The following is a 142,410-nucleotide window of genomic DNA, read 5'->3' as shown; positions in this document are numbered from 1 at the left end:
GCCAACGCCCCTCATGTGTACACAGGTTATATAATAATGTCATCTTCATCCAATAATCGTATCCCGAATGCTACAATTGGCCAATTATGCAATATGACAACAGTAACCTTATCACACTAATATACTTATAAGACGATAACCTATATAACATGTGAGCAGTATAACATTCATAAGATAAAATTAACAATAAAACTAATATAACGGATTAATTCTAATCTCTTATTTCAAGATAAATAAAGGTAAACAATTACTTATATCGATGAAGGGTTCCGAAATCATACCTTATTGTAAAGGATGATATATTATATCAAGCGTAAGAACTACCCGGCTTACTAATTGAGTTATTGGTACAAACTGTCTTCCTCGCTTGTATGAATTCCTTTTTCCCTTTTCTTCTTTTGGTTTTACCTATCCTTCCCATCTAAGAATTGTGTTTTTTTTTACCTCTTTACATACGTAAAATTTCTTGTGTATACTAGCTTGCATGAGTCATTAGCTAGAGCTACCTACGTGGAGCTGGTATAGAATTTGTGATTTACACTCCTATCTCACCTTATTATTATTTGTAATTTAATGTGAATAGGTAGTATGATCTCTAATCTTATGAAATTTATCGCTCAATATGATATTCCGGACTAACACCAATATGTTATTATTTTGATAAAATAAGACCGTAATTAATTACTTAATTAACTAATTTTCGACAAGGTATCCTAAAATTTTACGAACATCACAACGGCAATAACACAAGATCTACAGTCCAAAGGCTATAATTAATTATTGACAATACCATTCTACCAAGGCTATATAAGACGGTAAATAAATAATTTTAACGACAAAGGGTCCCGAAAACATACCTTAATAGGTATATAAGATAATCTGATGAAAACCAACACCCTTTGTTTCCCTTACTTTATCACTCTTCTTGCGTAAAATGAAAATGTGATTTCTTTCAATTTTTTTTTTTTTGTTTATATACATGCATAAGACGGTGGAATTATTTTGGAGGTGACACCCACCCAAGTGCATGGGTGAGTCACATTCACGTGTAAAATTTTTAAATTTCCCTTTTTTTTTTACTATCTAATAAGGTAGAAAAATTGTAACGGTTCCGACTCATATACTTTTAGACAAAAATATTAAAATGGAGCCGTCTTCGTGTAAACAGAAAAATATACGAGTTTAGTCTATATAGTTTCTAATGGTCATATTATTATTATTATTATTATTATTATTATTATTATTATTATTATTATTATTATTATTATTATTATTATTATTATTATTATTATTATTATTATTATTATTATTATTATATATATATATCTTAAAAATTAATTTTATTCGGGGTATTACATTCTACCCTCCTTAAAATAAGTTTCGTCCTGAAACTTGAAAATAGCAAAATGCATCAAAGGCAAACTTTGAACTAATTAAAATTTTCGAAATATGTAAAACAGTTTGAGTATCAACATCTCGAAAACCTGGAAACAACACCGATTAGAAATGAGCGGAATAACATAGAGTAGAAATCCGAAAGGTATAAAATCTCGAAACTTGACTAAACTACGTCTTACTCAAAACTTTTAAAATTTTATTAGAATATAACCAAAATCTTTCAATCATATTTATAAAATGATTAAAAAGCGTATGTCTTATATAATGGAAGGCACGAATTCCCGTCGCGAACAAAAATTCGAGTAATCCAATTCAAAGACAACTCATTCATGCGTTAGTAAGCGTTAAACCAGTTATTAGATGCCTCTAATAACAAGTCATAACATCTCACCAACCGCATAAAATTAAAGGAAAATTGAAAAGTTCACTTTCAAATTCTTAATAAAAGTAAAATTTCTTGAAAATAAAAGACTAACTTTAACTAGTTAGAAATGTTCGTAATACGTGAACCTATTTGAATATCAAAACTTCAAAATCTCGGAAAATAGGACCAGTATCTAATGAGTAGAAAGGTTAGTAATTGTGCTAAAGGTAAAATATCACGATTAAAATGATCTAAGATACTATAGATAATATAATCGAATTTATTATAAAAACACATATTCTTTCATAAGACATTCTTTTATTATAAGACCAAACCATTTAACTAAGAACCTCATCATAAATAACGACCAAATATCCTTTAAAAGCAGAAGAATACAAATTTCAACTACCTTAATATTAATCTCTAAATGATACTAACTTATTCTCAATTAAATATCAAACTTAGTTAAAAGAAAACTTATCTTAAAGTCTACTTCTTCTTGTTAAACCATCCCACCCCAAAAATTAACCAAGTTTCATCTCACTACTCCGTCTTAATCATTACTCTGTCTCATAATATTATAGTCCAAAGTATCCAAGTATCGCATTCTCATCATCGACCCTAAGACGAGGACAAGAGTGAGTGAACTGGCGGACAAAACCGCGAAACAATATTTCCATCTCAATATCGATTCCAACTCAAATAAAAACTCATTAACCATGGTCGTTCTAGACCATAAACATAACTCGGCACAACGGCCCCATAACTCAATACCAGTAACCAATATACATCTCAATTTTAATATCGATATTGTCAAAGGTTTAAAGAACCGTGCTCAACACTTAGAGTACTAGTCTCTAAGCTACTCACCCACGAGTCAAAGTCAAAGGAATGACAATTCGATTTATAATACCAAACGAGACAACCTGAGCTTAATTCTCAATTCATAATACGTACCAAACCGAATTAGAAACTAGCAACATTGATCTTTTTATCATCATAGTCAACCAACGTAGATTTACCATTAAACACCATAATTCATAATTAACTAGTATGGTCAAACATTGCTTACTTAGGCATCAGCCTTTACCCGTATAACATCAATACATAAACATTGTGAACAACTCAATTTCTCAATAATAACCCAAATTCTTTGCACTTAATCATTACTCACCCGAAACCCCAAAACAACAAGCCATACAAAATATTATAACTAATAATAAGTACTTACATACATACAATAATAATCGATCCAAACATTCACCTTAATAGTTTAGCACATAGTCACAACAACGAACAATAGAAAATAACACATAGCACCTCGAAATATAATAATAATATTAGGATCGGTAGAATCGTGTTACCCCACACGTTCACCTCATATTACTAAAAGTCTCCATCCCAGGGTTGGAGTGTATGTCAAAATCCCCTTCCCGTCCCTAAAAGGTAGAATCCTTACTTCTCTATGTAGCCATTAAAGTTTTAGCTTATAGCTTATAATGCTCCTATATAGAACATAATTTAATATTTAGGTTTATTTACAATAGCGTGCCACACACTCATACAGACTTATCTTACAACCAGTTACTATATACAGTTACACTAACCCAAACTACTTATACATACCACCCCTCCAACTCTGACCAGTTTACATATAATTACATATACACTAAACAACCAATGGGTACTTACAACAACAAAAAATTTGGTTGTTTAAACCGTTAGTCTCGGTTGGTTGGGTCAAAAGTCGAGTAATCTTCGTCTACTCATCCTCCTCATCTGAAAAGTTCATCATCCAATGACTACACCCTGGTTCAGATGGGTCCACATCCTCCTTGGGTCTCTTCTGAATGGGTAATTTTCCACACGATGGTGCTATCACAATACAGTCTTTGCCCTTAGCATTCTCTTTCTCTTTCCCAGCCGGTGAGTCCATCACAATAACCTCATTCACCTGCTTCTTCCACTCGCTACCCTCATATGTCTCACTTCCAAATTTCTTCTCCCACTCAACAATCTTGGGTTTCCATATATCAATATATGACTCCTCTGTAGGGGAATCGTACCCCTCTGGGATTGAGGCCTCTCCAAAGGGTACGGGAATTTCTACGGGCATCCCACGCTCCTCTTCGATTGTCTGGGCGAGTTCCCTTAGTGCCATAGATACCAAGTAAATATCTTGGGTCTCTGGATAACCATTCCCAAATCAGCTGATATTCCTGGATTTCATGCATATATTTCTCTCTTAATCTACCCCAAGCTTCAGTATATGGTAAGGTAAGGATTAAAGCTCTCCCTCGCACATACATATCATGAAAGGTCGAGTCGTGAACCTCTGCATAATAGTTCATGTAATTTTCCAATCATAGCAGATGCTCTTCTAGCGGTCGAGTAGTATCCATAGTTAATTCGGAAGGGTGGATATTAGGGAATTTAGCCATCGCAAACTGTCAAGACAAAATTTAGGAAACAAGTAACATTAATACATAAAATTAGTTTGAGTATAAAAACTTTGAAATCATAGAAACAATCCCGAATTTTAATGGGCGGAAGGTAAAAAATAGAAATCTTGAAGGTAAAATGTCCCGAACCTTGACTACCCATCTTGTCTTACTCTAATATACATGGCTACACATTACGGAATTAGTAACTCCAAATAATTTACGCACCACAAAAAATATAGTACACATATTAAATCATATGGCAATTATATATGCTCCTTGTAAATGAATCAATTATCTCATTTTAAACTTTGGTCATCCTTAAGATACATGTTGGCCTAAAACTTACCTTATCCAAATAGAAATGACTATGTTTATTACATTACATATGGGTTTATGCCTATATTCAATCAACTTGATTGAGTCATAAAATACGTAAATAACAACCATGCATCACATTATAAACTAACACCATATATTCACAAACACTCGTGACACAACAACTCACTCCCAAAAGTTAACAAGACTTATACAAGGTCTACCCACAAAATAACTAAACTACCCACACTTTATTAGTCATTTCCTATTATAGTCTAATTATTTCAAGTTTTATATACTAGCCTCATGAATTTTTTTTCCCGCTAGACGTATGGCCGAAGGATCAATACGCGGTTGCAGGGTGGCTCTGATACCAATCTGTAACGCCCCTAAAAACAAGCAGGTAGCTCAAAATAGCCCTTTTATTAATAATAGACAGCAGCGGAATTACAAGGGCGTCACCGCCGTATTCCCCCTTCGGAAAATACAAGGCTAAACAATTAAAATAAATAAACTATTAAAGCTTTAAACTATTTACAACTTATACTTATTATCCTCGATAATGGCAATTCCTTACACTTGACCTTCCCCGATACCTGTACCTGAAAAAGAGTGAAAGTAACGGAATCAGCCAACCACAGGCTGAGTATGACTCCAGTTCCCTCCACCGGCCTTAGGTCATATCATATATTCATAAAATTCTCCTTATTACCATATATCATCCAATAAAATAACTTACCAAAATACAGCATTCCATGCCAGGAACCAACCCGGTATCCCAAAAACATTTTATGACTACCATACCAACAGGATATATATACATATGACACTACTACCGGTACACCATTACTGAAAAGAATAGACATTACGGAGTAAAACTCCCACCTGGTCTAAGACCCACCTCCATGTATACAAGCTAAATAGTTTTCCTCCATGGGCTAACGCCCCTCAGTTTATATATTGAGCCAACGCTCGTAGAGCCAACGCCCCTCAGTTTATTTATATGGAACCAACGTTCCTGGAGCTACTGCTCCTGGGACCAACGCCCCTCTTGTGTACACAGGTTATATAATAATGTCATCTCCATCCAATAATCGTATCCCGAATGCTACAATTGGCCAATTATGCAATATGACAACAGTAACCTTATCACACTAATATACTTATAAGACGATAACCTATATAACATGTGAGCAGTATAACATTCATAAGATAAAATTAACAATAAAACTAATATAACGGATTAATTCTAATCTCTTATTTCAAGATAAATAAAGGTAAACAATTACTTATATCGATGAAGGGTTCCGAAATCATACCTTATTATAAAGGATGATATATTATATCAAGCGTAAGAACTACCCGGCTTACTAATTAAGTTATTGGTACAAATTGTCTTCCTCGCTTGTATGAATTCCTTTTTCCCTTTTCTTCTTTTGGTTTTACCTATCCTTCCCATCTAAGAATTGTGATTTTTTTTTACCTCTTTACATACGTATAATTTCTTGTGTATACTAGCTTGCATGAGTCATTAGCTAGAGCTACCTACGTGGAGCTGGTATAGAATTTATGATTTACACTCCTATCTCACCTTATTATTATTTGTAATTTAATGAGAATAGGTAGTATGATCTCTAACCTTATGAAATTTATCGCTCAATATGATATTTCGGACTAACACTAATATGTTATTATTTTGATTAAATAAGACCGTAATTAATTACTTAATTAAATAATTTTCGACAAGGTATCCTAAAATTTTACGAACATCACAACGGCAATAACACAAGATCTACAGTCCAAAGGCTATAATTAATTATTGACAATACCATTCTACCAAGGCTATATAAGACGGTAAATAAATAATTTTAACGACAAAGGGTCCCGAAAATATACCTTAATAGGTATATAAGATAATCTGATGAAAACCAACACCCTTTGTTTCCCTTACTTTATCATTCTTGCGTAAAATGAAAATGTGATTTCCTTCAATTTTTTTTTTTACTATCTAATAAGGTAGAAAAATCGTAACGGTTCTGACTCATATACTTTTAGACAAAAATATTAAAATGGAGCCGTCTTCGTGTATACAGAAAAATATACGAGTTTAGTTTATATAGTTTCTAATGGTCCTATTATTATTGTTATTATTATATATATCTTAAAAATTAATTTTATTCGGGGTATTACACAGGCGACGAGGCTTCTACATCCGGGAGGGATCCTATGGACGTTGACACTGCCGTTGACTCTTCTCAGATGCTTGAGGAGGGGTTAGACAGGCTTTCACTGCTGCGGTGGAGGCTGCTGAGGACGAGGTCCTTGAGAAGGAGGTTGTTGAGGAGGAGGAGGCCCCGAGACGGGCCAACATTGGACGGGGTGGTCGCCAGCTGAGGGGAGCACCTGCGTGGGCTGAGACCTGGGACAGTAGGCACCTGCTTGGGCTGCGGAGGGTCACCTGTCCTACAGGATGGTTAAGAGCTTGGTAAATCGAATTCATCACCCTTCAGTCATCTTCTTTCATTTCTATTTGTCATTTCTTTTCTTCTTCATTTGAGCTAAAGATAGCTTTTGTTTCAAATCAACATATGAGGCCAGGAACATTAGATCGTTCTCGGGCTATACGACGGCGATGGGGTGCTACAAGAGGCTGTCGGCTGAGGAGTGAGCCATGATCAGGCGGGGAGCATTCGATGCTTTGGTGCAGGCTTGGAGGGATATCGCAAGGAGGAAGCGTCAGGCTAGCCTCAGTCTCGTCCGAGCTTTCTTGGACCGGTTTTGGGACACGACCTCCACGTTTTACATGCCTTTTGGCGAGGTGGGGGTCACGTTAGAGGACCACAGCATGATTTCTGGTTTGCCGTGTGGGACTGAGGTGGTGGAGTGGCCGGAGACAGCCATGAGGGTTGACTCGGCTGAGGTTAGGAGGTTGATCGGGTGGAACTTGACGCCGAAGGCGGCTGCGGTTCCTGGTTTGGTGCCTAGTTCTTATGTTCGGGACTACTTTGCGGGGAAGACCCCGACGTTGGTGGTGATCGAGGGGAGGGAGACGGCTCCTCCTCCCTGCACTGCAGAGCAGAGGGTCCGTTTGTGGCTCTAGTGGTTTCTGTCTTTGATCTACCTCGGAGACAAGGGAGAGAGGCTTTCGATGAAGCTCCTTCCCTTTGTTTATGACCTGAGTTCCCTAGGCCGTTAGGACTGGGTCACTACTGGTTTTGCGGTCCTCATCCGCTTCATGAGGGCCATGGTTCGTCCGGAGTTGATAGAGAAGGGGACTTCTCCTGCTGCTGTCGGCCCTGGACTGCTGTTGGAGGTATGAACCTTCACTTTATTTCATGAAAGATCATTTCCTTTTCTGTCGAATCACGAAAGATCATTGTTGATTATCTCGTTTTACAGGCGTGGGTGTACTCCTACTTTCCTGGCCTAGCGCCCAAGAGGACGGAGCCGGTGGAGAAGGCCTATCCCGTTGTGAGGGATTGGGTGATGTGTCGCACGAGGAGTCGCCGTTCCTTCCACGACGTCTGTCGGCGGGAGGTGAACGCTCTTCAGCTAGACGGCATGAGTATTTTACCTTGCATTGTTTGTCTCTCTTCTTTTAATTTTAGAATTGATCATAAGAATGACCCTTCGTTTGCTTTTCTAGTGGGTGCCTAGGCCTTGGTAGGAGTACACTGGCGCTCCTCCCTTCGTGGCTGAGGTCCTTCGACCTAGGAGCTCGAGCCGGTTGCTGCTGAGGACGTCGATGGGTCCTGTGTGGTACTTGGGTGAGCGCTTGGCTTGTCTGTGCTCTCAGGATGTCTTGACGGTTCCCATCAACCCTCCTCGGACGATGTTTAGGGAGCCTTCCGAGGCTGAGAGGGAGGCTGACCTGGCTAGCGTCGGTGGCGACGCCCTCCTTCTTCCTGGTGAGGACTACTCGGCGTTCCTCTACGGGAGGTTGGCGTACTGGCCGGTTGTGGTAAGTGCTTTATCCTCTTTTATTTTTGATTATTTGAGAACACGATGAATGATCATCGGTTAATGGAAATCTCCTGACTTTGCAGGAGGTCGAGGCGGCGGGCATCGATCCCCCAGAGTACCCCGAGACCCTTGAGTACACTAACGCGACGGGAATAACGACGATCTCCGAGCTACACGACTTTGTCGTGGCGGTGAGAGATGCTGGCTTGGACGAGTGTGTGGACATGGGCCACGGGGGCGCTTGGGAACAAGCGTTTGCATTTGTGGAGTCGCCACCAATTTATTGTGGGAAATTGGAAACCGTTCTAATACCTCGTGTCATGTTAAGACACAAAGTAGTGACATAGACACTAAGCACTCGTTACCCTTAGCATTCTATGTCTAGAATGACTCTCGTGGATGCCATGAACACAGATGTTCACAGAGATCTGGAGTAAGGGGTGAGGGTACGTATTAGGAAGCTCTTTTGATCGAACACCTAATCCCGCCCGCCTCGATAGTGGCCTCTACTAATGATTAGAGAAAATCGTCTATACTTGATATATTGTCGATTATATGCATGCAATGCAACATCCATTAGATTAATCCTAGCATGTGAGAATTAGACTAAGTCGGTAAACACGTAATTTAACAGACAATAAATGTCAAAGTAGGAATTTAGGTTCAATTACATGTGAAGACATACAAGTTGATACGGTCGTTTCTGTACCAAAAATAAATACCTAAATATAACTAACAGAAGCTAGCGATAAGTAGGGTCGATCTCCACAGGGAGGCGGTCACTATTCACTTGTCTACTCGGTCTGTCTGATGTCACTATTGGGGGTTTTAATTATTTTAACTAAACTAAAGAGACTAAGGCAAGAGAAATAAAGACAAGAGAAATTAGAAGAAGAAAGAGGGAACTAGGATTTCGGCTCATCAATGAACGTTAATTAATTACAGTTAAAGTCACAGATCAGTCGATGTGCCGGTCTAAGAGGCAACGAATATCTCCTTTCGGTCTCAATTCGCCCTAAAATGCTATTAGCTTAACTTTCGTCCTCACTAAAGCATTCTATGTCTCACTGCAGGTCTCACCCCTTCCAACCTTTCGGTCCAGGTCAAGGTTTACCAAAGTTAAAAAGGCTAATTGCTTCGAATCAACTAGCGGGATACAGTTATAGCAGCGATTAACAACATAGACTAAACAACAACGACGAATCTATAAACCTAATTAGCAATTAACATCGGTCTATTGAATCACCTAATCCTAGCTGAGGAATTTAGCTTGACATAGAATAAGGAAGAACAAGAATAAAGGAATCAAGAACAATAAACATTAAATAAATTAAGGAGAAAAGGGAGAGAAAGAGTTACAGTAATAAATCCGGAAAGAGAGGAAACAAAGAACAATAGAAAATTATCGTCTGATATTGTATGGTAAAATCCGAGAGGAGAAGCCCCCATAACATGACGTCCTACCTTCCTATTTATAAGAAAATAGGATTATTAATTAACCTAATGACGGAATAAAGCAAAAAGCCCAAGCCCATAAGAGAAACCACTCGATCGAGTGATTTAGAACCACTCGATCGAGCAAATCCAGACTCAAACCGTTCGATCGAGTGAAATAACCACTCGATCGAGTAAACCTACAAATGCAACTGTTCGATCGACCAAGGAAAGTACTCGATCGACTTATTATTTGATCTAAAACCACTCGATCGACTAGTAAAGTACTCGATCGAGTGAAATACGACTCCAGCAGCTACTTGTTCGTTAGTTTCCAGCTTTGACTTGTCCTTTTAGCTCCCGAAACAGCTTCACGCATACCAAGACAGCTATATTTCCGCTCCAAATTCACTCTTTCTCCAAATGCATGCTAAACGGACAATAAATGGCTTGATTTCACTACTTTCTGGTCCATTCCTGCAAACAGCGCAAAACACACCAAAGTAGCATATTCGGGGCATTTCGTAGCATAAACTACGATAATAGCATAGAAATACGTGCATAAAAAGGCCTAAAAAGACTATATAAAATGCACGTATCAAATCTCCTTAAACCAAACCTTTACTCGTCCTCGAGTAAACTAAATGCAAACTAATGGAACGGAAAAGATAACTCAGAGCTAGCTACAAATGCCCACTTAAACCAATTTAATGCAAGCAAACTAACACTTATAGCAATCAGTCAAATGCAAACGAGTTGTAAGATGTTTATAAAATAGCTGAACCGTCGACCTTGCAAGACCTTTAATAATGGACTCTCACGGGTCACTCTTCTCTCATGAAGCAAAGGGTGAACATACATATGTAAGAGAGAAAGAAAGATAGTCGCTCACCTAGACTACGAGCCACATAAACATGCATGCAACTAATATGATAGACAATTCTAGTTACCGTACATACATTCTAACCAAACAAGGTCCTGTCACAGCCGAGGGCTTAAAAAAATATGGTAAAGTGAGGCAATGGGTAATAAAAGGCAAAACATTTATGGAAATGTGGAGGTATAGGTGATCAAGCTAGTACCTAAACAGAACCATATGACAACATCATTTCCAACTCAATTATAGATTAAACACATGCCCTTCATTTGGCACGAAACTCACCAAACCGAACTGAAAATACTCCTCGATAAATGTTAATAAAGCATAGGAGCAGAAACCGTCAACCAAACAACATCTTTTTTTTTCGAAAACCTTATTTTTTTCCATTCCTTTTTTTTCGGTTTCTTTCTTTTTTTTTTCTTTTTCGTTTTTCACGTTTTTTTTCTTTTTTTTTTCCATCCTCCCTTTCTTCTTATATTACCAACTCTGAATCAACAGAATACGAACCAAACTTGGCACAATGAAATATATACCGCAAAACATACACTAAACTAGCTTGACAAGGCAGGCTAAAGTTGGGATGTAGTTAAGGGTCAACAGGAAAATTTGGCTAATGTGGAGTTAAATGGGTAAAAATGAAAGAAAGGGGAAATGTAAGCACCTCCCTGCATGTGACACCAACCACTAACGTGAATGTATGCAGGCAAAAAGCAATTGAATCTCATATACGTGCAAATTAATGAACATGCTATGCAAGGAGTATACTACTCACAATCCTACATGAAACTGGTCACAAATGACACCAGTTTATACAGCTCTAAATCTTAGAAATTATAAGTAGCTTGCCAAAATTTTCAGGTCAAGTCTATTCATTCAGCTATATTTTAACATAAACTCGTAGATATGCAGAGGACAATGCTAAAAAGATAATAGTTCAATGCAAGGCTTAAGCAAAAAGACAGTTTATAGTGCAGTTTCATCATTGAAATCAACCGTTCTGACTCAACCTATATGCAAAAATAAACGTGAATTTTTGAAATTTTTCTAATTTTTTTTATTTTTATGAGATTTTTTTTATGAAAATAAACAACAATGCATACATAAATTAAATATGATAACAGAAATGCAATAAAAACAAGATGCAGACACATATATGGATGCATAACCTCCCCAAACCAAACCGTACAATGCCCTCATTGTACCAAAACATGGAAAGGAAACGCAAACTGAAAGAGAAAGAGAGTAAATACGAAAAGCTTACAAGATTGCGCGAATAAGGGACCTCCCCAAACCAGCCAGCAATGTGGGAGGTCGCTAAACAGCTCAGATATCGTCATAAGTAGCAAATCCAAGTCAAAGGGCATCCAAAACAACTCGATCGAGAAGAAAAGTGGTCGATCGAGTTGTTCTCTTTTTGCAGGTGCTCGATCGAGTAGATTAAGAGTTCTCGATCAAGTAAAGCAGTAGAAAAAGCTCTCGATCGAGTATAAAAATTACTCGATCGAGTGATCCTTAGTATATTCCTGCAAAACGCAATAAAAACAGCCCGCAAACTAACAAAACAAGCATAATTGAATAGTCTATGGTACAAAGACCATTTATTACAACTAAAACTGGAATAAAATGAAAAACAATTAAAAATAAATCTCCGGGTTGTCTCCCGGGTAGCGCTAGCTTCAGTCAGGTCCCAGCTCGACCTTCTTTTTCTTCGAGCCTTTCTTAATTAGCTTGGTCAAAACAGCTCAAAGCGCGCAGCAACCGATCAAACAGCTGCGCATGTGCTACACAAAAATGTAAGTAGCACCACAGTGGAAGAAAAATATAGGAAATAAAAATGTTCAACTGTTTAAGCCTAACAAATTTCCTATGACAGCTCCTAAATTTGTCCACAAAACAAAGGAGCACCGGAGCAATTGACGATAAATTGGGTCCCCGTTTCAGATTAACAATTTCAAGATGACAAGTACGGTGAAAGTCGGTTAAATTAATTAACCATCTGGGAGAGGGTATATTATTGAAATACGAAGCATGAGTAAAATAAGGCATTGTACTGTTTAAACAAACAATAATAGAATTATCGTTTACTACCTCGGGTTGGTTGCTCTCAACGATAGAATCATAGATAAAGAAATTTATTACCTCTTCCGTGCTAGGAGCAATTACCGACTCAGCTGCTTCCTCGTCATCCTCCTCAGTGGATTTCACTCCGTAAATCGCAGCCTCAAGTGCATCCAACTCGGCTTTGAATTGGGGAGATTCACCGTATCCATTATCATCATCAAAATCGTCATCTAGAACAAAACCACATGACGAATCAATGCTCTCGCTGGCCAGACTACTCGATCGAGTAGATTTGTCATTCAATCGAGAATTTTCTTCCTGATTTTCACTCGATCGAGTGCTTTGAACTACTCGATCGAACGGTTTTTTTGGAAATTCACTCGATCGACTAATATAAGTCACTCGATCGAGTGATTCTTCCTGTACAGTGCTGAAATCCTCGTGTAAGGCATTGAAATATGATAGAAATTCGTAATCTGAGTCATAAAAATCATCCTCAGCATTGGGCAACACGGTTTCTTCACGGGAAAAACCGCTCTCGGCAAAGTATACCTCTTCTGGTTGCCTATTATCCGACTCAGCTGCTAACTGAGCTATTTGAGACTCCAGCTCAACGAGTTGAGCTTCCATACGTCTATCACACTCTTGCCTTTTGGATGCAAGTGTCTCCAACAAAGATTTCAGCTCCGCAATCTCTTCTTTCCGTATATCAGGAGGATCTTGTTGTTGCGGTGGCCAGACAAACGGAGGCTCGTGGTAGCCTCGTTGATAGGGTAGATGCGGCGGCACAACTATAGAGGAATGACTAGCTCGTCCCCAAAGCCTGAACTCGAGGACCTCGTCATTTTCTGCCATGCAAAAGGTTGTATTGTGCTCAGCAGCACCACATCTCCCGCAGTAAATCACCTGCTGCGCCATATAATGGGACATAGGTGACGGGTCAAAGGTACTCAAGCCTTCCCTTTGACGATCTTTTACCTAGAACTGTCTAGGCAGAACCTGTAAGGCCTATCAAAACAGCACTAAAGAAAAAGATTAGAACGGCCTCAAGGGAAAAATCCCTTGAGGCTAAAAACAGACAAAGTTAAACAAATAAATAAATAGTTGCCTCCCCGGCAACGGCGCCAAAATTTGATACGGTCATTTCTGTACCAAAAATAAATACCTAAATATAACTAACAGAAGCTAGCGATAAGTAGGGTCGATCTCCACAGGGAGGCGGTGACTATTCACTTGTCTACTCGGTCTATCTGATGTCACTATTGGGGGTTTTAATTATTTTAACTAAACTAAAGAGACTAAGGAAAGAGAAATAAAGACAAGAGAAATTAGAAGAAGAAAGAGGGAACTAGGATTTCGGCTCATCAATGAACGTTAATTAATTACAGTTAAGGTCACAGATCAGTCGATGTGTCGGTCTAAGGGGCAACGAATATCTCCTTTCGGTCTCAATTCGCCCTAAAATGCTATTAGCTTAACTTTCATCCTCACTAAAGCATTCTATTGCTCACTGCAGGTCTCACCCCTTCCAACCTTTCGGTCCAGGTCAAGGATTACCAAAGTTAAAAAGGCTAATTATTTCGAATCAACTAGCGGGATACAGTTATAGCAGCGATTAACAACATAGACTAAACAACAACGACGAATCTATAAACCTAATTAGCAATTAACATCAGTCTATTGAATCACCTAATCCTAGCAGAGGAATTTAGCTAGACATAGAATAAGGAAGAACAAGAATAAAGGAATCAAGAACAATAAACATTAAATAAATTAAGGAGAAAAGGGAGAGAAAGAGTTACAGTAATAAATCCGGAAAGAGAGGAAACAAAGAACAATAGAAAATTATCGTCTGATATTATATGGTAAAATCTGAGAGGAGAAGCCCCCATAACATGACGTCCTACCTTCCTATTTATAAGAAAATAGGATTATTAATTAACCTAATGACGGAATAAAGCAAAAAGCCCAAGCCCATAAGAGAAACCACTCGATCGAGTGATTTAGAACCACTCGATCGAGCAAATCCAGACTCAAACCGTTCGATCGAGTGAAATAACCACTCGATCGAGTAAACCTACAAATGCAACTGTTCGATCGACCAAGGAAAGTACTCGATCGACTTATTATTTGATCTAAAACCACTCGATCGACTAGTAAAGTACTCGATCGAGTGAAATACGACTCCAGCAGCTACTTGTTCGTTAGTTTCCAGCTTTGACTTGTCCTTTTAGCTCCCGAAACAGCTTCACGCATCCCAAGACAGCTATATTTCCACTCCAAATTGACTCTTTCTCCAAATGCATGCTAAACGGACAATAAATGGCTTGATTTCACTACTTTCTGGTCCATTCCTGCAAACAGAGCAAAACACACCAAAGTAGCATATTCGGGGCATTTCGTAGCATAAAATACGATAATAGCATAGAAATACGTGCATAAAAAGGCCTAAAAAGACTATATAAAATGCACGTATCACAAGTGATACAATAAAAGGAATGCAATAATAATACAATAAAGAAAAATTACAATAATTACAACGGGTTAAATGATTTATGTCGAAAATACATCTAAAACGGATAATTTGAGAAAAAGAATAAATAAACAAATTAACGAACAGGAATTAGGGTGACAATACGATTAATAGATTAATACGTAAGCTAAAACTAGGTCAAGGCAACACGGGAATTCAGAGACAGAAATCAGCCAGGAACAGGCGTAACAGAGCTGCGCCCTCTGGAAGAGGCGCAGCAGTCGCTTACGTGGTCGAAAGTTCAAGCACGTAGGCGCCAATAAGTAAGAACGTGGTCTAGAATGCAAAGGGAGAAGAGAAGGGCGGACACTCGCGTGAGAAATATGTGAGACCGAAGGTCTCTATTTATACTAATCACACGGAGGAAGTAGGGTTTTCGGAGAAACTTTGGAAGTGAATCTCGAAAAGATATGAAAAAGATACGAAAAATACGCAGAAAAGGACTTGGGAAGAGGCGCAGCAATCACTGCGTCTCTTGGAAGAGGCGCAGCACTTGCTGTGTCCTTTCCCAAGTGGTTTCCTCCTGCGGAAGAAAGATTTCCGTGTTTAGTTTATGGAATAACGGAATAATCTTGGTTTCCTTAATATTTTGTGTGAATATTACGGGAAATTGTTTACCAAAGATTAAAAGATTTATAAAATATGGAATAGAAATATCCGGAACATTCCAGAACATTCCGACTCGGCATTTTAACGGTTATCAGAAAATGAAGACGGTTTTAGGCCCGGACTCCAAATGTCCTCTAATTACTGCCAAAATGACCGTATCGGCACGTAGATGACAATTAAGAGGTAGACATAAATGTTTGAGCGATCACTTGACGACAAACTTATGAATTGTCACAAATCGTTCCGCGTACCAAACATGCGGCCCAATCATCACTGGGTGGTTTGTGGGAGGTGCAGAAATGAGGTATCTACAGAGTGGTAGCATCTGATTCGGAGGGTGAGTCTCATAACTTATATAATTTTGTGTAAGAACACATTTGCTTGAGTTTGTCCAACCGTTAAAAATTTTTCTTTTGAAATGCAGTTTGCGCCATCCCGATTCGTGGCTTTATGGAGGGTAGCCAACCGGCTACGGGCTACTGCCGTCGAGACACTCGCTGGCGCCGAGAACGTCAGGTATGAACCTTCCGTTTACTTCATTTTCGAATTTTTCTAATCTTCCTTATGTTTGAAATGATTGACATGAGCCAATTCTTGTTATTTGCAGAGGGAGCGCGAGCTAGAGCGAGAGCTTGCCCAATCCCGGGAGGAGACTGCTCGCCTGCTGAGGGAGCTTGAGGTCCGCGACGCCGAGGTTGCTGCACTCGAGGTGAGAGTTGTTGAGCTAGACTGCGACCAGCAGTAACTTTTTATTGTTGCTTCTTGTTTTTTTGGCTGTATTTTTGTACATTTTGTACATTTTAGGACCCACATTTTGGACATTTGGATTTTGTTTTGTGGCTCGAGCCCCCAGTTTGGTGTACATATCCCCTCTTGGTTGTATATATGATGGCATGAGTGCCTTTGCTGCTGGGTTGCTTTGTTTGTACCTGCAGGTTAGCTTTGAACAGGTTTGGTAGATGACGGTTTGCGCCGTCATGCTGCCGAAATTTACATAGAAGTCACATAGAACATAAATTTTTACGTGGCCTAAATTAGCGCGAAACCAATGACTCGGAAACGCAAAAAAAAAAAAGCAAAAATTTTGTCGGAAATGACCGGACGGTAGGGAGGGTTACCCCCTAAAAAAAAGAAAAAATAGAAACCTATAAGTTTGACACTGTCCCGCAGACTGTCGTGGGCTCAGAGGAACATTGTCCCGCAGACTGTCGTGGTGCTTACTACTGAGAGTCGAAGAGAATGGGCCATCAAATGGGCTCAGAGGAACATTTGGTTCTTGAATTCTTCTATTAGTGCTCTATGGGTGTCGGATTCTTATCTGCGGTGGAGGAAAGCTACTACTCCGGAGGAGCGCGAGAGATTAAGGAAGCGCGAGCCTGTTGACTACAAAGTTCGCGAGGTGGAGAAGGAGAAAGAGAACCATCTGACTGAGGGAGAGGAAGAAGCCGGATTTCGAGTTGTTCATCCTTCGAAGAAACCGAAGACTTCTCCTACCGTCGAGATGGTGGTTGACAAGAATGGCAAAGTAAGACCACGAGAGAGACCATTGGTGATTAGGTCGGAAGTGGCACAAGAGCGTCCGGCTCGAGGTCGGTACAATAAATTTGACAAAAATGACAAAGGCAAGGGGAAAATGGAAGAGTAGCCTACGTCTTTATTATTATTATTATTGTAATAAGAAGGTGGGGTTTTTAGAATCCTAGCCTATTTATTTTTATTATGTAACGTACTATTATTATTAAAGAAATGAAATAAAAAGGTTAAGTGGTTATGAAACCGTTATGATTTTCTATGATTATTCTTATCGAATTTCAAATGCAATTGCAAATGTCCTTCTATTTACATTTAAGACAATTCAATGGGTTGTATCCTGTGAAGGATTGCCTACGTATTCATTTAGAAAATGAAATCAAACCCTTGCGCGTAGTTCGAGTAAATGTAAAAGAATAATTGTTCTAAGCAAGAGCTTGTAATGAACTTAGAAAATAAGCATGAGCATTGCTTACTCCTAAAATGCAATTTAGTTTATTTAATGATATGAGAATGACAAATTGTCAAAATGCAAGAGCAAGATGACATTAGCTTAATCCAGCTTGGCCAGGGGCCGTTTATTTCGTGCCACAAGAGCGACACGTGAGGTTACGCGAGGCGCGTTTTTTGCTCCTATTCTAGGCATAGTAACGTTTCCGTTGGTCAAGGTTTGTTGGGTTGGCAAATTCATTCCCATCTAGGTCTGTGATTCTAACCGCACCCCCTGGAAGTATGGACTTGACTAGGAATGGCCCGGCCCAATTGGGTTTGAATTTTCCTCGTGGATCAACAGGTAAAAGAGCCCTAATTGATTTGAGGACCAAGTCTCCTTCTTTGATGTTCCTTGGCCTAACCCTTTTGTTGAAGGCTCGTTTGATACGTGCTTGATATGTTTGCATATTATGTAATGCGCGTAACCTTCATTCATCCAGGAGGATGAGTTCTTCATATCTATCCCTCTTCCACTCGGCTTCTGGGATTTGATTTTCGAGTAAAATACGTAAGGATGGTACTTCTAGCTCGACTGGTTATACAGCCTCCATGCCGTAGGTCAAATAGAAAGGGGTGGCCCCAGTGGGCGTCCTAACAGATGTACGGTATCCCCATAAAGCAAAGGGTATCTTGCTCGGCCAATCTCTATAATTGTCAATCATTTTCTTGAGAATCATGACAACATTTTTGTTTACTGCCTCTACCGCGCCATTGGTTTGTGGTCTATATGGCGAGGAGTGGTAATGCTTGATTTTGTACTTGGCTAGCAATTGTTCAGTCTCAGCTTGGAAATGTGATCCATTGTCACTGATGATCTCATGTGAGCAACCATATCGACAGATAATGTTGTTTTGTATGAACTTTGCCATGTTTTTGGCTGTAAGACTGGTGTAGGAAGCCGCTTCTACCCACTGGTGAAATAATCGATTGCTACTAGGATGAAACAGTGACCGCCTGTTCCGGCTGGAGTGATATTGCCGATGATGTCAATTCCCCAAGCAGAAAATGGCCAGGGAGATGTCATGGTGTCAAGCAATGAAGGAGGGACATGTTGTACGTTTCCGAAAATTTGGCAATTGTGGCAATGTCTTACATATTGGATGCAATCAGATTCCATCGTGGTCCAATAATACCCTAAACGTGTTATTTTCTTTGCCATCATGGGTCCACTCATGTGAGGGCCACATTCTCCATCATGGACTTCTTCCATCACTTTCCATGCCTGTGAATGATCAAGACAACGTAGGATTACACCAAGAGGTGTTCTTTTATATAGTTCTCCATGCATGAGAACGTATTGGGAAGCTAGCAAGCGGATAGCGTGTTATCCCCTTTTGTCCATTTCTGGTGGATAGGTGCCATTGAGCTTGAAGTTTAGGATTGCTTGGAACCAAGGTTCCTCCGCAATTTCCTCTTCATCGGTGATTTGGTGCACATAAGCTGGCTCTGATCGTCGTTCGATGCATAAAGGCATTTCTACCTTGCTATCTGGCATATTAATCAAAGATGCAAGTTTTGCAAGAGCATCTGCAAATTGATTTTCTTCTCGAGGTAGATGTAGGTAGGTCACTTGATCAAAGAATTGGGCAACTTGGTCTATTCTGGCTTGATAAGGTGCTAAGCTTTCGCTTCGGATTTTCCAAGATCCCGTAATTTGATTGATGATCAAATAGGAATCCCCATGTACTCGAAGATTCTTAATGCCTAAACTTACTGCCGCTTGCAATCCAATGAGACAGGCTTCGTATTCTGCAGCGTTATTTGTCACCTCGAAGTCGTGTTTGACAAAGATTGGTGTATGCTCGCCTTCAGGAGAAATGAGCAATACACCTATTCCAAATCCTCTTAAATTTGATGCCCCATCAAAATAGAGGTCCCAGGAGTCTACATCCGTTTGGAGTATATCCTCATCCGGAAACGACCAGGTGTCTATCATTTGTGTATCATTAATGGGATTTTCTGCGAAGAATTCGGCAACGGCGCGCCCTTTTATAACTTTCAGGGGTACATACTTGAAATCGAACTCTGAGAGCATCAAAGTCCATCTTGCTAAACGTCTATTGAGAACAGGTTTCTCGAAGAGGTATTTGACAGGATCCATTTTGGAGTATATTTTGACGGAGTAGCTAAGCATGTAATGGCGTAGCTTCTTCGTTGCCCACACAAGAGCGAGGCATGTCTTCTCGAGTGGTGTGTATTTTCACTCGTACTCCAAGAACTTCTTACTAAAGTAGTAGATAGCTCTTTCTTCTTTTCCTACAGTTTGAGCTAGCATGGCACCCCTGGCCGTTTCAGTTACCGTGAGATATAAACCAAGAGGTTGATCTCGTTGAGGTGGCATGAGCACTGGTGGTTTGGCTAGTATTTCCTTGATTCGTTCGAAAGCCTTCTGACAGTCATCATCCCACATGGTATGATCTGTTTTCTTTAACTTCTTGAAGATAAGTTCGCAGATCATGGTGAGTTTCGATATGAATCGACTTATGTATTGCACCTTGCCTAGGAATCCTCTAACTTCTTTCTCCGTTTGAGGTTACGGCATTTCGATTAGAGCTTTGATCTTGGAAGGGCCTTTTTCTATACCTCGTTGGCGAACGACGTATCCCAGGAGTTTGCCAGATGTCACTCCGAATGGGCACTTCTGAGGGTTGAACCTCATGTTGTACTTCCGTAGCCTTGAGAAGAATTTGCGAAGGTTCGCAATGTGTCCCTCTCTTTCCTTGGACTTGAAAATCATGTTATCTACGTATACCTCAACTTCTTTATACATCATGTCATGTAAGAGCGTAGTTGCGGTGCGTTGGTATGTAGCTCCGGCGTTGATTAACCCAAATGGCATAACCGTGTAGCAATAGGTTCCCCATTGAGTGACAAAGGCGGTCTTATGCATGACCTCTAAGGCCATCTTGATCTGGTTATATTCTGTGTATCCATCCATGAAGGATAGTAACGCGTGATCCGCCATATTATCCACTAATATGTCGATATGTGGTAGAGGAAAGTCATCCTTAGGACTCGCTTTGTTTAAGTCTCTAAAGTCAACACAAACACGGATTCTCCCATCCTTTTTGGGTACGGGTACTATGTTTGCTACCCAGTCTGAGTACTCGGAAACTTTGATGAACCCGGCTTTGAATTGTTTATCGACTTCTTCTTTGATCTTGAGAGCCCATTTTGTCCTCATTCGACAAAGCTTATGTTTCACAAGTTTGAAACCTAGTTTGATTGGGATTCTATGCTCTGCGATGTCCATGTCGATCCCTGGCATATCTTTGTAGGACCAAGCAAAAACGTCTTTGAACTCATGCAGAAGGTCTATGAAATTGGCTCTTTCGGTGGGGCTCAAGGTTGTCCCTATCCTAAGTTCTTGGGGTTCTAGTTCAGTTCCTACGTTGATGGGTTCAGTATTTTTTATCATTGGTCCCCCTTCCCCCTCTTGTAGTATTTATTTGGCTATGTAGGGAGGTATTTCGATTGAGTCTGCGTATGGGTCATCCTCATTATCATCGTAAACAGAATTGCATTCAAGATAACATGAAGAGTAAGCAGAACCTGATTTATTCATATTAAGATTTGAGAAAAGTTGAAACAAAGAAGCCATCTGATCTATAGTCAGTGGTGGTAAAGGGATAGCGGTTGGGACACTTCCCAAACTCTGTTGCTATTTGACGCTAAGCTAGGAGAAAAGAGGGGAGTGGGAATGACGACAGGAGGAGACTCTCTAGGAACTTCTCTAGCCTCCGACTCTGACTCCGACTCTGACTCTGACTCGAATTCATCGTCTTCTGGTTCTCCTTTGAACATCTTTACTTCTCCAGTGCTGAGCTTGAGGAGTCTTCCTTGATTGTTTGTCCACTTGATCGATTTTCTCCATCCTTTCTGCTGATTGGTGTTAGTTTCTGTGCCCAGTGTGGTAATGATCTCATCTATGATGCTTTCGGTGCTTTTGATTAAGGGAAGATCAAGGAGGTAGACATCTTCCTCGCTTTCTGTTTAGCAAACTCGATTGCGGCATCATCCCAGGTAGCGATTTTCTTGTGCTCTAGCGAATAGAACCATTGTTTTGGGATGGTGTCAAGAGATGAAGGAAAGATCCTTAAGAACATCTCGGGTTTAATGCCTCTGATAGACATGTAATCCTTGAAAGCACGGATATGGTTCAAAGGGTTTTTGTGCCCCTTGAATTTAGGGATATCCGTCATGTTGAAGTTGGTTGGCAATTTGGAACTCACGGCCTCATATTTGCGATTGTTCTCCCTATAAATGTCATCCCCTTTGAGATACACCAATTGCTCCTCCAAGTATTGGAGTCGTTTCTCAGCTGCAGTCATACCCATGGGAGGGTTTTCGTCCCCGAAGTTGCTCACAAATTCATCAGACACTTCACTTTCTCGAGGAGGCATCCTCGTTTCCACGGCATATATTCGGTCCTCAATGGTGTCAAGGCGATCATACACTTGGTCTTGAGTAACTTGGAGACGAGCTAGCGCGGCTAGGATTTGATCATTACCATTCTGGAGTTGGTTGAAATTCACGTCGCTTGTTTCAGGCATCTTGGACACTGAATAAGAGATCGACGACAAATCAAAATACGATCGACCATTCTAGCACACTTACTCGAAAAGAGATGTTTTGACTCGTGAAGTGGGAGTGTGCCACTTGTGTCAAGTGAGTTTTGAGGAAATGACAAAATTTGAAAAATGTTGGTCCTAGTCAAATTTAGTGTAGTTGTAGGAGTGGACTCGAAGTGAGATTTTGAAATGGGTTTTAAAAGCTCGGATTTTGACTCGACAAATGGACAGAGTTTCGACTGATTTTGCGCTAATATTAGGCCCAAGTTTCGAAAATTTTTACATTTTAAAGAAGGATTTTGATTTTACAAAAATCGTCATGGTTTGTTTTAGAAATGGTGATCACATATGGTACAAACATTATACAAGCATTATAACGGGATTTTGAGTGCATTTAAAAGGGTTTTGGTTCAAAGGGTGGGTTGCCATACCGAACAATCAAACCCGAAGTCTGTGGAGAGGCTCGTACCAAACAAGAGTAAGGCCGATTCCTAGTCCATTTCCTCAAGTAGTGAAAGTCCTTGATACAAACAAGAGTAAGTACCATGGTATGGATGACGTCAATCGCTATCCATCCTTAGGCCCAAATAAGAATTAGGACCGTTTAGACGGGACGATTGGTCGAATGGGTTGGGTTGGGCCTAGGAAGGCCGAATAAATGATCTAGGAAGACCGAGTTATGAAAACCGACAATTGTCTTGTACAAACTATTCCCTAACCTTGTTCAAGTTTCACCCTTTTGGCTACACGTAAGTGTATTATTCCCCAGCGGAGTCGCCAAACTGTGGACGCGGGCCCACGGGGGCGCTTGGGAAACAAGCGTTTGCATTTGTGGAGTCGCCACCAATTTATTGTGGAAAATTGGAAATCGTTCGAATATCTCATGCCATGTCAAGACATAAAGTACTGACATGAACACCAAGAACTCGTTACTCTTAGCATTCTATGTCTAGAATGACTCTCGTGGATGCCAATGAACACGGATATTCACAGAGATCTGGAGTAAGGGGTGAGGGTACGTATTAGGAAGTTCTTTTGATCGAACACCTAATCTCGCCCGCCTCGATAGCGGCCTCTACTAATGATTAGGGAAGTTATCTATACTCGATATATTGTCGATTTATATGCATGCAATGCAACATCCAACGTTTTAATCCTAACATGTGAGAATTAAACTAAGTCTGTTAACACGTAGTTTAACATGCAATTGGGTCGAAATAGGAATTAGGTTGATTACGTGTGAGAGCATACAAACAATACAACAAAAGAAATACAATAATAAGTACAATAATGAAAATTACAATAATTACATTGGATTTATTGATTTATGTCGAAAATACATTTAAAACAGATGGTTTTAGAAAAGAAAGAATAAATAAATTAACAAACAGGAATTAGGGCGATAATACGATTAATAGTTAATTAGATACGTAACTAATAAATTAGGTCAAAGCAACACGGGAGTTCGAAAACAAATCAACCAGAACAAAGCAGCGAGAAATTGCGTCCTTAGAAGAGGCACAACAGATGCTTCGCGTCCCTTAGAAGAGGCGCGGCGATTCTTTCGTCGTCCGTTCCTTTGGCTCGATTCTTCTTTGTGAAGCGGAATTGCAAATCGTTAATATTTGTTGGTGATTTTAATGATTGATTATGAATAATTGACTCGGATGAAAGTGATTAGAAGGTTATTTACATATGATTAAGGGTCATAAAAATAATAAACATGGATGAAACCGATTAGAACGAATACTTACAAGATTATAAGGATTATTAATTATAAATTAACAAACTAATCAAATTAATTAGACTAAACAGGTTATTAATGACGAATTAATGATGGATATGATGAATAACAAATACAAGTTTATCAAAGATGAATTCCAGAGATTCAATATGGGTAAATCGAATCTCTAAAACCCGAATTGATTTTAATGACGAAAACTCGCAAATATGAATTACATGGGATTTAAGTCAGGAACTAAAAGATGAATTAATTTCTAATGATTTATTAATGATATGTCAGATTATTATGCTTAAGTTATTGTGTCAAAGAAACAACGAACGATTGAAGACAAACGAAAAACAAACAAATTAACAAAAGACGAAGGAAGAAGAAAGGAAGCAGGAACTGCGGCAGCCTCACAAAGAGGCGCAGCAGGTGATGCGTCCCTTCGAAGAGGCGCAGCAGTTGCTGCATCCTTTCTCGACGTCTGTCTTCTGATAAATCCGTAAAAAGGGTTTTAAACACGGTTTTAGAAATCGGTTTAAAGAATACTTTCGACATAAACCTTACAATATGATTACAATAATAAAGAACAGTGAATAAACTAGGGATTATACACCCTCAGACCAACATGTTTGACGAAACGAGGTGAACTAAGTTAACGTTTAGCGATGCTCGACTCGAATGTAGACGAAAGTGCCCTCGTAAGAGGAAATTAAACAGATTGATTAAGTTGATTATGGTGGAGTTGGTCAAATTGGTCAGTCATGCAAAACGAGGCTGGTACTCAGAAGGATCCGAGCTTACGTGGTCGAATGTTCAAGCACGTAGGCGCCAATAAGTAAGAACGTGGTCTAGAATGCAAAGGGAGAAGAGAAGGGCGGACACTCGCGTGAGAAATATGTGAGACCTAAGGTCTCTATTTATACTAATCACACGGAGGAAATTAGGGTTTTCGGAGAAACTTTGGAAGTGAATCTCGAAAAGATATGAAAAGATACGAAAAATACGCAGAAGAGGACTTGGGAAGAGGCGCAGCAGGCACTGCGTCTCTTGGAAGAGGTGCAGCACCTGCTGCGTCTTTTCCCAAGTGGTTTCCTCCTACGGAAGAAAGATTTCCGTGTTTTGGTTATGGAATAACGGATTAATCTTGTTTTCCTTAATATTTTGTGTGAATATTACGGGAAATTCTTTACCAAAGATTAAAATATTGCAAAAACATGGAATAGAAATATCCGGAACATTCCAGAACATTCTGACTCGGTTTTAGAAAATGAAGACGGTTTTTTGACCCGGACTCCAAATGTACTCTAATTACTGCCAAAACGACCGTATCGGCACGTAGATGACAATTGAGAGGTAGACACAAGTGTTTGAGCGATCACTTGACGATAAACTTATGAACTGTCACAAATCATTCCGCGTACCAAACATGCGGCCCAATCATCACCGGGTGGCTTGCGGGAGGTGCAGAAATGAGGTATCTACACCCTAATCTTCACCAGATGGTACCCCGACCTCAGATCAATCTTGGAAAAGACTGATGCACCACTCAACTGATCAAATAGGTCATCTAGCCTTGGCAAAGGATACTTGTTCTTCACCGTCACTCGGTTCAGCTCCCTGTAATCTATACACGACCTCAAGCTCCCATCTTTCTTCTTCACAAAAAGAACTGGTGCTCCCCACGGTGATACACTAGGTCTAATGTATCCCTTCTCTATCAAATCATCTAGCTGTTTCCTGAGCTCCTCCAACTCCTTAGGACCCATCCGGTACGGTGCCTTAGAGATTGGCCCCGTCCCCGGTTTCAGCTCAACCGTGAAATCTATCTCCCTCTTCGGTGGCAACCCCGGAATCTCCTCTGGAAAGACATCTGAAAACTCATCCACCACTGGTATCTGGTCAACTGTCGGACTCTCTATCCGGTCATCTCTCACATGGCACAAGATCAACGGGCACCCCTTCCTCATATAAGACTTTATGGTCACAGCTGCAATCAACTTAACTTTGGGTTTGACCACAAACCCACGATAAGACACACTAATGCCCTTAGGACCTCTCAAAGACACTTTATTTTGATGACAATCTATCTTAGCTTTGTACTTTCCTAACCAATCTATCCCGACTATCATCTCAAAACCGTTTAAAGGAAACTCTAGCAAGTCTACAGGTAGATCAACTTGCCCAACTATCATAGATACATCCCTAAACAACCTCCCACATGTTACAGACTCTCCCAAAGGTATAAAAACTTGCTCACTTACAGACTCGTATACCCTCAGACCCAATCCGTTTAACATGACTCAAAGATACAAACGACTGAGACGTCCCTGAATCAAACAAAACAAAGGTATGAATACCGTTAACAAGAAAGGTACCAGTGATAACATGTGCGTCGTCCTCAGCTGCTTTCTTTTCCATCATATACAGCTTTCCACTGGTCTTCTGTCCACCTCCCTGGATAGTACTAGCTGAAGTAGTCGGCTTAGTACCCGACCCCTGATTGTTGTTGTTGTTCGTAGCTGGTTTCTGATAAGAATTACCGCCATTGCGGTTACCTCCACCCTGGTTACCCTGACCTCCCCGGTTGTTCCATGACCCAGCTGGTCTGTTGCTCGCATAACTCTGTGCCGGACCCTGAGAATAGCTCCCCTGAGCCGATCTCTGAAAAGCTCCCGGTACACTCGTGCACTCATGTCTCTTGTGGCCTACACCGCCACAGCCAAATCAGGTCATCCCATAACTACCACTACCGCTCCCACGGCCACGCCCAAAGGAAGCCCCAACACTGAACCCCGAGCCAGAAGAAAACGCTCTAGCCTGATTGTGGTTGCCTTTCTTGTAATTAGATTGGCCACCACCCTCGCTCTCAGCCTTTCTTTTCTCACCTCCTCTCTCCCGGGCCATCTCCACCAACCTCTCAGCTCTCCCAGCTCTCTCATAAGCTTCCTTAACATCAGTAAGGATTCCCACGGGTAACTTTTCCATAATCCTGGGGGTTAACCCCTTCTCAAACCTCAGCGCTAGGTTCTCATCACTCAACCTCATGTCCTCAGCAGACCTAGACTTTCATTGAACTGCCGGTAATACTCAGCTACCGACATATCAGATGTCATCCTGAACCCATCAAACTCCTCCCTCAGCTTACTCCTCACATGCTCAGGTACAAACTCTCTCCTCATAGCCCTCCAGAACTCTTCCCAAGGTATAGCTGTAGATACCTCATTTCTGCACCTCTCGCAAACCACCCGGTGATGATTAGGCCGCATGTTTGGTACGCGGAACGATTTGTAATAGTTCATAAGATTATCGTCAAGTGATTGCTCAAATATTAATGTCTACCTCTTAGTTGTCATCTACGTGCTGAAACGGTCGCTTTGACAGTAATTAGAGTACATTTGGAGTCCGGGCCTAAAACCGTCTCCATTTTCTGATAACCGTTAAATCCCGAGTCAGAATGTTCTGGAATGTTCCGGATATTTATATTCCATATTTCATAATTTTTATCTTTTGGTAAACAATTTCCCGTAATATTTATATAATATATTAAGGAAAACCAAATTATTCCGTCCTACCATAACTTAAACACGGAAATCTTTCTTCCGCAGGAGGAAACCACTTGGGAACAGACGCAGCAGGTGCTGCGCCTCTTCCAAGAGACGCAGTGGTTGCTGCGCCTCTTCCCAGGTCCTATTCTGCGTAATTCTCGTATCTTTTTCATATCTTTCCAAGATTCACTTCCAAAGAGTCTCCGAAACCCTAATTCCTTCACGTGATTAGTATAAATAGGAGCCTTCGCTCCTCATATTTTTCACGCGAGTGTCCGCCCTTCTCTTCTCCCTTTGCATTCTAGACCTTTGTTCTTACTTTTTGGCGTCTGCGTGCTTGAACATTCGACCACGTAAGCGCGGATCCTTCTGAGTACCAGCCTCGTTTGTATGACCGACCAATTTGACCAACTCCACATCAATCAACTTAATTAATCTGCTTTATTTCCTCTTACGAGGGCACTTTCTTTGCATTCGCGTCGAGCATCACTAATTGATATCTTAGTCTTTCTCGTTTCGTCAACATGTAAGTCTGAAGGTGTATAATCTCTCTTTTATTTATTGTATTTTAATTATTGTATCATCAATTGTAAGGTTTATGTCGAAAATATCATTAAAACCGATTTCTAAAACCATGCTTTAAAACCTCTTTTTACGGATTTCCAGTAGATAACCGTCGAGAAAGGACGCAGCAACTGCTGCGCCTCTTCGAAGGAGCGCAGTACCTGCTGCGCCTCTTCGTGAGGCTGCCGCAGTTCCTGCTTCCTTTCTTCTTCGTTCGTCCTCTGTAATTCGTCGTGTCTATTTGTTTTCGTTTGTTCTTTAATTCTTCGTCATAATAGCATAATAATTCACATGTATATTATTTATCATTCATTAACATGTTTAATTCGTCATTAAATTCGACTTAAATCCCTTATAACCAATATTTGCGGGTTTTCGTCATTAAATTCAATTCGGGTTTTAGGGATTCAATTCATCAATATTGAGTTTCTGGAATTCATCATTGACATATTTACGGCTGTCTTTTGTGTTATTTATCACATGTTCGTCATTAATTCATCGCTAATTCGTCATGTTTAGTTTATTTATTTCACCTATGTCACTAATCAATCGTTCTTTCATGTAATTAATCCGTCTTAAATCCGTCTCCTCCATGTTTTATTGTTTTATGACCCATTAATCACATGTAAATAACATGCTAATCACTTCCATCCGAGTCAATCATCGTAATTAATCCTTAAAATCACCAATCAACATTAACGATTTGCAGTTCCGGCTTCACAGCCAGAAATCACCCTTGGAACAGACGCAGCGTCTGCTGCGCCTCTTCCAAAGGGCGCAGTCCTGCTGCGCCTGTTCCAGGTTGAGCTCTGCCTCTGAATTCCCTTTCTGCCTTGACGTAATTAATTAACTTACGTATAATTAACTAATAACCGTATTATCGCCTACTGATTTGTTCGTTATTTATTCTTTTATTCTTTTTCTAAATTATCCGTTTTAAAAGGTATTTTCGACATAAATCGCCAAACCCGTTGTAATTATTGTAATTTTATTTTATCGTATTCATCATTGTATTTCTTATCGCATTTGTATGTCTTCACATGTAATTAATCTAAATTCCTACTTCGACATTAATTGTATGTTAAATTACGTGTCAACCGGCTTAGTCTAATTTCCACATGCTAGGATTAAAACTTGGATGTTGCATTGCATGCATATAGCCGACGATATATCGAGTACGAATAACTTCCCTAATCATTAGTAGATGCCGCTATCGAGGCGGGCGGGATTAGGTGTTCGATCAAAAGAGCTTCCTATTACGTAACCTCACCCCTTACTCCAGATCTCCGTGAACACCCGTGTTCATTGGCATCCACGAGAGTCATTCTAGACATAGAATGCTAAGGGTAACGATTGCTTAGTGTTCATGTCACTACTTTGTGTCTTGACATGACATGAGGTATTCGAACGGTTCCAATTTCCCATAAAAATTGGTGGCGACTCCATACAAAAATGCAAACGCTTGTTCCTCTTCTCTCCCAAGCGCCCCCGTGGGCCCCCGCTGTCCACAGTTTGGCGACTCCGCTGGGGATAATACACTTACGTGTAGCAAGGGTGAAACTTGAACAAGGTTAGGGAATAGTTTGTACAAGACAATTGTCGGTTTTCATAACTCGGTCTTCCTAGATCGTTTTATTCGGCCTTCCTAGGCCCAACCCAACCCATTCGACCAATCATCTCGTCTAAACGGTCCTAATTCTTATTTGGGCCTAGGGATGGATAGCGATTGACGTCATCCATACCATGATGCTTACTCTTGTTTATATCAAGGGCCTTCACTACTTGAGGAAATGGACTAGGAATCGGCCTTACTCTTGTTTGGTACGAGCCTCTCCACAGACTTCGGGTTTGATGGTTCGGTATGGCAACCCACCCTTTAAACCAAAACCCTTTTAAATGCACTCAGCATCCCGTTATAATGCTTGTATAAAGGTTTGTACCTTACGTGATCACCATTTCTAAACAAAACCATGACGATTTTTCAAAAATCAAAACCCTTTTCTTAATCAAAATTTCGAAATAGGCCTTCAATTAGCTCAAAATCCGGTCAAAACGCTGTCCGTTTGTCGCGTCAAAATTCGGGCCACAAGCCCATTTCAAAACCTCACTTTGAGTCCACTCTTACAACTACACTATAGTTGACTGGGACACACATTTTCAAAAACCTTGTCTTTCTTCAAAGCTCACTCTACACAAGTGGCACACACCCACTTCACGAGTCAAAACATTTCTTCTTTTAGCAAAGTGTGTTAGAATGGTCGATCGTGTTTTGATTCGTTGCCGATCTCTTGTCCAGTTTTCAAGATGCCTGGATCTAGCGAAACAAACCTCCACCAACTTCAAGATGGTAATGATCGAATCCTAGCCGCGCAAGCCCAAATTCAAGTTACCCAAGACCAAGTCTATGACCGCCTTGAGCTCATCGAGGGTCGTATCTATGCCGTAGAGGGAAGGTTGCCTCCTCATGAAAGTGAAGTACTAGGTGACTCCGATAATGAATCCAAGGATGAAAATCCTCTCATGGGGACGATCCGTAGGCGAGAAAAGACTCCAATACTTAGAGGAGCAATTGATGTACCTTAAAGGGGATGACATTTATAGGGAGAACAATCGCAAGTATGAGGCCGTCAATTCCAAGTTGCCAACCAACTTCAATATGACGGATATCCTTAAATTCAAGGGGCACGAGAACCCTTTTAACGACATCCGTGCCTTCAAGGATTATATGTCTATCAAAGGCATCAAACCCGAGATGTTCTTAAGAATCTTTCCTTCATCTCTCGACACCATCCCGAAGCAATGGTTCTACTCCTTAGATCACAAGAAGGTCGCTACTTGGGAAGATGCCGCAATCGAGTTTTCTAAACAATATGCGGATAATGCCGAGATCCAAGTAAACATGCGCACTCTAGAGGTTCTTACCCAAAATGACAAAGAAGGATTCACCGATTTCCTAAGTAGGTGGAGGAAGACTAGTACCCAACTAGTTGAACGCCCGGATGAGGCTACCCTTGTGGAGAAGTTTGTGGACAATCTCAAACCCATCTATGCCAATCATTTGAGGTACCAAAACATCAAAACTTTTAAAGACTTGACCGTACTAGGGACGAGGATTGAAGATGACATCCGTAAAGGACTCTTATCCAAAACGGTAGGTCGAGGATATCAAGGCTCAACAAGTCGTTCATACGGCTCTACTAGCAAGACCGATGAAGTTAACCTTCTCGAGCCATCCAAGAAAAGTATCCCACCAAGGAAATTCACAAATCTTGGGGACACTTACTCCAACGCTCTAAAGAGGTTAATGAAGCAAGGCAAACTCCAACCCATTGGGCCTACTCCCGAACCCGAAAGGAAATCCAAATTCTGGGACGAAAACTCGTACTGTGAATACCATAGGGGCAAGGGGCACGACACAGAAAAATGCTACAAGTTGAAAAACGTGCTTCAAGACATGATTGAAGATGGTCGATTGCCAATACCACCGGGAGGTAAACCCAACAACACTCAGAATCCTCTTGGAGTTCTAGTGATCACAAGTGATGAATCTACCTTAGATTGCTCACACCTCATTTCTCCAATCGAAAATGAAATCTATGCAATCGAGAATGAAGGGTTCTACTCTACTATCTCCCCTACCATTTCCGACTTCATCACATGGGCAAGGAGTGTAGATGGGCAAGTTTGGGAATTAGAAAATATAGTGACAACTTTACGCGATCCAAACGCAACACCCAAAGAACACGTGCCGCTAATCTTCTCTCAAAATGCTACTATGCAAGAAATAGTCGTCATGGTAGATAAACTAGTTGACCAAATCATACGACTAGAAGATGAAATCATGAGAATGAGAGAGCTAACTGCAATAAATGGAGTTTGGGCCGACGATGATGAGGACGAATATCTCATTGAAAACTCCCTAGTCAAGGAAATAGTCCAAAATGGTGAAGACCAAGATGTGGACCACCTAACTCGTTCAGGTCGTCCATATCAAAGCACTACTCAAAACGGTCCAACCAACGTTGTCACACCAAATGATAACGAAGAGGACTCCCCGGGCCATTTGCTCAAGCAATTATAGAAGACGAAGGCTGATCTTTCAGTCTGGCAATTAGTAGCAAGCTCGTTCCCACATCGCCAAGCTTTACTACAAGCTTTGGCCAAACTAAATGTAGCACATAACTCGACACCTGAAGATGTAGTCAACTTGGTCTTCCAAGAATCACCAAAGCTAAGTAATCCTATTACTTTCTCAGACGAAGATTTGCCACCTTTTGGCGCCAGTCACAATTTAGCTCTCTACATCACTGTCATTTGTCTAAAGAAGAACGTGCCAATGACCTTGGTAGATGATGGCTCCGCGGTCAACGTCATACCCCTCAAAAAGGCATACAAACTAGGCATGAAAGAGTCGGATTGGACCCCTACCAATCAAGGTGTGCGTGCATATGATGGTACACGACGAAAGGTGGTAGGACTTGTTAACCTAACCATAGCCACAGGGCCAATTGAACGAAAGGTTAACTTCCAAATAGTGGACATTGAAGCTTCCTTCAACATACTTCTGGGAAGGCCGTGGATTCACGCTTCCAAAGCGGTAACATCCACTCTTCATCAAAAGATCAAGATCCCACTAAATGGCAAAGTAGTAACGATCACTTCGTCACCCATCAAGGCAATAATTGAAAAACAGTCGAACCATCAAGTACTTGCAGATCCCGTATACGAACTTGGGGGCTTCCAAAGTGTAAGTGTCATAGAAAGTGAGTTGGCACCCTTATACTATAATCCCTACTCCAACTTGGTGGTCAACCACATGCTCAAAACCAAGGGATACTTCCCTGGAATGCCTTTAAACCCTACCCGAAGAAATACCTTCGCACCATATAAAGAGGGCAACTCAAAGAGAATACCACTTGGACTAGGGTACAAACCCACTAAAGAAGAAGTTCTCGAAATGCTCGCTCAAGTTCAAAACCGTAAGCATGTAGGAGTCCAAATGAGACCCTATCTCCCTACTTTAAATGGGTACTTTGTTCAAGAAGGAAGTCTAGAACTCTTTCACGGATTACCCGAGCCTTGGCATTATCTCGAGAGGAAGCTAGCCGGAATCGAGATCTTTCACGATTGATACTTTATCCCTCCAGAAACGGTTCCTACCGTCAAAACCCGTCAAGCACCTTGCTTAGACGAACAAGCCGTTAGCCTATTGTTCGGAGAAGATCGATTCGTCAGGGCCGCGCAGGATGAGATCATTACCATGATACTTCAAGACGATCGCTTCAACCCTACCGCGTTAATCACAGAAACCAACGCAAGACAGCAGAAAGGATGGAGAAAATCAATCAAGTGGACCAACAATCAAGGAAGACTCTTCAAGCTCACCACTAGAGAAGGAGAGATGTTCAAAGGAGAACCAGAAGACGATGAGTTCGAGTCGGAGTCGGAGTCAGAGTCGGAGTCTAGAGAAGTCATTAGAGAGTTTCCTCCTGTCGTCATCCCCACTCCCTTTGTTTCTCCTAGCTTAGCCTCGAGTAGTCATAGTAGTTCGGGAAATGCCCCAACCACTGTCCCTTTGCCGCCACTGACCATGGATCAGTAGGCTTCTTTGTTTCAACTTTACTCAAATTTTAATATGAATAAATCAGGTTCTGCTTACTCTTTGTGTTATCTTGAGTGCAATTGCATTTTACGATGATACGAGGATGACCAAGACCCAGACTCGATCGAAATACCTCCCTACATAGCCAAAGAAATACTGCAGGAAGGGGAAGGGGGACCAGTAATAGAGGACACCGAACCCATCAATGTAGGAACTGAACTAGAACCCCAAGAACTTAGGATAGGGACTACCTTGAGCTCTACCGAAAGGGACGATTTCATAAACCTCCTAAATGAATTCAAAGACGTTTTCGCTTGGTCCTACAAAGACATGCCAGGGATCGACAGGGATATCGCTGAACATAGGATTCCGATTAAGCCAGGTTTCAAACCTGTAAAACAGAAGCTTCGACGAATGAGGACAGAATGGGCTCTCAAGATTAAGGAAGAAGTTGACAAACAATTCAAAGCCGAGTTCATCAAAGTTTCCGAGTATTCTGACTGGGTAGCTAACATAGTACCTGTGCCCAAAAAGGATGGGAGAATCCGCGTTTGTGTTGACTTTAGGGACTTGAACAAAGCAAGCCCTAAGGATGACTTCCCTCTACCTCACATCAACATATTGGTGGACAACACTGCTGACCACGCGTTACTATCCTTCATGGATGGATATGCGGGTTATAATCAAATCAAAATGGCCATGGAAGATATGCATAAGACCGCCTTCGTCACCCAATGGGGAACCTATTGCTATACGGTTATGCCGTTTGGATTGATCAACGCCGGAGCTACATATCAACGCACCGCAACTATACTCTTACATGACATGATGCACAAAGAAGTTGAGGTATACGTAGATGACATGATTGTCAAATCCAAGGAAAGAGAGGGGCATATTGCGAACCTTCGCAAGTTCTTCGCAAGGCTACGAAAGTACAACATGAGGCTCAATCCTCAGAAATGCACATTCGGGATAACATCTGACAAACTCCTGGGATACGTCGTTAGTCAAAGGGGTATATAAATAGATCATTCCAAAATCAAAGCTCTGATCAAAATGCCACAACCTCAAACAGAAAAAGAAGTCAGAGGATTCCTGGGAAAGGTGCAGTATATAAGTCGATTCACATCGAAACTTACGATGATTTATGAGCCTATCTTCAAGAAACTCAAGAAAACAGACCACACCATGTGGGACGACGATTGTCAGAAGGCGTTTGACCGAATCAAAGAGATATTAGCTAAACCACCAGTGCTCATGCCACCACAACGGGATCAACCTCTTGGTTTATATCTCACAGTAACCGAAACAGCCATGGGCGCCATGTTGGCCCAAACTGTAAGAAGTGAAGAAAGGGCTATCTACTACCTTAGTAAGAAGTTCCTGGAGTACGAGTGCAAGTACTCACAACTCGAAAAGACATGCCTCGCTCTTGTGTGGGCAACGAAGAAGCTACGCCATTACATGCTTAGCTACTCCGTCAAAATATACTCCAAAATGGATCCAGTCAAATACCTCTTCGAGAAACCCGCCCTCAACGGACGCCTATCAAGATGGACCCTGATGCTCTCAGAATTCGACCTCAAATACGTGCCACTGAAAGTTATTAAAGGGCGCGCCGTCGCCGAGTTCTTCGCAGAAAATCCCATCAATGACGCACAAACGATAGACACTTGGTCATTCCCAGACGAGTATATACTCCAAACTGATGTAGATTCCTGGGACCTTTACTTTGATGGAGCATCAAACTTGAGAGGATTTGGAATAGGAGTGTTGCTCATTTCTCCTGAAGGCGAGCATACACCAATTCTTTGTCAAACTCGACTTCGAGGTGACAAACAACGCTACGAATCGAAGCTTGTCTCATTGGACTACAAGCGGCAGTGAGCTTAGGCATTAAAAACCTCCGAGTACATTGGGATTCATCACTGATCATCAACCAAGTTACAGGATCTTGGAAAATTCGAAGTGAAAGCCTCGCACCTTATCAGGCTAGAATAGACCAAGTTGCCCAATTCTCTGATCACGTAACCTACCTACACCTACCTCGGGAAGAAAATCAATTTGCAGACGCTCTTGCAAAACTCGTATCTTTGATTAATATGCCAGATCACATGGTGGAAATGTAGGAAAATATCCGTAAAATTCCCTTAAATTTTAGGACTATAACGTATCTTTAACATGTGATTATTGTCATAAACGAAAAATACAAGAGAAACGATAAAGGTATAAGAATCAACCTCGGGTCCTTTGTGAATACGGCCTTAGAACAGAAATCAATATAGATTTCCTCCTAATTGTTGCACCCAAGACCGTCTAAGACTATGCCCCTTGTGCTAGAAAGTACTCTCTAATTGCCTTGCAATATTGAGAGAGTTATTGTGAGGTTTTCGATGTGAGATCTAGAATTTCAGAGAGAATTGCCCCGAAACCCTAATTTTGTGTGCAAATGAGATGATTAGGGCAAAAGGAGAGAGAGCCTCTCCTTTTGTTTGGTTCGTCCAAACCGTGAGCCAAGGGGAGGGAGTGGGCTTTCACTTCCTCCTTATTTTTTAACTCGTGATCCGACTCAAAAATGCTAAAATGTATATGACGGGATTTTAATTATAAATCGTCATCGGTTATCGGTTATTAAAATATCAACTAGTAACATGACTCAGTCGATATATTAATATTTGTCCGACAATGACAATATTGTATAATTAATTAATTCAATATACATTAATTAAATATAACCGTTTATATTTAATTTACGAATTAACTGCTTAATTCGTCTTATCCATTATTATTTAATCCGTATTAAATAAATATCTCAACATTGCGTTTGACTAATTATTAGTCAATAATAACTCCGACTAACTGTTTAGTCAAATTAGGCATCAACATGACTGTATTTTCATACTGTCACATCTCTCAAACGTATCCTATAGGTGTGACTTTTAGGGACCAGTTGATCACCGCCATCTGTATGACAATAACGTCAAACTTATCTAGCAAGCCAACCGTTATTGATAAACGTGGACCAACTGATAATAATACAAAAGTATACCCTTTGATCCTTTTAGAGATTTAAATGTTATTGCACTAACTGTAGAGGACACCAGCCCCAACAAGCTCCCACTTGTCCGTACAAGTGTATGTGCAATAACGTTATCCGCACTAACCGGAGGACACGGCTCCAACAAACTCCCACTTGTCCGTACAAGTGTATGTGCGATAACCGATTCTCATATTCATTTAAAATTTCTCCCACTCAATGTAAAACAATTTGCAGATCCGGATCCGCAAAGGTCGTATTTTACAATCGATCTGTATCAAGAGTGGTTTCCCCGACTAGAGAGTAACTCAACTGATAAAACGAATTCGTATTCGAGCATGGCCATGCATTTCGATTCTGACTCCTCGAGTGGCCCTGAGAAATATCGAGTACCTGATAAAGGCTGAATATTTCCTTCAACTCGACTCCTGCCGATCTAAGCACAACATGAAATGACCCAGAAAAAATCTACTTGGCCCCCTGTTACGGATGACCGTGAGAAAGAAACCAAAGTCACCCAAAATCTGCCTTAGTCTCAAGAGACAGTCGATAGTCAAAAGAATCGACTCTTAGGATCACCATGGAGGTCATATCCACGACCTGGCACCGAATGTTATAAAACATTTAGGACTCCACGTCGTTGTCACAATTGTGTCCTACGAGATATCCGTATAACTCGCCTCTGTGATTGGTCAGTCAACCGTTTGACTTATGGCTCGTTGAACCCACCATCAACCAACGTCACAAAATAATTGCCGAGTTATCACTCACGTGGGCAATTAAGGACCAAAAATATAATGTTTGTTCAGTTCACTTTGTGGTGTTCAAAAATTGTCGTACAAATCCACATGAAAAACAAAATATATAAATATCAAAACGATGATGTCGTATAGAGTACAAAAGAGAATGAATCTAATCCATAAAAGAGTACTACAACTCAGGAACACGTTTAATTCCCATGGAATTAACATGCCCTTCATGCTTATCTTGTCGTAATGGTTTAGTGAGAGGATCTGCTATATTATCATCTGTAGCAATCTTTTCTATCACTACCTCCTTTTGCTCCACGTAATCTCGGATTAGATGAGATTTCCGTTGTACATGTCTAGACTTGTTGCTAGACTTAGGCTCCGTAGCTTGGAAGATGGCACCTCTATTGTCGCAATAGATGGTGATCGGGTCATTCGAACTAGGCACTACAGATAGTCCTTGTAAGAATTGACGCATCCATATCGCTTACTTTGCAGCTTCAGACGCGGCATAGTACTCGGACTCGGTCGTAGAATCTGCTTTGTAACACTTTGTTTGGAACTCTTCCAGTGATCGCAGCGCCATTAAGAGTAAAAACGAATCCAGACTGAGATTTCGAGTCATCTCGATCCGTTTGGAAGCTAGCATCTGCGTAACCGGTTGCGCATAGCTTTTGATCGCCTCCATGAGTCAATGCCCAATCTTTAGTCCTCCGTAGGTACTTAAGAATGTTCTTGATAGCCATCCAATGTGATTCACCTGGATGCTGTTGGAATCGACTTGTCATACTCAATGCATATGCTACGTCCGGACGTGTGCATATCATGGCATACATGATTGATCCTATTGCCGAGGCATAAGGAATCCGTGTCATGCGCTCTTTCTCTTCCGGTGTCTTTGGTGCCTGAGACTTGCTCAAATGCACCCCTGGAGCCATAGGAAGAAACCCCTTTTTGGAGTTAGTCATGCTGAATCTCTCTAGTATCTTGTCTATATAAGACTCCTGACTGAGAGATAACATCCGACGTGATCTATCTCGATAGATACGGATGCCCAAAATTCTTTGTGCCTCACCCAGATCTTTCATCTGGAAATGGTTCTTCAACCATACTTTTACCGAAGTTAAGAGAAGTATGTCATTCCCAATCAGGAGTATGTCATCAACATACAATATTAGGAAGACAATCTTGCTCCCACTCGACTTGATATATAGACATGGTTCCTCGACCGATCGAGTAAATCCATTTTCTTTTATCACTTGGTCGAAACGATGATTCCAACTCCGAGAAGCTTGCTTAAGTCAGTAAATGGAACGCTTAAGCTTGCACACTTTCTTAGGATGTTCGGATCGATGAAACCTTCAGTTGTACCATGTACAACTCTTCCTCCAAAAACCGTTTAAGAAGGCGGTTTTCACATCCATCTGCCAAATTTCATAGTCATGAAAAGCGACAATCGCTAAGATAATCCGAATGGAACGCAGCATGACTACGGGTGCAAAAATTTCATCGTAGTGCAGACCTGGCACTTGGGTGAAACCTTTAGAAACTAGTCGTGCTTTATAGATATCTTGTTGACCTTCCACAGAATGCTTTATCTTGTAAAGCCATTTGCATTGAAGGGGACGAACCTTAGCAGGTAAGTCAACAAGATCCCATACGTTGTTCTCATACATGGAGTCCATCTCGGATTGCATGGCCTCAAGCCATAGCTTTGAGTCAGAACTAGTCATGGCACCTTTATAGGTTGCGGGTTCACTACTTGTTAAGAGTAGAATGTCATCTATGTCATGTTCCTCGACCATACCAATGTATCTGTCCGGAGGAATAGAGACTCTTCCCGACCTCCTAGGTTCCTCAGGAATATTAACCGCAGCCGGGATTGAAGGAACTGGTTCCTCCAATGGTTGCTCGGTATTTGGTTCTGGAATCTCCGACAGTTCGAAGGTTCTATTACTCTTTGCATTCTCGAGAAATTCCTTCTCTAAGAATGTCGCACTAGCCGCAACAAATACACGTTGTTCGGTTGGCGAATAAAAGTAATGACCAAGCGTTCCTTTAGGATAACCTATAAAGTATGTCTTGATCGATCGTGGGCCGAGCTTATCCTCGTGTCTCCACTTGACATAAGCCTCGCAGCCCCAAACCCGTATAAAGGACAAGTTAGGGACCGTTCCCTTCCATAGTTCATATGGAGTCTTGTCAACAGCTTTAGACGGACTTCGGTTAAGTATTAGAGCAGCTGACAGAAGAGCATAACCCCACAATGAGTCAGGAAACACGGTGTGACTCATCATGGATCGAACCTTATCAAGTAGTGTTCTATTTCTCCGTTCGGACACACCATTCAACTGAGGTGTTCCAGGTGGAGTTAACTGCAAGGCAATCCCACAGTCCTTGAGGTGTTGATCAAACTCGTGAGAAAGATACTCGCCACCACGGTCTGATCGCAGTGTTTTAATCTATCTACCCAGTAGGTTCTGTACCCGATTCTGGTATTCCTTGAATTTCTCAAAGGATTCACTTTTGTGCTTCATTAAGTAGACATAGCCATATCTACTTAAATCGTCCGTGAAAGTGATGAAATACCTATAGCCTTCTCGTGCGGTGATTGACATAGGTCCACACACATCCGTATGTATGAGTCCTAATAGGTCAGCAGCGCGCATTCCAACACCTTTGAAGGAAATTCGAGTCATCTTACCAATGAGACATGATTCACACGTGCCAAATGATTGAAAATCAAAGGCCGAGATAGCTTCATTCTTTATGAGCTGTTTTACGCGTTTCTCATTAATGTGTCCCATACGGCAGTGCCATAGATACGTTTGATCTTTGTCACCAACCTTTAACTTCTTATTCATTACGTGTAATATTTCGGTGGTCTGATCTAAAACATAAATTCCATTCATGGAGACTGCCTTGCCATAAATCATATCGTGTAATGAGAAAATGCAAGTATTATTCTCTATTACAAATGAAAAACCAAGTTTGTCAAGTGCAGAAATTGAAATAATGTTTTTAGAAAGACTGGGTACATAATAGCAGTTATATAAAAATAACTCAAATCCGCTGGGAAGCTGGATCACGTATGTTCCCCTCGAGACGGCAACCACTCGTGCTCCATTCCCGACACGCAGGTCCACCTCACCCTTTACGAGGGGTTCGATGTTTCGGAGGCCCTGCACATGATTACACAGATGAGAACCACAACCAGTATCTAGTACCCAAGTTCCGTAACTTGCGTGGTTAATCTCAATCATATGAATAAAAGAAGAAGAAGAAGAAGAAGACATACCAACAGGATTAACGCGACCTGCCTTTATGTCCTCATGGTATACATGACATGTACGCCTCCAATGCCCAGTCTTGTGGCAATGATGGCATTCCATGTTACCAGTCTTGCTCTTTGTCGCGCCTGATGAGTTGCTCGACTCACCAGGCCCACTCTTACCTGATCCCGACTTCTTAAACTTCGGTTTACCTACCGCTAGGTCTGCCTGAGCTTTGCCCTTACCCTTGCCCTTGTTTGACACAACGAGAACATCCTGTTTCAAGCTCCCACTAAACTTCATATCCTTCTCGGTCTGTACGAGAAGGGAGTGTAGTTCATGAGGACTTTTCTTCAAATCATTCATATAGTAATTCGCTCTGAAGAGCGCAAAACCATCGTGGAGTGAATGAAGCATGCGGTCAATCACGATGTTCTCGCTGATTTTACAATCAAGCGACTCCAGTTTCTCGACATTCTCAATCATGCTGAGAATATGTGGGCTAACCGGTTGGCCCTTCTGGAGTTTCGCCTCAAAGAAGCGAGTGGTATGCTCATAGGTCACGATTCTCGGTGCTTTCGAGAATTCCCTAGTGAGAGTGGTGAAAATCTTGTTTGCACCTTGGGCTATGAAGCGTTTCTGCAAATTGGATTCCATTGCAAAAATGAGTACGTTTTTAATCGCACCCGCTTCCATGACGAAATCGTTATACTTGGCGATCTCGTTAGCTCCAGCCGTGGGGCCTGGGTTTGATGGGATGGGCTCGGTCAGATATTTGAGCTTCCGTCGGCGGGCAGCATTCCGTAATGCCGCCTCCCGGTCCGCGAAGTTTGATCCATCATTCTTCGATCGAGTAGACGATTCATCCGATTCATGAAGATCCGGCCGGACTCACGGTCCAATGTGGCACTTGGCATTGGGTCGTCAGCACGACCAGCCATTTTGTTATTAGCAGTTTAAGTGATCGTGATCTACACTGAAAAAAAAAGGAAAAACAAAACGAAATAAGCAACTCATCGAGGTGATTTTAAGTCTATTTAAAATTCATTTTAACGTGTAGACTCATTGCACTTGTATAATTGATCTCCCTCAAGAATAATACAAGTGATCCCAAGACTCAATTTCCGTAAATTGATAAGCCAACTGTTTAGCTAGTTCTACCGTTAGAACTCTTGGTCGATAGATTTCCGTAAATCCTATCTATAGTCCACCATAATCACAGGATCGTACGAGTGACCATAGTGTTGAGATAAAATAGGTCAATCAGTTCCAACTTACCCGACGTAGAAGGGGTCATATTATGCCTACCGACGAAGAAGGGATTCATTGGAGTTTGACCTATAAAGACTACTCTCAATTTTTGGTTATACGAGGAAGATCCCATCAACTTAGTTTTAATTCATTTTAAGTGAACGAAATACTAGCATTACGTGAATGAATTAACTTAGGTGATGGCTTAAGTAAAAACGTGTGATGTCTGTATATCAAAGAAAACTAACGCGTGACCTCTATATGAGTCAGTTTTCATGCAATTATTAGGTGGTTTGGTTTTAGGCGGAAAATGATGCAAACTATCGTTACGATAAAATAAATAAAAGAATGCAAAACGTAAATAAAAGTCCTAGTGTGGCCTATCCTAGTAAAAAGAACATAATACAACTTTGGGATCCACCGTTGGACCCGAGAAGCTTGTCTTGATGTTCCATCTTTGTCCATGCAGCGGGAGTGAGCATCCGATCTCCATCTTTGGTCTTCTCAAAATTACAATTAAAATTTACAAAAATAAACCTATTTACATTCTAAATTAAAACTGTAATTACAAGGAAAAATCAAAATGGAGATGCGAGATCTCAAAATACAACCAAGACCGTGTTCCATCATTACGGTAACACGTTCTACTAAGGCCACACTAAGTTACAACCGTTTGTAAAATTAAATACGTAATAAAACATTCAAGGTAATCAAAATAACGATAAATAAAAATGCATCAACTAAAATAAAATTTATTCGTGACATAATTCCGTAATTATGTTAAATTTATCCAAACCATCTTTAATGATTAAAATTATGTGACAAAACCGATTTAATCAACTTAATTTTAATTCATTACAATCCGTTACTTTAAATCGCTTTAAAATAACTAAATGGTACGTGAGTGAACCGTTTCACTATCAAGCGAGTGCAAAAATCCGTATTGTTTACACAATAGGGCCGAAAAAAAAATTGAACACGAAAATTTTTTTTTTTTCTTTTTCACGGTTGGACCGTGACAAAAAACATCAAAAAAAAATTTTTTTTAAATTTTCCAGCAGCAATACCGAGAGCTACAACAGTCCCAAACAAAAATCGATTTGATAAAACCAATTGCAAATTAAACCTAATCCGTATAGAAATGAATCTACAATTGATAAAACATTAACATATTGCAATAATAATCGTTTATAATAACAATATGCAAAATCAAATCGAAAACAAAACAAAATAATCAACCGTCTGATCAGACGTAAGCCAAAAGGAACGGTTTCCAAAAAACGAAACAGCCGAGTAAAAAAAAATTTTCTGCCGAGACAAAAAAATGCTGCCGCACGTTTTTTTATGCAAAAAAAATTTATCGATTCAATTCGTTTAATGAAAATCAACATGAAAAATTTACGTGGCCTCGCTCTGATACCACTTGTAGGGAAATATCCGTAAAAATCCCTTAAATTTTAGGACTATAACGTATCTTTAACATGTGATTATTGTCATAAACGAAAAATACAAGAGAAACGATAAAGGTATAAGAATCAACCTCGGGTCCTTTGTGAATACGGCCTAAGAACAGAAATCAATATAGATTTCCTCCTAATTGTTGCACCCAAGACCGTCTGAGACTATGCCCCTTGTGCTAGAAAGTACTCTCTAATTGCCTTGCAATATTGAGAGAGTTATTGTGAGGTTTTCAATGTGAGATCTAGAATTTCAGAGAGAATTGCCTCGAAACCCTAATTTTGTGTGCAAATGAGATGATTAGGGCAAAAGGAGAGAGAGCCTCTCCTTTTGTTTGGTTCGTCCAAACCGTGAGCCAAGGGGAGGGAGTGGGCTTTCACTTCCTCCTTATTTTTTAACTCGTGATCCGACTCAGAAATGCTAAAATGTATATGACGGGATTTTAATTATAAATCGTCATCAGTTATCGGTTATTAAAATATCAACTAGTAACATGACTCAGTCGATATATTAATACTTGTTCGACAATGACAATATTGTATAATTAATTAATTCAATATACATTAATTAAATATAACCGTTTATATTTAATTTACGAATTAACAGCTTAATTCGCCTTAGCCATTATTATTTAATCCGTATTAAATAAATATCTCAACATCGCGTTTGACTAATTATTAGTCAATAATAACTCCGACTAACTGTTTAGTCAAATTAGGCATCAACATGATCGTATTTTCATACTTGTCACATCTCTCAAACGTATCCTATAGGTGTGACTTTTAGGGACCAGTTGATCACCGCCATCTGTATGACAATAACGTCAAACTTATCTAGCAAGCCAACCGTTATTGATAAACGTGGACCAACTGATAATAATACAAAAGTATACCCTTTGATCCTTTTAGAGATTTAAATGTTATTGCACTAACTGTAGAGGACACCAGCCCCAACAAGCTCCCACTGTCCGTACAAGTGTATGTGCAATAACGTTATCCGCACTAACTGGAGGACACGGCTCCAACAGGAAATGCCTTTGTGCATCGAACGACGGTCAGAGCCGGCTTATGTCCACCAAATCACCGATGAAGAAGAGATCGCGCAGGAACCCTGGTTCCAAGCAATCCTGAATTTTAAGCTTAATGGTACCTATCCGCCCGATATGGACAAGAGGGGACAACGTGCTATACGCCTACTCGCTTCCCAATACGTTCTCATGCAAGGAGAATTATACAAAAGAACACCTCTTGGTGTAATCTTACGTTGCCTTGATCATTCACAGGCGCGAAAGGTGATGGAAGAAGTCCACGACGGAGAATGCGGTCCTCACATGAGTGGGCCCATGATGGCAAAGAAAATCACACGTTTGGGGTATTATTGGACCACAATGGAATCCGATTGCATCAAATATGTAAGACATTGCCACAATTGCCAAATCTTCGGGAATGTACAACATGTCCCTCCTTCATTGCTCTATACAATGACGTCTCCCTGACCATTTTCTGCATGGGGAAATGACATAATCGGGAAGATAACCCCGGCCGGAACAGAAGGTCACTGTTTCATTCTAGTAGCAATTGACTATTTCACCAAATGGGTAGAAGCGGTTTCCTACACCAGTCTCACGGCTAAAAATGTGGCAAAGTTCATACAAAACAACATCATCTGTCGATACGGTTGCCCACATGAGATCATTAGTGATAACGGATCACATTTCCAAGCTGAGACCGAGCAATTGCTAGCCAAATACAAGATTAGGCATCACCACTCTTCGCCCTATAGACCACAGACTAACGGCGCGGTAGAAGCGGCAAACAAGAATGTTGTCACGATTCTCAAGAAAATGATTGACAACTATAGACATTGGCCAAGCAAGATACCCTTTGCTTTGTGGGGATATCGTACATTTGTTAGGACGCCCACTGGGGCTACTCCTTTCTATTTGACCTACGGCATGGAAGCTGTACAACCAGTCGAGCTAGAGATACCATCCTTGCGTATTTTACTCGAAAGTCAAATCCCGGAAGCCGATTGGAAGAGGGATAGATATGAAGAACTCATCCTCCTGGATGAACGTAGGCTACGCGCCTTTCATAATGTCCAAACATATCAAGCACGTATCAAACGAGCTTTCAACAAAAGGGTTAGGCCAAGAAACATCAAAGAAGGAGACTTAGTGCTCAAATCGGTTAGAGCTCTTCTACCTGTTGACCCACGGGGAAAATTCAAACCTAATTGGGCCGGACCATTTCTAGTCAAATCCATACTCCCAGGGGGTGCGGTTAGAATCACAGACCTAGATGGGAATGAGTTTTCGAACCCAACAAACCTTGACCAACTAAAACGATACTATGCTTAGGATAGGAACAAAAACGCGCCTCGCGTAATCCCACGTGTTGCTCTTGTGGCACTAAATAAACGGCCCCTGGCGAAGCTGAAATAAGCTAATGTCACTGTGCTCTTGCATTTTGACAAATTTATCATCCTCGTATCATCAAATAAACTAAATTTGCACTTCAGAGTAAGCAAAAAGCTCATGCTTATTTTCTAAGTTCATTACAAGCTCTTGCTTAGAACAATTATTCTTTTACATTTACTCGAACTACGCGCAAGGGTTTGATTTCATTTTTTTAAGTGAATACGTAGGCAATCCTTCACAGGATTCAACCCATTATCTAAAATGTGAATAGAAAGACATTTGCATTGCATTTGGAATTCGACAAGGATAATAAATAGAAAATCACAGCGGTTTCATAACCATTTAACCTTTTTTTATTTCATTCATTTTCTAATAACAATAGTACGCTACATAATAAAAATAGAATAGGCTAGGATTTTAAAAACCCCACCTTTTTTTTATTATTAAAACAATAAATAATAATAATAATCAAATAATAAATAAAGACTCGGGCTATTCCTTCATCTTCCCCTTGCCCTTGTCATTCTTGTCATATTTCTTGTCACGACCTCGAGCCGGACGCTCTTGCACCACTTCAGACCTAATCACCAACGGTCTTTCTCGAGGCCTAGCTTTTCCATTCTTGCCAGTCACCATTTCCACGACAGGAGAGATCTTTGGTTTCTTCGAGGGATGAACGACTTGAAACCCGACTTCTTCTTCTCCTTCTGTCAGATGCTTATCTTTCTCTTTCTCTACCTCGCGCACCTTGTAGTCAACGGGCTCGCGCTTCCTCAATCTCTCGCGTTCTTCAGGAGTTGTAGCTCTTCTCCATCGCAGATAAGAATCTGACACCCACAAGGCATTGGCGGAGAAATTCAAGAACCACATGTTTCTTTGGGCCCATTTAATGGCCCACTCTCTTCGGTTCTCTGTAGTAAGCGCCATAGCAATATGTGGGACGGTATCAAGCTTCGGGATCGTCTGTTTCAGCCCAACTTGTCTCATCAGCCTTTCCGGGAAGATGCACACCATGAACTCCAATCCAGGAATGCGCACGGACCTAGTGGGATCCAAAGAAGACACTTCAGTGACGGATTTGAGGTGTCACCACAGTACGACCCACCTAATCAACGGGCCATCATCGCTCTTCAGATTGTTCTTCCAGTAATCACATACCCGAGTGAAGTCCACCATATACAACCTCGTCCTCATCGCAATCGAGCGGGCATGATAAGAAAGAACATGAACTGGGGGCTCGATCAATCGGAGCCGTTCCATAAGCCAAACCTACCAAAAGCGGGTATTAGATAAATCAAATAAAAAAAAAAAGACAAAAAAAAATGTGTCTTTTACCTGCAGAATGACGGGACTCCCCAAATACGGTAGATCGCGGTTGGATTTCCTATTATCCAAGCCCAAAAGAATCTCTCCTAAGCATAAACAAGCTGGGCTCCTGCGCAGCTCCATTTGCTCAACAAGGCCCAGGAGACGGGGATCACCTCTCAAGTCTTCATCAACATGCCCTTGGAAGACATACACATGCAACAAGCAAAAGCCAAATGCCCTCCGCCTAGCAACATGAGAAACGGTGGGGTCGGCCCTGTTGATGAATCGATCTATGAAGTCCAACATTCGCACTCCCTTCGAGGTCACTAGACGGTCCACCTCAAGTCTAGTCAACCCAAGCAAATCTCTAAATTTGCTCTTGTACCCTTGCGAAGTAGAAGTAATGGCCGGCAAGTGTTCGGGATCCCACCCACCAATAGCGGCAATTTCTTCAGGAAATGGGCAAATATCACCCCCAGGGAACGCAAAAACATGGTAATTCGGGTCCCAATAGTCAAGACAAGCATCCAAGAACGGTTTAACAACCTTGATAAGTTTTAAACTCAACAAAGACCCAAAATTATAAGCACCCATATCATGTTTCTCCATGTTCGAAAATTCGTTGGTCCATTCCTTCAAGCGAATCTCCAAAGTATTCATGATGAAAAGATTATTTTGAGAATTTGTGTATTTAGACGAAGAAGAGACGGAAGAATTATGTGAATAAAGGCTCCATCGACATTTCTATTTATACTAATTTCTATTTCCAAAAATCCGTCAGAGCAGAACACCTTGGGAACAAAGCGCAGACTGCTGCGCGCTCTTCAAAGGGACGCAGCTCATGCTGCGCCTCTTCCTCAGCTTCACTTCTGTGATTTTCCGCGTTGGATCTTTCCTAATTCCATGACGAATAATTTCCTATTCTTACGGGTTATTATTTTGGTAAATACGTGAAGATTACCATATTTCAGGTTTCCTAATTCCGCGGGCACGTATTTCGAGGCGACATCGACATTTTCGCCATTTTACCACACTTGCACATTTGCATTTTAGGAAATAATTTTCATTCTCATCTTAGGAAATAATTTTTGTTTTAATTCATTTTAGTTTTACATTTCTCATTTAATTCATTTAATTTAGAAAATAATTTTCAATTTACCGAATTTCAACATTTATATATTAATTTCATTTCTAACTTATAGATTTCTGTTTTTTTAGGGGTAACCCTCCCTACCGTCGAGTCATTTCCGACAAATTTTTTGCATTTTTTTGCATTTTTTTCAGTCTTTCGTTTTGCGCTAATTAAGGCCATATGTATATACAAATGTATGTTTTGCGTAAATTTCGGCAGCATGACGGCATAAACCGTCATCTGCCAAACCTGTTCAGAGCTAACCTGCAGATACAAGCAACACAACCCAGCAGCAAAGGCCCTCAAGCCATCTTATATACACCAAACAAGGGAAATGTACAACAAACTGGGGGCTCTCGCTCCAAACAAAGTCCAAAAATGTCCAAAATCAATGTCCAAATGTGCAAGTCTACAAAAGCTACACAAAACTACTGCTGGTCGCCCTCCAGCTCTGCAACTCTTGCCGCAAGAGCAACAATCTCGGCGTCCCGAACCTCGAGCTCCCTCAACAAGCGAGCTGTCTCCTCCCGAGACTGGGTCAACTCTCGCTCCAGCTCGCGGTCACCCTGTAAACAACAAAATGACTCATGTCAATCATTTCAAACAAAGTCGAAAAATTAAAAATCAAAAATGGAGTAGGCATAGGGTTCATACCTGACGACCTCGACCGCCGACAAGTGCCTTGACGGCAGTAGCTCGCAGCCGGTTGGCCACCCTCCACAACACCACAAACCGAGACGGCGCAACCTGCATTTTCAAAAAGAAATTCTCAACAATTGAACAAACTCAATCAAATGTGTTCTTACACAGAAGTTATGCAAAGTTAGAGGCTCACCCTCCGAATCAGATGCTGTCAGTCGTCCATGCCAGCATCCGTCACAGCTACGTCAAAGTCACGCAGCTCGGAGATCGTCGTCCTCCCGGTCGCGTCAGTGTACTCGAGGGTCTCGGGGTACTCTGGGGGCTCGATACCCGCCGCCTCGACCTCCTGCAAAGCCAAACATTTCTCATTAACCGATGACCTTTCATCGTAGTTTTGAAAATCAAGAGGAAGAGTAAAAGATGCTCACCACTACCGGCCAGTACGCCAACCTCCCGTAGAGGAACGCCGAGTAGTCCTCGCCAGGAAGAAGGAGGGCGTCACCACTGGCACCAGCCAAGTCCGCCTCCCTCTCCGCCTCAGAAGGCTCCCTAAACATCGTCCTGGGAGGATCGATGGGAAGCGTCAACATGTCCCGAGAGCACTGGCGAGCCAAGCGCTCGCCCAAGTACCACACAGGACCCATAGACGTCCTCAACAGCAGCCGGCTCGAGCTCCTAGGTCGAAGGACCTCAGCCACGAAAAGAGGCGCTCCAGCGTACTCCGCCCAAGGCCTGGGCACCCACTGGGACAAGACAAATAAGGAATCATTCTTATGATCAATTTAAAAGCAATATAGAAGCAAATGAATATATGTAAGATACTTACGTTGTCCAGCTGAAGAGCGTTCACATCCCGCCGGTAGACACCGTGAGAAGAACGTTTGCTCTTCATCCTGCACATCACCCAATCCCTCACCACGGGATAGGCCTTCTCCAGCGGCTCCGTCCTCTTGGGCGCGAGGCTTGGGAAGTAGGAGTACACCCACGCCTATAAAAGCAAGATAATCAATGATGATCTTTCAGGATTTGATAAAGAGAGGAATTGATTTCGGTCTAAAGGAAGGTTCATACCTCCAGCAGTAGTCCAGGCCCGACAGCACCAGGAGAAGTCCCCTTCTCCATCAACTCCGGACGAACCATGGCCCTCATGAAGCGGATGAGGACCGCAAAACCAGCAGTGACCCAATCCCAACGCCCTAGGGAACTCAGGTCAGAAAAGAAGGGAAGAAGCTTCGTCGACAGCCTCTCGCCCTTGTCTCCGAGGTAAATCGAAGACAGAAACCACCAGAGCCATAAACGAGCCCTCTGCTCAGCTGTACAGGGAGGAGGAGCCGTCTCCCTTCCGTCAATCGTCACCAGCGCCGGGATCTTTCCCGGAAAGTAATCTCGAACGTAGGAGCTGGGCACCAAGCCCGACACTGTGACGGCCTTCGGCGACAAGTTCCAGCCGATCAGTCTCCTCGCCTCGGCCGAGTCCGCCCTCATGGCAGTCTCCGGCCACTCCACCTCCTCGGTCCCACACGGCAGACCAGAAATCATGTCGTAGTCCTCCAGAGTGACTCCCACCTCACCAAAAGGCATGTGAAATGTGGAAGTTGTATCCCAGAATCGGTCCAAGAAAGCGCGGACCAGGCTAAGGTTAGCCCGCAGCTTCCTCTTCGCGATATCCCTCCAGGCCTGCACCAAAGGACTGAACGCTCCACGCTCGATCATGGCCCGCTCCTCTGCCGACAGCCGCTCGTAGTGCTCCATCGCTGTCGTGTAACCCGAGAACGACCTGATGTTCCCGGCCTCCTATTATGATTTGAAACAAAAGTTATCTTTAGTTTTGATGAAAATCGAAAGAAATATGAACGAATGAATGAAAGAGGATGAGTAGTGAATTCCTATTTACCAAGCTCTTCACCGTCCTGTAGGACAGGTGACCCTCTGCAGCTCACAGCAGGTGCCTACTCTCCCAAGTCTCAGCCCACGCAGGAGCTCCTCTCAGCTGACGACCTCCTCGTCCAACATTGGCCCGTCTCGGGGCCTCCTCCTCCTCAACAGCCTCCTCCTCGTGGACCTCGTCCCCAGCAGCCATCACCGCGGCGGTGAAGGCCTGCTCTAAAGCCTCATCGACAGTAGCAACGTCTATCTCCATGGGAGCCCTCTCAGAAGTAGAAGCTACATCACCTGCAACATTAAAGCAAATTTAGGCCGCGTCACGTGACGACAAGCCTTGGTTAAGGGATTTTCGAGCCTTCGAAGCCCTGAAATCGCTCTTTTCTCGCCATCTTTGGCCACATTATCACAAACCCGATCACTCATGTGGTAATTTGGGTCAAGTCAAGCTTAATTAGAAGCCTAGTTCCGGGTTCGAGCCGAAATTTCGGCAGCATTTCGTTATGGCGATTATGCCCTAGAAAAGTGTCCTGAAAAAGCTGTCACAAACCAAAATTCCGAGATGGTAGAAAGTTTACCCATCATTCAAGGATCCCAAATATCAAGTTTCATCGCAAATGGGCAATCCTAAGGCTATTTTCAAAGCAATTTGCGGTTTAGCTGTGAAACCGTCTCAAATTTCACTCAAAGGCTCAAAACTCAACGAAAATTCGAGACAAATACATGGTTATGTTCCTAATATTACCAATTATCCATTTCTAATGTCAATTTCACAAGGCAAATGCATTTGGGGGAAAAGCCCCAAATTTTCGATCAATTGGGTCATAAACCCTAATTTTTTCGATCCAAAATTCGACAAATATAGACGATTAATGCAAGAATGAGACACATACCTCGATTAGTCATGATTAATGCAAGCTTTTGGATCAAATCTTGGCGGAAATGATTGATTTTTGAGAGATAAATTGGAGGATTTGTTTTTCGAAATAATGAAATGAACTTCTGATTATCGCGTTTTTACGCAGAAAGTATACTTTGGGGAATAGACGCAGCAGGCGCTGCGCCTCTTCCAAGAGACGCAGCTCTTGCTGCGCCTCTTCCTTGTGTTCCCTCCATACGGATTTTCAAAAATTCGTTATGAATTCGTTATTTGTGGGCCCATTTTTGGTGCGCCTCTTCCCTGATGCTATTTTATCCTTTTGGTCCGTTCGATGATTTTCTTTCATTCCGGCCCGCATTTTTAAGCCAGCAGCAGACTGTTGCGTATTATTTATTCCTTTCGAGACCTTTGCTTGTCGCAACGAGCATTTATTCCCTCACAGAATTCGACACGCCATCATTATAACGAGAGTAAGCGGATACACTTTCCCTCTCACGACATGGAGACTAATTCCCAATCATGTCCCCAGCGAGAGTAAGCGGACGTACTGTCCCTCTCAAGACATGAAGATTAACATCTACCTAAGCAGATTTCTCCTCAGCAGTTCCCGCCTGTGTCCTGCTATCTACGTATTTCCCGAAGACTACCCAAGCAGCCTTCTTTCAGCAGTTCCCGCCTGTGTCCTGCCACTCACCTTATTTAGTCCTTACGCCTGATCTTTGCTCAATAGTTCCCATGTACCTCCGGAAGCATCTCGAGAAGAAGTCTCAGGTATGGTCTCTGCTTATGGCTGGCGAGCCTCCTTACGTAGTCTAATGGACTTTAAACGATCCTCCTCGATAGTCGACAGACTCTAAAATGTTCCCGACGACAGGTCCTTGGCTCAGACCCCTTGAGCCGCCTCGCGTCGCCATAGTCGTCAGGTTGTAATCTTCGATTGACCTAATGACTATACTTTGACTTTTGCCTTGTCCAAGCCTCAATCAAAGTGGGGGCTCTGTAGATACCTCATTTCTGCACCTCTCGCAAACCACCCGGTGATGATTGGGCCGCATGTTTGGTACGCGGAACGATTTGTGACAGTTCATAAGATTATCGTCAAGTGATTGCTCAAATATTAATGTCTACCTCTTAGTTGTCATCTACGTGCCGATACGGTCGCTTTGACAGTAATTAGAGTACATTTGGTGTCCGGGCCTAAAACCGTCTCCATTTTCTGATAACCGTTAAATCCCGAGTCAGAATGTTCTGGAATGTTCCGGATATTTCTATTCCATATTTCATAATTTTTATCTTTTGGTAAACAATTTCCCGTAATATTTATATAAGATAATAAGGAAAACCAAATTATTCTGTCCTACCATAACTTAAACACGGAAATCTTTCTTCCGCGGGAGGAAACCACTTGGGAACAGACGCAACAGGTGCTGCGTCTCTTCCAAGAGACGCAGTGGCTGTTGCGCCTCTTCCCAGGTCCTATTCTGCGTAATTCTCGTATCTTTTTCATATCTTTCCGATATTCACTTCCAAAGAGTCTCTGAAACCCTAATTCCTTCACGTGATTAGTATAAATAGGAGCCTTCGCTCCTCATATTTCTCACGCGAGTGTCCGCCCTTCTCTTCTCCCTTTGCATTCTAGACCTTTGTTCTTACTTTTTGGCGTCTACGTGCTTGAACATTTGACCACGTAAGCTCGGATCCTTCTGAGTACCAGCCTCGTTTGCATGACCGACCAATTTGACCAACTCCACGTCAATCAACTTAATTAATCTGCTTTATTTCCTCTTACGAGGGCACTTTCTTTGCATTCGCGTCGAGCATCACTAATCGATATCTTAGTCCTTCTCGTTTCGTCAACATGCAAGTCTGAGGGTGTATAATCTCTCTTTTATTTATTGTATTTTAATTATTGTATCATCAATTGTAAGGTTTATGTCGAAAATATCATTAAAACCGATTTCTAAAACCATGCTTTAAAACCTCTTTTTACGGATTTCCAGTAGATAACCGTCAAGAAAGGACGCAGCAACTGCTCCGCCTCTTCGAACGAGCGCAGTACCTGCTGCGCCTCTTCGTGAGGCTGCCGCAGTTCCTGCTTCCTTTCTTCTTCGTTCGTCCTCTGTAATTCGTCGTGTCTATTTGTTTTCGTTTGTTCTTTAATTCTTCGTCATAATAATTCACATGTATATTATTTATCATTCATTAACATGTTTAATTCGTCATTAAATTCGACTTAAATCCCTTATAACCAATATTTGCGGGTTTTCGTCATTAAATTCAATTCGGGTTTTAGGGATTCAATTCATCAATATTGAGTTTCTGGAATTCATCATTGACATATTTACGGCTGTCTTTTGTGTTATCTATCACATGTTCGTCATTAATTCATCGCTAATTCGTCATGTTTAGTTTATTTATTTCACCTATGTCACTAATCAATCGTTCTTTCATGTAATTAATCCGTCTTAAATCCGTCTCCTCCATATTTTATTGTTTTATGACCCATTAATCACATGTAAATAACATGCTAATCACTTCCATCCGAGTCAATCATCGTAATTAATCCTTAAAATTACCAATTAACATTAACGATTTGCAGTTCCGGCTTCACAGCCAGAACTCACCCTTGGAACAGACGCAGCGTCTGCTGCGCCTCTTCCAAAGGGCGCAGTCCTGCTGCGCCTGTTCCAGGTTGAGCTCTGCCTCTGAATTCCCTTTCTGCCTTCACGTAATTAATTAACTTACGTATAATTAACTAATAATCGTATTATCGCCTACTGATTTGTTCGTTATTTATTCTTTTATTCTTTTTCTAAATTATCCGTTTTAAAAGGTATTTTCGACATAAATCGCCAAACCCGTTGTAATTATTGTAATTTTCTTTTATCGTATTCATCATTGTATTTCTTATCGCATTTGTATGTCTTCACATGTAATTAATCTAAATTTCTACTTCGACATTAATTGTATGTTAAATTACGTGTCAACCGGCTTAGTCTAATTTCCACATGCTAGGATTAAAACTTGGATGTTGCATTGCATGCATATAGCCGACGATATATCGAGTACGAATAACTTCCATAATCATTAGTAGAGGCCGCTATCGAGGCGGGCGGGATTAGGTGTTCGATCAAAAGAGCTTCCTAATACGTACCCTCACCCCTTACTCCAGATCTCCGTGAACACCCGTGTTCATTGGCATCCACGAGAGTCATTCTAGACATAGAATGCTAAGGGTAACGATTGCTTAGTGTTCATGTCACTACTTTGTGTCTTGACATGACATGAGGTATTCGAACGGTTCCAATTTCCCATAAAAATTGGTGGCGACTCCATACAAAAATGCAAACGCTTGTTCCTCTTCTCTCCCAAGCGCCCTCGTGGGCCCCCGCTGTCCACAATAGCAGGTAGACCCTGCTTCGCATACATCTCCCTAGCACCCACCTTCACCTTATCCCACCACTCACCAGCCGCTTCCCTCAAGTAGAACGCAGCTTGTTCTACTTTCATCTCATCAGGACAATGTACCAGATCCAGAATGTTCTCCATCTCACGATGCCAATTATCAAGAAGAATTGGCTCCCCGGTCCCCTTATACTCTTTTGAGTTAAACCTCGCTATGTATAAACTGATCTTTGAGTGATCAACCTCCTTATCTTTCCCCACTCTCTTAAGGGCCTCCGTAAGAGCATCTTGATGCTCCAACATCTTAACTATATCGTCAACGTTCATTCTCTCAGCTCTCGCATACAAAGCGGTTTTCTTTGGCGGCATCTTTAAACTATATAGAAAATGTAGATATAAACATATATACTATAACTCAAAACACGAAAACAGCCTGCCCAGAACCCACTCGATCGAGTGTCAAAGCCCACTCGATCGAGCTGAGGCTACTCGATCGAGTGCCCCACGTACTCGATCGAGTACCCCGACTCCAGACCCAAAACAGACCTTCTGATCTCTAACCTACTCGATCGAGCTGACAAGCCACTCGATCGAGTGCCCCTATGTACTCGATCGAGTACCCAAAAATACGGTTCTGATCATAAAAACATCAACTACCCACTCGATCGAGTCAGACCCACTCGATCGAGTACCTCACCCACTCGATTGTTTGCCCCCCACTCGATCGAGTCATGCAGACTCGTGAATACTACCCGCATGTTATCTCACATACCCCAACGTACTATGCATTCGTTATTATCTCAACATTATAATTACAACTACGCATGCAAATCTACGCAATTCCTCATACAATCAACAAAATAATCTACTTCATGTTATCAAGTGCCACATTATAAACAACCATCATGCTTCTTTATTCAAATCAACATATAAACATACTTCACCGACATTTCAACCACAATTTCAATCCTCTACTTCCAACATTCAATGATTCTCAACATATATCGTTACGTACTCATACAAACCAAAAGACAACACATACGACTCTGACATATACCCCCCATCTGACCGGTTCAAAATTGTAGGGCGAGTTCGCGACTTTAGGACGTCTCCCAAGTCTTTGCATTAGCTCCTACAACCTTTACCCCGGGTTCATTTTAATTGACTCCCTATGTTCATTAGATTCATTAGTTACAGGTTTCAGGATCGTCGCTCTGATACCACATTGTGACACCCCATACTCCAAGTGCCTTACCAGGACCACTCAGGTATAAAGCTGTCACCATCTTGGTTTCTCGAGGCAATGATAATCAAAAGATAATAAAGAAACAACATTTAAATAGTATAAAGTTTAAGTGAGTAAATACAATCCAAAACCAACTGCCAAAATACGGTTTACATGATCTCAAAACACTGTCTAAAGGAACTATCAAAGCTACAGCGGAAGACTCTATCATCAGATGGCGACACATCCCAGCTATCCCATGTATCTCGACTCATACCTGCTCAACAACTGCTCACCATCCCCGAATAGATCACCACAATTTTTAAAACAATTAAACGGGGTCATTACTAATCACACAATTTACATAACTCAACAAAACAACACACAAAGACACCAATCGTCACGATATACTCGAACTCCATCACCAACTCCACAATCGACTACACACTAAAGTGTGTAGCCCTGCTAGAGTACCCATCGCAACAGGTTACTCCTTGCCGCCAGTGGGGGACCGCAGCCGTTCCCACCTAAGCCCCGCTCATCTCCGTCGAGCGATAAACCCAAATCCATTAATGTGCACATCCCTTCTGTAGCGGGTTCCACAGAAGGCGAATCATGGGCGTGAAGTCACTCCCGCAAGTGACTCCACTCAGCCAGGGATGCACCCCGAAGAACACAGACAGATACAATCAATCACAACTACTAATCAGCAATCAAACCCAACAACTGTCACAATACTCGTACGGTAAAACTCAACAATCACAAAGCACAACCAACACATCATGTGACTAATACTGAGTAGGGAAACCTTACCTGGAATGCAATACAATCAGACGATCTCAACAGCTGTTATCAAAAAGCCTCCTCTACGAATCCTCCTCCTAACATATGATCACATAATTACTAACAATCATAAAAACTAACAAAACCCCCCAAACCCCCAAATTAGGGTTTAAACAAACTCAATAAAATACTATAAAATCGGTACGTAGATCTTACCCTCGACGCAAGGATCACAAGAATGTAAAGGATGATGAACTCCAACCTCTCAAGCTCCGGGATTTGTCAATAATGCGAAAGATGCAAAGTACGTAGGTTGAAATCTCATTTGAAGTAATTAGGTTTGATAAAATTGTATTATGAAAGTGACGGAAAGGTTTATATACTAATTCGCATTATTAACAAAACCCGACAAAATATTACCCGTAAACCGAGATACTCGATCGAGTAGCTGACGTACTCGATCGAGTGCCACTTACTCGATCGAGTACCCAGGATGCTCGATCGAGTATCCTACAGGCATAAACTTTTCTAAAAACCAAAACACCCTTACTCGACAGAGTAAGGCCCACTCGATAGAGTACCCAGGGGCTCATAAAACCGTAGTATTACATAGGAACCCATAGAGGAAGGCATTATTAATGTCAAGCTGATACAACACCCAGTTCTTAGCTGCTGCCAAAGCAATGAGGATTCTGACAGTGGTAAGTTTGGCAACAGGACTAAAAGTATGTTTATAGTCCTTGCCTTCTACCTGACTGTATACCTTAGCTACCAACCTTGCCTTATACCTTTCAATATTCCCATCAGGCTTGAATTTTATCTTATATACCCATTTGGCACCAATTGTTTTCTTGCCCTTGGGTAATTGTGTTAAAACCCATGTCTGATTCTCTTCTAGGGCATGGAGTTCTTTATTCATTGCCTCCACCCATTTAGGATCATGTCTTGCTTAACTGTATCAAGCTGGTTCAAACACTTGGAGAACATGATGACAAGATTTTTTATAATCAACTGAATATTCTGCCAAATGTGGTAGTGGCATAACTGACAGTAGGAGGATGCAGCGATTGAGGTAAACCCTTACAATCATACCCTGTGAGCCTTGAAGATAATTGTCTTGCCTTGTGGGATTGCCTTGATAAAATTTCAGAGGATGAGGTAATATTGGGATCAATATGGGAAACAGGACCAAGAGCAATGTTCTCTATATCAGTATTTGAAATAGAATGAATATGAAGCTCTGAGTTCTGTAGGTGTACACCATCATTAGCAACATTCTCACGATGAGAACTAGCCTGAGTATTCACAGTGGAAGTGTTTGATGGAAGACACTGTGATTGCTCATCATCAGGTAAAAAAGAATCTCCAGGAACTCCAACATTGGAATTACTCTGAAAACTAGGGAAATTAGTATTTTCAGTTGTTCTCAGACTTGTCTCAAATTTGAAGTCGGGATCATAAGGAAAGACTTTTTCTTGGAAAATCACATCCCTACTGAGAATAACCTTCTTATTATCCAAGTCAAATAACCTGTATCCCTTCTGGGCAAATGGATAACCCAAGAATACACACCTATTAGACCTGGGTTCAAACTTATCTCCCACCTTATGAGCAACATAACATAAGCAGCCAATGACCCTAAGATGACTGTAATCAGGAGATTTCTTGAATAGCGCTTCAAATGGAGTAGACCAATTAAGAACAGAAGTTGGCATAAGATTGATCAAATGAGTTACAGCCAACACCATGTCACCCCAAAAATGCTTAGGCAACTGAGCCTGAAACCTTAATGCCTTGGCAGTTTCTAATAGATGTCTATATTTCCTCTCAACGGTTCCATTTTGTTGAGAATTTGCTGGAATAGTTTTTTGATGAACTATCCCTTTGTCAAGCAATAACTGGTCACACATTTCTTGAACCACTTTAGTCCCATTGTCACTTCTCAAAGAAAGAACAATGACTTGAAATTGAGTTTGAACATAGGATAAAAATTTTTGCAAGGTGCTTTTGACAGTATCTTTGGATTTTAAAAGAGTTGTCCATGTGACTCTACTAAAATCATCTATTATAGTAAGGAAATAGGTAGCACCAGTTAGGTACTTGACCCTATATAGCCCCCATAGATGATTATCAATGGATTAACTCAAAAATCCTTGTAGTGACAGTATGATGCAAAGATCATACCTTGTAGGTATGATCTTTGCATCAACTGCTACTATTCTTGATTCACCTTCTTTGCCCATTTGCAGGTATGATATTTTCATCATACCTGCAAATAGACAAAGAGGGTGAATCAAGAATAGTAGCAGTTGATGCAAAGATTATACCTGCAAATGGACCAACAGTGTCAGAAGAAGATGCCTGAGATTGCATCTTGAATAATACCTTTGTCACAGCATGCACAAAAGAAGGATCAAGAGCAGACATAGAAGACTGAACTGATTGCATGGTGCTAGGACCCTCAAGAGGAGTGTCAGACTCATAATCCTTGGTTTCCACAACGTTTGCAGCAAATTTCTTGGAACCAGATGGCCTAAGAGATGGTGGTTTAAGACCTTGAGCCTTTAGCCACTGCTTGTATGTCCAGCAATAGGCAAGTGTATGCCCTCCCTTTTTACAATGCTCACAGAAGAAAGTAGAACGATCAACCTTGGGCTTCTTTGAGTCCCTTCTCCAAACATTAGGAGGATCAGCAGCAACAGAAGCAGCTTGTTGCACAGCCCAAGTAGAACCATGAGTAGTCACCTCCTCATCAGCATTGGATATATTCTTCTGAGTCTCCACCTGATTCACTATAGCAAATGCCTGGTTAACCTTTGGAAGAGGCTTTATGGCCAGAATTTGGGAACGAGTATGCTCATACTTCCTGTTGAGCCCCATAAGAAAATCAATGACATGATGTGTATTCTCTCGTTCCACTATCTTCTTGAGAATGAGACAGGTGCACTTGTCAAGCATACCACAAGCACATCCAGGAATAGGATCCAAAGATCGCATTGTCCTCCCAAACAGATCGCAGTTTAGCATAATAATATGTAACAGAGGAATCTCCCTGAGTGATTTGAACAACATCCTTGTGGAGCTGATACAAGAAAGGAGCATTGGACTGGTTGTAGCGCTCCTGAAGCTCATCCCACAATTGTTTACTGGACGTAACATAAGAAAGACCAGCAACAATTTTAGGATCCAAGGAGTGTAATATCCAACGCATTACTGTGTAATCAGTACGAATCCAATCGTAATGATTCTCATGAGTCTCGGGAGGCTTAGGATATCTGACATTAACGAATCCAAGCTTGTTCTTAGTGATTAGAGCAATACACAGCGTCTTGGACCAATGAAGAAAAGCTTTTCCATCAAATACCTGCGGAATTAGCTGAATCAAAGCTTGATCGGCGTTCGTGAGATGCAGATGATCTTTATACACTGAAGTATAGACACTTGTAGTAACTTCTGGCATTTTCGCGATTGAAAATTGAAATTTAGGCAAAAATTGATCGAAGAACAGAAAATGATCGAAGAATTGATCAAGAACAGTGACCTAATTCGAGCGAGCGAAGAATTTATCGAAGTAAATGAAGAAACAACAAATTTATCGTGGAAAAGAAGAACTAAAAATGAGCAGAAATGATTTTGATCGAAACTGATCAAAGAAATTTTGACCTAATTTGATCGAAGAAAAAAATGACCTAATTTGATCGAAGAAAATTGATCAAATTATCGAAAAACGTAGCGGAATGTAGTGATTTGGAGAAAGAAATCATGAAAACAACAGGATCGTTGACTCTGATACCATGTAGAATTCCTTCAAACTCAAATACTCCACTAATGGAGAGCTTGAGTAGTAGAAGATTGTAGTTAACTAGATGAACATCAATGTAAATAAAGGAGAAATTTTATTGATTGTTTCGTTAACTTATAACAAATGAATCACATTATATATATATATATATATATATATATATATATATATATATATATATATATATATATATATATATATATAGAGAGAGAGAGAGAGAGAGAGAGTCAAGATCCGGTGAGAACGAGTACTCGGTGAGAACGGTGAGAACGATAAGTAATAACCCCTCGCTTTTACTATATAGTACTGCGTAATTAGTAACTTTGACCACTACTCCATCTATCTCTTCTCCTCAAAAGCTAGCTTCTTTCATATAAATCATTTTCAAACAGCCGTATTTCGAACAAATCACAATCAAGTAATCAAATTACATTCATTATGATAGCTAATCTGGCTAGCAAACTTCAGATCATCCATCACCTTCAATTGATTATGTAATTGATAAATTGATTAATTATAATTACAATTTTACCTTCAAATTCTAGATCATCCTGCAAAAAAATTATAATGATAATAAATTGATTAATTCATCAAACCATAATTCAATGTCGGTACTGCTCAAAGAAAACTCATTTCGAGCTCCGACAACGATTCACCGCACTCAAGATCATCGTTAGCAAGAACTCCGGTGACGTAATATCTAACGAAACTACACGAGTTAACCTCCGTGATTTCTGCTCGACTGTCACCGTGGTGTTCAACCGACTCGTAGCGGCGTCAGAACACGTCACATCACTGTTGCATTTTCTATCTCCGTCCAACCATCATCAAATCCATTACTGTCGGAGCCAATCGAAATTAGTGCATCTGGTTTATACATTGATGTATCTCAAACCAATTTTGGTGTACCTGGTAACTAATTGTGTGTATCTATGTAAGATACATTAAAATAGTTGCTAGATACATCAAAGAGTAGTGTATACACATCAAAAATTAGCGTAGATTGCTGCAAATTTTAATCAATAAATTAGCGAACCTCTGATGTCGTTTCTAGAAATCAAGCTCCATGATTCATCATTTCATCTTGATTGAATTGAGGAAAGGATCTGATGTCGGCTAATTTCCGGTGTCGATCAGTTCAATGTCGGCATGTACATTTATATGACACCTCAATCACCACATTATGTGCCACCAACCACCACACCTTCGGTATCGTCGTCCTAACTCTGGCGACATCACCGACACCTCAGACGGCACCGACGACTGTGGTGGCGACGCTTCAGTGACTGGCGGATAAGGGGATGATGATCGGTAAGATAACAACGGCTGAGATAACGAAGATGTCGCATGGAGATGAAAACGCCATTGTCAGCGACGGAGCAGTGCCAGGTGGTGGCGGAGAAGGAGATGCACCGTTCGTACTTTGCGGTGGTGGATGGTTGGCTGGTTAGTAGCTGTTGGTTTTAATGGGAGATTAATGAAGAAGAGTTATGTTTTTGTCTGTGTAAGTTGTGATTTATGAATATGTTTGTGTGAGTTGACTTTGGACCGTGGATTTCTTTTTGATCCAATGGTTAATGTTCGTTCTCACCGTTCTCACCGAGTACTCGTTCTCACCGGATCCTAAATCTATATATATATATATATATATATATATATATATATATATATATATATATATATATAGAGGAAGGATCAACTAAGGTCCATTATATATTTGAGTCCATAAGGTCTTTTGTGAGCCATTGGATGGAGGGAGATGGAGGGATGAGATGAACCCACCAAAAGTCATTATACAAGCAAATTAACACACTTTACTAATCCACCCTAATTAACCACTAATTTACTATATATTTGTTTTCTACCCACCTATTTCTCTCTCATCTCACACATTTCACTCTTCTCTTCTCTAAAAAAAAACCCAAAAAATCCAAATAAATAAAAAACCCAAAAAATCCAAATAAATAAAAAAAACCCAAAAAATCCAAATAAATAAAAAAACCCAAAAAATCCAAATAAATCAAAAAATCCAAATAAATCAAAAAACCAAATAAATCATTCATTTCTCTCTTCCTCATTCACCACCACCCACCACTATCCCAACCGACACCACCCACCGCCCACATCCACCGCCACCTCCACCACCGCCGTAATTATATAAACTCGTTTTTTTTTTTTCCCAGATTTTGCGTCTCGGTTTATTTCGTCACTTTTTTTTTTTTTTTTTTTTTTTTTTTTTTTTTTCGATTTCGTGTTTTAAATCTCGTTTTTTTTTGTGAGATACTTTTTTCATCTAAGACAATAATGGACTAAAGTTATACAAAAATGAACCAAAGTTATACAAAAATAGACCAAAGTTATACAAAAAAGACTAAAGTTATACAAAAATTGGACTAAAGTTATACAAAAAATTGGACTAAAGTTATACAAAAAATGAACCAAAGTTATACAAAAATGAACCAAAGTTATACAAAAATGGATCAAAGTTATACAAAAATGGATCGAGTTATACAAAAAGCACCGAGTTATACAAAAATGCACCAGAGTTATACAAAAATGCACCAAAGTTATACAAAAATGGACTAAAGTTATACAAAAATGAACCAAAGTTATACAAAAATGAACCAAAGTTATATAAAAATGAACCAAAGTTATACAAAAATAGACCAAAGTTATACAAAAAAAGACTAAAGTTATACAAAAAAATGCACCAAAGTTATACAAAAAATGGACTAAAGTTATACAAAAATGAACCAAAGTTATACAAAAATGAACCAGAGTTATACAAAAATGAACCAAAGTTATACAAAAATGGACTAAAGTTAAACAAAAATGGACTAACTTTTGTATAACTCTGGTGCATTTTTGTATAACTCTTGTGCATTTTTGTATAACTCTGGTCCATTTTTGTATAACTTTGGTTCATTTTTGTATAACTTTGGTTCATTTTTTGTATAACTTTAGTCCAATTTTTTGTATAACTCTGGTGCATTTTTGTATAACTCTGGTCCATTTTTGTATAACTTTGGTTCATTTTTGTATAACTTTAGTCCAATTTTTTGTATAACTTTAGTCCATTGTTGTATGACTTTAGTCCAATTTTTGTATAACTTTGTGCATTTTTGTATAACTCTGGTCGTTTTTTGAATAACTTTGGTTCATTTTTGTATAACTTTGGTTCATTTTTGTATAACTTTAGTCCAATTTTTGTATAACTCTGGTCGTTTTTTGAATAACTTTGGTTCATTTTTGTATAACTCTGGTACATTGTTGTATAACTCGGGTTCATTTTTGTATAACTTTAGTCCAATTTTTTGTATAACTTTAGTCCAATTTTTTGTATAACTTTAGTCCAATTTTTGTATAACTTTAGTCTTTTTTTGTATAACTTTGGTCATAAAATGTATAACTTTAGTCATTAAATGTATAACTTTAGTCATAAAATGTATAACTTTAGTCGTAAATAGTAAAAAATCAAACAATAAATATGAAAAATCTGAAAAAAAAAAAAATAATAACAAAACCAAAAAAACTCATAATAACAAAAACAAAAAACCAAATAACAATAATAAAACCAAAACACCAACAACCCAACCCAACCCGAAATCTGAAATAAACCAAATAACAATAATAAAAAACCAAATAACAATAACAATAACAAAAAAACAAATAACAATAATAAAACCAAATAACCAAATTCCAAATAACAATAATAATAAAAAACAATAAACAAAACAAAAACAAAAAAAAACAAAAAAACACATAAAGGTGGTGTGTTTAGGCGAAAAAAAGGACGACAAAAAAAGAAAGAAAAAAGGAGAAAGAAAAAGAAGGCGGCGAGGAGGAGAAAGGAAAGAAAAAAGGAAAAAGGAAGAGCAGGGAGGAGAAAGGAAAAGGCGGCAGGGAGGGAGAAAGGTGGGTGGTGACGCGGCCAGATCTGGACGTGGAGGGGATGTGGGTGTATTCGGTGGCGTGTGGTGGTGTAGTCGGTGGTGTTGGGTGGGTTGGGTGGTGTCGAGTATGTGGCGGCGGAGAAAGGATCTGATGGTGAGGACGATAAGAGGGAGGTCGTGTTGGTTGGGTGGTGTTGCGGTGGTTGTTGTCAGTCGGGTCGGCTGGTGGTGTGCGGTGCTGGTGGTGGGTTGAGTGGTGGGTGGGAGACGGAGGGAGAGCAGGGCAGTGAGGGAGATGAAAAAGAGGGAGGGAGAGAAGGAAAAAGAGGGAGGCGGCAGAAGGAGGTCGTGGTGGTTTTTGGTGGTGGGTGGCGGCATGGGTGACGGTGTTGATGTCGGTGGTGGTGTTGTTGTTGCTGGTTGTTGGCGTTGTTGTTGTTGGTTGATGGAAGGAGAGAAGTGGGAAGGGAAGAAGGGAGGGAGGTCGGGTGGTGGTGGGCCGGGAAGAAGGGAGGGAGGGTGGTGGTGTCGGCTGGTGAGGGTGGTTTTTTTGGTTACTTTTTTTGTTTTTTTTTTGTTTGGGTTTTTTTTGTATTAGTTTGGGTTTTTTTTGTTTAGAGAGGGTGGGAAGAAAATGAGAGAGAAAGAGTGAATGTGAGAAATGAGAGAGGATGAGTGAATGAGGAAGTGAGTTGGGAGATTAGAATGATGGTAGAGTTATACAAAATTAGGTGGAGTTATACACCATTAGGGAGGGAGATTAGGGAGGTTCATTTGTGACCCTTGAATGAGATGTAATCTCATCCCTCCATCCCTTCCATCCAAAGGCCCTTATAAGGACTTAGGGACTCATATGATATGAGGACCTTATAAGAACCCTTCTCTCTCTCTCTCTCTCTATATATATATATATATATATATATATATATATATATATATATATAGGAAGGATCAACTAAGGTCCATTATATATTTGAGTCCATAAGGTCTTTTGTGAGCCATTGGATGGAGGGAGATGGAGGGATGAGATGAACCCACCAAAAGTCATTATACAAGCAAATTAACACACTTTACTAATCCACCCTAATTAACCACTAATTTACTATATATTTGTTTTCTACCCACCTATTTCTCTCTCATCTCACACATTTCACTCTTCTCTTCTCTAAAAAAAAACCCAAAAAATCCAAATAAATAAAAAACCCAAAAAATCCAAATAAATAAAAAAAATCCAAAAAATCCAAATAAATAAAAAAACCCAAAAAATCCAAATAAATCAAAAAATCCAAATAAATCAAAAAACCAAATAAATCATTCATTTCTCTCTTCCTCATTCACCACCACCCACCACTATCCCAACCGACACCACCCACCGCCCACATCCACCGCCACCTCCACCACCGCCGTAATTATATAAACTCGTTTTTTTTTTCCCAGATTTTGCGTCTCGGTTTATTTCGTCACTTTTTTTTTTTTTTTTTTTTTTTTTTTTTTTTTTCGATTTCGTGTTTTAAATCTCGTTTTTTTTTTGTGAGATACTTTTTTTCATCTAAGACAATAGTGGACTAAAGTTATACAAAAATGAACCAAAGTTATACAAAAATAGACCAAAGTTATACAAAAAAAGACTAAAGTTATACAAAAATTGGACTAAAGTTATACAAAAAATTGGACTAAAGTTATACAAAAAATGAACCAAAGTTATACAAAAATGAACCAAAGTTATACAAAAATGGATCAAAGTTATACAAAAATGGACCAGAGTTATACAAAAAAGCACCAGAGTTATACAAAAATGCACCAGAGTTATACAAAAATGCACCAAAGTTATACAAAAATGGACTAAAGTTATACAAAAATGAACCAAAGTTATACAAAAATGAACCAAAGTTATATAAAAATGAACCAAAGTTATACAAAAATAGACCAAAGTTATACAAAAAAAGACTAAAGTTATACAAAAAAATGCACCAAAGTTATACAAAAAATGGACTAAAGTTATACAAAAATGAACCAAAGTTATACAAAAATGAACCAGAGTTATACAAAAATGAACCAAAGTTATACAAAAATGGACTAAAGTTAAACAAAAATGGACTAACTTTTGTATAACTCTGGTGCATTTTTGTATAACTCTTGTGCATTTTTGTATAACTCTGGTCCATTTTTGTATAACTTTGGTTCATTTTTGTATAACTTTGGTTCATTTTTTGTATAACTTTAGTCCAATTTTTTGTATAACTCTGGTGCATTTTTGTATAACTCTGGTCCATTTTTGTATAACTTTGGTTCATTTTTGTATAACTTTAGTCCAATTTTTTGTATAACTTTAGTCCATTGTTGTATGACTTTAGTCCAATTTTTGTATAACTTTGGTGCATTTTTGTATAACTCTGGTCGTTTTTTGAATAACTTTGGTTCATTTTTGTATAACTTTGGTTCATTTTTGTATAACTTTAGTCCAATTTTTGTATAACTCTGGTCGTTTTTTGAATAACTTTGGTTCATTTTTGTATAACTCGTACACTCGTTGTATAACTCGGTTCATTTTTGTATAACTTTAGTCCAATTTTTTGTATAACTTTAGTCCAATTTTTTGTATAACTTTAGTCCAATTTTTGTATAACTTTAGTCTTTTTTTGTATAACTTTGGTCATAAAATGTATAACTTTAGTCATTAAATGTATAACTTTAGTCATAAAATGTATAACTTTAGTCGTAAATAGTAAAAAATCAAACAATAAATATGAAAAATCTGAAAAAAAAAAAAATAATAACAAAACCAAAAAAACTCATAATAACAAAAACAAAAAACCAAATAACAATAATAAAACCAAAACACCAACAACCCAACCCAACCCGAAATCTGAAACAATAATAAAAAAACCAAATAACAATAACAATAACAAAAAAACAAATAACAATAATAAAACCAAATAACCAAATTCCAAATAACAATAATAATAAAAAACAATAAACAAAACAAAAACAAAAAAAAACAAAAAAACACATAAAGGTGGTGTGTTTAGGCGAAAAAAAAAGGACGACAAAAAAAGAAAGAAAAAAAGGAGAAAGAAAAAGAAGGCGGCAGGGAGGAGAAAGGAAAGAAAAAAAGGAAAAAGGAAGAGCAGGGAGGAGAAAGGAAAAGGCGGGGGGAGGGAGAAAGGTGGGTGGTGACGCGCGGCGGATCCGGACGTGGAGGGGATGTGGGTGTAGTCGGTGGCGTGTGGTGGTGTAGTCGGTGGTGTTGGGTGGGTTGGGTGGTGTCGAGTATGTGGCGGCGGAGAAAGGATCTGATGGTGAGGACGATAGGAGGGAGGTCGTGTTGGTTGGGTGGTGTTGCGGTGGTTGTTGTCAGTCGGGTCGGCTGGTGGTGTGCGGTGCTGGTAGTGGGTTGAGTGGTGGGTGGGAGACGGAGGGAGAGCAGGGCAGTGAGGGAGATGAAAAAGAGGGAGGGAGAGAAGGAAAAAGAGGGAGGCGGCAGAAGGAGGTCGTGGTGGTTTTTGGTGGTGGGTGGCGGCATGGGTGACGGTGTTGATGTCGGTGGTGGTGTTGTTGTTCTTTGGTTGTTGGCGTTGTTGTTGTTGGTTGATGGAGGGAGAGAAGTGGGAAGGGAAGAAGGGAGGGAGGTCGGGTGGTGGTGGGCCGGGAAGAAGGGAGGGTGGGTGGTGGTGTCGGCTGGTGAGGGTGGTTTTTTTGGTTACTTTTTTTGTTTTTTTTTTTTGTTTGGGTTTTTTTTGTATTAGTTTAGGTTTTTTTTTGTTTAGAGAGGGTGGGAAGAAAATGAGAGAGAAAGAGTGAATGTGAGAAATGAGAGAGGATGAGTGAATGAGGAAGTGAGTTGGGAGATTAGAATGATGGTAGAGTTATACAAAATTAGGTGGAGTTATACACCATTAGGGAGGGAGATTAGGGAGGTTCATTTGTGACCCTTGAATGAGATGTAATCTCATCCCTCCATCCCTTCCATCCAAAGGCCCTTATAAGGACTTAGGGACTCATATGATATGAGGACCTTATAAGAACCCTTCTCTCTCTCTCTCTCTCTATATATATATATATATATATATATATATATATATATATATATATATATATATATATATATATATATATAGGAAGGATCAACTAAGGTCCATTATATATTTGAGTCCATAAGGTCTTTTGTGAGCCATTGGATGGAGGGAGATGGAGGGATGAGATGAACCCACCAAAAGTCATTATACAAGCAAATTAACACACTTTACTAATCCACCCTAATTAACCACTAATTTACTATATATTTGTTTTCTACCCACCTATTTCTCTCTCATCTCACACATTTCACTCTTCTATTCTCTAAAAAAAAACCCAAAAAATCCAAATAAATAAAAAACCCAAAAAATCCAAATAAATAAAAAAAACCCAAAAAATCCAAATAAATAAAAAAACCCAAAAAATCCAAATAAATCAAAAAATCCAAATAAATCAAAAAACCAAATAAATCATTCATTTCTCTCTTCCTCATTCACCACCACCCACCACTATCCCAACCGCCACCACCCACCGCCCACATCCACCGCCACCTCCACCACCGCCGTAATTATATAAACTCGTTTTTTTTTTTTTTTTTTTTTTTTTTTTCCAGATTTTGCGTCTCGGTTTATTTCGTCACTTTTTTTTTTTTTTTTTTTTTTTTTTTTCGATTTCGTGTTTTAAATCTCGTTTTTTTTTGTGAGATACTTTTTTTCATCTAAGAGTTATACAGATTGTGACTAGAGTTATACATTGTATGTCTAGAGTTATACATTATATGCCTAGAGTTATACAGATTGTGACTAGAGTTTTACATCTTTTGACTAGAATTATAAATATTGTGACTAGAGTTATACATTAAATGCCTAGAGTTATACATTATATGCCTAGAGTTATACATCATATGCATAGAGTTATACATTATATGACTAAAGTTATACAATTTTGGACTAAAGTTTTACAAATATGGACTAAAGTTATACATATGAAGGACTAGAGTTATACAAAAATGGACTAAAGTTAACAATTATGGACTAAAGTTATACAACTATGGACTAAATTAATACAAAAATATACCAAAGTTGTACAAAAATGAACTAAAGTTATACAAACATGAACCAAAGTTATACAAAAATAGACCAAAGTTATACAAAAATGGACTAAAGTATAACTTTAGTCCATTTTTGTATAACTCTAGTCCTTCATATGTATAACTTTAGTCCATATTTGTAAAACTTTAGTCCAAAATTGTATAACTTTAGTCATATAATGTATAACTCTATGTCCATTTTTGTATAACTCTAGTCCTTCATATGTATAACTTTAGTCCATATTTGTAAAACTTTAGTCCAAAATTTTATAACTTTAGTCATATAATGTATAACTCTATGCATATGATGTATAACTTTAGTCCATAATTGTATAACTTTAGTCCATTTTTGTATAACTCTAGTCCTTCATATGTATAACTTTAGTCCATATTTGTAAAACTTTAGTCCAAAATTGTATAACTTTAGTCATATAATGTATAACTCTATGCATATGATGTATAACTCTAGGCATATAATGTATAACTCTAGTCAAAAAAAAAATAACAACAAAAAAACAAAAAAAATAATATGAAAAATCTAAAACAAATCTAAAAATCTAAGGTCCATTATATATTTGAGTAGTCCATAGTTGTATAACTTTAGTCCATTTTTGTATAACTCTAGTCCTTCATATGTATAACTTTAGTCCATATTTGTAAAACTTTAGTCCAAAATTGTATAACTTTAGTCATATAATGTATAACTCTATGCATATGATGTATAACTTTAGTCCATAATTGTATAACTTTAGTCTATTTTTGTATAACTCTAGTCCTTCATATGTATAACTTTAGTCCATATTTGTAAAACTTTAGTCCAAAATTGTATAACTTTAGTCATATAATGTATAACTCTATGCATATGATGTATAACTCTAGGCATATAATGTATAACTCTAGGCATTTAATGTATAACTCTAGTCACAATATTTATAATTCTAGTCAAAAGATGTAAAACTCTAGTCACAATCTGTATAACTCTAGACATACAATGTATAACTCTAGGCATTTGATGTATAACTCTAGTCAAAAAAAAAAATAACAAAAAAAAAACAAAAAAAATAATATGTATAACTCTATGCATATAAGATATAATGTATCACTCTAGGCATTTAATGTATAACTCTAGTCACAATATTTATAATTCTACTCAAAAGATGTATAACTTTAGTCCAATTTTTGTATAACTTTAGTCTTTTTTTGTATAACTTTGGTCATAAAATGCATAACTTTAGTCATAAAATGTATAACTTTAGTCGTAAATAGTAAAAAAATCAAACAATAAATATGAAAAATATGAAAAAAATAATAATAACAAAAACAAAAAAACTCATAATAACAAAAACAAAAAACCAAATAACAATAATAAAACCAAAAAACCAACAACCCAACCCAACCCGAAATCTGAAATAAACCAAATAACAATAAAAAAAAAACCAAATATAAATATCGTGTGTATAACTCTAATGCACGCAGTGTATAACTTTAATAGACAAGATGTATAACTTTAGTCCAAAAAATCAAATAACAATAACAACCAAATAAAAAAATAACAACCAAATAAAACCAAATATGTAACACTAACAAAAAAAATACCCAACAATAATAAATAACATTAAAATACCAAATCGAAAAAAAAAAAAAAAAAAAAAAAAAAAAAAAAAACGAAACAGTGAAACAATGATAACAATGAAACAAATTTAAAAAACAATGATAACAATGAAACCTCACGGACCAAATTTAAAACACAAACTAATGAGAACAAATTTAAAAAACAATGATAACAATGAAACAAGTTAGATCTCAAAACAATAAAACAAAACACAAACTAATGAGAACAAACAAAACCACCACGAAACCTCACGGACCACCAACGACGCACCACAACACCGCCACACCACGACACTGCCATCACCACCACCCAACAACAACCACCACGAAATATTTAATTTAAAAAACCCGAGATCTGACTTTTTTTGTGTTTTGTGGTGGTTCGTTGTTAGAATGGTGGTGTTGGCGGCTTGTCGACGGAGAATGAGAGGGCTTTTGTGTTGGCGGTGTGTTTGTGTTAGAATGGTGGTGTTAGCGGTGTGTTTGTGAGAGGACGGTGGTGGTGGCCGTGGTGGTGTCAACGAGAGGACGTAGAAGAGCGGAGAAGATAAGGGGTGCTTTTGTGGTTGTGGGGAAGCCGGAGAAAGGAGAGGAAAGAGAAGGGGAGGAGGAAGGCGGTGGCGCGGTGAAGGTTGCCGGATTTGGTGGGGGAGGGCTGGGTTGGGTTGGTGAACCGAGAGGATGAGGGAGTGTGTGGCTGGGTTGGTGAGTGGGTGAGGAGGAGAGAAGGGTTTTTTTTTTTGGTTTTTTATTTTGTTGGGATTTTTAGAGAGAAATTGGTTTTTATTTTTTTGTCAGGTATTATGAGAGGAAATGTGAGGGAAATGAGATATAGAGAGAGGGAGGGGATTATGATTATGGGAGGAGGATGAGTGGATTAGTGAGAACTTTAATTGCAATGAGGAGCAAATTAGGGTAGATTGGTTAGTGGCCATCCAATTTAGATGTAATCTCACCCCTCCATCCCTTCCATCCAAGGGTTCTTATAAGGACTTAGGGCCTTATATGGTATCAAGGCCTTATAAGAACCCTTCTATATATATATATATATATATATATATATATATAAAGTTGATGATGCATATTACACTAACAAACTTCTAACAAACTTGAGAAGTTTGTTACAACTTAAGCTGAGCTGGCAACTGCACTAGTATCTCAACACGACCAAAATAATCAGTCGGTAATAAATGAAATTACCTACCAAATATGTTGGTCGGTAAAATTATCGTCTGATTACATTGGTCGGTAATTTGCACGGGTGGTTGGAATAAAAAAACAATGAGCTTGAGTTTGGGTATGCTAGAAATTGGCTCGGTAATTTGAGTTCAAGCTTTGGCAGGTTCTTAACACGTCGAGTCTGAAATATGAAGTTCGAATTTAGCACAAATAATTGTTTAAGACGGTTTTACCCAAATTTATCACAAAACGTGATCTTTAGTAATCACTTTTCCTGAGTTTTACCCACTAATAGAGTAAATGGGGTTGTGTTTAAATCCGTTATACAACTATATTAATGTAAAACCGCTTTACACAAGACTAACTCCAAATTTAGTTACTTATCATTATATTCTTAATTTTTTTTCATCTTTACAAAACCTAACCAAAAATAATTAATAATAAAAAAATATAATTAAAACAGATAATAAACAAATACTCCGTATTTTTTAAAACAAACACAAACACTCTAAAGTCTAAATAGAATACTCATATCATTTTAACGGTTTTTATAACGTGTGATAAAAACACAACAAATTTAAATTCCACTTTCGATCCGAATCTTGTTGAGATTGAGACTCTAATCTAAGCTCGAAGTAGGTCAAACTAATCTCGAGACGAGTCGAGTTTTAACTGAACCGTTTCGAAGCCTACCGATGGCCTGATGGGGCCGAGTCTGCTACAGAAGAAGAAGTAACGAATGTGATTTGCGTCACACGGAGATTCAACAGCAACACCTTGAGTTTGCAACAATGGCTTCCTTCGCGTCTCTAAAATCCCAGGTTTTCGACAGAGAAGATCGTAAACAGTATGTTCCCCTACCTTTTCTTCTTTAATCATCTCTTTTCAAACTTCTTTCATGCTTATCGTTCTGCATTTTCATGGTGTTGATTATTGTTTTATAGGCATTATCAAGCTCATATCAGAGGCCTCAACGCTTTCGATCGCCACCATAAGTTTTTGAACGATTATGGTATTATTCCTTCGTTCTTTGCTCTCATAGTCGATTTTGAATTGATTGATTGTGTTTATCAATTAGGGTTCCCGTTTTATTATATACCTAGCTTAAACTCGCTTAAGCTCCTAATCACAGTTTTAAATATCGGCTGCGACACCGATATGCGACTGAGTTGTAAAGGTTTTGGAGTTTATGGTGACCGCATTTTACTGTGTTTTAAGGGGATGTTTACCGCATTTAACGAAATTAGGCTGCGATAACCCGATACCAGAACTGCGACCAAAACCGAGACTTAATACAATGCTCCTAATTAAGATTTTGCCTAGTGGTTATTTAAGACGGAGGTAGTATGCACAATATTGATTTTCCCCCCTGGCGTGTATTGTACTGTCATGGATCATTTGACACTCAAAATCTTTAAGGTCATATTATAAAATATAAATTAGGAGTGTAAGATTGGGCTGCTTGAAAATGTGCTTGTAAGGAGCTATTTACCTGCGAATTTCCGGTGCCCTAAAACAACTGGATGATGAACAGTCCTCTCCAACAAGGAGGATGGGGGCTACAATTATCCATACAATTCCTGTTGTTTCGGGTTGCATTTATGATTGGTCTTGGCACTTTGTGAAGGTAGGTGGTAGGTTATTAGGTTATTTAGGATTATAAGCTTGGACAATATGGAAGTATGCATGTAAGGAGTTGTTTACCTGCATATCCTGGTGTCCTAAAGCAACTGGTTGATGAACAATCCTCTCCGCCAAGGAGGAAGGGGGCTACAATTAGCCATACACATCTTATGTTGCTTCATGTTTGATTTGCTATGAATCTCATTCCATCGTCAAAGGAGGTTATTAGGTTACTGTGAGTTGAAACTCGAGATTCACGTTCTTCTATTGTTACCTTGGATAATCTCAGAGCTGGAAAAAAAATCCAATTCCAAGTTGCTTGACTTTTTAGTTTAAAATGATGATTGAAGTGTTGTACGTGCAATTTGTGCTTTCTATCTGTTTCCACATCTTGCCTTAATGCTTCATTATTCTGCATCAAGTGGAAGACTTCAGGATTAGGGAAAAGGGGAGCTTGCAAGATGAGTTTGTTAAGTGTCTTAATATTGCCATTTGCTCCGCATGTTAGCTAGGTTCTCAGACATGGGAAATCTTAGTTACCTTACACGGTGACACCATATATACCACTCTTTGTGACTCCGTTCGAACAACCACAACTCCACAAGCATTAGTTATAATATTCAATGATAAATTTATACATCAATTTAGTTTCCGTTGTTAGGGTTTCAACTTTCAATGCATTCTAAGGTAGCTAACCTACTTTTTGGGCTGCCATAAGCGGAAGCAAAAGGATCTAGGGAATGAACACATGCCTTTTACGAATTAGTATATTGAAAACCAAAAGCTATGCCAATATTCACAATGGGTGCCTCCCAACGCAATCCACAGCTAGTTTACATCCTAATGCAATATGTTTAAATTAGATAGACTAAACTACTCAAGTTCAGCTATCTCCTGTTTTCAGGGTTCTGTTCATGCTTGCTCTCTATTTGAAAATTTGTTGTCACGTACTTTGCGTGCATTGTTAGTATATTGAATCTGCTTCATCGTTTTTTTTTTCTGTCTATAGTCAAGTACTATGGGAAAGAAAGATCTCTAGGTGAAAAACGGCCCCTTAAAACTGATCAAGACACTCTCAGAGAAGGATATCGGTATGTGATCTTTTCTTTTTTGATTTTCGTGTCAGTTGGTAGCCATTAATGGTTCATGCTTGATAACACTATCATTCAGTCACATCTCAGAAGAATCCTTTATGACCTCCCTTACCTCGATTTAGGCGCATGGTACAAAAATGCAACTGTTACATTACATAACAGCTATTACATTATGGAATTTCAGTTTCCTGTTAATTTGTGATCCTGTTATGTAGCACCCTTTAAGAAAACTGCGGTATTTCGACTATGGCAAATGACGCTTCAAAGATATAGCTGACAGTCTGACACTTTACCAAATTTTTCCGGGGCTTCATCTATAGTACCATAATATTGATTACGATGAATGATGTTTTGAAGTTATCCCTGACAATTTACCTATTTTTCCATGACTCAATCAATGGCCATTATATTTCAGTATAGAAGGTTCTTACACAATAATTTCACAATTGACTGTAAGAACATGTCATAAGAGAGAGAAGATAGACTACAATAATTGAAAATCAACTCAAGTTTCAGATCTCAAAAAGACGTTAATTCTGTGATCAGGTTTGCTTAGTGATGACTATTATGCTTTTTTAATTTGTTACTATAGGTTCATTCGTACTGAAGAAGATGAAATGGACACATCCTGGGAGCAAAGGCTGGTAAAGCGCTACTATGATAAGCTCTTTAAAGAGTATCCTTGCTTACAGTAGACAGTTGTCTGAATGTATTTCCATATTGAAGCTTTAAGTTAACAATTTGGTAGCCATGATTGTTTTCCCTCTATGCGAACTCTCTTTGTTATTTTAATCATATAACATAAATTCTATAAGGCTAGAATATTTTTAAAAGGAAAGGGTTTGGATAATCTTACAATGTGACCTGTCTCGGTATCATAATTTGGTCAAGACACTGTCTCTTCTTGTCCCTTAATTCTGAGAATGGAGTGTGGAATAATTTGACATTTAGATGCAAATTGCATCTGACACGTGCGATGGGAGTCTGAATTTGGACTTTGTAAAAATAGGTTACCTTTGTTTGCTTGCATCCCTGCTTTGTGTCCAAATGTGTTCAAGTGGCTGATGAACTTATATTAATGATAGATTGTACTGTATCTTTGAGACTGCTACTCAATTTTTTCTTAAACATTGAATCTTGTTAGCTTTTCTGTGTGCCCTTTTTGTGGTATCTGTGATCAGTTACAGTTTTTATCTGTGATGCCTTTTCGCTTTGAGAGCCTTGACTTGTTGCAGATACTGCATAGCTGACATGTCAAAATATAAGACTGGCAAGGTACACAAAGTTTCTCTTTGCTAATCTCCATAGTTGTTGATCTTGACTAGGCATGCTACTAGGAACAGGGAGGGGGTAAGAAATGTTAGGGCCCGCTTATAAAAATACCGAATTATAAATTTGTAGATTATGGAACTGTAGGAGCACATATATACTTCACAGCTAATACTACATAGTAATGATATGTTAATATGCTGCACCATATAATTATATTGTTCCTAACTTCAATACGGCTCATTAACCTATGACTTCTCCAGCAATCCAACTGTTCTGTTGTGGTTTCTGCTCTTGAGGAATCACACTGTACTGTCTAAATGATAAGTATTTGCTACTTATATACACTTTGGATCTTTGTTTTTATCCCCCCTTCCCCCTCCTCCCTGTAGCTTAAACAGATCACTAAGTCATGGTCAATTGAGGTTGGGTAGTCATACAAGTATACAACTAAAGCAGGTTGTGCTCTGAAATCCATCTCTTTTCAGACTTTTCCTCAACCTTATCTCCCAACTTTGTCCTTTTTTATCTCTATTACCGACCACATCTTGCTTAGATCACCTTCGTTCATGCTTAATAAGTTCCTAAATTTCAGACCAGCAACACTTCTATCAGCGTGTTAGCTACTTGTCGTTAGTAGTAGTAATAGTGCTTTTGTTTGCTCTCAGTAGTAGGCAATTTGGTACCTATAATGGAAGGATTTTCTGACTGGGAAAGAAATATCCTCATGACAGATTGGCCTGAGGTGGAGAATAGAAAAGGAAGTAATGTCAGGCAAAGGTAATTTTACACCATTTGAGCAGAACTGTATCACTTTCTAAGTATGGTAACTTCTTTCTTTATATGTTGTTGAGGACGTATTTATGTGCAATGACTAGTGAGTATCTTCGCAGCCTTTCTATTTCATATCTGTTCTTGCACTCCATAAAGCCACCCTTCCCGAAAGAATGTAAAAAATGAGTGAAACATATCTAGATACTCGGACTTCAAATGGTCATGTGAACTCGTGTATTCTTGCTTTTCAACCAGTAATAGCTACTGTGGTATTTCTTCCATGATTATCATCTGATCATCATCTATAACTGAAAGAAACATATCTAGTTTTTTGTCTTGATCATCATCCATAACTGAAAGAAAGCTACTGATTATTCGACTGAAGTTTGGGAGTTTTGCTTGTCAGGGCAGTTTATCTGTGGCAACAAGCACTGCGATGAAAGAGAGGGCTTGGCAAGCTTTGAGGCAAGTATTCTGTTTGTCATCTGCTAGTTGATCCAAACTTCTTTGATGAAAACGGGGTACTGGTTCAGTTTCCTTTTTTACCTCTTCCCGCGCGGGCCACAACTCTTTATCCATTACTTTTTTAGACTTAGGAGATTCACTTTTCCACCAGTTGTTGAGAGCAATCATTGTAAATTAGCAGTTTTTAGGGACTCTTGTTTATTTTGTTGTTTTTCCCTCCTTTCTCTCCTGCTCTTTTTCTGTTCCTTTTACAGACAAAGCAAAAGTTAGCTTTTCCCGAATGTTTCAGCAACCGTTGCGAATTAGCTGTAATTTTGGAGGTCTTTGTGATAGGCCCTTGTATATTATCTCCAACGTGCACGGTCTTGTATACACTAGGTGGACTTATTCATGAAATGCTTCTCTTTATCACGCTCCATGCTTTATCATCATGCTACACTCTACTTTCTTCATGAAGCTTTGGTCTCTAGATATCTTAATTAGAATTTTTCTTTAAATTAGCCATGTAAAGTACATGATTTTATATAGTTGTTGTTGTTGTTGTTGTTGTAGAAAAGCCTAGTACTGGAGACAAGCAATTGTAATTTCTACACTAATTGAGGTTGGTATTTAGCTTTTGATTGCTAATTAGAATTGGAGCTCAAGTGGTGGTAAACTGGTAATTCGGTTCAATCGAATTTATTTCATTTCCAGAGACATTAGAATGGCTTACCTTTGGGTTTGAATATGTTTTGTGATTATTTTTCCTTTTAGTATTATTCTTTGATATGACCTTTGGGTGTGAGGTTACATAGGAAACATCATCAGTCCGATATGGCGATATTTTATTTTCTGATCAAACCCCGTGTTTGTTATTTTACAGGTAAACTTCTCTTATTTTGAGGCAGGAGAGCACAAACAAGCTCTTGTCAAATTGGTTGTTTGTGAGGGGTTAGTTGTTTTTCGCTTTTCATGCTGCTTTCTAGTTTCTAGTATGAAGTGTGTTGACCCAAAGACTTGTATTTGTGTAAATTTTGTGATATTACTCCTTTAAATTTTATTTTTGTGCATTCATTCCTATCTCTTTAAATCGACGGCATTTTAATTTAGGCATTCAGCACTGCTTTTTTATGTATTTAGGCTCTACACATTGTCTTAAGAATCAAGCATTACATATTTACACATGTTTGATGTTTGGAATTGTACTGGTTGTGGTGAATCCTCGTCAATAGCCATGGAGGCAAAGGAGGGTATACTGGATATTATGTTTCATGAAACAGCTCGTGGTGGTTGTTATTTCTCGTCTTCGTGTCTTTCTCTAATACAGAAACCAGGTTTTGAGCTTCACTTATTGCTGCTAAAATAGGTGTGCAGAAAAACTCCATTATAAAAGAAACAAGGAGCAAGCGGAGATGAGACAGAAAGAGGAGGATAACAGGAGCAGGTATCAGTTTTTGTTCATAACCCTTTTTTGGTCGTGGTCTGTAGGTTTTAGTGGGTGGTCTTTAACTCTTGATGTTTATGTGCTAAAACTTTCAACTGCGGTCTTTCGGTTTTGGGCAGGGAATTGACAGGAATAGAAGATGACATGGGTGATGAACACAAGAAGAGCATTGACAGAAAGAGAACAGAGACAGGGATGGAAGGAGAAGATTCCAGGGGACGGAGGTAATTTTGCTATTGGAGAAGGAGATTGGTTTGTCCACTGGTTTTGTGAGTGAGTATATATCATTGTTCTTCAGGAAAAGGTCTAGCAGCAAGGACACATCTGATATAGAGGCCGAAAGGAGCAAAGTGCAAAAGAAAAAAGGTGAAGCTCCTGTTCACTTATCACTAATGCCCCTCTCGTGTTATTATCTTGAAGTGTTTTCAGTCAATTAGGTTTTAATTTGAATAAACTTGCACGACTCCCTGCATCTGAAGTTACATTAGAGGCAAAATCTTGCTTTCCCTCCATGTGAGGCAGTTAGTCTGTCAGACTGTCACTGAATTCATCACAGATTACTGAAAATGCATGACACACTTCAATTAGAAAATTGAAAGGGGGGAGGGGAATGAATGTCACACGTTATTGTGTTTCTGTCTTGTGCTGCCAACTACCATGTACTTTAATTTGTTTCAATCTTGGGTCTCTTGGGCATAGGGTCACGTTGATTAGTGCTTCGCTACTTGAAAGATCTGATCAATGTTTTTAATTTGGCAGAGAAAAGAGAGTCAAGAGCAGGGAAGGGTAGTGAAGATGAAGACGAAGACAGTTATGACGAGTATCTGGTGGGTATGTTTCCATAATGGTTTATCCTCTGAACTAGTTATATGAAATTGGACAGGAGTACCATATTCCAATCTTCAAGTGCTAACGGGTGTGATAATCTCATGTTTGTTTATATGCCGTAACATAAATACTCAAATAAGACCGTTGTATGTTGCACAACATTTTTATTCTATGCTATGCACCTCATTTAATATGTTAGTATTGATTAGGTTGTATGTTACAACGGTCTTTATACTAGACCAACTGAAGTTGTAAATAGGGGACTTCAGAGACTTGGGTGACTGGGGTATCCTTCAGTCTCCTGACTTTTTTTTTTTCGAAAGAGGTCCTATAGTCCTATGAGAATTGAAATGCCAACAAAAGCTGATCCATTTCCTTATTGATCATGAGCAATCATCAAGAGCAGTTATTGGGTGAAATTGTAGTAGACTTTATAACTCTACTGGATCCTAAATTTATTCCTAACCTCTTAAGATATATCACATGACGCCTTTTGCCGTTTATCATCATTCATCATTCTGGATTTCCTACAACCGACTTCACATTTACGATCATACCTGTGTGCTGAGAGTAGGCCGAGTAGGGTAACAGTGGATAATTGTAGATTATTTACCTATTTTCACTTGCCTCCTTACTTTGGTCATAGCACGATAATGTCTGTCTCTGCGAAGGAAGCAGCGTCTCACTCCTATATTGTCACAAGTCTAACAACTAATTCCCCGGAAAGAGGGGCCTCCTCTTTTCCTGACTACCGTTTCTGCTCCTGGCACTGCATCTTTCCTGATAACAATGTATGTTGTATGAAGAGACATGGTGGGATGTTCTGAGCAATAACAGTGTGTTGCCAACCTGCCACATTATGTTCCAGAATCCAGATTTTGTTGCTTCCTCACCTGTGTATGCGGTATCGTACTAGGAATCTCGATGTATCGGCATAAACATGCATTGCCGAAAGTCGAGGGAAAGTGGTGGTGGAGGCAGGCTTACTTAATACATCGGGATCCTCTTCATTTATTTCGGTCCAAGGTGGAAGCTGAAGAAATCAGTGAAAGAGCAGCAACAGTAGCAGTAACAAGAGCAGGAATCAAAGCGTGTACCAATAAATGACTTGTTACAACCTAATTACCTCATTTCACAATCTTACTTCCCACTTGCCCTTTAAGAACGAACCCATCGCCACTCTCAACATCAACTGCTAAAGTCTATTCTACATATTAATATAACACCTCTACCCTTCACTTTCTGCCTAAAATCTACCGATTATTAACGTAGTAACTTGCACAAGTCATCTGCTCTCTTTTTTCTTTTTCAAAAAAAAAAATGTACATATTAATCGACGTCACCCTTTCCAAAAATGTACATATTAATCGCCACTTTCTTTTTCCGAATTACTTTGTTGGTCAGATCAACCTGACAACACTTACTCTTATGTATATGAGAACTAAAAGGTGTTTTAAACTACATCATTTCAAGGCTCACCCTATCAAGTATAATACTGTACAATACATGACTTGATTTATTTCTTACTTTCTCTATCGTAAAATATATTAATATAATTAATTTTATAAATATTTTTAACTATATAAAGGACGTAAACTATTTTGAGTTTCTATGATCATATCGGCAAAATTTTGAAATTCACATACTACTAACTTTAAAAATAATGTGTTGATATTGACTTATGAAAACGTGAACGGGTGAAATGGATTGGTCAGTTAGGTTAAGATTTACAAGAAAATGAAGTACGCAATGATGAGATAAAAGTGGTGAGGTAGAATTGCATGTATTACCGTTGACAATCCGTTAATATGTAATGGACCAAAGAGTGTAAAACTTACCAAGTTTGTTAATGGTTTGCTAACGATAAATTGGGTATTACACACTTAACGTAAGTATGGGCTGAATTCACTCAATTATTACTTACTCCCAAGTTAATTATAACAACCATCTGACGGCTGCCTTTTACGCCATTCGATCATTTCCAGAATCAAATATCTTCGGACATTCCTTTTTTGATTATCTTTGTGACCACCTCATTTCACTCATTCTCCTACACTTCTTCGTTTTTAAGGTTATATCTTTCCTTGCAAAACCTAAATTGTCTCGTGCTATTTTACATTTCGACACCACTTGATAGTAGACCGCGAATTAGGATATCATGTTTAAGTGGGGGTTTAATTTCCAATTGGTTAACTTGATAAAGGAGTGATTTAGGAGAGGATGTAAATGAGTTTAAACTCGCTTACTGGCTCTCAAAATATCTGTAAGTTCGGCTCGAGCTCGGTCCAATTGATTTAAACCTTAGCTCAAGTTGAGCTTGACCTAATCCAAGTTAATTAAACTTTCTAAGGCTCGATAAAAGCTCCTATTCGTTGAGAACATTTAATACTAGCATGAACTCTTATCTAAGATAGTCAAAACAGATACAGTAACTCGCGTTGTAGAGTTTACTCATGATAATAAATAGTTTTTACTTCAATGGTTATACATATTCATGAATGGACTTAAATATGGAGTATTCTTTAATACATTTATGGTAAACTATATATTTCATATTTTCAATGGGGTCAAAGACTCAATAACTCTTTGGTTCTAGATTATTAGGGAATAAATCAAATTGGCACACTTCTTACTCTTATGAAGTAGCGTTCCTTCGATGTAATTTTCATCCGAGTAATTTGAAACATCTTTGTGTTGTTCCCGCAATTTGCGGGAGCCATTAAGACATTGAGATAATGTCGTCGTTTATTTTATGGTAGAGTAGGTCTTGCTTAAGACGGGTCGAATCTTAAGACGGGTAGTTATACTCACAAAACGAATATGGGGGACAAGGTGGGGGCACCCCCATGTGCCTCCCACTATCCTCTATTTGGGCATTTTGTCTCACAAAATGGTATCCGTCTACAACTTAAGACGGATAGTGCCCGTCTTAAGTAAGAATTTGTGTTTATGGTATACTATATTAACTCTATCAAAAATAAACTCTATGGGATGATGAAGAGACATAGCATGTAATAAAGATAAGGTGCATTTAATTAAGATCAGATGCCATAACATTAAAGATGAGTATTAAGAAGAAGTAACTAATACCAAAAGAAAAGAGTTAAAGAGAAGTAGGTTAGTTGGACATAGATGAGGGAAGTTCAAACAATGTTGGTAAACAAGCAATCAACAGGGAGTAGAAGATAAATGGAGGTGTAACTAACAACACAAGAATAGAGAATTCAAAATAAGAGAAGAGGAGAAAAAGGTAAAAGTGGGCTACCCGCCATACATACAAATTACAATACATACTATGTTACTCTTCCGTCTCATTTTCTTCCTTCCTAATACATGACTCTTCTTCATTAACACCGATCGCAACCTCTTCATCATCACCCTTCTTAATCATCCCTTGTCTTCTTCAGCAACACCTCTCTTTCTTCTATTTATACCCGCCTCATTCTCTCTATACATTCTTTGTAATTATATACACTATAACATCACCCGTCTATAGGGTCGAAGAAAACAGCCATGGAAATAAAGCTACATTTGTTTCTGCTAGTGGTTCTTGCCATTTTACTTCCTTTTTGTTTTGCTAGCTACCCTTTACCAGAATATGAGAGTAGATTTGTTTTAAGTAATAGTTCGGATGACGGAGACAAAAACATGAGCATATGCCATTCACCTTCACCTTCACCTCCAACAACAATTGTCAATGTAGATAGTTTCTTAGGAGAAGGCAGAAAAGGAGATCATACAAAGGTTAGATTATATCACTACTTTCACTCTTATGCATTACCATTTCCTGCGTGACTGCGTCTTTTAATTATATCGTACTAAAAAAGAGCTTTATTGTTGTCGAAACATGACATGAAAGGCATTTAAGAGAGCCTGGAAGAAGGCCTGCTCTGCTAAGAGAGGAGTATTCCTAGTACCGCAACACACGTATAGGGTGAGGCCTATCAAGTTCTCAGGCCCCTGCCACTCCCATTTCGTCATTAAGGTCTGATCCAACCTTGACTGATACATAGTTGAAGCGTTAGCCGCGTTCTATTTCTCTTAGTAATTGTCGTTTTACGTGTGCTACATAGATCTTAGGAAAGATCGAGGCGTCAGACAATTTAACACACTACAAAGACGGACAACATTGGCTAGTGTTTCAAAAATTACGCAGTTTCACGGTTAAAGGCGGAGGGACCATTGACGGCAATGGACATGTCTGGTGGGTTAATTCTTGTAAGATCGACAAATCCAAGGTCTGTAACCATCTAAATTACTCTCTTTTAACTCCATCTATCCCTTTTACGAATGTATTTTTGTTCTGATATTCATCCTGTTCTCTTACACAGCCCTGCCAACACGCACCAACGGTAAGTATGACGTACTCTGTATTGAAGTTTGATGTAATCCCTCGGTAATTAAACTTAAGAAAGAAATTAACCAAAGTGTGAAAATGGGTGAAGGCTGTAACATTCGTGGAATGCAAGAAGATGGTTGTGGATGGATTAAAGATAATGAATGCTCAACAAATGCACTTGACATTTCAGAGATGTGTTAATGTCAGAGCTTCCAATTTGGTCGTAAAATCTCCTAAGACGAGTCCAAACACCGATGGTATTCATGTTACCGAAACCAGAAATATCCTAATCACTCGTTCTCATATACAAACAGGTATTCCCTTAACACCCCCCACCTTTGTCTTGTTTCTACTACCAACTTCACACCAACCCATGTCAATATCATCCTAATTATCACCACACCCTTGTTTATGGTTAATGAGTTGGTTTGGGGGTCTATTCTCTAGTATTATTATTTATTAATGACTTAATAAAAGTGATCCAACCCCGAAATGACCGAACCTAAACCAGAATACGAAAAATCACGACAAAGTATGTTGAAATAAATACCTTAAGGCAATGGCCAAAAATGTTCCAAAAAACTCGACTCATAACCATCCGATCCCCGAACCTATGATATCATGTACCGGAAATGGTCAGCCCCAAACCCGACTCAAATAAGCCAGTTGCCAAATGCCAAGTAATGTAACAAGTGGTTTAGGGTGGGTGTGAAAAGAGGGATTGGAGGGAAAAGGAGGGGAGGGAAATTGAGGGAGATGAATTTCTTTGTTTGATTAGCAAAATGAAAATACAGGGATATGAAGGGGAGGGAAATTGGATCTCTCCATTTTCCTCCTCGACAATTTAAAATCTCTCAAACAAAGAAGAGATCTGGAAGGAAAACTCCCCCTCCCTTACCCTTCCCTACTTTTCGGCCCGCTCCCTTCCCCTCCTATTTTCCTATCCAAACAAGGCGTTCTGTAGAAATACATAATGGGAAGTTGGAAAGTGCTAATAAATTGCACTGTAAAATATGAAAGGTGATGACTGTATATCAATAGTTGATGGATCAAAGAACATTCAGGCAACCGATATAAAGTGTGGACCGGGACATGGAATCAGGTATCAACTCGACATAAACTTTGTCGAAATTTCAGCCAAAAAAAAAAAACACTCGAGTCATGTTATAATAAGTCTAAACCAGATATTGTTGTTAGCATTGGAAGCTTAGGGAAAGGACAATCAAATGACCATGTCTCAGATGTTATGGTGAATCGTGCTACGCTTTCTGGAACCACTAATGGTGTCAGAATTAAGACTTGGCAGGTTTTTGCTTCCTCTATTTCCTTTTCTTCACAACTTAATGCCCAATATATTTTTATTTTATTTTAATTTACTTATTTATTCTACTTTACTTTTTAGGGAGGACAAGGATTCGCAAAAAACGTTGTATTTCAAAATGTTGTCATGCAAAATGTTAGCAACCCTATAATTATTGATCAACACTATTGCGACCAGAAGACACCCTGCGAAGCAATGGTACTCTATTTATGTTTTTATATCATACTTGATCTTTTGTAACTAGACGCAACCTGATCTTAGTAGTTCAGCCATAAAGCGGCCAATACCGCTTTATGTTGCAGTCAATGTAACCTTCAAACCTCAATAACTAGGCCGTAATTCAGCATCAGAGCCCAAAGCTAACATCTATCAATTATACAATATGTGCAGAAGTCGGCGGTACGTGTGCAGAATGTGGTATACAGGAATATAAGGGGAACAAGCGCGACAAAAGTAGCAATAAAACTAGATTGCAGCAAAAACTACTGGTGTCAAGGAATTGTATTGCAAAATGTTAACCTAGTCAAGACGGGGGGGGATAAAGGCGCCCATGCCGACTGCCGCAATGTCAAATTGGTTCATAAAGGAAATGTTACACCTACATGTTCTCCAAATCCTTAGATTTTAAATTCAATAAATTTTATTATTGGTTGTTTTTACTAGTTACACGATGAATACTGTAAATATGTAAAGTAATTCCTCATCATTTTAGCTTCTTAGCTCTTACTTTACGAAACCAAATTGTTCCGTAGTATGTGAGATTAAGAGATCATGACCAAGTCGTATATTTTAATAATCAGGCAGGAAATTAGGAATAACTTAAAAGGGGGCAAGTCCCTATCATTCTATTACCATTCACACTGCCCACCTACGAAACCAGCCCTCGAATAGTCATATGTCTGAAAAATCAGCACCTAAATTGAACATTTTAAGACTCTTTATTTACAGCCACCCATACAAGATTGTCAAATGAGACTAGCACACATACCTTCGTTGCTACAATCAGAAGAATCCTGGCGTTCAGATTCTGAAGGCCTGTAGACAGAGCTATCATCTTCTGCATAGAGAAGCTTATTAACGACACTTTCGGAAACTCTAGACTCTTCATCCTCTACTACAATCAAATCAGACTGCTCATTAAAACAACTTGCACCCTCTTCCCTGATACAAGGAACTTCACCCTTTAAAGCGGGCATGTCAACCAGAAGGGACTCGAGGAAACACTTGGCCGATGAATTCTCTAAAGATGAGAATTTCACATCCAGCATTGGAACACTGAAATCAACTATACCAGGGCTCGGCATCTCAATAATTTCCTGCAAAACTGCATTCGGAATCCCTTCCCCTGAACAAATGTCGACATTCTTTAATGGAGCACTGTTAATAACTGAAGGCGAGCTGCAGATATCTTTCACACATCCTTCTGTGCATTCAATTTCAGCCGTTGAACCATTATTTTCAGTTTCATCAATACTATCTGTAGTACTACTATGGGGCCTTCTGCTAACCCCATCAGAGACAACATGATTGTTGCCATCAACAACTTCAGTTGTTTCCTCATCCTTGTCACAGTTATCGCCTCCATCAATGGGGTTTAAAGAGAGTTGATGCTCATCAGAATGAACCAAAGCTGACAAAATAGTTTTCGGACTCCCTTCTATAATCGAGAAGTTTTCATCTTCTTCAACCATTTCAGTACAATCCAACTGTATTGTCGAAGTAGATGGGGAAGAACTCCAACTTTTTGCTCCAATAACAGTTTCAGCTTCTTCCACCGTATCAGAACGTTCCAAAGGTTTTGTTAACGTCGAAGTTACAAATCCAGCTAGTGCAGAAGCCAGAGCATCATTAATAGACATTGGTCTTTTTAATATTTTTGGGGAGTCCTTTACCGCTTCCATGGAGTCAATTTCCTCATCCTCTTCAATATATGAGAACTCAGGTGCAGACATTATAAGACCAGGAAGTAGCTTAGGAGCACTGGTTGATGATTCCGCGCAAGCATCTGAAGTGGGAAGGCACGATTCTGGAGGAAAACAATCATCCTTCTTACTTGTCTCATATTTCTGAGTCAGAGGACAATCATTTCCACCAGTACCGATTGAATTAGACTCAGATTCATTATAGGAGAATTCAGGAGCAGAATATATGGTGCAGCCTGTTCTGGGAATAGGAGGATTCTTGATAAATGACTCTAATTGTTGTTCCACCCTCTCCAGCCTTGTTTCCATGTTTATAATGGGCTTCAGCAAATTTTGTTCAAATCTCAAAAACAAGTCCTCAATTTTCGATACTCGAGAAACAAGTTCATCCAAAGTTTGCCCTATCTTACTGCAAGGAAAATCACTCGCTCTATCTTTACAGTGCTGCATGTTTTCAGGATTTGGTGTCTGTGAGAGATGATTTGGTTGGTGGACAAATGAGCCATTATTCACCGTGTTTGGCAAAACCTCTGTCTGGACAGTATTAGAAGCAGTACTGGCAGTAGTAGCTGCGGCAGTAGAATGTTGTTCAGTATCTTGGATACGTCTTTCTTCAGCTGCAGAACCACTATGTTCTTCAACTTTGCTCATTCTAGATTTTGACAGCTGCAAAAGTGTGGGCATAAACATCGACAGCATAGCGCCTCCAGACGAGCTTTCCATTGAAGGGACTGAACAATGGTTATCAGCTGATATCACAGGATCAGCAAATACATAAACTTCATCTATATAAACATAATCCCCACTCTGAATAGACAGCAAACGAAGAGTTATGGACATGACGGGATCTCCATCTGAAATCTCAGCAGTGGCCTCAAAACGGTCCTGAAATTTTTACCCCATTAGAAACAACTATTGAAAACTAGTGACAGACCCACAGCCATGTCTCTCCTTTGTTCTATTTCTATTTTAAAAAATGCACAAAAGTTTGTCAGATCGTGCTTGGATCGAGAATGCGTTTAGCATGACTAATCGGCAGAAACAAATCATCAATTACAGAGGTCAGGAAGGAATTTAATATACCTTGATGACTTGTATAATGCAATTATCCTCTTTCTTCGAGGAAGAACCATCCTCAGCATCAACTCTAGAAGACTTGTTCAATTTTACGTCCACCCAACCATCTCCATCAGTGCTGCTTCCACTATCAGTTCTGGAGTGCACTTCATCCGCACTTTTCTCAGAGTTGCTAGAAATAGATGCTACGCCATCAACCTCCAGCTGTAGCACCTCATCTCTTGCCGCAATGCCACAGCGAACTGTGCATAGATACTCATTTTCACTCTTCTCATTAGTTGCACAGTAAATCTCATATACTTTGGAAGTACTTCGAATGTAGACCTGCTTGATTTCATGTTGCTGTGTGAAAAGAACTGAACACAAGAACAAATTAGCCTACTGCAGTAACAATAAAATCTCGAGAGAATCCAAAAGATAGAACCACTAGCATTATTAAAATCACTAGCAATTTACCAAACTTGGGTGCACAGCAACACTATGTTACTCTGACTCGGCTGGAAGCGTCTGAATGATATGGTTAAATTTCGCTAAATTTTCAATTTTTTGGTCTAAAATGAATGTGTCAAGTATCATGTCAGTCATAGACTTCAAATGTCGGACAAGCGACCAAATTGAAGTATCGGAGTAACATAGCAGCAACATGTACAGCTTAGAATCCGAAAACTGCCAGATTACGGCTTTGTTGATTCACCGATGCAATCATTGAATTAGGCTGACATTCCTCAAATTGTTTAACAACAATATGTGACAAGATTCCGGTCTAATCGGGTACCTCGTTCAAAACTTAACAGTAGCAAAATTTCTATCCACATTCATCCTATCAGTGACGAGCGCAGAATGTACGGTTTTCAAAATCCCGCACACATAATCCGAAAAATGTATACAATTCATCGGAATTAAATACGAAATTCAGACAATTTTAAGTGAGCAATTAAATCCGAGCTTAATTAAACAAAAGAAGAGTAAAAGAGAAGGAAAAGAAGTAATACTGGTGATTTCGCAAGGACCGGAATCTGGTGAAGGACGGCGAAGTATTAATGGCGATTTTCGATCAGAATCGTCGACAGCAATTTCAGAGGATTCGCAGGTAACTGCGTCATTCAATGATCCACTAATGATTGTCCATGATGATGATGTTCTTCTCTTCATACCTCTTTCCTCATTTATTGTTACGTCTAGGGTTTCCGACGCCATTGATGATTCAATGTCAAATCAAGAGCTTTTGAGATATTAGACTCTGACTCTCTGAGTATGACTACTAACTTGATTCTATGAAATGTACTCAAATTTGATCTCCTACTCCCTCCTCTTTTTTAGTATGCAACTACCTAGCCAATAGCCAACCCCCAAATATACGTGATTTACAAAATATCGTGTCCATTAGATGAGCGGTGATTCCGGTGAATCATTAGTTTTAGTATGATTCGACCTAGTAAGTTATAATCTCAATTTGAATTGTTCTTTATGAGACTTGAACTGATAACCATGAGTAATTTACTCGTATTTTTAGATAACTTTTATTTATTTTAAGATTATCGCTAATTTTTAATTTCCGATTTTTGTGAAATTATCCGATATTCCCTATAGGTTGTGTAGTCAACCATAAAATCACCTACGAGTTGACATAAAGTTGACTATGTAAGTATAAGTGTGTTCCATTTCAAAGTAATTTGTGATGATAAGGTTAATATAAAGTTGTAAAAACGGGCGAAATATGAGAAACTGATTTGTCATATTGATTATCAAGAGAAGATTTGGCTAAGTTGTATACATCAGATACTTGCATACTCAAGATTGAACTACCGTTATTTATTGATCGGAAACATGAACTACATAGTCGGAAATGTAACCGAAAAATGTATGAGCAAGACTAAGAAATTTAGACAGCATGTTTAGAGCAATCAGTAGGCTTAAACGAGACTCTACCCTCATCAAGATCATAGCCTACTAAGAAATTGATTTGAGCCAAATTCCCAAAGATAGCCACTTCCGACGCTGGTACCATGGCAAAGCACACCATGTCTTCCTCTACCCTCACAAAGGTATTGATAGCTTTCAGCTGTACGTCTGCCCCAGCAAATCGCGCTGTAATGACTGGTACTTCGAGATCCTTCTTGGTCTTGTAACACAGTCCCATGCTACCTTCTGGGTCCTGAATACGCTCCCCTTTAATCACTTTCTCTAGTTCACCTTCTAATTTGTCGTAAAACTCCTTAGGTAGTAGTGTTAAGGTTGTTCCTGAGTCGATTATAATGTTACCTTCCTCGGTATAATAATGAGCTGATTGTTTTTTGTAGTCCAATGTCACGTTTCCGATCCCTATACTTTCTAGTGTCAGATAGTAGAATGTTGATGGATCCTTCTTTACCAGAGGCGTTGAGACTGCTCCTGGACCATTGACTGAGGCCTTAGGGCCGAAGCTAATCTTGCTTGCTGAAGTAGTCTCGAAGTAGGGGACTAGACAGTACGAGAACTGCGCCCCTATTGAGGGTTTCAGTTGCCTAATGAGCGAAAGTCCACCTCCTCCAAGCCCAATTAGGCCTGATCCTTTTTCATTGAAGGTACCGTCATTCTCATGACCACATCCGATGCTTACTCCAGGGAAGGGTGGAGTGTTTGGGCCAAAAGTGACGACCTCAGTGGCTAGAACACCATTGGTGTAGGACTTGTCACCGTATGAGTAGTAATATGAGCAAGTACCATCAGGGTCACAAGTCCGAGAAGCCAAGTTGGTGTAACAAGTAGGGGATCCGCATGGGACAGGGTTGTAAGAGGACGATTTTTTAGGATCAAATATGGGTAATTTTTGTTCATAACACTGAACACAGGGTTTGCATTGGGTCCAAGTAAGGTCACTCCCGGTATCAGCAATCCCAAGCACACGAACTGGTGGAGTACCGATTGAGATGTTCATTAGGTACTCTCCGCCTGCAGGAACTACAGAGGCCTGTACTGCTGATGCTGCTCGAGAGGCAGCCGTGAAATGGGTTGCTCGAGAGGTGGAGCGGCTGAAGGCCTCGCTTAAGTGCTCATATCTAGTCTTGGCAGGGTTGTGGAGTGGGGAGTTAGGGGAGTCCCTGTGGATGAGGTCGATTGTGAAGCCAGGGTGGCGGGTTTTATGTGTGAATGTTAAGGCAGAACACATTATGTATGAATAACAGAAGAACAGGATTAAAAACTGGAGGTGAACTTGAGATGCTGCCATGGCTAAGGAGAGTATGTAAGAGAATGTAAGAGTATGAGTGAAGTGTGTAAGATGAGTGTCGAGGACGATGTTTATATAGCAAGACAGTAAAGCTCTAATCTGATAACTGAAACTTCCTGACTTCCTGTATTGATTAGCAGTAATTTGATATTCCATAATAACAGCATTGCAGGAAAACCAAGAAGTTCTCAAGTTAAATGCAAATCTTAACTTCTTAAATTTATTTTCAATCATTCATTCATATGAAATCATAACGGATGGTAAATGGTAATAAAACATGAAGTGAAAGTCAAGCATCATTATAGGAACTTGAACAGACAAAAGGATAATAGGGAAGCAGAAAGAGTTGTGCATTAAACAGTAAATTAAGATGGAGATAAATTACATGACATTAACTGAAAATACATAATGACTGACATCACTCTCAGTAGTTGCAAATTCTAGCAGTAGGGTTGGCAACACAGACAGGTCCATAAGCTTTCTTAGCTTCGGGAGTACCACGCTTAGGCTCGTCTGCCAAGGCCAATCCAGCCACTGAACAGATAGTGGCGGTGATGGCGGCAAACACAACCTCTCTTCTCCCATTGTTGTTCTCTGCCTCTCCCTTCTTCTCAAACCTCACCTGCTGCACAATCTTTGGTTGGGCACTGTTGGTGATCACTGCCCTACGAGGACAGGCGGACGCACCACCAACACCAAGGAAAGAAGCTGCCATACTTGCTGATGCCATTGCCTTTCAAAATTTCAAAATTTTCAAATATTTTGTGTGATTGTTTGAGCTCAATTGCAAAAGAGGATTGCCTATTAATTTCAACCTGAAATCTTTGTTGATCATATGAGTCTTATCCATGTTTTATGTTCTGACCAACACTAACTTGCCATCTGTCTGTTTTGATTTTTATCTTAGCTGACATTGGTTGGTTCACAAATAACCAAATTACAAGTAGGGATCCTGCTAGTGCTGTCAGTATGTAGAGACTGTTACATCAGATACAACAAACCAAATGCATGATATCCAAAAAAAAAAAAAAAAAAAATTACAGTCTCGAAGTTTGTTAAATCCTTTCGGCTTGAGCCCAATCGAAATTCGGACTAGCATTATACTACTCTCTCCGATTCTTAGGAATTGCCCCATTTTTTTACAAGGATTATTTTTTTACAAGGATTAAGAATACGTATGAGCGTGAGTAGGTGGTGATTTTCACCATAACATTGAATTTTAGTCGTATAAAATACGCTCAAAATAGAAATGAAACAATTTCAAATAACAAGAGAGGGTACTACAATAGCCATTTTATACAACTCCAAAAAGGAACACCATCAACATCAATTGCATTGTAATTTTCCTTTACCATTGTTTTTGCGATTCAGAGTAATCGGAGTACATGGTATTACTGGGATATCTATCATACCCAAAGATATTAAGAATCGATGAGAAGAATCAAAGTTGGTTATATTTGCCCCCAAAAATAAAATTAAAAATTGATACCCAGACAAATTAAGCATATTGTAACTTGAGTGTCTTTTTGGTTGAATTATATGGAGGAGGTATCCGATCTTGCACATTTGCAAAAATATCCTCACGACTGGGGGGAACCATTGCAACGGGTGAATCAAGCACGTAGTCAGGAATAATTGGCAAAGTCTCCTCGAAGATTTCTTTGACTGTCTGCAATGGTTTAGAACTGAATGAGAAAATTTTGTTTGCAGGAAACCAATAATAGTTAGCTTAACAAAAGAACTTTGAGATCTGAAAGTCCTTTTGTAATGGAGCGCGATGCAAAGACACTCCGGTAAGAGCCATAAAGGGAGCAATGTTACTAAATACGACCATTGAACTTCAACAAACAGAAGTACCTTGCAATGTTTAAAAGCAGCATCTACATGACGCTTCCAAACTCCATTTCTTGGCTCAGCATGAAAAATGTTAAGTATAGGCTGCGCCATGAAATAAAAGATCATATAAGTATTTTGTTACATATGATTCTTTTTCTATTTCAAGGCAAGTCACGGAGCATTAAGTGAGAATGGAACAGTTCATATTCTACGGATGCCATTCAAGAAAACACAACTTCACGCACATGACTATTAAGAGGAACTGTAAGTCTGTAGACTCAAACAATCTGAATTTATACACCAAACATACACACAAAAAAGTTCTTCGGAAAAAAAATGTAGGAAGACCAAATAAAATGTAGTAATGGAGGAGCTATTCCTATTTCATCGAAAAGGAATTTTTTTGAAGTTGCGGAATTCTAGTACTATAAATATAAATATGTCAAACCGCGGTAGAGGAGTATCCATTAAGCAAGTATATTTGTCTTAGTTTTTGATGCAAAATGGGATTCCCCTATTTCTTATTAATTCTAGAATAAAGACGTCATTTGTATAAGGTTCAACTCCAAAAGAGAATTAATGGTTTCCCATAAATCTATCCCCCTTGAACTTATTGCTCCATCTCAAATGCAGGTATCCAAATACTGAGATGCATACCTTGACAAGATCCCTAACATTTGGTCTGTTGTTACCATGTTGACCAAGCACAGAATCTGCGTACTCTTGGTATTTCTCCAGAACCTACAGAGAAAATATTAGTAATAGCCCAGATGTTCATAAACACATGGTTAATCATCTGTAGACTCAATCTGAAATTCTAACCTGTCGACGGGTAAGATCTGAAGGAGGAACCCCATAGACTTCACTGTCTACATATTTTAACACCTGCCAAGGGCTATAGAATAGAAATATCCATCATTCAAAAGTAGAGAGAGCATTTGGCAGAAAAAATTAACATCCTAATATGGATTTCACAGCCAGTATGATCTGCAGGTTCAGACTTCAGATGCATGCAACCTTATGAGAACATCTTAGGTGAGAATTTGTGATAAGCATACGTCATCTAATAACTTAATTTATGTACTCAACAAAATTGCCTTTCCACAACAACCAGGTAGTATTATGCATCAAATTTCAAATCCAATGTTCAAATTAGAATCCATCATTCATAAGATACTTAACTAACTTCATCAAACATATATAAGTATGTATCATCGCTTCATCGGAGACGGCAAAAGGGGAAAAATGAGACACAGTTACAACTAGGAGAACTAGGCAGAGACCGGGGCAGGGGGATCCCATTGGATTTGTCCAACACCAAAAATGATCCTAAGTTATTCACAGCTTATTATCCTACAAATCTTTTCAACTTTATTCGCTGAAGAATTTTAGGTTCTACCTTACAGGACGTAATGTCTTCTTTGAGTTCAGTTCACAAAAACCACCAAATATCACGCAAAAGGTATTGAAATAATCATAATTAATCAATCAGACAAGAATATGACTTGACAAGTCAAGTTATGGAGTCATCAACAGACTGTAAATCAAACATGCATAGAAGTTCCAGTCAGAGCAAGGTTTTGGGAAAATATACAAGCCTATGCAAGCTCATACTCTCATACAGCAGATCAAGATCAATTGCAAGGCAGTGCATTTGAGCCGTTTTTGTGTCCATAATCTACAAATGGTTTCCTTCAGAAAAGACTAATATTTTATTTCTTCTTGCTCACGTTCCATCCATAAAATAGAATTATTGTGCGTACTAACGACATATATGTATGGCAACACCATAGTATTATACAAATAAACAAACTTCACCACTGCTGAACTCACTTATAGTAGGCAGCACGTCCGACCATTACGCCATAAGCACCTTCTCTCAATGCTGCATTAACCTTTAAACCAATTTATCAGACAACAGAAGACAAATTTAGCACCAAAATCCAATACATAAACCAAGCTACCAGGGAGATTGACAAAGAACACACAGATATAAGCGCAAGAAAAATCAAAAAAAGAAAAAGTAACAAAGAAATATCCAACTATGAATGAAAATCTAAACTACAGTACTACACGCTACCAAAACTCCCAAAAATCCCCCATTGAAAAAGCAATGACTTCAGAACTTACTAATTCACCTACAAATGGAAAGTGAAATAAGGGGGGGAAAAAAGAGCAAAAGCCTCCAATAAATGCATTTCTAAAAGTAGATAGAAATATATGAAAGAACCATGAACATATACAGGCAGACTATATAAGAAATGAAAAGGACACGATTCTGAATCTAGGTGACACAGTCGTCATAAAAGGTGGTCCTTTCCCACCTCAAAAACAAAACATATGGACTCATAGAAAATGTAAAAAGCATTGACCGGGAAACAAATAGAGAAGTTAGGCAAAAATTTTACCTCCTCAACAGAATTTATTCCTCCGTTTATAGTAAACTTCAAGTCCGGAAAATCACGTACGAGACCATAATAGTATTCATATCTGTGTGACAAACATACCACATTTTCAATTAATTCTCCTAAATATTCAACTGACTTCCTACACATACCAAACAAAATTATACTTAAGACATCTTATTAGATTAGTGATGAGTGACAACTCAAAAAGGCTCTGGAAGGTGGAGCCCTTCAAAAAAGAACTTGTAAATTGTAATACATACTTCAGCGGAGGAATTGTTCGATTTTCAGCTGGACTAATCCCATTAAGAAGTGCTTTCCGCGAATGAATGACGAAGTGTTTGGTTGGAGAAGATGAAGACACTTCATAAATAAAATCACCTGGAAATCAGGAACAAAACACTAGGTTAACGCGTGAGTATCAGGAAGCATTTAGTGAACTTTCTCAAATACATCACACGAAAAATTAACCATCCAAAAGACTAGAGGCAACATAACAAACAGCACGTCAGTATAACCTCACCCTAACCTAATTTGCGAGAAACGTGCAGAAAAACTGCTTCCAGAAGGAAAATACTTACATAGTTCATCATAAGAATCATGGTCATCCACACCGATACGGCACTTCACTGTCACAGGAACATTTGTATTTGCAGCAATTACAGACATGGCCTTACCAACAAACTTCCCTTGCGTAGGACAAGAAGTCATCATGTTAGGAAACTTGGGAATTAAACAAACTAAAATAAAATTGATTACTCATTTAGAGTTACAAAATCAGTTTAATAGCTTCTAACCTTTGGATCAAGCATTAGGCGTACACCAAAACACCCATGTCCAACAACCCTAGGGCTAGGGCATCCACAACTGGTCAAATAAACAAAGCGATCACGGAGGTTCAATGATAAAAATGCCTCTGGATAATAAACTGCAAAAAAGACTATGATTCTAAGTAAACACGTAAAATAGTTAGTACTAACTTTAAGTTTATCTCATCATAGCCATAGGCATTAGCCAGCTGTGTAGCTTTTGCAATATTCTCCAAGTTATTTCCACCAATCTGGAGGACAATAGGATGTTGTTCTTGAGGAAATGCCAAAAACCTGTCCTGGAGATTTTCACATACAATGAAACAAATTAATAATGCATTGTCAACAGAAAATATTGCTACACGAATACAAGAATATTAACAATGAATTCACGTAACATCCACTTTCAAAGGCAAAGAAGAAAATAAGGTTATCTAAATTAATTCGCTACTAAAGAAACATTATCTGACATACACAAGTGTGCAAAAGTTATCCATTCAGTTGGAAAAAAGTGGCTGGTATTATGCATTGTAATGTAGCGTAAATGTCACTAAGCATCTTTCACTGTCTTCATAAAGAGAAGGGAGATGTAGCAGAAATTCAGGATTCAATTTTTGGAAAGAGATCCGCATAGAAAACCGGAAAATCAGCAAAGTAAACAAAAAAGGTAACAAAAAAACAATTCGAGTGAGAAGATTTTCTAACAAACTGTAGTATTCAGATTGATAATGTGCAAACCTAACTTCCTTTATTCGCAAATATGTGTCTCTGGAGTCTGGATAGTAACAAAGACACCATCATCTAAGATACAAATTCAACAGTTACTTGACTTACCAGGTTATCCTTCTGATAAACAATTGTCTCTGCTGCAAGCATCTCTGTGTACAGCCATGCATGTTTTGATATAATTCGCGCAAGTTGCCTATAATGACAATCTGTCCACTCCATCATAGGGGCAATACTGAATATGGCAACAAAAGGCATCATCAGCATAATAATTGTGTGATTCTGTTCAAAATTTTATTTCTGAAATGATGTGAACGAAGCAGTTCAGAGCATTAGGCAATAAAACACAACCTGAAGCGAGGAGGTGAATACTTGGCCACCACCATTGGTACTGTTTCGTGCAACGTATGGTGCTGTTCGTAACAGTATAGTTTCTTTGATATAGTTGATTTAGCTGTAAACTTCGACAAATAGTTACACTGGGTATGAAAGGCAATTGACCGAACAGGAGGAAATGAAGTGACCAGAGTGTACCCTGCAGACCTCATCATGCCCTAATCAGACCATAGCGTCCATGAATATGGAGTATATATGAGTGCAAATATGAGTCACAAATAACATTCGCGACTATAGGGGAGGGAGTGTTCAATGGTGAGTAGTGACAAGTTAGATCTTGATACAAACCTCTTAAAAAGCTCTGTCACTCAAAGCGAACAAAGGTAGTGTACAAATCCACATAAACTATCGGAGGCAGTGTTCAGTGGTCCCAACTTAGATATTAACGAACCCCTCAAACAGGCTTCTTCTTTTTTCCAATTTAGGCAGAAAGCCTTGCTTTGGGCGTACAAACCAAATATACAAATCACAATTATCTACTCCCTCCGTCCCATCCGTTTGTTTGCCTATTTTATTTTTTGTGAGGGTTATTATAATCAAAGGTAAGCAAGTGACTGGGACAGAGGGAGTAGTCGCTACTTACCCAAGATGAAAAGATGGTGCACGTAAGCAGACTACATGACACCCTAGCACAGGCAGCTTTCATTGTTACCGACTAGTATATTAATTATTAACACACCATTGGAGGGTCTAAACTTTGAATCATAGAAGATTAGAAACCATTCTCCCACCGAAAAAAGTTACAATTCCCAATCCTAAATAAAAAAACACGGCTGAATTTACATCCAAACCTGTCATTTCACAGAAACACTATTTCTACATAATTCCATATGGCTTCTATGCAAGATTCACAAACGGATTACGACCCTCCAGCAAAAATAAATACCCTGACAGCAAATCCAATGGTAATTGACAAAATCTTACTACACCCATAAAAAAAGGTCAATTCTTTTTATAACCAAAGGTGAAGACTTCGAATTGCGAAACCAAATCTTTAGAATTAGTTACAATCATTTAGCATAAAGAGTCCAAGATGGCTTCTGTAAGCATAATACACAGCTCAACATCAACATAAGTAACTTCTGAAGTTACTATAAAACAGGAGTTAGAAAAAAGAAACCATCTTTGTGAGCTAGACCATTGCAGACAACAGTTTGAAATCAAAATACGCCATTAATTCGGTTGTGAGGCGAGGGAAAATGGGCATACAAAGGAAATAGCTTTTGTTAAAATACTCCTCACGAAGAATTAAAAAAAAAAAACGTAAACAAATGATTGAGAAAGCGAGGAGTATGACGGAATAATACCTGAGAAAGCGGTGCGTTTGAGAGAAGGTAAGGCTAAGGAGGACGGCAAGAAGCAGATGAGAGGAAGCTGCAAAAGGGGTTCGGAGTTTCAGTGAATGATGCGCCTCATTTTGTGGCGTCAAATTGAATGCCTGATGCCTCTTTGCTTATGCTTTCCTGCTCTCTACAAAACTCATACTTTCAGCACTATATATCTTTGGGTTGGGTTTGGGTCCAATTCTAATTTGGGTCACTTTATACGATTTACAGATCTAGGCCCAACATCTCTTTTGTTCATTTCCAAAGAAAAATAAATAAATCAAAAAGAGAAAAATAAATAAATTAATTAAAAATTGCTGTAGCCAGGAGTTGAACCTGGAATCTTTTTTCTGAAGAGATTTGCCAATGTGCTACTGCAGCTTCGTTATGTTATTGAAGGAAACAAATTACATATTAGCAGTTTAGCACCCCATACTTTCAGCACTATATTGATATATTCTATATATCTTTGGGTTGGGGCCATTTCCAATTTGGGTCACTTTATACGGTTTACAGATCTTGGGCCAACATCTTTTTTCTTCAGTGTTCTAGATTTCTAGCAAATTAGTGATAGGGCTGGCACTATTTTCAAAGAAAAAACCCATAACTAAATTAAAAATAGAAAAAAAAATTTAAAAATTGCTGTAGCCAACCTGGAATCTTTAAACTCAAGAGATTTGCCAATGTGCTACTACAGCTTTGTTGTATAACTCAAGGAAACAAATTAAATATTAGCAACCATATTATCGCAGAAGTAAAACATGAAAAATTTGGAAGTCTTGGGCCTCGTTTTTTAGGGGGGGAAAACAAACAAGTTCTCCTGTTTCATTGAATTGTTTACGTTTTTATTTAAGGCCGTTTTATTTGATTGTTTACATTTCCTTATGGATATTTTTATTTTTATTTTGTGTTGACCAGATATATTCCTACCGAGAGTTGGGGCAATCTTTGATCAACTAAATAACTCATGTATATTTATCAACTTTTATACTTTTTTTTGTGTGAGTTCAAAAAGGTGTGGGTTTAATGAGGATATTTTACTAATTAAACTTATATATTGTTTAAAAGGTAAACTAAACAATTCAATAGAACGAAAAACTACTACATACTACTTTTAATATGAAGGTCAAGACTCAAGATCGTCAAATGAGAAACCGCCCAACCCTAACTGGTTATTGATCCGACACAACCGAAATGACCCGATTACCACCTCTATTTTTAACTACAACCAAAAGCCATCTACTTGATTGGTATTGATTTGGATAGGAGCCTTGGAACTGGAGGGGTAAACAGCATACAACATGTCTGTGGTTGAGAAGTAATTCCCCATTCTCCCTTCTTTCTGGTATTACTTCCTCCTCCTTATCACTTAGCATCAGCAGTAATCCTTCAATGGCAACTCTGAGCTTCCATCACACCCAATTCAGAGACACATCTTCTTCTGTTTCCTGCAAACCCACTTCCCTTTTCTCTTATTCCTCACAGCCTACTCAATTTTCCTGCACCACTACTACTACTACTGCTGCTGCTCACCATCATCACATACTATCAATAACCAACCCGTCTAAACGCCACCGTTTCCATCCGGTCAATTCCGTCTCTGAAAGCTCAGTTTCAGAGGCAAACCCCATTGAAGTTGATGATGACCCAACTGCTGAAATGAGCTATCTTGACCCTGCAACCCAACCCGAGAGCATCGTCGAGTGGGAATTGGATTTCTGCTCCAGACCCATTCTTGATATCCGTGGTAAAAAGATATGGGAGCTTGTTGTTTGTGATAACTCATTGTCTCTTCAATATACCAAGTATTTTCCTAACAATGTTATTAATAGTGTTACTTTGAAGAATGCTATTGCTGCTATTTGTGATGAATTAGGCCTTCCTCTCCCTCAGAAAATCCGATTTTTCAGGTCTTATGTTTGCTACTTTATCATAGTATTTCGTTTTGATTATCAGAGCGAATTCTCTGTCCCATTTTGTGTTGCATCTTTTGTCTCAAAAGTGGGATAGGTGATTTCAACTCGTTGATTTTGGACTGTAATGCAATTTTATTAAGTGTAGGTCTCAACTGCAGACTATTATAACAAAGGCGTGCAAGGAGCTTAATATCAAGCCAATTCCAAGTAAAAGGGTAAACATACTTACCTTTGGCAGCATCATAGTGATAGGGTGATACTCAATCTCGGTACCAACTACTAATACTCACTGAGTTTGTGTTTGACTCCAAAGCCGGGAAGATGGTACCGAAATTGGGTATCAATAAACCGGGTACCAACTACAACTTTCACACACAGATCAGCCAACAGAATCTAGTTATAGCATAGTGGATTGAATAAGTTGTCTTCCTAGGTTACAGACTTGCAGGTGCATTTTTATGAGTACCAATCAAGGGATCTGTCATTTATGTTCCCTTATCGCGCAGTATTGTGGTTGATGTCGTGTCATTTTACCTGAATTACAGTGTTTATCGTTACTTTTGTGGTTGGAAGAACGGTATGAGACAATCTATCAACGACATCCAGGCTTTCAGAAAGGATCAAAACCTCTTATGGTGTTAGATAACCCATTTCCTATGGAACTCCCTGAAAATCTGTTTGGGGAAAGATGGGCTTTCGTTCAGTTGCCTTATTCAGGTACACTATCCCATGAAGAATTATGCGTGTACATTTTACTTGTTATTAGTCTTAGCTTTTTTCGTATCTCAGCGGTGCAGGAAGAGATATTATCCCTAGATAAATCGGCATTTGGGGCTACTTTGGACTTGGATTTACTGGGTTATGAAATTGATGAGAAGGCACTAATCCCTGGACTAGCTGTTGCAACTTCCCGAGCTAAACCATTGGCAGGTGCATTGTCCTATCATTTTGTATCTCTGCTGCTATCGTAAAATCACCTCTCCGCCCTGCCTTTTTTTTTTTGAGGAATGCCGTGCTTAGTTGCTGGGTTACTGCTATGTCTTCTGTTTTCATTTTTCAATTTTCAAACAATTCCCAAAAGATAATCCTATTTGTTCATGTACATGGTGTTGAATGCACAGCTTGGATGAATGGTTTGGAAGTGAGCTCCATTGAGGCGGATACAGGACGGGGTAGTTTGATTCTATCAGTTGGACTATCGACCAGATATACATACGCCACATACACAAAGACACCTGAGATGACTTCAGAAGCCGAGGCATGGGAAGCAGCAAAGAAGGCTAGTGGAGGCCTACATTTTCTTGCCATCCAAGAGGATCTTGATTCTGATGATTGTGTTGGGTTTTGGCTGCTCCTCGATTTGCCGCCACCACCTGTGTAATCCTGATGATTGTGTATTTGTGTTGGGTTTCTTATTTACTGAAATTTTGTGATATGTATCATACACTAATGTGCTGTCTAGGAATACAGAGAAGAATATGAAAGCCTATAATGGCGACAGAAAATCGCCGCATACTCCTTTCCTTAAAAAAGAAGATGAACCCTTTCAAAAACTCTTCTAATTAAACAGATATAGCTATATCTCTGACAATTAGATGAACTTTAATTTGAAAAAATTAGCAAACTTGATATTATGATAATTATTAGAGCAATGAAGTTGACAACCAGTTGAGGCTACAGATTCCTAATCATGTACAACAAAGTAGGAATACCTGCCACAAATTCTGGGAAAAAAAATTTCCTACATTTAAGTTTGTCACTACTGTATGAGATACACGAGAACTAGCAAAATCAAGGGGTACACAGCAAGATCTGAGCCAGTGCCTGGAGCTGAGCCGAGGAGCAGGAAATGTGTCGAGGAGCCGGTGCCTTGAGCTGAGACTATGGAGCAGGGAATGTGTGCAGGAGCCAGAAATGTCTACAACTGTGACGGCAATTTCAAGGAGGATACATCAACTTGCCGGCTTCTTAATATTCACGATTTCAGTTTCTTTTGTTTCGGTTGGACAAGTCTGATTCTTTGCTTCCCAATTTCCAATCTCTTGGCTCTCCCATCATCAAGATCTATTGTCAATATTGACGTCCCCTCCAACATATCGCTGACAATACCCTTATGCCTACAAAACAGGAACCATCACCAATTAACCCACTGTAGATGCTTGCACTATAGCAAGATAAATGGCTCTATGGGCCAGCTAAAAGCTAAAACTTTAGAACATTTTTTTATTAGATTGAGTAACATTAACGGCAAGTCATTGTTTTTGACTACCAAATTATGGCGGACAAGTTTATCAAGAATAAACAGATAAATTATGACAACATCAAGATGCACACTTACCAGGAGTTATCAGATGGTTGATGAATCTCAACTCTCTTTCCTATAGCATCTCTTCCCAACTTGCTCAATATCCAAGTATCGTCCCCCATCTCCTTCCTTTTGCCTTGTGATGCTGTCGCATCTTCATCCTGATGTGTACGCTTTTCTACTGAAGGCGATGGCCTCTTTCTCTTTGACCTTTGACCCTTAACAGATACCGTTTCTTCATCACTCCGTGGAGCCCAAGAGCCCAGATAAGGGCTCTTTAATTTCAATCTTAGCGACAGCCTCGAGTCCTTAGGAGAGGCATCTACAAATGAAGAGGCTGCCTTATTAGTCTTTTGACCGTCACCGGATATATCAATGCTCTCCGGGTGCCTTCTGAATGACAACCTCGGACCTTTTGGTACAGTGGATTGAAGGCCTTCGGTACCAACATCCACTTCACTGAGTCTCTTTGATGACATAATTTGCGCCTTTTCAGGAATAAACAATCCATTTCCTCTGTCAGATTTAGCATTTGTGTCAGAAGGTGCAAATTTGCCCTTCACAATCTTTATTAAGTTACGCTCCCTTGGTTTTGCCTCTTCTACTGCATGGGGGCTATGAACTCCATAACCTGCAGATGCACACAGAAAGGGGATCATATGATCATTTCAGATAACTATCTACACAAATACACAAAATAACAAGTCTGTCATACCATCATCTGAGTTTTCAGCGCCATCTAGTCGCTGCGTCACATTGTCCCGCTGCCTATGCTGACTCACAACTTCATTTCCTCCTGCTAACCAAAGCCAGGGATGCATTTAACAAGCAATGAGTAATCTGACATGTATTTTATGTATTTCATGGTGAAAAATATGCAAAAAGAAAATGTCACTATCTAATAGCCACCTGCGAGCACAAGGACCAAGCAACATTCTATACTCAAGACAAATGCAGATCCAGAAGTCTTTAAACAAAAACATGAAAAATACAAGAATACAGGAAGATGTATTAATGTCTAACTGAACCCGAAATGGTGCTATGTAGAGGTGCTCAACATGGCGGGCCAGTCCGCCCCGGCCCGGTCTCGTGGGTCGACTTTCAGCAGCCCATGTGCTAGCCCAACACGACCCGTTCCTTCCCTCGGGTCGGGCCAGTGCCGCATTTTCCTTGGCTCAGCCCGGTCCAAACACTAAAAAATTTTAAAGCATAGGTGGCAAGGCCCGGCCCCCGCTACTCTGTGGGATGGGCTCGACCAACCTAGCACTGGCCCGGCCCAGCCCGGTCCCTCACCTGTGCCGTGCTAGTGCTGCGAACCCTTAGCCCGACCCGGCCCAGTGAGCACCTCGAGTGCTATGTCATATACGCTATAGATAGATGATATTATAATCCTTCATATATGACCAGAAGATGCAAACAGCATAGCCATGCAACACAGGAAGCTATCTAAAGTACAAAAACAGAAGACTCACCACTTAACGCCATCATATCTCGCTCCGTCTGATATCTTGAAGAGTCAGACCTTGGAGAGTGGGTTATGGTTTTATTTCGGGATCCCAAGTGTATAACTAGCTTTGTTCCCTTCACGGCCTTGAGTTTGCTGGCAGTGTTTCCCACATCCTCACTAATGCCAGCATCACTAATCTTGTTGTTCGTTATTGATGATATAGCACCTAGTCTGTCAGCATTGGTCCCAGTAATATCATCTATATATTTGCGTTTTAAACTGCCCTGCTTTTTCATTGGGTCAATTCTGTCAGAACTAAAATTTCCAGAAATGGGAGAAGAAATTAGTGCTGGTCCATCTGGATGGAGAACACCTATATCTTTGCTCCCTCTGAACCCGAGTGAGTGAGTATCATGGTGATCTTCAAGCTTGAACTCAGCATTAGAGGCCAAAAGTGTCTGATAACCCTTTTTCTTATTATATTTTTTACTCTGCGACTTCTTTAATGGATCCTTGATCTTCTTTGGGGAAGACTCTGTCAAACTTTTGTAAGAGAACTTTGAACTCCTTGTTGGACCATTATCTTCATCATCAGAGAAAGGTGAAATGGAAAAGATCTCTTCCTGAGTTGGCAATCCTGCAGCAGCTCTCAAGCTTGCAATTAAATCTTTATCTGCTTCATCCCTTCTTCTCCAGAGCTCCTGCACAGCATCTTCGAGATCCCTAACCTGAAAATGACAATTGTATTAGACCAGAAAGGAGTTGCAAGTTCGCAGTATTAATAATTTGGAAAGTAATTCATCAACACACCTGGTAACATTCACCTCGACAAGTTGAGCATGTGTATGGAAGATTTCCATCTATCTGAAACTGCAAATATCTTTCCTCACTGCATGTACAACACAGCCAAAACTAGTTAGCTCGTAGAGTGGCAAGGTTACACATGTTGTGGGAAGATAAAGGCAAGTTTATCCTTCAAAGTGCAAAAGCCAACAATAGTAAAAAGGATGACTATCAGAACTAACAACGGTGATCATTAGAACTAAAAACAGGGGATTATTATATTGACAACAGCTCCTGAGAAAGGACTCCTGAGGGAATTACTAGGCCCAGCAACAGGTTATTGCAATAACAAATAACTTCAAAGCTATAAGCTATACGCGTAGAAAACAGAGATAACCAGAGTGACCAGATAAAAATTAACCTAATTCCATCACACTGGCAATGCACCCAGCGCTGGCAAATATCGCAGCAAACCATAGGTGTAGCTTCAGAGTCTCTATAAACCTACATCATGGAATACAAGAATTGATCAACATTAATATGAAGAAATGAAATACTGAATTATGAAAAACTGGCTAAAGCTTAAAGATATGGATGTTACAAATTGAAAAGAAATATCAGCAGAGACAATATGAGCAAAATGGGGAAGGGAAATGATACAAATGAAAACAAACAACAGCGGATGTGGAACAAAGCGTGTAGCATGCATTAAAAACAGCCATCCAAAGCAACAGAAGAATAATGTTTTCAAGGCATAAGACGGTAGTCTTAACGCAATAACTCTGCAGGATGCACAACTTCTCAGGATACATGATGACGTCTCTAAGTTCATGTAAACAGAAAGGTAAAGGTATCCATACCTTCAGACAAACAGGACAGTAGTTGCCTTTAGTGAATAATCTGCCACAGGCGTCACAACAAGTATACCCCAAAAACCACCTGCAATATCCAATAAATAAACAAATGAAGAGCCATAGTGGAGAAACGAGGGCTCAAAATACAACTATAACTAAAAAGCCTGACCTATTCTCCAGAACAAATGACAATGTCAAACAATTAGCTCTACTAGACTAAATATACAACAGAGTTGCTGCCTCTAAGGATCCACCACACAAAGGTCTATTTCACATGTTATGAGCAGTCTTACCACGGAGCATCTATGCTCAACATATGCTTATATAGAAACCAAAGAGTTCACATAAAGTCCAAGTAATAGAGAACTGGAAAGTGAATAGATCATAAATTCGACACAACAAGCCTTTAACCATTGTGTCTCATGTTCTTAAAAGCAAGCACCTAATTATAGAGCAAGTTATTGAGAGCTAACTTAGATGACATATTCTTGAATGTACTACAAGTTTACAACACGAGCACATGGATTATAGAGCAAGTTATGGAGAGCTAATTACGATGACGTATTTTAATGTACAACAGATTTCCAAATTCTCCAATACCCAGAACACACAAGTTTTGTAGCTTGAGAACAATCCAAAACTAATAATTTCTACAACCTCTAAATCCATCAAAGCTAGAAACACCGCAGTGTGATGACAAACAAAACACCAAAAACAATCATAGTAACACCAAAAGCAAAGCAGGCCATCACTTCAACAAAAAATGTTGATAAATAATGTCAATTAAGGACGTTCATACCTTAAACTCAGACCATTTCCAGGAACATTTGACCCACAACTGTGGCACTTTGTATGCTTAGGGCACAGGTACGGTCCAGAACTAACATTCTGCACAAGCAAAATGCATATAAGGCACTCGCAGAGCACAACAGAACCACACAAGAACTGATGGAAACGAGTTAAACAGGCACAAGGTATCTAGAAAACCTTGTGTGGCGGCTGCATGCAGTAACAATGGAAAGCACCATCACATCTTTTACAAAATTTAAATTTAGCAGGCTCCCCAGTCCTACAGCAAACCTGAGGAAACACAGTTTGTAAAGTAATCAATAAACCAAACATCTGGTTTTTACCATAAACCAAAACACAAAAATCATAACAAGACAGGCAGACAAATTACAATAAAATTAGAAATCAGTCTTTACATATTATGACTAGCAAAACAGATGCAATTACCCCAGGACAGAGAGGTTGCAAAAGGCAATTACCTCGCATGTACGACAGGAGGGGCATGCCCACGAACTCCAATGAAAAAGATCTGCAGGATAACAAAAAAATCAGATATGGAGTACTGACTAAGTTATAAAAAAGATACGACATGGTAGCTAGTGCCTAGTAGGCTCAAAAACAAACCTCTATGTTGAGACCAAGTTCTCAAGCAATTCCTATGATACTTTTTGCCACAAGTTCTGCAAGGAAGCATTTTCTTTGCTCTCTCGGTGCCTTCCATTTCACCAGAGAAGCATAACCGACACATGACATTAACATTCCCATTCACATTGACAGTTGCATTAACATTCTCATTCACTTGCGCCGGATCCTGTGCAGCAGAATCTTTTGGTAGTTCCTGAACCAACAGAAAATACATTCAAAGACAAATTATACACAATGTATGGTGTCACAGAGGTTTACAAAAAAAAATAGAAAGTACATGAACAATGTGTATAAACTCGACCAACAATTCAACAAAATCAGTGGTTTTACAATAGTTAAAACGAATTTGAAAATATCATCACTGAAAAGTAGCAGTAAATAACTAATCACACACTCCCAAAGCAATAAACTTGTCCGGTATCGTGGCAAAGCTAATATCCTCAAGTATGAATTGTGAAAATGACGTCACTGAAAAATACTATCAAATCACACTTCCGAATCAATAAACTAGTCACCTATCAACGACCAAAAATGAGCCAGACAGTAGCGGAACTAAGGGAGACTAGCAGTACAGTCACCCCCTAACAAATGAAAAAAATCTAAACTTTTTAAGTTTAAATTTTCGATTTGTCCCCTTAGTTTACCTTATCGCATAACTAATTCACCCCCTGCCTATAAATCTTACTTACACAGGTTCTAACTACAAATCCTGCTTCCCCATATTACTATTTACTAGTTCGCTCCTCATGAAACTTTCGTCTCCCAAATACAAATCCTGGTTCTTCCGCTATAGTAGACCACCAGAACTCTAAATGATCAGTGGCAAATAGGTACAAATCCCTAAAATTGAAGAATTTGATAGAAAAGGGATAAAATAAGACTAGCAGAACAATGAAATTTCCGATTTTTTCCTCGTTCACCTTATTGTATTACTACTTCACCTAATTAACTACAAATCCCGGTTTCACCACTATAGCTCGAGCTCCAGGACTATCAATGACCATCAGGCAAAATTGAAAACCCCCAAAATCCGTAAAATTGACAATTTAAATTTTCAATCTTTTTCCCTAGCTTACCTTATTGCATTACTAGTTCAGCACCTACCTACAAATCCTGCTTCGACATTCGCCTCCTAACTACAAATCCCGGTTCCACAACTATAGTAGAGCATTAGAAACTATACACGATCAACAAAATTGACATAAAAAGGGGAGAAACAAACAAATACCAGGAGAGCCCCAGACTCAAAGCGGCGGGCAAAATCCTCAGCAGCCAAGGAAGCAGAAGCAGCCTTCTTCTGCAAAGCAGCACGCTTAGTCTGAGCAGAAAGCAACTCCTGGGCAGCGGCGGCATCATCGAGATGATTCAAAACAGGAGGCAAGAGAGGCGGTGGCGGAGGCGGAGGAAGAATAGGGACAGGAACTTGAACGGTAGCACCATCCTTAACCCTAAAAAGCCAAGGATCCTTCAAGAAATCCTCAAGACGAGAGATTTCACCTAAGAAATCAGATTTGGAATTGGGTTTCTGTAACTTACGCGGAAACCCTAGAGTGCAGAAGCAAATCCGCTTGCTGAAGAGGAGATATACAAAGAGGGGAAAGAGTGAATGAAGAAGGTTAGTGATGAAATAAAATGAAATTAAATTAAAGATTTAAAGGAAAATAAAAGGGGGCAAAATAATTATAATTACCAAGTAATTGGACAAGCGACGTGAAATGCCATCTCATATGACTTTCGAGTTAGTTGTTGTTTGAGATGAGAGAGATTTTGAGGATTTTTAGATTACTTCTACACACCATCTCTCTGATTCAGGCCCTCCTATTCTTTTGTTTTATGCGGTCAATTTTCACCGCTCGGCTACGGTTTCACTATTCGGGCCTCCGTTTTTATTTTTAATTAATATTTATAAATTAAATATTAATAAATATTGCACTGCAGTGACCACACCCTCTTGGGATTTGTCTATTTTACCCTTATCTATTTCTTTTACTAGTTTACCCTTTTCTCTCTCTTTCCCTGTTTCCCACCAGATATATCCGTCTCAAGGATAAAACAGGTCAAATATCACCCAATTGCAAAGGTGGGACAAATCTTTTCTTATTCTCGATGTATTTTACCTTTGTCTTATGTGTAATACTTGACTCGTCTTAAGTTTAAGACGGATATTGTCTCTCTTAAATGAGAACTTGTGATTTCCCACAATGACCACAGTAGTACTAGAGGTGGCAATCGGGTTAATCGAATCGGGTTTGGTCGGGTCATATTAGGTGGGTATATCCGGTCATTTCGGGTCAGATGATGTATGGGGTAGGGTCGGGTGTGGGTATATCATTATCGAGGGAGTCAAATTACTTTATCACATTAATTCAATTTTTGGAATTAAATTTAGATTTTTAACTATTATTTGGTTTAATTACTTCATTATTAGGTCAAATATATCAATCTAAACGATCAATTACTTTCATTTTGATCAATATTAAGCTTAATAATTACCGGGTTATCAATTTAATCGGGTCAATACTAGATTGGGTTTTGGTTCGGGTCACTGATCATCGAGTCGTGCTGGGTTACGGGTCGGGTAGGGTTGTTCATAAGCTAGATTGGACCGGTGCAGACCGAATACATTCCGGTCTCCGGGTTCACAAAATTATGGTAGCCGGTCTCCGGGTTCACAAAATTATGGTAGCCGGTCTCCGGTCCGGTCCGGTCCAAGTAAAAAAAAAAAAACTTCAAAATACCTTATAAAAACTATCCGGTCCAAGCAAAAAAAAAACTTCAAAATACCTTATAAAAACTATCCGGTCCAAGCAAAAAAAAAAACTTCAAAATACCTTATAAAAACTATCGGGTCCTGTCCAAATCCGGAAAAAACCAGACCTAAAGAGTACCGGTCTGGTCCGGTCCTGTCCAAACCGCGGGTCAAACCGGTCCGATCCGGTCCGGTTTTGGAGCGGTGAACACCCCTACGGCCGGGTCAGTTTGGGTTAGAGAAATTTTCGGGTTTGCTCGGATTCGATTTAAGTCACTCGGGTCGGGTCAAGTTTGCCTGCTCTAAACCACACTCTGTCTCAGTCTCTTAAGCTGCTTTAAATTACTGACTTTTGGCTAGTGGTTTAGCAACGGCGATCACCAATCGCTCCATTATAAATGTAAAAATTGTAATCTTTTAAAAAAGCTATCGGTTACCCTATTTGTTTCAATCATTTGTTTTCGTGTTTTTATTATTCGCGAGAGTATTTGAATCGGAAAAACGATTGGGAAAGAGGGAGTGCTTTATTGACGTAATTTGGCCACTCCAAAAAAATTCTGCTGGGACCAAAATTTTTGCAAAAAAATATTTACAATTCTTGGATATTTGTAGACTGAGGTTTCAAGGTTTACAGGTGATTATAAATCTAGCAGACTGTTGATGTTGAGGAAGCGCAAGTGGGTTACACAAAGTTTTGTTTAGTTTGTTTCGCGGGTTCAGCTGCTCGGCTGTATCTTCAGACTTGTGTCCTGTCTTGCCTCTGTGTGGTAGAACTGGTTGAAGTCGTCTATGAAATTCACTCCTGAACTTGACTCACTATTTAACCTATTAACATTTGATTAGCTGATTTAAGAGTACGAAACTATGAACTGTTTAAATGGGAGTGGCTCAAACTTGATATCACAGACTGGAATATGTTCTTCAGTAGTTGACAATAGGAAATCAAGACAAATTTCCATGTTTTGTCTAATTAGTTTTCAAACGGAAGCACCAACACCTTAGCTCAGAACAACAAGAGAACAAACACATTTCTAAGCTAATCAATCGTCATCTTCAAATTCTGAGTCAGAAAGCTCTTCAACTTCGTCACTGTCTTGTGCATCTTCATCATCAGAGTCACTTAAGATGTAGGTGGTTTGCTTACGGGTAGCACGGGCAGGCCTAGCCCTCGCAGGAGACATCACTTCGCTTACTTGTTCAGTTGTTCTACGCTCTCTGCAGACACAGACTCTTCTTGGATACTGTTCAATGACGACGATCTCATTTTGGTGACTTCCAAAGGTCTCGTCTTCCTTACTTTCTTGTCAGGAGATGCATCCACCATCTCGTCTGTTATTGGCTTCTGTCCCTCCCTGGCGGGGGCTCTCTTCTTTGTTGCCGCGGGCTGCTGGGCTTCCCTTTTGTCTTTATCCTGCAGAAACACATGCCTTAGAAAAACGGACTGAGCTGCCTCTTCTGCTTCCCTTTTGTCTTTATCCTGCAGAAACACGTGCCTTAGAAAAACAGACTGAACTGTGAAGGAATGTACAGAAAATAGAATTTTATATGTGCATACATCTAGTGCCTTCTCTAGCTCATCAAGATCTTTCCACCACAAAGATTTCTCAGATTGCTTTTTCAAATCTTCAATCTGATTGAGAACTTTGTCCTTGTTGGCACAAAGCTCCTTCACCTTCTCAATATAGATGCTGCTGATCGCCATGAAGAGCAAATAATCATAGTCACTAAGAGATTCTTCAGTTGCAGTTTCGGCACTATATCCCAATTCTTTGGAACCTTCAGCAACTTCATCTTCAATTGCACCAACAACTGGTTCAACAGGTTTGACCCTGCGGATTGGTGTGAAACCTCTTTCTCGTAGCTCCGCCACCAATTCAGCCTTCTTCCTCATGCACACAATGATTTCTCCTTCGACAACTCCAAGGATAAATCTGACTTGGTTATCCAGTCTTACTAGCTCAGCCTGATAGATCTCCAAGTATCGTTCCTGGCATAATTAAAACAGTGAGCAAGCATTATGCATAAGATAAAGAGACATATATGCACTTCATTCAAAAAAAAGAGGCATTATCCGGCCTTGCTACTCAGCCTGCTAACAATTGCTGCTATCCACTAACCTTTCTTTTGATGTAGTATTTCAACCTCAAATGATAGAACTCCTCCAGAACTGTAAACTAATGTCAATTATACAATGATTAGCGCAAGCAAAACAAAAATGAAATAAAAAATCACAATTGATGCTAAATTGCTCTCTCATACTCTGTTCAGGAGAATCATATTTAACAATCTTGTTATCATTGAGAAAGTAAGCTGGGCAGCATTGATGACAGTGAAGTGGATGGTGCCCAGGCATAGATTTTGTGTGTGGCTTATAGCTCAGGAGAGACTACTCACACAAGATAGGCTCATGAAGATGCAGATTATTACTGGTAATCTCTGTTGTATGTGTGGAATGGTTGAGGAGGACCATGAGCACTTATTTTTTAGGTGTGCATACAGTAGGAAATGCAGGGACTTGGTTCACAGTTGGTGTCCTTTCCAGTTACCTGCAGAGAAATGTTGTGACTGGTGGAGGAATTGGAGATCACGAAGCTTGGCAAGGAAACGAGTGATAGCAGTTGTACTGGCAGCACTGATGACGAACATATGGTGGTGCAGGAACAAATGCAGGGTGGATATGATACTGTTTCGACCTGAGTGTTTAATCAGGCAGGTTCATAATGAAGTACGTCTAAGGTTGAGTAGTATTAGACTTGGTAGCAAGAATAGTAAAGTGTTGGATTGGATTGATATAATTTGTAAGAAGTAGGATAAGTGTAGTGCTTATCTTCTAACAATGATGTAATGGGCTTGGTTTAATTATTTAATGAGAAGCTTACCTTTCCCAAAAAAAAAAAAAAAAAAAAAACGAAGTAGTAAGCTTAAATTTCTTCACCAAGCCCTCTTGTCTGGCTAGATTGTAGTTTCTCTTGCTTAGTACGATGGTAAACTCGACAGCTTCATTAAAGCAACCATTATCAAACCGCTGTAAACCAAGAATTTAAATCAGTAGACAGTAGTTAGTAGGAGTACTATGTAACTATTATTTGAAAATAAAAGACACGGGTAATAAGCATGAGGTAGTTTAGAACAGAAAGTAGTTGTAACCTTAATGAAACCGTCCTTTTCCATCGTCTCTACAAATTTGTGGTAATCTTGAGTCCATTTTCGTATTGGCAACTCAGTGATAAGCAGTTTGACATCCGTTTCATCTTCATCATCTCCCTCTACATGGCCGTCAACTAGATCAATGGTTCCAGTGACAGTGTAAGTTACACCAGATTTTTTCCTTGATACTATTCGCTGAATGGTTCCTTTGAAATTCTTGTACCAAGGATCCATCGGCTCCAGGGACTCATTGTTGATTAAACGCCTGATGTTGGCAATAATGTCCCTAGGATTGTAATTGGGAATAAAAGTAGTCGAACCAGTTCCTATACCTTGAGACCCATTCACCAGAACCATCGGGATTATTGGCAGGTACCTGTACAATTTGAAAACTTAGTTTCACCACCAACCTAAATCTTATGAACCACAAGAATTAAAATAAGTCTCACCAAAGAGGCTCTATTTGTAACCCGTTTTCTTTCAAATAGTCAAGGAGTACATCATCTTCCTTAGGGAAGATACATCTTGTGACATCCGCAAGCTTGGTGTTCATATATCTGGCATATTTGGCTTTCACACCATCTTTTCCTCCCTATGCAAAGGTCAATAATAGAACAAAGGGAGTCAGAGTCACAACTGCTGCACATTTTAATCTAAATGGAAAATAGACATATGGTGGTGTAACATACGAGTACTAGACTGACCAGATAACGAGTGCCGAACTGTCCATTGGGAATCAAAAGATTGACATTGTTGGAGCCCACATAATTCTGAGCCATGCCCACAATTGTAGTGTGTATAGTTGTATACTACTTAGTGGACCCTCGTAATAAGATGACTTTTCTAATAAAATCCAACTTTTTAATTTTAATAAGCTCAAAAAAAACATACATATACTCAAAAACAAATAAAGTGTGTGAAAATAAGCTCAAAAAATATAGATATATGCTCAAAAACAAAAAAGTTGGAGGTAATACCTCCGATGTATGTTCCTTTTTCTCCTATCACATTCCAAATTTTGAAAAAAAACAACCCGACTCAGATTTTGAAGAAAAAAAACCCGACACAAACGTATCGACCGCATCATTTCCGTCACGAATTCAAACATTCAACAAGGTATGTGATTCGGGATTAAATTTTTTTTGTAGTATTTTGCTTAGTTTGTAAATGTGTGACGGAATTAGGATAGATGCCAAATTAGTGACGGAATTAGGATAGATGCTTTGAATTCAATCGGATTTAGTCGTGTTACGCGAAAATCAAACGGAATAATCGAAACAATCAATTGAAAAAAAAAAAAAAAAAAAAAGAAAGAACACGAAATCTGGGCCTGGACGAGGATCTTCTTCGTCCAAGACCAAGCCCAGACGGAAGAATGTTTCGTCTGTTGTGGGCTGTGGACGGAAGAAATTCTCGTCTGTGCTTGGTGTTGGACGAAGAAGATCTTCGTCCAGGCCCATTTTCACGTTTTTTTTTTTTTCTTTTTCTTTTTGTTTTAGAATTTCTCGTTACTTTTTTTTTTTTTTTTTTTAAAAAAATAAATTATTTTCCGTCTTGTTTTGTCGATGTAAAATATAATTTTTTTATAATAATTGTCGTTCGTGGCGAAGTCGTTGTAAATATATATTTTTTCCGTCTCGTTTTGTCGATGTAAAATATAAATTAATTATTACTAATAAACTTCTTTTGGGGATATTTTATTTTTTTTATTTATTTTTTAATTTACATAAACTTATATTTATAAATTCTTTGTTTTATTAATTTAAGTAATCAAGTTGTTGTAAATATATTTTTGTTGCGTCTCGTTTAGTTTACGTAAAATATTAATTAATTATTATTAATAAACCCCGTTCCGGGTTATTTTGTTTTTTTTTTTAAATTTTTAATTTACTTAAACTTATATTTATAAATTCTTTGTTTTATTTTTTGGAATAGATGGCCGGTGGAGGAAATGACCGTCACGTTCGAGCTCGAAAGGGGCTCCAGTTTGAGTCTGAGGTTGGAGATGGTAGTACCGATTCGTGGACTGATGAGCGGGTGGAGGAGGAGCTGGTTCGGTCTGGTGATGTGATAGGTGAGGAGGAGGCGGGTATTGAGCGAGTGCGTAGGGTGCCACGTAGACGGAATGAGGAGGGGCGTTTCCAGCGGAGGTCGGATGGTAGTTCTAGTAGTGTGGTGGCTCCGAAGAAGAAGTCGGGTAAGGATGTCTCTTGTTTGATCGATCATCGTGTTCCTGGTGGTCCTGACTTTCCCCACGTGATTCCTAGCTTTGGGGACCACATTGCCAACACCTTATGGTCAACTCCTAATGAGGTCGGTCGACCAGTTTTGACGGGTTACCACGGTTTGGTAAGACGAGGTTGTTGAGTTGTTGGCAACTCCCTCCGGCCGTTAAGACTATTTATGACTGGTGATCGGTCTTTCTCACCTATTAGATTCCATGGCCGAGAATTATAACATGCCCCTTATTTCTGCTTTTGTTGAGAGATGGCAACCCGACACCAACAGTTTTCACATGCCTTTTGGGGAGATGTCCATACTCCTTCACGATGTTGCGCGCATCTTAGGCGTTCGGGTTGATTGAATCGTTGTAAGGTGGAGAATAATGACGGGACGTTGGCGGATCCCCTTATGTATGTTTGTGGCTTTTTTGGGATTTCATCGAGAGCGATTGAGGTTGCCGTTAAACTCTAAGAAGAAGGTCCCTATTTACAAGAGTGGGGGTATATTGGTAGATGCAGTTTGTGAAACGGCGAGAGCTAATTGTGATGTTGTTTTTGCTCGGGGGCTTTTGGTCATGGTGTTGGGCTCGACACTTTTTGTCGACAAATCAGGTGATAGGTTACGTCCTCAGTTGTTTCCTTTAGTGTATGATGCTGATGGTGTACACGACTACGCTTGGGGAGCCGGTGTACTTGCCTTCATGTACCGACAGTTGGGGGTGGCTTCACGTGCTTGTGTGAAGACTATTGGTGGTTGCTTGACTTTGTTGCAATCGTGGATCTATGAGTATTTTCCTATGTTAAGACCCGGTCCACCTTCGGCAATTGACCCTACTCAGCCTCGGTCGTGTTCTTGGAGATCCGTTGGTCCCTTCGCTCAAAATGCGGAGAAATTGTTGGAGTATCGGAGGTTGTTAGATGGGCTTACTTGTGCTTCCATTAGGTGGGATCCGTACGGGCCGCGTCAGGAGGAGTATCATCCTCGTACTTTGTATACCGGTTGTATTCGTTTCATGGACATAGCGGAGCCGTACCACTGATCGGTGTTTACGACGGTTTGGGTATGTGCGAGATCATACCCAATCCCATTATGAGATTGACGACGCATCGTCCGGCCGGGGATAGGGTACGAGGTTAGGGTTGGGGTTGCGGAGACTGATCATCTTTGGGATTGCTGGGAGGATCACGTGGTTCGGCTTTCTCGTAAATCGAGACCAGTTAGTTTCCCGGGTGAGACGGAGCCAGATTATGTGACTTGGTATAATGGGAATTCTCACCCGTTGATCATTGATCCCGACCACCGTGATGCCCCCGCGCCACATGATGATTTTGATATTCCTGCTGAGGTAATAATATTACTTATAGTTGTTGTAATAATTGTTTAACTTTCTTTTGTTCCTCGATAATGTTTATAATGTTTTAGTTGTTCTTGTCAATTTGCAGACTGCACGTGCTTTAATGTTTCAGTTTTACGAGGCCAAAAAAATTAAGGATGACAAGAAACAGCTTGCCTTCCTCCGCAAGATGATGAAGAACGTCGACCCATTGATTGAGAGGATTGGGGATATCATACGTCAGCGAGGACCTCGTCAAACACCCGGTGATGTTGTTCAGCGTAGATCAGATGGTGTGTACACTGATAGCGATCAAGAGGATGATAAGTAGTCGGGAGACTAGTTTGTGTTTGTTTTCTTTTATGTTGTACGTTTTTGAAGACATTTTTTATGTTGAATGATTATGTTAGTTGACTATTTGAACGTTGTTTATTTCAAAAAACATGACGGTTTTAAATTCTGAAATTTCTTAAATTTCTTGAATACATAGCAACTGATGCAAATTCATACATTTCTGGAAATAGTAACTACTTCATGACAATGGCCAACATAATGAAAACAAACAAATACAAGATACACTTGAAATAAAACTTCATCATCCTTGTCATTTCCGAAATCTCCTTTTTTATACCTATCACTTGCTCTTTCATGACATTTCCACTTGATGCATCATCACCTTCATCTTGACATGCTATATTCAACTTTTTTGTTATTGTTAAATGATCTTCAGTCAACCACGACACAAAATGATCGCAAGGTACGCACTTAAAAAAAGCTTTCTTCGGATTAGTAGTCAATTAAATCTTGATGATAGCGTTTCTTTGACAACGATTGCAAATTTGATTCTTAAAATCAAGGCCTTCAATTGGTCGGGTTCCCCACATTGAGGATGATGTTGACATAAGTAAAGATTTGAAGAAGAAAATGGAAGATGATGAAGATGATTGGAAAATAGAAAAGGTTGAAGATGAGTGCAAAATTACAACATTATGTAGATGTTTATATAGGGAAAAATGTGACCGTTATAATTCAAATGTTACCGTTATAATTCAAAAATAGCCGTTATAATTCAAAAATAGCCGTTATAATTCAAATGTTACCGTTATAATTCAAAAATAGCCGTTATAATTCAAAAATAACCGTTACAATTCAAAAACATCCGTTATAATTCAAATGTTACCGTTATAATTCAAAAATAGCCGTTATAATTCAAAAATAGCCGTTATAATTCAAATGTTACCGTTATAATTCAAAAATAGCCGTTATAATTCAAAAATAACCGTTACAATTCAAAAACAGCCGTTATAATTCAAATTTTACCGTTATAATTCAAATTTTACCGTTATAATTCAAAATAGCCGTTATAATTCAAAAATAACCGTTACAATTAATAGGTTATAAATAGGCCATTCTATGTCAATTTCAATCACAACATCCAAATCATCTTCACTCACTACAATACTAATTATTCACTCACAACATCCAATCCTAAAATGGTTCTCACAAATGCTCAAAAAATCAGAGTTTATCAAATAAGAATCGATTTAATTGTTCAAAATTTACCAATTCTAATTGAGCGTCTTGAATCAGTGGTTCTCAGTGACACTGTATGACACATGCTTGAAGAACCTCCAATTGGGACCCTCTGTATAATTTTACAAGGAAACCCGGATCATGTTCTAACTCCAGCAGTTAGAGATGAGGTTGTTTCTGATGAAGTACTAAACGAGAAGATGTGGGAGTTTCGTAGGTTGAAAAGTGATATCTTTACATATTTTGAGCGCATTCTCACCGTGATCGATTACCCAAGACTATCAGACTTATGTGCTGGTAGAGTGCCGGGGCAAGGAATTATTTATCTCTACTTGAATGATTTGTTGACTCAATATATGTCTACCCAACCTGAAGAAATTGAGATTCAAGATCATGAAGAAGATAAGGAATCGTCATCTTCATCATCGGAAGATAATTAAGTTCGGGGTTTGGGGTTTGGGGTTTAGGGTTTAGGGTTTGGGGTTTGGGGTTTAGGGTTTAGGGTTTGGGATTTGGGGTTTGGGGTTTAGGGTTTAGGGTTAGCTATTTAGGGTTTGGTATTTAGGGTATGGTATGTTTTAATTATGTTTTTATTGGTTTATGTTTTAATTACGTCAAAACGCGTTTTAAGGAATGTTTTAATTAAAATATGTCAAATTGTGTTTTAAGGATTGTTTTAATTAAATTACGTTTTAAGTCATTTAATCGGATGCAGAAGATAATAAACTACAATAATCGGATAAATAAAATAAAATATAAGGTACAATATTCGGATATATAATATAAAAGATACAATAATCGGACAAATAAAAGCTAAGATGAACTCGCGAAATCGCGCCATACACGAAACTGATGTCGATACAGGCCATTATAATGAGCTACGCTTGCATCATGTACCCAACAAGGAGCTAATGGAGGCATAGGTGACAAGGGGCGTACCCGGAGCCGCAAATAGTGGTTTCCCGCATGTAATACCCATAAGACACCATATGGGGTACGTACTCCGGGGGGCTCGTAAAGGCAAATAAGTAAAACTACCATTCCAATGTCGCTGACTTTCTCGATCGTCAAATGCAGAAATACAACATATCACCCAATTGTACATCGTAGCATAACCATATAGATCGAAACACATCAACAGGAACCCGAGATCCGTTTCTAGCAATGCGATGAAGTGAACAAGCACATAACAAACCAAGTGTAGTAGCCTTTACACAACCGCAATCGATCATCAAGGCATCTTCCGTCATCTTGGCACCCCTTTCGAATTCTTCACGCAATTCAATGATGGCATTCTTTGATATTTTATAGGAAAGTCTGAAAAATAATCTCTGAATCCCCGTCAACCGCTTCGTTCTAGATAACTCCAACAAGTGTCGGATCTCAACATGTTGCGTTTCCATCAAAGAATGAAACCGAATCCAGATGCTATCAACTGCCAGTTTCGCGCTATTCAGCCATATCTTCAAATTCGCATGAGCCGACTCAACCCGGGATGTAGAAGTATTCCCAAAATGACTTATCTTGTTCGTTCTATACTTGGCCCATTTTTCCAAGTGCGGGAACCATTGCCTCTCAATATAAGCCGCCACTCCCGCCCATTCCCTTGCCAATTTGCCCCACGCAACATTAAACTTATCTTCGGTCTCCGCCTCGACAACCGCTTGAAACAAAGTACAAGTTACGTGCTTAGCCCAACTATCCTGACCCGTGATATCAAGTGCTTTCGTCTCCACGTTAGAATATATATGCCAAAGACATAGCAAGTGAGACGAATCGGGAAAAACAATGGGGATCGCGTTCAACAAACCTCCCTCGTAATCAGTAACAATAACATTAGGTTGAACGGCATCATTGAGCAGGGCCTTCAGTTTCCGTAGGACCCACAAATATTTCTCCTCGGACTCATGCGTCACAAGAGCATACGCGATGACAAAGCTCTTCCCGACGGGTGTGACTCCAACCATCTCAACAAGCGGAAGACGGTATTCATTTGTCTTGTACGTGGAATCGATCAGTACCACATAATAGTATGATCGAAACATCTTAACGGCTTCGGATGAGCCATGAACACGTGGGTTAGCTCATCGGTCTCCGATCGCTGACCCAATAATGAACGTACTTATCTTTGAACCGCAAGTGCTAACATCTCATGCCGGGTTTCTCCCATCTCTTTCCTCGGCCCTTACTTTCTGAGAACGATTGTAGATTTGTCGCCGATTAGGTCTTGACTTTTCCGGATTCCGCTGATGCAAACCCGCACTAATAATTGCCGGCCTAACGTGAGCTCTAACTTGGGCATCGATAAAAGTCAACTCCTCGTCATCAAGCTTTGCAAAGTATCTGTCGCCGTCACAATACAACGTTAAAGCATGATTATGAAACCCGGATCTCATCACAAGCTGCCACTTATTCTCTTCTAATTCAATAACTTTCATTGAAAATTTGCAATTGCACCACGCGGTAGCCGTGTTACCCCTCATTAAAGAATCGGCATCCTTATTTACGGAACCTTTTCCACCCATCCGACAAACAAAATAACGTTGTCTCAAATTCGTGTTACGACCAACTTTCTTGTTGCTTGCTCTTTTTATCCCAAACCCGAGTCGGAGTCCTATCTCATATGCCCAATTAAACGCTTCAATACTAGATGCAAAAAATCTGGTAGTCGTAAAATGATCTGAGTAATCAACACCGTCTCCATCGTTAATCACCTGCGCACGCATTTCAATAAATTAGTTATTAATTAATTATATGCTACGGAACAAGTCGAAGTAAATAAAAAATAATATAAAAATAATACAAAGACGGTAATAAGTTATTTTATACAAAACGAGTCGGAAATGTTAAAGATAAATTGTTTTATAATATAAAGACGGTATTTAATTATTTTAAATGTTTTATACAAAAAAAGACGGTATTTAATTATTTTAAATGTTTTATACAAAAAAAGACGGAAATAAATTATTTTAAATGTTTTATACAAAACGAGTCGGAAACAAACAAAAAAAAAAAAAAAAAAAAAAAACACGAACTGGGCCTGGACGAAGGATTTTTTCGTCCAAAACCAGGCCTGGACGAAAAAACCCTTCGTCCATAATGGGCCTTGGACGAAGGATTTTTTCGTCCAGGCCTGGTTTTGGACGAAAAAAAATCCTTCGTCCAAGGCCCATTATGGACGAAGGGTTTTTTCGTCCAAAACCAGGTCTGGACGAAAAAGTTCTTCGTCCAGGCCCAATTCGTTTATTTATTTTATTTTATTTTATTTTTTTCAATTGCATTTTCAAATAAATCCGTCACAAATTCTATCATAATTCCGTCTACATTCATGGCATCTATCCTAATTCGGGATTCAAACGATAATAAAACATAAATTTTTAACAAAACTAAATCGTAAACTAACCTCGTTACTAGCTTCATTGTTGGAATCGTTGTTAAAATCGTTCCCGTTCATGTTGTTAATTACAAAACCCGACTTTTTTTTTTGTTTGAAATATTTTAGTGAGACGGTGACTTGTGTTTTAGTGAGACGGAAATTGCATTTCTGTTTTGAGACGGAAATTGCATTTTGGTGAGACGGATATGGAGTTATGATATGGAGGGCAAACTTGGAAATTTACGTTAATTGTCGACGATATTTAGTAATTTGTCGACGACGTATAGCAGGACCCTTTCTAAAACATAACCATTTAATTGCGCTACGTTAATCTCATCAACCAAGTTCTTTTCGAATGCACAATAAAGGACTTTCCTCTGTGTGGGCTTCAGCCCATCTACCATTGAAGGAATTCTTTCCCGCCAACTGCCTGCATCATACCAGATAAAGTTCAGAACAAATGCAGCTATAACAAATCAAAGGCAACCCAACCTTGAAGATTTTCTAAGCAACCAACGGCGTACCTGATGAATCCATAGGAATAGAATGAATTGATGAATTAAGAGTGTAGGTAAAAGTGTGTTGTGAGGACCATAACCTGCTTATATATAGGAAGGAGTATTTTATTCCCCTATTTCCTTAAACCGATTATTTCTCTTTTTTATTTTAGAAATTTTTATTCTTATTTTATTCATGTCTCTCTCCTATTACCCAACTTCACCAAACTCTTTTACCCTTATTTTATCGCTCGCCTTAATACCCGTGCCCACAAACAAGAAGAAGAAAATAGAAACTAGTAGTGAGTATTAGTTAAGGCCCTAATGAGTATCTACACAATTAAGATATCCGGCTCATACTTTATAAGACATAAATAATTATGCCCGTATTATATTATTCGGATCAATCACTATAATTAATAGTGTGCCCACGTAAATAGTATTGGACCCAATATAATACTAGTGGTCAACGAACAGTGGCGATTATGGAGGGGGTGCAGGGGATGCACCCGCACCCCCTTTGTTAAAAAATAAGTATAATTTTGTGTAATTAAGAGACATATTAGTTATGTTGGTTTAGTGGTTGTGTGTATTTTTTCTTTATGCTTAACTTTGTTCACCAAGCCCTCTTGTCTGGCTAGATTGTAGTTTCTCTTGCTTAGAAAGATGGTAAACTTGACAGCTTCAATAATCATTAGTGCAACCGTTATTGAACCGCTGTAAACCAAGAATTTCCATTAGTAGTTTTATTTGAAAATAAAAGACACGGGTCGTAAGGGTCGCGAAAGTGGTAATTGAATCCCATAACTTTGTTCAATTGTGAGATTAAGACCCATAAATTTCATTTGTAGCAATCAAGCCCCTTAAGTTTCATCAAAAGTGAAATTCAACCCCAACTGATAAATTTTCACCAAATTCTTATCATAAAACCATTTTATAATCCTTTATCAAATATAAAATATTTTTTTTATGAATTTAAAATTTTATATTTATATTTAAATTTGAGATTTTTTTTTTGAGTTCTATATTATTTTGAAAATTTATTACATATGCATGAATAACACTATATAAATTACAAACAATTTACTAAAGATTATGTAAACGTGTTCAACAAATGAATAATAAATTATGTAAAAAATTCATAAAGTTCCATTTGTAATTTTTAGTATTTAATAAATTGTATAATACTAATATAAAATGAATTTTTATTTTAATTCTTGTGAAATTTTTAAAAAGGGGTTGAATTTCATTTTTGGCGAAATTTAAAGGGCTTAATTGCTACAAATATAACTTATAGGACTTAATCTCACAATTGCTAAAAGTTAAGGGGTTCAATTACCACTTTCGCGAAAGTCGGTCTAACCTTAATGAAACCGTCCTTGTAATCTTGAGTCCATTTTCGTATTGGCAAATGGCAACTCAGTGATAAGCAGTTTGGCAACTGAGTGAGTGATAAGCAGTTTGACATCCGTTCCATCAGTAGTTAGTACTTCACTACTTTGTAACTTATAAATCAAACACTTATTTTAAAACTCTTTATGTTACTCTCTCTATCACTGCCAATAATTTCTTATTATTCTGCACACATTTTTGAATTAATGTATCCCTTTTAAAATCACCTTTTTTAAAATTACTCCTTTTTAAAAATTTTTGCTAAAATTACTTCCTTAAGTTACAATTTTTGCTAAAATTGTTCAAAACACCAATTTAAGTGACTTATTTCGTCTGTTTTTGAACTTATTTTGTTTGTGCCTTAGCCAATCTATACTTTAAAAGGTATAGGTATGTAGACAAATATAGGGGGAGTTCAAAAATAGAGGAAATAAGTCACTTAAATTGTGGGTTTTGAAGCAATTTTAGGAAAAAAAAATACAACTTAAAAGAGTAATTTTAGTAAAAATGCAACTTGAGGGAGTAATTTTAGGAAAAAATGCAATTTAAGGGAGTAATTTAAGAAAAAAATTTTAAAAGAGAGTAATTTTAAAAAAGTTAATTTCAAAAGGGAGTACTCTAATATATATTCCAAAGGGTTAGAGAGTTTAAATTTGCTATCCTCATCTTAACACTAATCTGTATTAAAAGAACGTAAACAAATTACCAAGACTGACTAACAAAATTAAGTAAAATATTAACAAGCACATAGAGAGAGTCTTGTACAAAACGTGTACTTAATCTCTTTATCTTTGGCTTTTAATTCAAAATAATACAAAAAAAAATATGCGTAATTGTAAAATCCCCTATTTACTAAATGACTAGTTTGATATTCGTACGTTGCAACGGGGTAATTATTTAGTTATAATCTTATATCTATGTTTAATTATTTGTTTATATATGATTAAAATATCTTTTTCAAATAAAATAAAAGATAAAACACTTTGTTAATGAAAATAATTGTAAGACTTAATATTTGTATGTTATTGTTGTAACTGACTCGTGTTGTTAATACAAACTCTTACAAGAGTTCTCTAAGACAATACTTGACAGACTCAATTTTGGATTGATACTAAGTTCAATGATACTCTTATTTATAGCCATGAGATCACCCACCATATGATAATCTTTTGATGGGGTACAATTCAACTATTTATACAAAGTACATTCATCGCACCTACATTATTTTTCAATGTGGATAAATAAATAATATACTTAGAAGTACACCATATTTTCCACAGCTGATTCGACATCTGTGGACAGCGGACCGCCCACGGGGGCGCTTGGCGAAGGTCGAAAACAAGCGTTTGCATTTTGTATGGAGTCGCCACCAATTTTTATGGGAAATTGGAACCGTTCGAATACCTCGTGTCATGTCAAGACACAAAGTAGAGACATGAACACTAAGCAATCGTTACCCTTAGCATTCTATGTCTAGAATGACTCTCGTGGATGCCAATGAACACGGGTGCTCACGGAGATCTGGAGTAAGGGGTGAGGGTACGTATTAGGAAGCTCTTTTGATCGAACACCTAATCCCGCCCGCCTCGATAGCGGCCTCTACTAATGATTAGGGAAGTTATTCGTACTCGATATATCGTCGGCTATATGCATGCAATGCAACATCCAAGTTTTAATCCTAACATGTGAAGAATTAGGCTAAGTCGGTGAACAATTAATTAGCATACAATTGGGTCGAAGTTGGATTTAATGCTCATTTACATGTGAAAGCATACAAGCAATGAAAGAAATACAATAACTATGAATTGCAATAATGAAAATTACATTAATTACATTGGGATAGGCGATTTATGTCGAAAATACCTTTAAAACGGATAATTTGAGAAAAAGAATAAAAGAATAAAAGAACTAAATTAACGAACAGGAATTAGCGATAATACGATTAATAGTCAATTATACGTAAGCTAAATAACTAAGTCAAAGCAACAACGGAGTTCAGGGACAGAAATCAACCAGAACAAAGCAGCAGAGAGAGCCGTGTCCCTTGGAAGAGGCGCAGCATTCTTTGCGTCTTTTGGCTCTCGGTCCGTCGTGAAGCCGGAATTGCAAGTTGTTAATATTCGTTGGTTAATTTAATGATTGATTAATAGTATTTACTCGGATGAAAGTGATTTAACAGATTAATTACATATGATTAAGGTCATAAAAGCAATAAAACATGGATGAGACGATGTAAGCGGATTAATTACATGATTAATGATATTAATTACAAATTGACGAATTAAACTAATTAAGCTAAACAGGTTACTAATGACGAATATATGATGGATAAACAGATACAAATATATCAACGACGAATTCCAGAGATTCAATATGGGTAAATCGAACCTCAAAAACCCGAATTGACTTTAATGACGAAAACCCGCAAATATGAGTTATTAGGGATTTAAGTCGGATTTAATGATAAATTAAACGTGTTAATGATGATGAACATACGAAAACAAATAAGAAAGACGGAATAACAGAGGACGAACGAAGAAGAAAGGAAGCGAGAATCTGCGCGGCCTCACGAAGAGGCGCGGCGGAGAGAATGCGCTCCTTCAAGAGGCGCGGCGATTCTTTGCGTCTTTTCTCGACTGTCAGTCTACTGGAAATCCGTAAAAAGAGGTTTTAAAGATGGTTTTAGAAATCGGTTTTAATGGTATTTTCGACGTAAACCTTACAATAATGGTACGATAAAAGTAAATACAATAAATAAATAAGGATTATACACCCTCAGACTTACATGTTGACGAAACGAGAAGGACTAAGAAAATCGATTAGTGATGCTCGACGCGAATGCAAAGAAAGAGTGCCCTCGTAAGAGGAAAACGATTGATTAATTAAATTGATTGATGTGGAGTTGGTCAAATTGGTCGGTCATGCAACGGAGAGGCTGGTACCCGGAAGGATCCGAGCTTACGTGGTCGGAAGTCCAAGCACGTAGGCGCCAATTAGTAAGAACGAAGTCTAGAATGCAAAGGGAGAAGAGAAGGGCGGACACTCGCGTGAGAAATATGAGGAGCGAAGGCTCCTATTTATACTAATCACGTGAAGGAATAGGGTTTCGGAGACTCTTTGGAAGTGAATCTCGGAAAGATATAAAAAAGATACGTAAATCATGCAAAGAAGGGCTCGGGAAGAGGCGCGGCGAGCCCATGCGTCCCTTGGAAGAGGCGCAAAGACTGGCCGCGTCTATTCCCGAAGGTTTCCTCTGTCAAGAAAGATTTCCGCGTTTGAGTTATGGTAGGACGGAAATAATTCGATTATCTTATGAATATTACGGGATATTATTTGCCAAAAGATAAAATTTATGAAATATGGAATAGAAATATCCTAACATTCCGAACATTCCGACTCGGGATTTAACATTATCGAAAAATGGAGACGGTTTTTGACCCGGACTCAATGTACTCTAATCACTCGCCAAAACGACCGTATCGGGACGTAGATGACAACTAAGAGGTTGACATTAATATTTGAGCAATCACTTGACGATAATCTTACGAACCGTCACAAATCGTTCCGCGAATCAAACATGCGGCCCAATCATCACCGGGTGGTTTGCGAGGGTGCGAAACGAGGTGTCTACAGAGCCCCCACTTTGACCGAGGCTTGGACAAGGCGAAAGTCAAAGTATAGCCATCAGTCAATCGAAGATTACAACCGACGACTATGGCGACGCGAGGCGGTTCAAGGGGTCGAGCCAAGGACCTGTCGTCGGGAACATTTTAGAGTCTGTCGACTATCGGGGAGGGTCGTTTAAAGTCCATTAGACTACGTAAGGAGGCTCGCCAGCCATAAGAAGAGACCATACCTGAGACTTCTTTCTCGATATGCTTCTGGAGGTGCATAGGAGCTAAGGTTAAGCGTAGGAGCTAAGGGTAAGACCTAAAGGATATGTAAGGATTTGTGCTAGGGTGTGGGGCCCTAAAGGAAAGCATCAATGGGAAGGAGGCCTGAATATAGGTTCAACTTAAAGGGGTAACCAAGGTTTGGGTATAGGAACTCTAAGGAAAGGTGATCCTAAAGGATTATGATCCTAAAGGGAAAAGGTGATCCTAAAGGAATATGATCCTAAAAGGTATAAGGTGATCCTAAGGAATATGATCCTAAGGGTAGAAGGTGATCCTAAAGAGCTAGGCGTGTGAACCTGGGTGTATGAACTTAAGAGAACGGCTGGTATGAGAACTTAAAGGCTTGTGAACCTAAGAGGATTGGGATCCTAGGGTTAAGTTTAGGAACTTACTGGGTTACTAATTCTTGTTTAAGTGCGTGCATTTAAGCTTTCTGAGGTATGAGAACTCCAAAAGGATTTATGGGTTTATGAACCCAAGGAAGTTGGGTATGGGAGCTTAAAGGTTTATGAACCTAAAGAAGCCATTTTTGGATCTAAGAATCTGGGGGTAAGAATCCTAACTTCGGGTTTACGAACCTAAGGAAGGAGGCTTTGGTTTGGGAACTTTCGGAGAACGACACCTTTGTCGAACTCTATGAGGAAACAATAATATTGAGGGTAGCAGGACGTCGGTAGAAACTGCTGGGGAATCTGCTTGCGTCGGTCTCAAGCGAACTCTAGCAAAAACTTGAGGTTGAATCTGCTTGCGTCGGTCTCAAGCGAATTCTTGTTGGGGAATATATTGACGATTAGGAACATCTTGATCGCCATGGAAGAAATCTTGAGTGAGCAATACTTTGCAAAATATCGCTTGCTATTGGGGACAAATATTTTGACGACTAGGAACATCTTGATCGTCATGGAAGAAATCTTGAGTGAGCAATACTGCGAAATACTGCTGCGCTGGGGAGAATGAAGACTTGGGTGAAGCCCCTAGTCGGAGCGAGCTTTGCTTCTGATACTTACCTGCATGGATATTAGCCACACAAGAATGCAATCTAATATGCAAATAGAACATAAACACATATGCACGTAAGCAATTATCACATGGACCTCGAATGAGGAAACACATAGGTTGTTGCAAAACTTGTTTCTTTTTAAAAGTCGTTTAAAACTTGTTCAAAGAAGTTTGTCGTTTGTAATGCGATATGCATATTCAATGGGCTTTAGACACGTGACTGACGCGACGTAGACCTTATGCGGACGTGACGCGAAATGTAGACTTAGGTTTGACTGACGCGACACTAAATTAGGTTTGACGCGACACATAGATTACCTAGACAGACTTTGCTTAAGTATGCGCAACCCCTAGCCAAATATGGGTGACAATGCGTATCGGTTCCAAAGGTAGAATAATTGCAAGGATGATGAAGGCATATTAAAGGCAAGGCATGAGCCATGGATCAGCTGTCTACTTGGATGTTTTCTGCCGCCGCTTGCTGTAAAAGAGACCCCTCTTGAGGCACGATGGCTTGGAGAATTGATCTAAGATCTTTGTCATTGTCCGGACCGAGCACTAGCTAGACTTAGAGGAATAAAGGAAGGGTGGCTTCTTGGAAGAGAAGCCCCCAGGATGAGAAGATGACTCTGGACTTTGGTAAAAAAAAAAGGCTGGGCGACAATAAGAAGCCCCCAATATAGAGGTGTTGATTATAGAAGGGATGTTAATTTGAAAATTGGGATGGTTGATAATTGAGGTTGGAAGTTGATGGTTGAGATTGAAAGTTGGAAGTGGGGATGGTTGTGTCCTTGAGGACTGCCTACGTATTCACGTGAAGTGAAATCAAACCAAATCGTAGTTCAAGTGTGTGCCTAAGCCATGTTGTTAGGACCTTAAAGTGCAGGGGTCACAAGGGTAATATTCCTTTGGTGACTCAAAGAATCGATTTGAGATAACTCCCTCCGATCATAGACCAAAGAGGTAAAATTAATTTTGTAAAAAATTCCTTGTCGTGTGAGCACACTTGGTGGACCCTAAGGATGATATGGGTATGTCCCGTTCTTGGTAGCAAAGTATTTGAAGACTCCGTGTTTGGGTCAAGGTGAAACTAGATTGGATATTTGGAATGTGGAGCTTGGACATAAGAGGCTTTGATGAACAAATCTCTGGAGTTTGATTTTGTGGAGTTAAGGCTTGATGGGATTATGGCTTGTAATGTGGCTTGGAAGTGGAGTCTCTTGGCTTGATGTAGCCTGTGCACGTAAAGGTAGGTTGAAATGACGTGGGTTCAAGTTTCCATGTCTTGGCCCTAAAGGATGGGTATATTTGACGAGCTTGAGAGGATTCTCAAAATTCCTAACTATCTCCCCATAACGGTCTCGAGAAGGACTTAGGGTGTGATGTGTGATAGGCTAAGTGAGGGTGCTAACTGACCATCTTGATTGGTGTCTTGATTCCATATAGACTTCAGCATTATTCTGTATTTGATTTCAGGCTTGTTCTTGATTCAGACACAGATTCTTGGTCTGGAATATATCTCGGCTTCTGCTCAGATTCTTGATTCAGGTTTTTTGAAGATAATTTTTCCTTTGGATATTGACAATGACTTGCTTGATTGAACCTTGTTCTTATTTTGACTCTTTTGTCTTGGGCTATAGGCATAACTACGGCTTTGGATATTGATCTTTGGTCATTTCTCCTGATTGAGCCTTTTGGTCTTTGATCATGGCTCGTATCGTCTTGGATTTGCTTGCTACCACGGATTTGGGTCAGACTAGCACTTTTGGTGTGAAACGGGTTGGTCTTTAGTAATACGGGTTGTTTATTGTGGGGAATGGGCCTGCCTTCCGTCATGGATCGTTATCAAGGAGATGGTCTGGATTCGTCCTAGAATCTCTTGAGATAGGCTCGTCCTAAACTGGGGTTATATTGTGGTTTCTATTGCCAGACATGGAATAGGTAAGAAAAGAACACGGAGTTTCAGGTCCTCTACAACTTGGAACGGAACATCATCTAAGTGTACTCACATTGACTTGGAACGTGTTGTTGTTGTCATTTTAAAATGTCTCAAATCAATTCTTGTTGTCACAGGAAATGGTAAAGGAAGAGATATGATAGAATATGTGGATTGAAAAGTGTGCTTTTATTGAAATGAATATATTTAACATAGATATGAGAAGACACGTGACTCGTGGGACAGCCCCCAGGTTGTCACTAGGAATGGAAATGGACAAGAAGGAAGACACTAGAACAACTGGGGAAAGAAAGCCTAAGACTCGGACTCGGACTCGAACTTTGACTCGATCATAGATCTAGACTCGTAATCATCGGCCCATGCTTGAGCATTTTTCCTTTCCAGCAACTGGCTTCGGCATCTGATTTTGAGCATTCACCCATTTGAGTACCTCATCTTCGTCATTGGGAACACTATAAGGGTAAAGGCCCAAGAGACCTTCCTGTCTTTGAAGAATAAGACACCCATGAGGGTCATTCTGTTCTCTTAACGGATCGAGGGTCGATAAAGATATCTTGCCGTGATCGAGCATATAGTGGATGGTATATTTGAGTTTGGAGCATTCTTCAGTGTCGTGTCCATTACCCCTATGGAATAAGCAATATTGAGAACCGTCCCAGAAGCGACCTCTCCTCTCGTACCTAGGGTCTGGGATTGGACCGATTGGTTGGATCAGTCCTTTGGCAAAGAGTCTTTTAAAGGCTACCGTATAAGGCATGCCTAACTTGTAGTATGACCTTAAATGCCGAGTTCCTCTTTCCGGTGAAGGTTCTATAAATTTTACGTCGGTAATGCAGATTGTTTGATTGTTGGGTGTAGATGTGGACGGTGAACCTCCTTGGATGACTTCATTGATACGAACAATCTCTGCCGATAAGTTTTCAACGATTTTGATGCCACCTTTCAAATGAGAGGCGTAAACTGGATGTAGACAGTCAATAACGCCCTCAACCAATGTCGCCTCCTTTGACTGGTCGGGTATTTGTCAATCTATTTTTCTTCTTTTCACCAAATGATTGGTGGATCTTTCATCCTTTTGATCATCTGTGATATTGAACTCCCTATAAGATCGCTTAACTTCTGTACCCAAACATTTTAGGAGTGAGATAGAAATCCTACCATCCTCAATCCCATCTTGTATGACATGCTTGAGCTTATAACAATTTTCGGTGTCATGCCCCCTACCCCTATGGTATTGACAATATGAATTGTCATCCCACGATTTAGATTTCTTTTCTGGATTTGGTGTAGGTCCTATTGGTTGAAGAAGACCTAGAGAGGATAATTGGTTCAAGGCTAGGGCATAAGGTATTCCTAGATTTGTGAATGATCTGGGAGAGTTGTTTAATTCCTTTGAGGAAGGCTCCATGAGGTTGCCTTTGATTTTGACTTCTGGATGAGAAGAACTAGGAATATATCGCTCACTTTTTGCTTTTTCCTTGAAACCATGAGGTTGAGGGTTTGTCTGGATATTCTTCATCTGGAAAGATTGGGTCTCAAGCTTCTTATCCATTTCAGCAAATTGATTCCCCATGTGGGAAAGCCGAGAGTTTAGAGTATCAATGGCTCCCTCTATCTTGGAAAGCATGAGCATTCCACTTTGGACATCTGATGAGTAGTAATTTAGTGCCGTCTTACCCATGCTTTCATCTTATATTTTACTCGATTTTGTGTGCTTTTATTGAATTAAAGCTCATATTACTAACTAATTAGGTATTATTAGTTTTATTATATTTATTACAAATATTGTACAAATAATATCGCTTTTTGTTTGCTTAATGTTTGTAGGAATCGAATTACAAGAATAAGACGATGCTTAAGTGAATGAGTCGAGATTGAACCGGATCAAATGTGAACAATTGGACAAAATAAAGCAAAGTCAAGGTCACTTATTTGACCTCACCTCCACAGTCACCTCTTTCATCAAACACCATCACCAACATCAACACATTCATTATTCAATCACCATTTCCGCCATTTTCATTCACCAACACCTCCCCTGCATATCATCAACTTTCGACATTCACCCTTCACCATTAATATACACAAATGCTCACGCCACTAACCCGCGTCAATGTTACCATCACCATTCACTCGACCTCAACCCAAAAATCAGCCCCCATCAATGGCCACCACGCCACGGCCTCACCAAATACCCGTAACCACCGTGGTTTCCTCTCCCCCATCGACAACAACCAGCAGCTACACCAATCCTTACCTGCCAACCCGTCTTTATTCAACCCGACATCACCATCGTCATCACCAACAATTCACCTAGTCACCATGTACCTGATTCCGCAAACCCATCATCTCGCCTGAACTCAGCAGCAGCACCCACCAACAACCCGCAACAACAGCACCTCGCATTCATTAATTCATCACCAATGGTTCCTAGCCGGCCAACCGGCTGCCGCCTCACCGGCTCTCAATCCGCAACAATTCAGCAAAGGGCTCTCAGACGGTCAACCGTCTGCCGACACTCTTACCGGCTCTAAATCCTATCAATTTCATGTCAAAGTTACAGTGGGTTTTGCGCCGGTCTCACGACCGGCGGCCGGTGAGCCGGCTGAGACCCATGTGCTGCGTTTTTCTGATTGTCGTTTTCCCCTTTTCCTTTTTTTTTTTGTGGTTGTTTTGTTGAGTTTTGTAATGTGTCGTATGTTTGGTAGGTGAGATTAGATTATTATTATTATTATTATTATTATTATTATTATTATTATTATTTAGACTAGTATAAAAAGATATTAGACCATTACACTACCAACTACCAATTAGACACACACTACCTTCAATTAGAATAGAAAATTAGACTAGATTAGTTCATCACTCTCCTCTCAAATATTGTAGAACCCTAATATTTCCTCTCTCATTTTTCATTCAATAAAATTTGCAATCTTTCTTTAGTTATTAGTTTAATTCTTCCTTTGTTTATGCAAGTTCTTCATCCCTCATTAGTATACAATTAGTATTTTGGGTTGTATTTGAAGATTAGAAGAAATTCATTCTTCCATTATTCTCCAAGCTTGCTACTTTCCTCTTTGTTGGTACAATTCTCATCTTTTATTTACATTATTTTCATTTGTTTACATTTCTTATGTTGTTTAATTGTTATTCATCAAAAGTATTAGTCTTTATCATGTTTGCAATGTTTACTTGTTTATTGTTGGAAATTGTTGGTAATTTCTCACCCATGAACATGAGTGAGTAGTCTTATCTAAGGTCATAGGGGGAATTTGGGTAATTAAGGGGATGAATTTGGGTTGTTAACCTTTTGAATTGGGTGATTATGTGGTTTCTACTCTTAATGCATTTGAAGTGTTTGTGGAAATGCCTCAATGAAAATTGGACATTTCATTAACATGTTTGGCTTACCTTGGTGCATTGTGCTATTAGATAGTTTTAGAAGTGCTTATAGATGAGTTTTAATGAAAGTTAGAACATCTCTTTGATGCATTCGATCCGTCTTGGTGCTCATGCTATTGGGTAGTCTTTATGCTTAATTTGTATTTAGTTCATCTCGATCAAGTGACAACTTATTGAGGAGCTTAAGGTGACTAAGAAATTAGTCTTAAACCCTTGACCACCATTATTACCCTTTTCTTGTTAGACCTTGTTTCTCCCCCTAATTGCCCTTTGTGAACCCAAAGACCTTAGCCTTCCATCAATTGAATACAATTCCATTTAGTTTAATTTAACTTGTTTGCATCTTAGTTTTAGATAAATCAACATCTTATTTTTATTTGGCTAAACTAAAGACTTAAACAAACCTAGTATCTAACCCCCGCCATCTTCGTGTTCGACACCCGAATAAATACTACTTTTATTTGGTTTTATAAATTGTTTTGGTATAGGAAGTAGACGACAAATTTCCTACTATCAAATGGCGCCGTTGCCGGGGATGGCGTTAGGTTATGCTTAGTTAGTTAGAGTCTTAGGCTTAGTCTTTACTTGTTGTTTGTGTAGTTTGTGTAGTTTGTGTGCTTCTTGTAGAGTGTGTGTGATTTTTGCCTTACCCTAGTGCGTAAAAGCACTAGGAGTCTTACGGTTTGACAAGTTGTATGCCTAGGAGGAATCACCAAGCTTTGCTCTTTGACTCCGATCCCGAAAGGCTTTTTAGAGCCTTAAGGAATAGGACCATTGCAAGGGTTATAACCTCTTTTCAAGCAACCATAAACCAAGCAAATCCACCCATCCAACCTCTCATTGAAAACACAACTCAACAACAACCAAACATTACAATTGAGCCTTCAATAGAAAATCCATTTCACAACTTCCAACTTCCAAATAACCCACCTCAAACACCACCTTCTCATATACCAAATCCTCCACCACCACCAATGGCTTTACGTGACCATAACCGTCCTAACCACAATGATGCTTGTGACCCAATTAATTTTGGCGCATTGGCTCCCAACAACTTTGAGATGCATCCCGCCCAAGTCGGTTTGATTGAGAAGGATTTGTTCGGGGGGCATATTGAAGAGGATGCCCATGCTCATCTCCGGAAGTTTAAAAGAAAAGTTTCAATGATGAAGAAGAATGGGGTGTCCGAAGACACCTTGAGAATGATGTTGTTTCCGTTTTCATTGACGGGCAAAGCGGACCGATGGTTGAACATTCACCCACCGGATACTTTCACTACTTGGGATGCCTTGGCTAAATCATTCATGGCCAAATATTACCCTTCCTCAAAGACCGCGATGCTCCGTAACGAGATTCATACATTTCAACAAGAGGATGGAGAGTCTTTAGGTGAGGCTTGGGACCGTTATCAAGACTTGATAGCAAGTTGCCCCCACCATGGAATACCGGAATGGTACATCACTCAAACATTCTTCCAAACTTTGCTACCGAGGACTAAGGAGATGGTAAATGCCTCCGCGGGGGGAGGATTTGATCACTTGAGTGATGAAGAGGGCACGACATTGATCAAGAAAATGGTAGATTCGGAAGCAAACTATGGTTCTAGAGGAAACATGCTAAGAAGGAATGGGAAGTTTCCTAAGGAAAACTCCTCCAACTCCGAGACAAATGCCAAGCTCGACTTACTCACAAAACAATTTGAGAAGTTTCAAAGAAATCAAGTGCACCAAGCCGCAACCTCACATGGGGCACCCATGGAGGAAGTGGCTCAAGTCTCAAGTTGTGAACTTTGTGGAGGAAGTGGTCACACATATGACTTGTGTGCCAACAATTACAACAACTTTGATGGGAACAATGTGCAAGAGGTGAATGCTTTCCAAGCATTTAACAATTTTTCCAACCGTCCACCTAGACCCTCATTCAACAACAACCAAGGATCCAACCAAAACTTTGCCAACCAATCTCAAGCATACCAAGATTATAGGGGTAACCAAGGGAACCAAGGTAATCAAAACTTTTACCAAGGAAATCAAGGAAACCAAGCTAACCAAGGGTTTGGCCAAGGATTCAATCAATGGAACAACAACAATGGGTTCAGTCAAGGATACAACAATAATCAAAGGTACAACCAAGGGCAAAATCAAGGGTTCAATCAAGGGTACCAAGGGAACAACCAAAATTCCAACTTTAAAGATCAAGGATATGGCTTTTCTCTTCCAATTTCCAACCAACCTTTCAACCAAGAGCCACCACCTCAAGCAAGCAATACCATGGGAGATGATAAATATGAAAACTTGGTGAAGTTGATAGGGGATTTGGCAAGTAATACCCAACAACAAATCAAGAGCCTTGAAGCTAAAGTGGCTTCCCAAGCTCTCATGAGTTCTCAAAAACCACCGGGTGTATTTCTAAGACAAGGGCAAAATCTAAGAGACCCTATGAAGGCAAAGGAAGTTAATGCTATCATGGTTGGAGTTGAAGAGGAAAGAGAAGAGTCATTTGATTTGCCAAGTCAAGAGGAGTTATCTTACACTACTCCCTTTTCCATGGCTATGGAAACATTCCAAGAAGTTGACCATGAGCCCGAAAGAGAGAGCATAGAAGACTATGTGCTTGAGCAAATAATGACAATTCATGGTACAAGCTTGGATGTTGAAGTCGACCCGGATAAGGGAGAGATGGTTATGACTTCACCAACCACTATGAGTGAAGAATTTGTGCTTGAAGAAATTGTGAAAGCACCAAATGTGATGGTAGAAGTTGAGAAGAACCCTAAGAAGAAGAGATGGTCATGATGGAAGAACACTCTTTGGCCAAGCAAGAAGAAGTCATTTCTAGAAGAGTGGACATTAGTGCTTATGAGCTTGATTTCTCAAGTGAGAAGTGCAATATGGTCAAGTCTAAAGAAATCCCCATCAAACTTGATGACCCCGGGAGTTTCTCAATTCCTTGTACCGTTGGTGACCAAAAGGTGGATAGTGCTTTGTGTGACTTAGGGGCAAGTGTGAGTGTCATACCACTTGCCCTTGTGAAGAGGTTGAATATTTCAAGCCTAACCCACACTTCCATTACAATAAAACTTGCCGATGGAACAATCAAATCTCCAAATGGGATTCTCAAGGATATCATGGTTCAAGTTGGTAAGCTTTCAATTCCTACCGATTTTGTTGTATTGGACATCCCTATGGGAAGACGCTCTCGTGTCATTCTTGGTAGGCCATTCTTGGCCACGGGAGGAGCCGTAATAGATGTCAAAGAGGGACAATTGTCATTCAAAATTGGGAAGGAAAAAGTTAAATTCAAGCTACCACATGCTTCAAATAAAACCGTGGTTCAAAACACGTTTGTCAGTGGAAACATTAGAACTCCATGAGAATGAAGATGAGAACATGGAGCTCTTAATTTCTTGTGAGCCGAAAGTTGATGATGAACCACCGGATAAGTTCCTTGAAGAAGAAGTGAATGTTAAAGATAAGTGTGGGGAAATGGGCAAGACTCGGGAAACCGAGTTCAATTCTAGCACCAATGCCCCTCCAAAATCAAAACCGGGAATTGATAAGAAGAAGCCAAAGAGATGGAGGAAGAGATCGAAAGGAAAAAGGGTATGTGACCCTATTGTTGACAAAGAGACTAAGGAAAAGTTTGAAGAAGAAATGAACCGAAAATGGCAAGAGATTCAAGATGCCATGAGTAAGTTGCATGATTTGATGATGAAGACCAAGGGTTCGCGTGTTGTTGATTCTTGTGTTGAAGTTGGAAAGTTAGTGGGATCTCGGGATATTGATCCCGGTTGAATGAAGTCTTTGAATGAAGAGGTTTGGTGGAGTTGCTTAAGAATCACCGCAATGTACATATTCTCTTTCCCTTTAATTAAGTTTTTACCGCATTTTGCATTTAGTGACATGATCCGATTTGGAGCTAATCTAAATTAGCTCTCTTTGCATTCATATAGTATATTGCATCGTATTTCAATTTTGCATATAGATTAGATCATGCATTGCATATTTATTTGAAAATCACTAAAAATTTGAAAAAAAAAAAAAAAAAATCGCCAAAAACATGTATTTCATTTCCGAATTTCCTCCACACATTTATTTCCATTGGAAATATGTAAATAAATAAGTGTGGGGAGGAAATTCCATCATTTTAAAAATACAAAAACATGTTATTTATTTTCAAATATTCAAAAATCCAAAAATATGTTCTTTAATTTCGAAAAAATTCAAAAACCACCAAAAATATGTTGTTTATTTTTCCTATTCTCTCCCTATACTTTGTTCCATTGAGGACAATGTAAATTTCAAGTGTGGGGAGGGAAATATCCACTTTGTGCATATTGTTTATATTTGTATATATATTTGTTTGCACCTTTAAATTCGATAAAAATTCAAAAAATGCCTAAAAATTGAAAAATTTCAAAAATTCAAAAAAAAAAATTGCATTGTATATATATGTTTGTCTAACAAGTGGCGCAGGCACATACGGGACATTTGAGGCATTAGGAGATTAGAAGACCGCTCGGTTTAATCTTTCCTATCCCTTTCTCCTTTACTATTCTTTTCCTTTATATTGTTGGATATATGGAGGAGGATGGGCTATGTTGATGAGGATGTTCCATTTTGGAACTTGGTGTGTGTTGCTTACGTGCTGCTAGGTTTAGATAATTGTTGCATGTTTATTTATGTTGCTAGTACTTAGAAATGCATTTCGTATCTTGTGAATATGTGTTTGTTGCTTTATTTACATTTTGCATCGAGTTTGTATATAAATTTTTGAACAAAATTTGGTCTAGGAAGGGATTATGATACCCCAATGATGATTTATGTCTTGACCGTGCCTTCCCCCTCCCCATGGCTCGCACCCGTGTCACATGGTTAGCATATGGAAAAAGGGCATGTCCACCAAGTTTTGGCCGCCTTGTGAGACCGAGAGGGCCGTAGGTTAGACCTAGACCTCGACTTAGCTACTCAAATGTGAGGATTAGAGCCTCCTAGGGTCGGTGCATTCATACCCGACCCCCGCTTAGGATTGTGAGTAGGTCTCCTCGCGAGACGTGTTATGTCTAGACGCATAAGTGTGTCATTCCGTCCTTAGGCCATGATTTGCATTCCATTTTTTGTGCACAAGCTATGAAATAAAATTTGTTTCCACATGCATATGAACCTCACATAGCCAAATTGCCTTGTTTTGTCCCTTGCATTGTCGCCCTTTTTGTTTCACCCCCCTTGAGCCTTAGCCTATTCATTTGGCAAACCCACTTAAAATAGCTACATTCCCATAACCACCCTTCCTTAATCAAGAATTGGTCGGTTTTTGTAGTAGTGTTGTAGGAGGTGATTTGGGTCACAGTGGTGGATAGTATACATATCCACTTGGGTCGGAACTTGGTATGCATTTGGCATTGTATATAATTAAGAGGTTTTGAAAAAGAAATGAAAAACAAAATAGAAAAGTGAAAAAGTTGTGAAAAATTCAAAAAAAGAGTTGGTTGTTTTGTATATATTTGTGTTAAAAGAAGAAAAAGGCAAGCAACACCCCTCCTCATCATTAAACGGGGTAGAAAGAGCCGTTGCTAAATAAAGGGGCAAATTGATGTTTTTCCAAAATGAGTCGGGTTTACACAATTTTTGCATGACTTGGGAAACCGGGTTTTTGTTAGGGTGTAGACGTTACCATTTGTTGAAATAAGAGGAGTACTTTCAAATTTTTCCAATTTGAGTTGGGTTTATGCAATTTTTGCATAGTTTTGGCGATCCATTCTATGTTAGGGCATAGACGTGTCTCAAGTGTTGCAATAAGGAAAGTGATGTGATGTGTCGATAATTCTTGATTTGAACTCCACATATCCAAACGGTGCTTGCACCAATCCCGTTCCGTCCTACTCCTTAGCCCCATTACAACCCTTATTTCATGACTTGCGCATTGTTACATTTTGCATCTCATTTGGACATAGGACTGTTTTACACATTAGATTGCGGACACGTTCTCACGAGTCGTAGTAGGAGAGTGTTTGGCTACTTTTTGTACAAAAACACCCGGTCTTTAAATGAGTGACGAGTGAAATCTGTGAGGTTGTCGATGGTCTAAGTCCCCTTAGCCATGGGTCTCTTTTGGTTGAATCTTGCGTGTGTCATGTCATTCTTGGAGGACTTGCCTTGCTTCCCCTTTTCCCCGCCTTAGAATGTGTTTCTTTGGCTTTTGTGAACATATTTGGGTTGCTTGTGCCACGTTTAGGGAGTTGGCACCTCGTTGAGGTTTTGAGACGGTTTCACCTAACCTAGACCTTTCAATCTTTCAAAACAAAACGGCCGCTTAGATGAGGAAAGTGGTTTGACTTTTTGTGATGCATCTTATATCTTGATTCGTGCTTAAATGTTGGATGTGTCAAAATTTTCCGCAAGCCCCCACTTGCCTTGCATCGGAATGCATACCTCATTGTGTTTCGGTGAGAGTTGAAGGGACGGAGGAGGCCCGTTAATTGCCTTTCATCGGATATTATTATTTTAGCTAGTCTTTTATATTACGGGTCTTAAGTTTATTAAATGAGCTTACTCGAGGACGAGTAAGGTTTAAGTGTGGGGAGGTTTGATGAGTAGTAATTTAGTGCCGTCTTACCCATGCTTTCATCTTATATTTTACTCGATTTTGTGTGCTTTTATTGAATTAAAGCTCATATTACTAACTAATTAGGTATTATTAGTTTTATTATATTTATTACAAATATTGTACAAATAATATCGCTTTTTGTTTGCTTAATGTTTGTAGGAATCGAATTACAAGAATAAGACGATGCTTAAGTGAATGAGTCGAGATTGAACCGGATCAAATGTGAACAATTGGACAAAATAAAGCAAAGTCAAGGTCACTTATTTGACCTCACCTCCACAGTCACCTCTTTCATCAAACACCATCACCAACATCAACACATTCATTATTCAATCACCATTTCCGCCATTTTCATTCACCAACACCTCCCCTGCATATCATCAACTTTCGACATTCACCCTTCACCATTAATATACACAAATGCTCACGCCACTAACCCGCGTCAATGTTACCATCACCATTCACTCGACCTCAACCCAAAAATCAGCCCCCATCAATGGCCACCACGCCACGGCCTCACCAAATACCCGTAACCACCGTGGTTTCCTCTCCCCCATCGACAACAACCAGCAGCTACACCAATCCTTACCTGCCAACCCGTCTTTATTCAACCCGACATCACCATCGTCATCACCAACAATTCACCTAGTCACCAT

General features: G+C 39.3%; 13 protein-coding genes and 1 non-coding gene across 19 annotated transcripts; 3 read left to right on the top strand and 11 right to left on the bottom strand.

Annotated features, from left to right (window-relative positions):
• Nucleotides 1-58,065: 58,065 nt before the first annotated feature.
• On the bottom strand, nucleotides 58,066-58,395 carry LOC141641559 (putative mitochondrial protein AtMg00820). Its single transcript, XM_074450215.1, has one exon. The coding sequence runs from the start codon at nucleotides 58,393-58,395 to the stop codon at nucleotides 58,066-58,068; it is 330 nt and encodes a 109-aa protein (XP_074306316.1).
• Nucleotides 58,396-58,483: 88 nt separating this feature from the next.
• LOC141641557 (uncharacterized) lies at nucleotides 58,484-60,936 on the bottom strand. The gene is made up of 4 exons (XM_074450214.1): nucleotides 60,437-60,936; nucleotides 59,804-60,342; nucleotides 59,661-59,745; nucleotides 58,484-59,582 (listed from the first exon to the last, which is right to left on the bottom strand). Exons 1-4 carry the CDS (start codon nucleotides 60,934-60,936, stop codon nucleotides 58,484-58,486), a joined length of 2,223 nt encoding a protein of 740 aa, XP_074306315.1.
• A 12,736-nt stretch (nucleotides 60,937-73,672) lies between these two features.
• LOC141643256 (uncharacterized) lies at nucleotides 73,673-80,739 on the top strand. Its single transcript, XM_074452328.1, has 12 exons — nucleotides 73,673-73,912; nucleotides 74,010-74,077; nucleotides 75,698-75,779; nucleotides 76,375-76,458; nucleotides 77,018-77,057; nucleotides 77,786-77,831; nucleotides 78,232-78,290; nucleotides 79,153-79,220; nucleotides 79,636-79,713; nucleotides 79,833-79,937; nucleotides 80,012-80,079; nucleotides 80,473-80,739. The coding sequence occupies exons 1-12, from the start codon at nucleotides 73,857-73,859 to the stop codon at nucleotides 80,556-80,558; spliced, it is 840 nt and encodes a 279-aa protein (XP_074308429.1). The 5' UTR covers nucleotides 73,673-73,856; the 3' UTR covers nucleotides 80,559-80,739.
• A 3,214-nt stretch (nucleotides 80,740-83,953) lies between these two features.
• LOC141643255 (polygalacturonase) lies at nucleotides 83,954-86,935 on the top strand. The gene is made up of 9 exons (XM_074452327.1): nucleotides 83,954-84,285; nucleotides 84,401-84,526; nucleotides 84,615-84,779; nucleotides 84,873-84,893; nucleotides 84,987-85,194; nucleotides 85,901-85,982; nucleotides 86,078-86,186; nucleotides 86,283-86,399; nucleotides 86,592-86,935. The coding sequence occupies exons 1-9, from the start codon at nucleotides 84,055-84,057 to the stop codon at nucleotides 86,820-86,822; spliced, it is 1,290 nt and encodes a 429-aa protein (XP_074308428.1). The 5' UTR covers nucleotides 83,954-84,054; the 3' UTR covers nucleotides 86,823-86,935.
• Nucleotides 86,936-86,970: 35 nt separating this feature from the next.
• Nucleotides 86,971-90,667, bottom strand: LOC141643254 (uncharacterized). Its single transcript, XM_074452326.1, has 3 exons — nucleotides 90,193-90,667; nucleotides 89,207-89,556; nucleotides 86,971-89,008 (listed from the first exon to the last, which is right to left on the bottom strand). Exons 1-3 carry the CDS (start codon nucleotides 90,395-90,397, stop codon nucleotides 87,167-87,169), a joined length of 2,397 nt encoding a protein of 798 aa, XP_074308427.1. The 5' UTR covers nucleotides 90,398-90,667; the 3' UTR covers nucleotides 86,971-87,166.
• Nucleotides 90,668-90,956: 289 nt separating this feature from the next.
• LOC141643251 (aspartic proteinase CDR1-like) lies at nucleotides 90,957-92,689 on the bottom strand. The gene has a single exon (XM_074452322.1). The coding sequence runs from the start codon at nucleotides 92,640-92,642 to the stop codon at nucleotides 91,083-91,085; it is 1,560 nt and encodes a 519-aa protein (XP_074308423.1). The 5' UTR covers nucleotides 92,643-92,689; the 3' UTR covers nucleotides 90,957-91,082.
• Nucleotides 92,690-92,734: 45 nt separating this feature from the next.
• LOC141643253 (photosystem II 5 kDa protein, chloroplastic-like) lies at nucleotides 92,735-93,211 on the bottom strand. The gene has a single exon (XM_074452325.1). It carries the CDS (start codon nucleotides 93,136-93,138, stop codon nucleotides 92,833-92,835), a length of 306 nt encoding a protein of 101 aa, XP_074308426.1. The 5' UTR covers nucleotides 93,139-93,211; the 3' UTR covers nucleotides 92,735-92,832.
• Nucleotides 93,212-93,686: 475 nt separating this feature from the next.
• Nucleotides 93,687-100,049, bottom strand: LOC141643252 (uncharacterized). 2 transcript variants are annotated; one of them, XM_074452323.1, is made up of 13 exons: nucleotides 99,888-100,049; nucleotides 98,536-98,738; nucleotides 98,293-98,419; nucleotides 97,630-97,757; nucleotides 97,447-97,516; nucleotides 97,231-97,333; nucleotides 96,913-97,030; nucleotides 96,653-96,734; nucleotides 96,078-96,139; nucleotides 95,067-95,139; nucleotides 94,902-94,985; nucleotides 94,266-94,346; nucleotides 93,687-94,077 (listed from the first exon to the last, which is right to left on the bottom strand). In XM_074452323.1, exons 2-13 carry the CDS (start codon nucleotides 98,733-98,735, stop codon nucleotides 93,907-93,909), a joined length of 1,299 nt encoding a protein of 432 aa, XP_074308424.1. In that variant the 5' UTR covers nucleotides 98,736-98,738; nucleotides 99,888-100,049; the 3' UTR covers nucleotides 93,687-93,906. The 2 variants fall into 2 exon arrangements, with proteins under 2 accessions (XP_074308424.1, XP_074308425.1); XM_074452324.1 differs by having other exon boundaries at nucleotides 98,536-98,719.
• A 1,105-nt stretch (nucleotides 100,050-101,154) lies between these two features.
• Nucleotides 101,155-103,374, top strand: LOC141643250 (protein TAB2 homolog, chloroplastic). The gene is made up of 5 exons (XM_074452321.1): nucleotides 101,155-101,815; nucleotides 101,967-102,036; nucleotides 102,367-102,538; nucleotides 102,611-102,751; nucleotides 102,943-103,374. The coding sequence occupies exons 1-5, from the start codon at nucleotides 101,298-101,300 to the stop codon at nucleotides 103,200-103,202; spliced, it is 1,161 nt and encodes a 386-aa protein (XP_074308422.1). The 5' UTR covers nucleotides 101,155-101,297; the 3' UTR covers nucleotides 103,203-103,374.
• Nucleotides 103,375-103,427: 53 nt separating this feature from the next.
• On the bottom strand, nucleotides 103,428-110,457 carry LOC141643249 (uncharacterized). 2 transcript variants are annotated; one of them, XM_074452319.1, is made up of 13 exons: nucleotides 110,335-110,457; nucleotides 109,873-110,215; nucleotides 108,624-108,837; nucleotides 108,479-108,528; nucleotides 108,198-108,290; nucleotides 108,010-108,098; nucleotides 107,217-107,295; nucleotides 106,778-106,860; nucleotides 106,384-106,462; nucleotides 105,599-106,301; nucleotides 104,842-104,925; nucleotides 104,160-104,757; nucleotides 103,428-103,938 (listed from the first exon to the last, which is right to left on the bottom strand). In XM_074452319.1, the coding sequence occupies exons 1-13, from the start codon at nucleotides 110,364-110,366 to the stop codon at nucleotides 103,797-103,799; spliced, it is 2,589 nt and encodes an 862-aa protein (XP_074308420.1). In that variant the 5' UTR covers nucleotides 110,367-110,457; the 3' UTR covers nucleotides 103,428-103,796. The 2 variants fall into 2 exon arrangements, with proteins under 2 accessions (XP_074308420.1, XP_074308421.1); XM_074452320.1 differs by having other exon boundaries at nucleotides 104,842-104,922.
• A 1,801-nt stretch (nucleotides 110,458-112,258) lies between these two features.
• Nucleotides 112,259-115,364, bottom strand: LOC141643248 (DNA topoisomerase 2-like). Of its 4 annotated transcripts, none has more exons than XM_074452316.1 (7): nucleotides 115,230-115,364; nucleotides 114,990-115,132; nucleotides 114,541-114,916; nucleotides 113,653-114,418; nucleotides 113,511-113,560; nucleotides 112,949-113,380; nucleotides 112,259-112,870 (listed from the first exon to the last, which is right to left on the bottom strand). In XM_074452316.1, the coding sequence occupies exons 4-7, from the start codon at nucleotides 113,744-113,746 to the stop codon at nucleotides 112,583-112,585; spliced, it is 864 nt and encodes a 287-aa protein (XP_074308417.1). In that variant the 5' UTR covers nucleotides 113,747-114,418; nucleotides 114,541-114,916; nucleotides 114,990-115,132; nucleotides 115,230-115,364; the 3' UTR covers nucleotides 112,259-112,582. The 4 variants fall into 4 exon arrangements, with proteins under 4 accessions (XP_074308417.1, XP_074308416.1, XP_074308419.1 ...); XM_074452315.1 differs by having other exon boundaries at nucleotides 115,245-115,364; XM_074452318.1 differs by lacking the exon at nucleotides 115,230-115,364 and having other exon boundaries at nucleotides 113,511-113,567; nucleotides 113,788-114,418; nucleotides 114,990-115,223.
• On the bottom strand, nucleotides 113,978-115,319 carry LOC141641556 (DNA topoisomerase 2-like). Its single transcript, XM_074450213.1, has 5 exons — nucleotides 115,245-115,319; nucleotides 114,990-115,132; nucleotides 114,541-114,916; nucleotides 114,303-114,418; nucleotides 113,978-114,086 (listed from the first exon to the last, which is right to left on the bottom strand). The coding sequence occupies exons 1-5, from the start codon at nucleotides 115,317-115,319 to the stop codon at nucleotides 113,978-113,980; spliced, it is 819 nt and encodes a 272-aa protein (XP_074306314.1).
• A 5,332-nt stretch (nucleotides 115,365-120,696) lies between the features above and the next one.
• On the bottom strand, nucleotides 120,697-121,674 carry LOC141641555 (protein FAR1-RELATED SEQUENCE 5-like). The gene has a single exon (XM_074450212.1). It carries the CDS (start codon nucleotides 121,672-121,674, stop codon nucleotides 120,697-120,699), a length of 978 nt encoding a protein of 325 aa, XP_074306313.1.
• A 14,811-nt stretch (nucleotides 121,675-136,485) lies between these two features.
• LOC141644877 (small nucleolar RNA R71) lies at nucleotides 136,486-136,592 on the bottom strand. Its single transcript, XR_012544479.1, has one exon. It is a non-coding gene; the product is annotated as a small nucleolar RNA R71 (small nucleolar RNA).
• Between the last annotated feature and the right edge of the window lie 5,818 nt (nucleotides 136,593-142,410).

This window comes from Silene latifolia, chromosome 2 (assembly GCF_048544455.1).
Source record: "Silene latifolia isolate original U9 population chromosome 2, ASM4854445v1, whole genome shotgun sequence".
Lineage (NCBI taxonomy): Eukaryota > Viridiplantae > Streptophyta > Magnoliopsida > Caryophyllales > Caryophyllaceae > Silene > Silene latifolia.
Note: the sequence above shows the minus strand (reverse complement) of the source record. Positions and strands in the feature narration are given on the sequence as shown.

Excerpts from the sequence above, each read along its gene's own strand:
- LOC141641559 (XM_074450215.1), bottom strand. The coding sequence starts at position 58,395 with ATGAATAAAGAACTCCATGCCCTAGAAGAGAATCAGACATGGGTTTTA.
- LOC141641557 (XM_074450214.1), bottom strand. The coding sequence starts at position 60,936 with ATGCCAGAAGTTACTACAAGTGTCTATACTTCAGTGTATAAAGATCAT. Across the intron at positions 59,746-59,803 it reads CACTGTTGGTCCATTTGCAG|GTATGATGAAAATATCATAC; the intron begins GTATAATCTTTG and ends GTCTATTTGCAG. Across the intron at positions 59,583-59,660 it reads GCAAAGATCATACCTACAAG|GGTCAAGTACCTAACTGGTG; the intron begins GTATGATCTTTG and ends GGGGCTATATAG.
- LOC141643256 (XM_074452328.1), top strand. The coding sequence starts at position 73,857 with ATGGCTTCCTTCGCGTCTCTAAAATCCCAGGTTTTCGACAGAGAAGAT. Across the intron at positions 75,780-76,374 it reads ACTCTCAGAGAAGGATATCG|GTTCATTCGTACTGAAGAAG; the intron begins GTATGTGATCTT and ends TTGTTACTATAG. Across the intron at positions 80,080-80,472 it reads CAAAGTGCAAAAGAAAAAAG|AGAAAAGAGAGTCAAGAGCA; the intron begins GTGAAGCTCCTG and ends TTAATTTGGCAG.
- LOC141643255 (XM_074452327.1), top strand. The coding sequence starts at position 84,055 with ATGGAAATAAAGCTACATTTGTTTCTGCTAGTGGTTCTTGCCATTTTA. Across the intron at positions 84,780-84,872 it reads GTAAGATCGACAAATCCAAG|CCCTGCCAACACGCACCAAC; the intron begins GTCTGTAACCAT and ends TCTCTTACACAG. Across the intron at positions 86,400-86,591 it reads AGACACCCTGCGAAGCAATG|AAGTCGGCGGTACGTGTGCA; the intron begins GTACTCTATTTA and ends CAATATGTGCAG.
- LOC141643254 (XM_074452326.1), bottom strand. The coding sequence starts at position 90,397 with ATGGCGTCGGAAACCCTAGACGTAACAATAAATGAGGAAAGAGGTATG. Across the intron at positions 89,557-90,192 it reads CGGTCCTTGCGAAATCACCA|TTCTTTTCACACAGCAACAT; the intron begins GTATTACTTCTT and ends TCTTGTGTTCAG. Across the intron at positions 89,009-89,206 it reads GCATTATACAAGTCATCAAG|GACCGTTTTGAGGCCACTGC; the intron begins GTATATTAAATT and ends TAAAAATTTCAG.
- LOC141643251 (XM_074452322.1), bottom strand. The coding sequence starts at position 92,642 with ATGATTGAAAATAAATTTAAGAAGTTAAGATTTGCATTTAACTTGAGA.
- LOC141643253 (XM_074452325.1), bottom strand. The coding sequence starts at position 93,138 with ATGGCATCAGCAAGTATGGCAGCTTCTTTCCTTGGTGTTGGTGGTGCG.
- LOC141643252 (XM_074452323.1), bottom strand. The coding sequence starts at position 98,735 with ATGATGAGGTCTGCAGGGTACACTCTGGTCACTTCATTTCCTCCTGTT. Across the intron at positions 97,334-97,446 it reads GCCTAATGCTTGATCCAAAG|TTTGTTGGTAAGGCCATGTC; the intron begins GTTAGAAGCTAT and ends ACGCAAGGGAAG. Across the intron at positions 94,986-95,066 it reads CAGATCTTACCCGTCGACAG|GTTCTGGAGAAATACCAAGA; the intron begins GTTAGAATTTCA and ends TTTTCTCTGTAG.
- LOC141643250 (XM_074452321.1), top strand. The coding sequence starts at position 101,298 with ATGGCAACTCTGAGCTTCCATCACACCCAATTCAGAGACACATCTTCT. Across the intron at positions 101,816-101,966 it reads CAGAAAATCCGATTTTTCAG|GTCTCAACTGCAGACTATTA; the intron begins GTCTTATGTTTG and ends TATTAAGTGTAG. Across the intron at positions 102,037-102,366 it reads AGCCAATTCCAAGTAAAAGG|TGTTTATCGTTACTTTTGTG; the intron begins GTAAACATACTT and ends CCTGAATTACAG.
- LOC141643249 (XM_074452319.1), bottom strand. The coding sequence starts at position 110,366 with ATGGCATTTCACGTCGCTTGTCCAATTACTTG. Across the intron at positions 107,296-108,009 it reads GGAAATGGTCTGAGTTTAAG|GTGGTTTTTGGGGTATACTT; the intron begins GTATGAACGTCC and ends TGGATATTGCAG. Across the intron at positions 106,302-106,383 it reads GTCGAGGTGAATGTTACCAG|GTTAGGGATCTCGAAGATGC; the intron begins GTGTGTTGATGA and ends TGTCATTTTCAG.
- LOC141643248 (XM_074452316.1), bottom strand. The coding sequence starts at position 113,746 with ATGCCTGGGCACCATCCACTTCACTGTCATCAATGCTGCCCAGCTTAC. Across the intron at positions 113,381-113,510 it reads AATACTACATCAAAAGAAAG|GAACGATACTTGGAGATCTA; the intron begins GTTAGTGGATAG and ends TAATTATGCCAG. Across the intron at positions 112,871-112,948 it reads AGCTAGAGAAGGCACTAGAT|GATAAAGACAAAAGGGAAGC; the intron begins GTATGCACATAT and ends GTGTTTCTGCAG.
- LOC141641556 (XM_074450213.1), bottom strand. The coding sequence starts at position 115,319 with ATGGCTCAGAATTATGTGGGCTCCAACAATGTCAATCTTTTGATTCCC. Across the intron at positions 115,133-115,244 it reads AGTTCGGCACTCGTTATCTG|GGAGGAAAAGATGGTGTGAA; the intron begins GTCAGTCTAGTA and ends ACCTTTGCATAG. Across the intron at positions 114,917-114,989 it reads TTACAAATAGAGCCTCTTTG|GTACCTGCCAATAATCCCGA; the intron begins GTGAGACTTATT and ends CAAATTGTACAG.
- LOC141641555 (XM_074450212.1), bottom strand. The coding sequence starts at position 121,674 with ATGTTTCGATCATACTATTATGTGGTACTGATCGATTCCACGTACAAG.